Raw genomic sequence first — 123,945 nt, forward strand, 5'->3', positions numbered from 1 at the left:
GAGGACCATCGGATCTCCACTCCAGCAGTGGCAGTGCTGCCATTGCACCAGCATCTACATTCATTTTGGCAAACAAGCAGACATCTCCAACCTCCGCAGTTCCCTCGAGCACTCATCCTTCCTCGCCCTTTGCATCTCTGACACATTCCCTTGTGCTCGCAGGAGCTCCAACGCTGTGCCCACACCTCCTCCCTCACCACGGCCTTCCATCTGAAGCAACACTTCACCTGTATATCCAGAGGACTTATTTAGTGCATTCAGTGCAGCCTTTGTGGCATTTTCTACAATCGGAGAGACCGGTTGCAGACTGGGAGATCGCTTCACTCAGCATCTCCGCTCCGTCCGCAACAACAGCGACCTCCCAGTACCCAACCACTTCAATTCTGGGTAACACTCCTACGCTCACATCTGTCCATGGGCTTGTGTACTGTCCCATCCTGACAACCCACAGATTGGAGGAACAACACCTTATTTTCTATCTGGGCACCCTCCAGCCAAATGGCATGAACATTGAACATTAGACCTGCTTGTCTTTACCCTCCACCCCCATTTCCTGCCTTTCCAGTTCTTTCACAGCCCTGCCTTTCCAGTTCTTTCACAGCCCTGCCTTTCCACTTCCCCCCACCAGTGCTGCTGTCCCCTCCCTCCTTTCTCCACCATCTCCTTCCCTGCCACCCCCCCACCTTCCCCTTTCCTCTCTTTTATTCTGATGCTCACCAGCATTTTCTCATATTTTGATGAAGGGCTCAAGCCCGAAACAACAGTTATGTATCACTGCCTTTGCTACATAAAGGTCATGGTTTGACCTGCTGAGTTTCTCCAGAATTTTGAGTTTTTGTAATATTTCCAATCTTCCTTTCCTAGCCAACAGCTTGAGTAGATTGTTCCCTCCTAAATCCCCAACCACCTTGTCTGAAAATTAGCTCCCAAATTCCTCTGATCACATTTCTTGCCCTCCCACAGTGTGACAGTTATTCTTGAATCAAAGACACAGCAACAAATGGAGTCTTAATAAAGGGAGAACCCTCCCTTCTCAACACTAACTGGCTGTGACATTCACAGACATCAAATACCTTTCCATTGCATTCTTATTCGTCTAACAAATGGACACAATGACCTCATGACCTCCCCTCCTGCTCTGCGACCATCAACTCAAGGACTTGATGCCCACAACCCCACCCCCTAAAGGATCCAACCGTACCCATGACCCCACTCCCTCAAGGATTTGTCTGTTCCCAAGACCCCACTCCCTCAAGGATCTGTCTGTTCCCACAACCCCATTCCCTCAAGGATCCGTCATTACCCATGACCCCACTCCCTCAAGGATCTGTCTGTTCCCACGACCTCACTCCCTCAAGGATCCGTCAGTACCCATGACCCTACTCCCTCAAGGATCTGTCTGTTTCCACAACTCCACTCCTTCAAGGATCCGATGCCCACAATCCCATTCACACAAGGGCGCATCCATTCCCACAATCTCCCCTCACCACAGGCACCCAATTGCTCTGCTTCAACCACCTGGAGATTCTGTGATTGTGGAGCTGGAATGTGCTGGATTAAGATGGAGCAAGTTTTGATGCTCTCTCTCTCCAATTATGATCGTTATTTGTACTCTTGTGCTATTCCATTAACTGAAGCTAGATATGTGAACACCATTTCACCCTTCACTCTTCGACATTCTCCACATTGGATGAAGTTCTCCACATAAACCTTCACCTACGACACAGATCACTTGCTGCATAATGCCTTAAGTGATCAATTTTCAGTAAGATCTTAGAATTAGAATTTCAGAATCAGAATCTATTGACACAAACATATGTCACAAAATGTGTTGCTTTGCGGCAGCATTACAGGTGTAAAGTTGCTATAAATTACATTTTTTAAATAAATAAATTAGTATAAAAAGAGAAAAGTGAGGTAGTGTGCACAGTTCATTACCATTCAGAAATCAGATGGCAGAGGGGAAGAAGCTGTTTTGGTACCATTCATCTTCAAGCTCCTGTACCTCCTTCCTTATGGCAGCAGTGAGAAGCGGGCATAGCCTGGGTGATGAGGGTCCTTGAGGAAAGAGGTTGCTTTCTTGAGACATCGCCCCTTGTCGATGTCCTCAATGGAGAAGGCTAATGCCCACAATGGTGCTAGTTGAGTTCATGACTCTCTGTAGTCTTTTCCTGTCCTGTGCACTGGCACCTCCATACTAGACAACGATGCAACTGGTCAGAATGCTCTCCATGGCACACGTGAAGAAATTTGCACGAGTCTTTAGTGACGTACCAAATCTCCTCACAAAGTATAGCTGCTAGTGAGCCTTCTTCATGATTTGATCGACACACTAGGTAAAATTTCTTTCAGTGAAAAGGATCACAACAGTCCCAATTTTGTCCTCAGAAACATTCTCTTATGTTTTAAACAATTAATTACTGCATTTTGTTTTCTTTTCCTCCACCTTCCTTATCATCTCAAGACCAGTCGTGCAGCACAGAAGCATCCTCACCTTGTCTACTTTATTTAAACTTTGAACCCCTTCAGTTGACTGTATGGTTGCTCATAAGGTATATCTTGAGTCCCCATGTAACACAATTACTTATGTCAATGCAATATGGTCATCAGACACAGCAACCTACAAAGATGAAGCAATGATGCAAGAAACCAGACAACTCGGAAATGCTCAGATCAGGCAGTGAGAGAATCCATGTTTCAAGTTGGTGACCTTTCAACACAACTGGCTTTTGGAGAATGGAATGGGTCCCAGGCACCCAGGGGAGGTAAAGAAGAATGGCAGCAAGAACAGAGGGAATGCTTGCGACAGGGTGGTAGAACAGATTCAGGTCCAAAGTCAAAAAAGGTGATTGATTTTTCATATGGATTACAATCAGGAAATTTCACAGAAACAGTTATGAATAAAAGTCAACTAAAATAAAAATTACTTTTTTTTTAAAAAATAAGAAATGTGGAAAGAATTTGATCTCAATTTATATTGACAAAAAAAAAATCACCCATCAGTTATCACTGACCCTACAGGACGGTGACCATAGCAGCAGACCAGCAAGGGACTCAGTTGCTAAAGGACCCACACTGGCTGTAGGCATGGAACCAGGATTCGAGAGGGTGCTGAGGGCAAGAAGGGCTCCCAAAGGCTTCCTGATCGTATTGGAGGTTTGGATCTGGAGCTTGGCAATAGATCGAGCAGGGGTCTGTGCGGCTGAAGAGGCTTCGGGAGCACTGTTGACGAATCCACAGCCACTCATTGTTGAAGGGGCTCTCTTTTGCTCCTCTTTCTCTTACTGTAATGGGTGGCAGACAATACTAACGGTGACTCTTTATATGCCTTACCGCAAAGGAAATTTCATGCAATATTGTATTTTCTCTATTACTACATGGCAATAAAGGAATCTTGAATCTTTTCAACATCTAATGTTTACATTGGTAATCACTGCATAGCAATTCAAATTTTCTCAAGGAGTGGATGGCTCTCTGGAAACTTTATTACTCTCACACCCAAATAGCACAATAAAAAAAGTTATTTGCACATCCTTTTAGAAAGTAATTATCTCAACCTTTGGGAAGGTTCAGTAATTGATAACAAAAGGGCATATCCGATATAAAACTGATAAGCACATTCAGTACTTTTTCAGCTTGAAACATTCAACAACTAAACTTTGCAAATTTCTCCAAGGAAGAGGATTGCAATGATTCCTTTACCTCTGAGCAAAGTTTCTCAGCAACAATTCACTTCATCAGTGGAGTTGGTCAGTTTCTGGAGACCCAGATCCAATACAAACATAACAAAGGAGCATAAAAAAACAGTGGATTTGCCTGTAAAAAGTTCCTCACTGTTTGCGTGAGGGGAGAGCAGTGCCAAGATAGAAATCAACCCAAGCGCAAACTCCAAGCTCTTACCTATTACTCAGACTGACTACCAGCAAACTAACGTTGATCCCCAGCATCATGTACGGTACTAGATGGCAGCAGTAAATTAAATGACCAATTAAACAGCTTTTGTTGTTCTCCAATTGTAACATTTATCTCAATATCAGACCCAGCACCACCAGGCTGAGAAACAGCTTCTTCCCACGGGCCGTGAGACTGCTGAACAGCTGATGAACTGCTCGTACAAACCCTCTGTGTCACTACAATTTAACAATATTTATTTATTTTAATGCTTCTTTTATAGGTACTGTGCGTTTGCAGTGTTTTGCACTGAGGACCGGGGAATGCTATTTCGTCGAGTCGTGCTTGAACAATCAGATGATAAATAAACTTGAATATCTAATAAATTCTCTTTGAAGATGAGACAGCTTTTTGCTTCTGCAGAATATACCCACGATAAGGCATTTTCACACATCTTTATGAATTGGCTGAATTTTAGGAGTTGTGACATCCACAGGAACGTCTGGTCACATTTACTTCATGCTTTTGCCCTCGCAGTTGATAATCATAAAGCCAACTGTTAATTCAACAGTTCTCTCCATTCGCATTTACCAAATTTCCACATTGTAGGAATTACATGAATTCCAGTAACACCCACGTTATCCTTCCCCTCAAGAATGATAGTCATCGGAGGTCACGTGATACAGCAGAGATAGGAGGGCACGAGCACTGGGGTTCTTCAGAAAAATATAATTTAACACCATTAAAGGCGCCCAGGAACACCTCTAAACTAGCTGAACAGCATGTATATGAACAAAAGATGAAGAAACAAACCAGGTAATTTACTCACCAATCAAAATCCAGCTTTTACCGCAGAATTCATTTCAGCAACGGGCTGTCAGGAAAACAGCAAAATGGCAGCCACAAAAGCCTTGAGGTCTATGGAGGGATCCATCCTTGGCACAGAGCCAGCCCAACTGCTCCAGGAGGGAGATTCACGTGACCCAGGAAATTAAAAGAGGTAATGAAGTCATCTCTAATTAGCTGGACTCCAAAATTGAAGATATTAATCAATCCACCTCAGGACTTAAAACTATGTTAAACCAGCTGAATTCCCACGTGGCTGCTGAAGAGGAATATGTTGGTAGGGTAGAGGGACCAATTAACAGAGATGGTGTTACCATGACCCTTGGTGTGTTAAGGAGGGAAAATTACTTTCTACTGGGAAAATAGGCCAACTGGAGGATCACAACCAATATAACAATATCCAAATTGGAAAAGTATCTGGTTATAAACCATTGGGGGAAAAGTGAAATTATGCCCTTAGTAGAGGGAAATTATGTAAATTGTAAGAAAATAATTAATTTTAAATGGCCAAATGTGGGAATAAAATATTTAGGCATTTTTGTGGAAGTGGAATATAAAAAAATATTCATTATTTAAAAAAATGAGATTTGGAAAGATGGAATATGTTACCTATTACTTTAATAAGTAAATTGTGTGAAGATGAATGTTTTTCCAAAAATACATTTTTCAATTGATTCCCTATAGTAATTCCTCAAAAATTCTTTAAAGAATTAAATGCTTGTGTTCGGAAATTCTTATGGAAAGGAATGATGGCAAGAGTTTCTTTGGATAAATTAACTCGGATTTACGATTCAGAAGATATGCAGCTCCCTAATTTTATGAATTATCATAAAGCTGCCCAGTTGCGTTTTCTTAACATAATGTGTGATTTAAATACAATTCCAGCTTGGGTGCACATTGAACTTAATTAAAGAGGGAAACCAAACCAGCCAGATTTTGTTTATCAATGGAACTTAAAGTTGTTAACAATGAATAGAGAGACTCCCATATTGAAGCATTAATTGAGCTTTGGGATAAGGTTGACAAAGAAATTGGGGGAGGAGGTTTATTGTCTGGAAAAAAACATTATTCCAGAATAGATCAATTCTGTTTTCCATGGGAATTAAACTTTTAAAGAGTTGGCAGTGTCAAAGAATTAAGAAGATAGATGTTTTTGAAGCAGGGAAATGTATTTATTGTAATAGAATAAAGGAGAAGTTCAAGGAACCTGAAAATACAAGATTTTGTTATCATCAGGTTAAGGAATTTCTATGTGAAAATTTTGGTCAAGAGCTGTTAATACCAGTTGAGACAGAATTAGAAATATTGTTATGTAATGGAAACAAAGAAATTTATTTCAATGATGTATTAGGTTAATACAAAAGAAAGCCCCAAAAAAAACAGGGCTTCATAATTCTAGATGAGAATTAGATTTGAATAAACAAATAGATGAACGAGTTTGGATTTGGATATATAGAGAAAATATGAAAAAGTACAATAAATGTGAGGTATAGAATGGTTCAATATAATTTTATTCATCAGTTATATTTAACACCATACAAGTTTTTAAAAATTGATTCAGATTCTATCGGATTTATGTTTTAGATATGGACAGGAAATTGGTACATTTTGGCATTCTACTTGGCAATGCCCTAAAGTCAAACCTTTTTGGTTAGAAATAGGTAACTTATTGGAACGAATTACAGGTAGTAAAAATAACATTGGATCCTTTGGGAACTTAATGAGTGATGTTCAGGGTGTTGAACCTAAATTAAAATTGAATATGTATCAAAAGAAGTTTGTTCAAATTGCTTTAGCAATAGCAAGAAAATGTATTGCCATAACTTGTCTGACATGCATTTAATATAGAACAATGGCATGTTGAAGTTTGGAGTTGTATACCACTTGAGAAAATTACATATAGCATTTGTCTCTTAAATTATATTTTGGAAGATATGGGTGTAAATATTTGAATAAGGCTCTGACTTCCCTTTCTCCTCAAGGTCTCTGTATATTACAAGAAACTTGAAAGTAATAGGCTCTTCTGTTGAGGGTCTCTTGTCCCCTTTTTCTTTTTTAGAAGGGGGATAGTATATAGGGTGGTTTTTTTTAAATACACATGTATTTGCATTGAATTGTATTATTTTTAATCATATATATTTTTTTATGTGGTTCTAAATTTATAAATAAAATAATAATTTTTTAAAATCTGCATTGTTAACTTGAAAGAAGGTTGTGAAGGAAATGACCCTATAGAATGGTTGAATCCCTGACATTATGGGGCAAGAACACTTTAATGAACCGACCATAATTGAGTTTTTGCGCCCAACCCATGTGCAGGCTAGAGACCGAGATATGTCCTGATACATCTGTTGAAGTATCAGGACTGGGAAAAAAATCTTGCCTGTTGATGCCCAGAGGTGAAGGGCCACATTATGTACAATAGGTCAGAGCTATTTTTCCCCAAACCAAGTGGAAGTTTAATAAAGTGGAGGAGGGAGTTCAATCAAAACTAGAAGAAATTTCAATCGAAGAATATTCTATTTGCCTTACTTCACCCTGCAACACTGAGGGTCACACTCCCTAATGGAGCGAGGAGATTCTTCAAAATGCCTGGGGAAGCGATGACATTATTACATGATTGGCCAAGAGGAGAATAAAATGACACGCGAAAGCGGATGGAGAAAAACTGGATAGGTAGCTGTGGTCCTCATGAGCTGCATGGATACATGCCTTAAACTGTGGTCACCTTTTCCACTTACAATGGATAGATGAGTCCCAATTTAAAGCAATTTAAACTGATAAGTTTCTATAGTAGGTGACTTTTACAGTAATTGTTTGAGTTGGGCGCTTTGAATCTATTGATGTATTCAAACTTCAATAATCTTGTATAATAGTCCATGTTTTTTTTTTAAAGATAGGAGCCCTGGAGCAATCAAAATGTTTAAGAATTAGTTAGAAATGCTGTGTTTAATGAAGGCAGGATGCATATCCCAATGTGATGGGGAAGGTAATGTAGAATATTCAGAAGTCAGCAGTGGGACGGAGATGGGGAGGCTTTTTATTTTTATTAACCTTGTCAGTATCTTATCTGATCTTTTACTATTTTGTCACAAGAGACACATTTTTGCTTTTGTTGAGATTTTCGAGAGGTCATAAAACTTCAGTATATGATTATTATTCAAGAACAAGGTAGTGAAATTTGTTAGCTTTAATGTGAATGGACCGGTTAAAGGGAAGAGAGTTCGAGCACACCTGAAAAAAAATGCAAACTGATCATGCCTTTATACAAGAAACCCACTTTACTGCACAGGAACATAAGAAACTAAGGAGAGAATGGGTAGGACATATAATATCTTCATCTTTTTATTCCAAAGTCAGGGGGTCGCTCTGCTGATAAACAAAAATATGCCAGTAATAACCCATCAGACCAACATGCATTAGTTAATTGTCAGCTTTATTTTGAGTCCTGGACACTTTTAAACCTATACGAGTCTAATGACAATCCTTTATTCAAGATATCTTCTTTAAGGTTTCAGTGGGGCGACAAAATATACTTTGGGGGGTGGGTGCAATTTTAATTTCTGTTTGGATCGTGTCCTGGATAAGTCAGCACAAAATAAAAGTGGCCAAGACTACTATGGCTTTCATGAAAGATTTTAATTTGATAGATATATGGAGGCAAATGCACCCTCAAACTACTCCTTTTATTCTTCCCCCCTCCATGATTCCCACACTAGAACAGTTATCAACACAGTTAGTTCATAGAACATTAGAGTCTGAATACCTATCTAGAACTCTGTCGGATCATTTGTCTTTAATCCTCTCTATTTTGATGGCAGAGAAACCAACTTAGGGCAGAGTTTGAGGACGCAAGGTAAACTGGGATAAAAGTGAAATTATCCCACTAACTAATTTTGACTACACTGAGTACCAGCAAACAAGCCTATCCAATTGGCCCCCTTGGGTGGCATTAAATACCTTGGAAAAATGGCAATGATCTTCAAAGAATTTACACAAATTTAATGACCTCCTGTTACTTAGTAAACTTGAAGAAGATTTGAGTAGGTGAGTGAACTTGCCTATCACACTAAATGGCAGAGTCAACTATGTGAAGATGAATACATTGCCAAGACTGCAGTATCTTTTCCAGTCCTTGCCCATTCCACTAGCCCAAACTTTTAAAGCCCTTAATAAGCATGTTGGGCAGTTTATATGGAACTGTAAAATACCCAGAGTATCCATGGAAAAATTAACATGGGATTATAGATTAGGAAGCATCCGGTTGCCAAGTTTAAAAAATGTTATTTAGTGACCCAAATTAGATTCATTTCTTCATTTTTTGAGGGTGACAATACCCCCTCCTAGGTACAAATTAAAATGCACTCCCAAAAACCTGAACTTGGCCAAGGCACTAAATATATGCAACTCCAGCCTGTCAAATGCTTTCTTGGCATCCTCAGCTACAGTGACACTCAGTTCAGCCTTAGACTTTGCAGAATGAATATTATTAAAGAGCCTACAGAGGTTGTTGGCTGATCAGCATTTCAAAATAAAGCTACTCTGGTCTGGATTTATTAATTTCAGCAGGTAGAATGATTTCATTTATAAATGTGATTCCAGAATTATAGCCCACAGGACAGACATCACCATTTTAAAAGCACTTGGATACAATATGGTGTGAAACCCGTGGAGACTCTGGATTGAAAAGGATAATCACCGAAAACACCTTCAAGACAAAATAAACTTATACCCATGACTTTGAATGACAAGATTCTGGATGCCTAGTACCATAAATGAAATCCAACGTCTGGAGAATTGTTATGCAAAAGGAATTTTCATGTCATTTGAACAGTTTTTTTTTTAATTTTTTTTATTTTTCACACTGTGAAACATGTCAACCAAAATATGTACAAACATTTCTCAATAAATATACACAGTGGCATTTTCTCCCCTTTTCCTCCCTCCACTCTTCCCACCCCCTCCAAAAACCATATTCAACATATACAATAAAACCATAAAACAATATATTCACACAAAGGAAAATAAACAAGAAAATTGCATCATCTATTTGGCCAATTTATCCTTTAAATAAGCTTTCAGTTGATGATATGCAAACATTGCACCATGAGTTATTCCATATTTGTACTTCAACTGTTCAAATGTTAATAAATTAATTCCCAAAAAACAATTTTCTATTCTTTTGATTCCTTTTCCCTCCCATTCTCTAAGGGAAAGATTATCTATTGTAAAAGGGATTAGTGGATTTTGCGTCAATAATAATTTTGGTATTTGGTAATTCTTTTTTTTCCTTTCTAAGTGGATCTTCTTCCATGTATTAAGTAAATGATGCAATACTGATGAGCTTTTATATTGCACCGACCTTTCATCCCACTTATAAGGTATATGTTCTGGTACCTTCTCTCCTATTTTATCTAGTTCTATCTTAGTCCAGTCTGGTTTTTCCCTTGTCTGGTAAAAATCTGATAAATACCTTAATTGTGTGACTCTATAATAATTTCTAAATTTTCTAAAAATTTCTAAACCACCTTGGTAATACCTCTCTGTTAATTTATCTAATGCTACCCTCGGTTTCCTCCCTTTCCACAAGAATTTCCTTATTATTCTCTTTAGTTCATTAAAAAAAATTCTGTTAAGGGAATTGGTAACATTTGAAATAAGTATTGTATCCTTGGGAAAACATTCATTTTAATGCAGTTTAACCTCCCTATCAATGTTAGCGTAATTCTTTCCAATGTTCTAAGTCTTCCTGCAGTTTCTTTATTAGTGGCTGATCATTTAGTTTGTACACGTGTCTTAAGTTATTATCTAACCTGATACCTAGATATCGGATTGCTTGTGCTTGCCAGTTAAATGGTGATTCTTTTTTTAAAAATTCTGTATAGTCCGCATTACTCATTGGCATCACTTCACTTTTCTTTGCGTTGATCTTGTTCTCCATATTCCTTCAATTTCTTATGTAATTCTTTTATTGATATCTCTGGTTCTGTTAGGTATACTATGATGTCATCTGCAAATAAGCTGATTTTATACTCTTTCTCCTTTATTTTTAATCCCTTTTATTTTATTTTCTATTCTTATCAGTTTTGCCAAAGGTTCTATTGCTAAGGCGAACAATGAGGGGGATAATGGACATCCCTGTCTAGTTAACTGACTTAATTTAAATTGATTCGATACATATCCATTTACTGCTCCCTTCTCCAATGGTCCATTATACAATGCTTTAATCTAATTAATATATTTTTCTGGTAGATTGAACTTCTGTAATACTTTAAATAAGTAGTTCCACTCTACTCTGTCAAAGGCTTTTTTTGCATCTAAAGCAACAGCCACTGTTGGTTTCTTATTGCCTTGAACTGCATGAATTAGATTAATAAGCTTACAGACATTATCCGCTGTTTATCTTTTCTTAATAAATCCAGTTTGATCTTGTTTTACTATTTTTGGTACACAATCTGCCAATCTGTTTGCTAATAATTTCACTGTTATCTTATAATCTGTGTTGGTCTATATGATGCTGGTGTTAATGGATCCTTCCCCGTCTTTGGTATTACTGTAATTATGGCTGTCTTACATGATTCTGGCAAGTTTTGTGTTTCTTCTACCTGGTTCATTACTTCTAGGAGAGGAGGAATTAATAACTCTTTACATGTTTTATGAAATTCTATTGGAAATCCATCCTCTCCTGGTGTTTTATTGTTCGGCAGCTTTTTTAATATATCCTGTACTTCCTCTATTTCAAATAGTTTTATTAGTTTGTTTTGTTCCTCTTCTTGTAATTTTGGCAGTTCAATTTTAGCTAAAAATTCCTCTATTTTATCATCTTTTCCCTTGTTCTCAGTTTGGTATAATTGTTCATAAAATTCCTTAAGGTTTTTATTAATCTCTGTTGGGTTATATGTAATTTGTTTGTCCTTTTTCATTGATGCCAATACAGTTCTTTTAGCTTGTTCTGTTTTAAGTTGCCAGGCTAATATTTTATGTTTTTTCTCCCAGTTCGTATTATTTTTACTTTGTTTTCATTATGTTCTTCTCCACCTTATACATTTGTAATGTTTTATATTTTATTTTTTTTGTCCGCCAATTCTCTCTTTTTCATTATATCATCCCTTTTTACTTGTTCCTTTTCTGTACTTACTATCTCCCTTTCCAACTGTTCTATTTCCCGATTGTAATCCTTTTTCATCTTAGTTACATAACTTATCTGTCCTCCAATGAAGGCTTTCATTGCGTCCCATAATATAAATTTGTCTTTCACTGATTCTGTTTATTTCAAAATATGTTTTAATTTGGCATTCAATGAACTCTCTAAATTCCTGCCTTTTAAGTAGCATGCAGTTTAACCTCCATCTATATGTTCTTGGTGGGATGTCCTCCAGTTCTATTGCTAATAACAGGGGTGAATGATCTGATAGTAGTCTAGCTTCATACTCAGTTTTCCTAACTCTCCCTTGAATATGGGCCGACAACAAAAACATATCAATCCTCGAGTATGTTTTGTGCCTACTCAAATAATATGAATATTCCTTCTCTTTTGGGTGTTACCTCCTCCATATATCCATGTTTAATTTCCTGCATTGATTTAACCATAAATTTGACTACTTTATTCTTTTTGCTTGTCTTTTGTCCAGTTTTATCCAACATTGGATCCAAATTAAGGTTAAAATCCCCTCCTATCAATATATTTCCTTGTGTGTCTGCAATCTTCAAAAGAATATCCTGCATAAACTTTTGATCCTCATTAGGTGCATATATATTGAGCAAATTCCAAAATTCTGAGTATATCTGACACTTTATCATTACATACCTCCCTGCTGGATCTATTATTTCCTCCTCTATTTTGATTGGTATATTTTTATTAATTAATATGGCTACACCTCTAGCATTTTAATTATATGATGCTGCCACTACATGTTCTACCCAGTCTCTTTTAATTTATGTTGCACTTCAGTTAGATGTGTTTCCTGCACAAATGCTATGTCTATTTTTTCCTTCTTCAATAAATTTAGTAGACTCTTCCTTTTAATTTGGTTATTTATTCCATTAATGTTTATATTCATATAGTTCAAAGTGGCCATCTTATATCTTGCTTACACCTCTTTTCCATCTCCTCACCACTTCCATCCCCCCTTTTCCCGATTTCCATCTTAGTTTTCCCTTATTAAACTCAATGTATGACAACAAATTTAAAACATAAAATATCCCAACAGTGCCCACACCCAATAATAACAACCCCAAATGCTCCCCCCTTCTCTGAATTGCCCCTTATCCCTTGCCAGGCAAACATAACTCCCCTCTCCATTTGGATTGCGATCTTGCTCGCAAGTGTCAACTGATTTTGCAGTGACGGTTATTTCCTCTCCCCCCAGCCCCCCACCACAGAAAACACCTTTAAAAAAACACATATAACAAAGCTCTCTTTTCCCCCTTCCTTCCTTCTTCTTTTCCCTCTTTAAATTTTTTACATATACATTGTTTTTACATTTTTATATATACTCGATCACTGTTCTTCATCCTTGTTACATCTCTTCTATCCTGCAAACGTTCTGTGAATTCTTGTACTTCCTCCCGATCAGAGAACAGTCTGTTTTGCTCCCCGGGTATAAATATTTTAAGCACGGCTGGATGTCTTAACATGAATTTATAGCCTTTTTTCCATAGAATCAATTTTGCTGTATTAAACTCTTTCCTCTTCTTTAAAAGTTCAAAAGTTATGTCTGGGTAAAAAAATATTTTTTGACCCTCATATTCCATTGGTTTATTATCTTCTCTAACTTTATTCCTTGCCTGCTCCAGTATATTTTCTCTTGTTGTATATCTCAAAAATTTTACCAAGATGGTAAATGATGTGTCTGTGGTTTCAGAGCTAGTGCTCTGTGTTACCTTTTTATTTCCATTTCTTCCTGCATTTCTGTCGTTCCCAGGACCTTCGGGATCCATCCTTTTATAAATTCCTTCATGTCTGTGCCTTCTTCACCCTCCTTCAGGCCCACTATTTTTATGTTGTTTCGCCTACTATAATTTTCCAACATATCAATTTTCTGAGATAACAACTCTTGTGTCTCTTTAATTTTTTTGTCACTTTCTTCCAATTTTTCTCAAGTCATTTACTTCCATTTCTACAGCTCTTCCACATTCTCTACTCTTTTCCCTATTTCTGTCATGACCAGCTCTAAACTTTGCATTTCATCTTCTGCTCTTTTCATTTTCCTTTTAATTGCATTAAATTCTAATGATAACCATATTTTTAATGATCTTATCTGTTCTTCAAAAAAAGCTTTATCTATATTCTGTCCATCAGTTTTACCTTCTATTTCTCTGTGACGATCTTGGTCTTCTTCTGTGTCTGTACCTGTGTTTGTGTCTTCTTCTCTTCTTTGTGTCTGTGTCTCTTCTGTTTTTTGATGAGCTGATTACATCTCTTTGTCAGGCCTCCTGCCATTGATCCTCTTGTCGGTCACCCCGTCAACTTTCTTCCTTGTCTGGTTGCTCACTCCCTCTCCTGCCGCTTTCCTCATCTTCCAGCTGAGAGCCCCAGTGTCGGGCGTCCCTCAGCTGGTCGCGTCATGGTTGCCCGCTCCTCTGCTGAGCCCCCCTCCTGTCGGTATCCTCTTTTTCCTTTGATTGCGCAGTTGCACACTTTTGTTTGGCTCCGAGACATTTTTGAAGTCCACCGGTTGGGAGGTCGTGACTCCGCAGGGCAGGCACCAACCTTGGGGAATCGGGTGCTCCTCGCCACCACAGCTCCTTGTTCCTTCGTGCAATCCAGTTATACCTTCTTTCTACTCCGGTGACTTTTTTTTGGTTGTTTTTACTTTCTCCTTCTTGGGTGCCATCTTCTTTCTCTTCTCTATTATCTATTTATTATATTTTATTTTTGTTGTGCTTTGTCTTTTCCTAACTTTTTTCCTTTTTTTCTGGAGAGGGCTGGTTTTCCCGACCGGCCACTACTCCATCACGTGACTCTTCCTGTCATTTGAACAGTTGAAGAAAAATACAACTTGCCCAATAAGACTTTCTTTTGTTACCTCCAGTTAAGGTCCTTCCTTTGGGCCAACTTGGGCCCTGAAATGACTTGACCGGGACTCAATGAAATAGGAGAAACTACTCCAAAAGGAAGTGTATATAAATTTATTTCTAGACTTTTTTTTTTAAATTGATGAGTGACAGGCCAAAGTCAGGTTTGCATAAATCTAGAGTGAGATGGGAGTCAGATTTAGACACAATTGACAAACAACTCTGGTCAGATCTATGTAAGGGAAGTTGTTGGCTTCTATCAATGCCACGTATAGATTGGCCCATTATAATTTTCTCCATCAGCTGTTCCTAACCCCACAGAAATTATACCAATATAAACCAGAGTTATCAGAGATGTACTTTAGGTGTGGGATAGAGATTGGTTCCTTTTTACATTCTACCTGGCTCTGCACGAAGGTGAGACCCTTCTGGTATGACCTGTGTGACATCACAGGAGTCACTTTCCCAGTAGACCCAGAGCTTTGTCTTCTGGGGAATTTTACAAATGTTAATAGATCATTAACTAAATTCCAAATTAAATTTACAGAAATTGCCTTGTGTGTGGCCAGGAAATGTAAAGCAGTAACATGGAAATCTGACTACCATCTCCTCATTGATGTGGTCTTCAGAAATGAACAGCTGTATTCCACCTGAAAAGGCCTTAAGAGGGAATACAAGAGCTTCCTAAAAAATCTGACAGCCCTATTTAGAATATGTAGGTATCTCACTGGAGCCACCGTGTTATGACTGCTACTATCCTGCCAGCAGACCTCTGTACGTTTTACTGTACGCACTGACAATGGGATTTTTTTGTTTGTTTCTTAGTGGGATTTTTTCTCTTTTCACTGTTTAATTGGACTTGTATAGAGGGAAGAGGGGGTGGAGGGATGGGTTTTCTTGATCTTTTGTATTTTGTATGGTTGTTGATTGTTAAATATATTTAAAATGATAAATAAAATATGATTTTTAAAAATGAACGATAGTCATCAGCCAATGCCATTAACCAGCTGCTTTCAGGGTTCACTCCATTGTATCAAAATTTGCCATTAGGGAATGAGTCAAAGCCCATTTCAGCCCTCCCTTGTGTCAATTACAAAACTAGATGAACTCACCTTGCTGTACCCCATGGCTATTGAAGAATTTAATAATGAGACACAAAAGTAATTGATTAAATTCACCATACCATTGAACAGTGCCGATATTGAGAACAGACACATCTTCAAGATGGTTTAAAAATGCTTGAAAGAGTTCCTCAACTTAAATTTACAAATGCAAGGTAACCATTCAAACACCTTGGGTCAAAATCTTTTTATAATAGTTTCCAATGATCAAGACTACAGAAATAAAGTGGTCACAACCTATGCAGTCACGTTTCAGCTCTCTGGAAAACAATACTTCTATTTAGTAGTTTTAACTACTAACAGTTGTTCAACATTTAATTTGCTGAAATTAATCTTTTACATGTTGTCCTCAACTTATGACCTACATGAGTTACGTCTACCCATACATACAACCAAAATTTTTAGAAAAATACTGTATATATGCTGAGATTCTTCATTAAAGGTTTATTTGTTGAAAATTATTTTGGAAAAACTGCTTCAACAACTCTTTAAGATGCAAATCTGACTTACAACCAATCTGAGTCGTGGCAAATCCTTTAGTCCCAATTATGGTCCGAAATTGAGGACATCAGTATTCCCTACCACCTTGAGGGGGTTACTATACAAAAGAATACAATACCAGCTTGGAGAAAATTCACAAAACTGTAAGGATACAGGGTATCATTATCTGTAATTTCCATTGTCAGGATGATTTGGGTTTTTTTAAAAAAGTAATTCATCTGAAATTCCCCTGTGCAAAAAAATCAAGTAAATTTAAAACTGAAATTATGCTCAATGCAAATGGAGTTTCCACAATCTCTCATACCAATTTAATATAACCTTTCACACCAATTTTGCAAACGGAACCTGACCTCCAAACTAGATGGAATTCCTGATTAGATCAATCAATCACACGGTGCTTGTCCAAGTCAGATCTTAAAATGAAAGCAGTCCTTTTGGGAGCTGAGATATTAATAAGTCTTAAAATTTTAAAATGTTCTAACTTTTATATTTTTGAATTTACAAAAGGAAAACTGAACTACCATAGCTTTAAAAGCTATTTTTAATTAAAATCATTACTCCACTGGGTGGGCTAGATGTACAGTATTAAAATATAACATTTGTGATGTGAAATTTTCAGTGAAGATATCACAAACTGATTATCCACTCTTTGGTGCTCATTGATATTGAATGATTGGCCAATAACCCCGGGTAGGTGGGATAATCCACTTCAAATCAAGTGAAATTATTGGTGAGTCAAAATAAAAATCAAATTTTGCGCAGAATCTTAGTTAATTCACAATGATTGACATTGCCAATCGCCATACAATTAAATGGATAAAGAAGTGGCAAAGATAAAATCCATGTAGAAATCAACAGGATAGATGGAGCTGGCTTTTTCCCCTTAATAAAGTAAATACAAAGGTCTTCATCCTCCATTCCTCCTTCCGCCTATATTGGTGGGAAACTATCTTGTGTTCACAAAGAGGGAGAGAGATGCAATGGTTACTGATGGCATGAAGGGATAGACAAACGAATGAAGGATTGGAAGGCAAGAAGCAAATAGAAGGACTAGACCAAGGAGCAGATATTGCATGGTTACAAAAGCAAACTTGCTCATGCTGGAAATAAGAAATAAATGATCCCATGGTCAAGCAGCATCTGCTCATAGCAGAGAAAGAGAATATTAGGAGACCCTGCTAAGTCTCCTGTTTGAGTTAATATTGGAAATATTTAGCACATGCAGGATTCATCCATGGATGATGCATTTTGAATTTTTACAGAATAAAATTCCCTTTTCTAAATCAAAATACTCGCACAATCCCATCTTTAGTAATTATTATTTTAATAACACTTAATCCCAAATATCAGTTTACATTTTCCAACCAGAGGTTGGTCCAGCCCTTTAGATCCCCATCTGGGGCCATCCACCCCATCAGTCCTTGAACCTATACAGAACCTAATGACATTTTCTCAAGACTTCAAATACCTGCCACACTCCAGTACAACTATTTGGAAATGACAGTTTGCTTACTCGCTCTCAGGAGTGTAGCGTAAGTTCATGGTGAAAGAAATACAATGCACATCTGGGAGAATTAAATGTATGCATCTCAAAACACTGCAAAACCATATCTAATTAAATAAAACTTGCATGAAATTAATATGCTCTATTAACATCATACCTGGGGCTATAGATGCATGTATATAAAAAAATTAATTCAATAGCACAGCAAAGGACTGAGTACACCTCCAAGCCTTATTCCTCCCATCTCCACATTTCTGCAGAAGCCACTATGTCAGAGACAAGTAACAAATGTTTTAAGCCTGTACCTTACTTTACATTCCACAGCCTTTTACCCATTTCAACTGGCTCATTTTGCCCTCAACTGAAAATCAGGGGCCTTCTAAAATATAAGACCGTCCGCACATTCAAGCTGCAAGTGCAAAGCAATAATTTTTTTTAAATTGTCACAACTGAGCACAGGAGTTCAATCACTGAAATATTAAACTGATTTTCCCCCGAAGAAAATTAGCTACTCCTATTCTAAATAAACGCTTAGCTACTAAATACTGTGGAGAACTGTTGGCATAAATGTCCGTTTAGATTTCTTGGTGAGAACAATTCCTGGTCTTCAAACTTCACTCATCAAATAGATGGATTAAGCCACGGTAAATATGGGGTGAGAGGACGCCTGCTATCTGTCACCATTCTGTCGCCTTTGTAGCATCGTGATAACATTATCAATGTCTTCTTCAGGCACCTGTAGGAGAATAAATTAATAACACTGACTAATCTGGCCAAAAACACACAATTCACATATTAAATCACCTTTATCAAGAAAGCAAATTTGGTGATATACTTTGTAATCCAGTTATATCTTCTGATAGTCAATTGTAAGCCAAACAAAACTAAGTTTATTCAGAAATTTGTGCAAAGAACAAAGGAACAGAAAGTAAAACTGCAGAAAATTCTAATAAAAAAATATATATTTTGAATAAAATACAATGCAGAGAATGGAAGGTTCTCTAACTCATCATGTGCACTCTAGTTAGGACTAGGGTTGTCACCATAAGTAGCCGAGGTTAAGATACTGTAAAAAACACAATACTGGAGAAACTAAGCACGTCAAACAGTGTACTTTACATAGCAAAAGAGATATGTTTCATGCTTGAGCCTTTCAAGGTATTAAGAGGTTAAGACAATGCTCTCTTCAACAGTTCAAGTGCCAGGTCACCAGTACCTTACCAGTAAAGCACTATCAACTTCAGTTAAAACTTTCAATCAAAAGTGTTTTTCTCCTTCACTCCTGCCTTGTACACAAGCTTCTGCCTTTTCCAATCTTTAATAGGATTCTCTTCTCACATTTGCAAACCTTTAGCAAAATCTTTGTCTTCCCATCTCTCTTTCCTCCTTTGAGGTACACCTCTTCATTTCAGACCACTCCTCAGAGTAGCTACTTTTTGTCCCAGTATCCACTTTGTCTAGAGCACCAAGAACGGTTTCAAATTCAGGATACATTCAGATTTACTGTGGTTTAGCAATAGAGGATGAGGTCATGTCTCCTCTCTGGACTTAGGAAGGTCTGGGACAAGCTCAAAAATCACACGAGGAAGATGGTTTTGCCCCAGGGATGTCGAAGACAATATCAAACTTCACTCAGAAAGGGTTAATACAAGATCAAAGAGGCACACAGGGAAAAAAAGGGTCAGACAGATCACAGGGGAAATTTAATGCAATAAAATAGGAAACTGTGTACTCTTGGTCTTGTACTAAACCTCGTGTGTGTGTGTGTGTGTGTGTGTGTGTGTGTGTGTATTTTCTGCAACAAGTTTTCAGTTTTCTGAAAAAGATTTCTCTCAGCTGAATGATATCTTCCACAGGAGCAAGTGGCAACAACAAAAAGAAAAAAAAAAGTTTAATAAATCCTGTCACCCACATTCAAAAATAATGACAAACTACTGAGTTCCGTTTTTATAACAACAATCTTCCACCTTCCCTCATCGATGTTCTATCTTGAATTAATGCCTTCTTTCTTTCAGTGGGATCAGACTCAAGGTGCAGAGAAACAAAGACATTTACCAGGGCATGGTCAAAGTTGAAAGTGCTGATGTAGTAAGCGGAAATGTCAGCATTTGCTAAGGGCTCAGATATCTGTGCAACGATCCCACATTCATCTGAAGAGAAAGATTACAAACCATTAAAATTGATAAGGGCAAGATCAAGTAAATTTGCATTGCTGTATCACATTTCATCGCAAAAGACTTTTTAAAATATAAATTACAAAATGACATTCACTGCATTCCTCACAACCCGTAAATAGACTCCCCTATCCTCCATGAAATAGACTGCATTCAGCTCCAATACTGACTGAGAATGATATTCTGCAATTCCACCTTCACACATGAACTGAAAAGGAAGGTGATGGAGGACATTTAGGTCAATGGTCTAGTTAAAAAAAAAACAAATAGGCAGGAGGAATTAAAAAAAAAAATTGGTAGCCACCTCGACAGTGTAGGCTTTATCGCACAAAGTTTGTTCAAAAAGCAAGTGCTGATATCATTTTGAGGACAAATATATAGCCTATCATAAAGACGCTGGAAATTTTGTTTTTTTTTAAAAACCCAGAAAATGCTACAAACACTCAGCAGATCAGGCAACATCTGCTGAGAGAGCAAAGGAGGTGACATTTCAAATCCATGACATCATCAGAACTCAGATGTGTACTCTGCCCTGTATGAAGATAGACACAAAATTGCCTCCCAAGGCACCAACAACAGGCCAGATTGAAAGGGAAGATACGAGGGTTTCATAGCTGTACTTTTCAGAGATTAGATGAGAAATAGCTGGCTGGTTAGTTTCAAAATGTTCAAGGTGTGAGGTCTAAGTGATGGACAACTGCAAAATATCACTTGGCTGTCATATCTTCTTGCTGCGAAATTACTAAAACTTTATTTTTCAAAATGGGAAAATGATTTAATCTTTCCTTGCAACATTGGAGGCAGCCCTTCAGCCCAGAGTCTGTTCCTGCTCGAGAGACAATCCCATTCCTCTCTAATCTACTCTCTCTGATTCTCATCAACTCTCCTAGCGCAGCAGAAAGCTAGCGACCGATCATCCAAGCAATTAGCACGCTTTTGGAAATTGAGTCACAGGGAGAACATGTCAACTTCACATAGATAGCACCGGAGGTCGAGATTGAAACTAGGTCGCTGGAATTGTGCTGCTTTAAGGCACAACTTTAGCACTCATGCTGCAAGCAAATGAAGCACACCGCATTGGTGGGCAGCCCCACCCCCCACCCTGAATTCAGCACCTGAGTGGGATTCCTCCAGGGAATGAAATTTTTTCATGCCTTCAAAAATGTACCAGGATTGTAGGTTAATTGGTGTATTTATGGGGCACGGACTTGTGGGCCAGAAGGGCCTGTTACCGTGCTGTATGCTTGATTTTTAATTTTAAAAAAGTTCAAAACAAGCAAACCTATGGATGTCCAACTGGCTGCAACTATAATAGTTTTTCTTACAATGATCTAGAGAGGGAGAGACATCTCCTGAAACCACCCATGGCTCCCAAAATTCAATTACAAGTTGCAGTGAATCTGGAATCTACGAGTCAACAAGCACAGCGTTCATTAAATCGAAGGCGAAACAGGATTTCAGGAGGTTACCTCAACAACCGACAATGTCCCACATCGTGTTGCTTTGTAGTCAGCACAGAAAAAAAGTCACAGCTTAGCTGCTCATTTGATGGACATTATAAACACGACGGATCCTCAACTTCCTCTGCTAAAATGGCCCATGCCTCATTACCCCCCCCCCCACATCCTTTACGCTAACCTGACACCCGGTTCTATCTGTTCCCAACAGATCCACCCTCATATCAGGCAGGATAATGAATTAAAAAGTTATCTCTAAGAGAGTCGGCGCCAGAGAAGTGACATGCCGAGACTGGACATGGTCCTCTGGTTCTGATGGCTAGCATTCGGGATAATCAGTCGGCAGCCAGTGAGCACAGGTCTTGGAATCTTGGGGCAAGGATTCAAAGGTGATTAATGCATGGGAGAAGGTCAGGCCCCGAGTCTGAAGCTTCAGTGGTTGGTCGAGGGCGAGGTGGGGTCCTTGGTGATGGAAGGAAAATGGGGCAAATTAATGCAAACATTTCAGGACCCTTGGAGAAGCCCAAAATTTACTCAGGAAGACCCTGGCCTCTCACTTAAATATGAAACCAAGTAGTGCAATTAAAACCAGAGAGAGCTCAATGATGGGAGCACTTCAAAACTGCAGCAATGGTCCAAGTGAGCACTTCAACAAGGAATGATATCAAAGTAAAATTTGGCTTATCTACACAAGGGTGCTTCACAACCAGAAGCATCCACTCAAGTGCAATCTGCCTCAAGAGACATGGATGTTTCATTTCCATCCACGAGACTAACCACATCCAAGCAAGATGGCTGTGCACAGGAACAGTCAGAGCAAGAGAATGGGCAAGAAAGAGTTAAGAGCTGAATGTGGGAAATGTTCTGTTTATTTCCTTTCGCAAGAAGTACACAGAAAGGCATCAGTGAAGAAATCTATTCTCCAACTGAAGTCACCAAGCATGTGGCGTAGAAACAAAAACAGTAAATAGCTGAAATCAATCAGATGGTTAGTCAGCATCTGTGGATATAGAAAGAGAGTTAATTTTTCAGGTTAAAGATACTTCGTCAACCCCACGTAGGGTCTTTGACCCAAAATATGAACCCCATTCCTCTTGCAGAGATACTGTCTAGTCTGCCAAAGGTCCTCAGGATTTCTAATTTTTACTTCAGGTTTCCAGCATCTGCAGTATTTTGATTTTCATGCGAGACAGTAATATTCTCAGCTTCCAAACTTTAGGGAATTTCATTTCTTTAGTGCCACCAATCTAGTTCCAAATTTTTAGAACAGCAAGTAAAATGGTAAAAGCATTAAAAGTTAATGCTGGACTGGAACTGAACGTCGAAGTGATCAAATCAGTCATCCTGCTGTTGAACAGTAAATGGCACTTAATTTTTCTGTACTATCTGTCCGCAGAGAATCAACATCTTCAGTGCAAAACTAGCAAATGAACTCTTTTCAGTTGAGAACGGTGCAAACCAAATTAATAAGAAACTTTCAATTTCACTTGATCTTAATTTTGCTGAGGGAAAAAATATTGGATATCTTAAGATGAATGAACTCACACTGATGTAAAAATTATAAATCCTAAAATATGAAAGACATTTACTAAGCCAGCCATGCCAGATTCTGCCACAAGAGAGCAATAGTTAGCTTGTTCTGAGTGAAACACGGAAGTCTGCAGATGTGACTGAAGTGAAAACACTGAAAAGCTGGAGGAACTCAGCTGGTTTGTCGGGGTCCATAGGAGATAAAGATGTATTTCGGGCCTGAGCCCTTCTTCAAGGAATAAGCAAAAAACAGGAAATCTCAGAACACAGACAGTGCTGGCTGGGGCTGGGGATGGAGTCCAGGCCAACAAAAGTTGTTAATTGGATAGGATAAGGGGAGAGGTGAGAATTGATTATGTCTATACGAAAGGAGACAGAGGAAAGGGAGAGACAGAGCTGGGGGAAGGCAACAGGGGAAGATGGGGGGGCGGGGGGGGTGGTTTTTCAATGAAAATCAGAGAATATTGATGCCATCTGGTTGGAGGCTGCCCAGTCAGAAGAAGATGTGTTGTTCCTCCAATTTTCAGGTGGTCTCAGTTTGACAGGGCATGAGACTATGGACAGACATTTCATCAAGGAATGGGATGAGGAATTGAAATGAGGGCCAATGGGAGATGCACATTATTGTTCTGTTGGCTGTTGAGGCTTTGAGTTCTCCAACAAACAAGAGGCTGAAGGGTCTTAGTAGGTCAGGCAGAATCCATGGGTAGGAACAATCAGTCATCATTTCAGGTCAGGACCCTTCATCAAGACCACTGTTATGTCAAGGGAGGGAAAAAAAAAAAGGTGGGGTTGGTGGGAGAGGCTGGGGAGAGACAAAGAGGTCATAAAGTTATCAGACGGAAGGTGGAAGCGACAGAGATACAGATAGGGGAAGAGATCATGGGGGGGGGGGGGAAGATGGGGTGGTGGAAAGGGGTTAGAGAGAAAAAGAGTAGGTAAAGGAGGAATGGGAACAGTGGAACCAGGGAGGAGGTACCCAAAATTGGGATACAGGAAAAAAAATATCAATGTTGTGTCAACTTATCCAGCTACTCATGGTTAGCTCAATATTCCAAAATCCGTAGTTTTGGTTTCTCATTGTGATGTTTCCAATGTTCCCTGTGAAGTTGGACCATTTTTTCTAACAAACTGAATTAGTGAATTTGCAGCAATTTTCAATCCAGGCAGATTTCCAGACTTGGAAATATAATTCTAAGTCCTGGGTCTCCCTCCCCAATGATATCGACGGAGCTACAATCAGTACAGGGACCACAGCAGGTCAAGGTCAATAGTCCCTCTAAAAGGACAATAAATGCTGGACTCACATCCCCCAAACTGAAGAACATCTGAGACCAGTTCAACTGGAGTCTTGGGTGCCAGGGTCAAGTGATCACATCCTCTTTACTTTCAGGTACCTGATCACCTGACCTTGCTGTGAGTGATGTTCAGAGGAGTCAGGGATGGCACCAAGTGGGGGGAGCAAGCAGCCCAGGCGAATAAGACACTGGTTTTCCAGAGTGACAGTCCCTCAGGAGTAGGAGAGGCACTACCCTGAGTTAAGAAGAGTTCAAAGGGTTGGTGAATGGGGTGTAGGTCCCACCTGTCTCCTGTGCTACTGCAATCCCCTGGTCACCCTGGGGCAAGTTCAGAGATGATAATGCATGGGAGGTGGATAATAGGGTAGAAATAATCCCTCAATGTTGCCTTCTTCCTGATGACTATCTTGGTGTGAGATTGCATCAAGCGGACAGCAGATTCTGGTTCTACTCTGCCAAGTTCTCTGTCTGCAGAGAGGAAAAATGTTCTAGTCTCTGCTGCAAAACTTCTTTTCAGCTGAACTGCATGGCACTAACCATCAGTCACAGAAAAGTCTGTGCAGAAAAAATGCCTTTGAGCACAAGTCAATCAGCCAACAGTCTGTACAAAATGTCCTTGAGAGCCAGCAGGCAAAGATGGCGGATCTGTTGGATGGCTCCTGAGCAGATTGTCAATCACTTGACAGAATATCACATCATCGGACCTTTTTCAAACAAGCACCAAGACCTCTCTTGGCTTGTTGGTGGAGAAACATGGCCTTTCCCGTCAGATCCTTTCAGCTCAAGCAGAGCTCCAAGGTGATGGCATTGGGGATAAGTTTACCGTCCATTTCATTCTGATGTGCATTTGTCAAGGAGGTCTGGAAAGCCAACAAATTCCACAGGACTGTGCTCTGCAGGATATTCATCAACTTGACCTGGAAAAGACTCCCTCGGATTAACCCAAAACTTGTAGGGAGCAAACAATGAGAAGCTGGAGGAACTTGGCATCCATGGGCAGAAGTGAGATAAAGGGTCCAGCCTGAAACACTGACCTTCTATTTCTACCCATGGGATCCATCTGACTCATTGAGTTCTTCCAGGTTTTCATGGTTCTCAAGAGCTACCTGCAGAGGAAGCACAAAAGCTGCAGACAATGTCACAGATTGGTATGCTCCCAAGGTCCACGAGAATATGCCAAGCACCTCTTTGAAACTTGGAGCAGCCACCATCAAGTCTTTCTGTGAGAAAGGCCATTGTAGGACACCCAACACTGCACACAAAAAGGCTGGAATTCACATGAAAGACAATGTGCTCCAGGATTGCAAGAAAAATTGACATCACGCTGATAGAATGCAAATGGAATGATGATCCTGTACTGGATGGAGGCGCACAAGTATTCTTTATTTCTAAACTTTTAAAATCAAAATAATACTTCTAAATAAAATAACTTTGACAAATTCAGTCATTGCCAGCAAAATCTGTTTCATCTTCTGAGAATTTTCTTTTAACTCAATGTAAAATCTTATGTTTGCCATCCCTATAGCAGACAGAATGTGGACACTCTCAGATTTCTGTGACGTATTCTTTGCTACTATTTAAGCTCCACTCTCAGCTTGGTATACAGCAAAAATGTTTTCTTTTGCATTTGTCAACGGTCTTAACACTCTACATATTTTCAGTGCAACTTGAATGATTGGATTCCATTGCACTGGTGACAGTTATAAATCCAAGAAACAATATCTTGGGCAGAGGTTACTCAGTCTAAATAAAGCCCAGCATAGTTCAGCTGGGACATTCGGCCTTTGGGGAGTCAAGAGTATTATTAGTTTTCGATGTGGTTTTAATCTGCTTTCCTTCCTCCTCCCCACACAAACTCAAGGTCCTTTGGCACAAAACCTGCGATGTTGGATTTTCACAAATAAAAATTCTACGCAGTTATCAGACTTCTGTTTGTTTCTTTCTCTTTAACATCTGGCTCCAAAACAAAAGAGCAGCATGTCAAAAAGATCAAGGGAAAACGAGTGATGCTACTGCAGACTGTTAGGTTAGAAAGTCCATTACTGTGCTTTACAGCAGCAAGATGACAGAAAATGTGACCTCAGCCCAAATCCATGCTATGTGCATGGGTGCAGCATGCAGAATATCTAAGGCAATACATCAAATGACGCTACTGACAACACCCTGCCTACAAGCCCATGTGACCAGTTGTATCCCAAACAATACAAGGTTTCAACTTATCTGCTCATTCCAAGTCAGGTCAAAGTTGGGGCATGGATCAGGCTCTTTGGCCCCAGCTCATCCATACCATCCAAACTAGAAAACTGGGCTAGCATCATTTGCCTGCATTTGATGCATATCATCATAAAACCATCCTATCCATAGATCTGTCCAAACATCTTTTTAATGCCATCATTGCACCAGTTTCTACCTTTTCCTCTGCAGCCGGTTCCAGATACAAACTACCTTCTAGGTGAAAGAGTTGTTGACTAAATCCCCCTTAAATATCTTCCCTCCCAACTTACTTCTAGATATAAAGAGCATAGGTTTGTCTGGCCAAGGTAAAAAAAATAACCATGAGCATCCAGTTTATCCATGCCCTCATCCTACCTGTACCTGGGGACCTGAACTGTACAAGATGGCCTTACTAACACCTTTTAAATCACCTTGGAGGTCCCAACTTTTGAACTCAATACCCCTTGCAATGAAGTCAAGCATGCCAAATACCTTCGTCATCTGGCACTTCACCAGAGTCGCCACTTTCCAGGAAAGTTGCTAAGAGGTTGCTACGAGTTGGAAATTAATCAACAGAAAAATCCATTTAAATTTACCGAGTCCGTCAAAGCTAAAATGAGCACTCCAAATATTCCAAGAAGGGAGAATTTGTTGTTGGAGAGCAACCTTTTCGTTTTTGAGATTGGTTTACCAAGAAAAAAAAAACACAACCAGAAGCTGCAGATAGTACAGTAAACCTCTGATAACAGGCACTTACGGGGATTGGTAGATGCCGGATAAGCAAGTTTGCTGGTAGCTTGAGATTGGTAGCGTGAATGGAGAACTAAAGGTGAGGCGCACAAATTTTAATCTTCTGTATATTTTACCCATTTATTTTCTGCAATTTTTTTCGCCAGTTGCTTGAATTCCAGATTCATGGGGTTTTACATATTTCGTACTTTAAAAAAAATGCTGGAAATGCTCAGCAGTTTGGTGAAAAGGGAGACAAGACTACATTGTAAATCAGAGTGATGTGCTTAGCAATGTTCTGCTTGTCATGGCACTACAAATATCCACCTGCAACCCAAAGCAGACATCTACATCTTATTAAATACAGGAAGACAATAACTTTATGACCAGAAGCTCATTTTCTTTCCAAAATTATATTTTGTCCAAATTCCATTTGGCAATTTCAGAAGACACACAAGAGATTGTCGATGCTAGAATCTGAAGCAACAATCACTGGGGGAACTCAGTGGGCCCAACAGCATCAGCGGAAGAAAAAGAATATCCAACGTTTCAACCTAGAACACATCAAGTCTCGATAAAGGGTTCCAGTCCAAAACACTGATATTTCTTTTTCTCCCACAGAAAAACAGCTGAGCTCCTCCCAGTGGATTGTTTGTGGTATTTACAGGAGTATATTTTTAATTGAAAAAAAGACTCCATGGAGAATCAGTCCACAGATCCCAATCACAAGGTTAGAAGTAGACCATTAACTTTCAGACTTTTGAAATCCTCCATTAATAAAAGACAATTAGGATGTTACAATTACCAAATCCCAGGGGCTGACCACCTATGCGCACCATCCGCCATAACTCACTCGAAGCACTTGTGAGGAGCAGGTTGCTGGGAAATCTGTTGCAAGAGGAGACAGCAATCAGGTGAGCATCAAACAGGACATCCCACCCACACCCAGGAAGGTCATCCTACTACACGTGACCTACCCAATCATGCTCTCGACCACTACCACTTAAATCTCCCAAGGAAAATAAAAATAATCCCCAAAGATAATCCCATCAAAACACATAATATCTACACGTTGTTCAATGGTGGCATGTCGTCAGCTGGAAAAGCATCTACCCTAACCATCAGGACATTAGAAATTGGTAAAGTCCAACATCGAGATTGTGAACTCAAGCCTACTGGTTTGATGGAGGGTAGTGATTGGGCACCAAAAATTTTGCTAGTAAAAAAAATTGAGAGCAAGGTACAATGGCAACAACATCCCACCTACTTTTCTCGCAGGAAACAGAATAATATAACCTGTATCTGTAAGCAAATTTAGCATTATAGAACATAAACATTTTTACAAAAATTTACCAATTTCCACATAAATTGCTACGTGCTTCAAAAAAAATGTTGACTTCCAGAATAGGAAAGGAGAAGGGATGGAGAAAAACGTCCAAGCCCAAAGTAACATGTTAAAATCTACTTTTAACCTCTTTGGGATTGTTCCGGGAAAGCAGAAACCCCATTGAGGAAGCTTTCCTGGTGAATGATTGAAGTTCGAAATGGTGCTGGCATTTATCCTGTTAAATCCCTGCAAGTCCAAGACTTCTGTATTTGGCCACATGTTGGCAGATATCCCAAACCTATTGAATAGTAGCAGAGACTGCACGTTTCAATGTGCATTCCCACAAGTGGCAGACCAACCCATGGATGCCAATGAAGATTATCGAACAGCTTGATGAAAGGAAAATGGGATGTGGTCTTATTTTTCAATTGTCCTGTTTTCATTTCATTGTTTCTTATTGAAAAAGGTTAGCTGATATTTAATATTTTATGAATTAGAATGTTGAAAATATAACAGTCAATTCATTTCTCAGCAATGTTAAAATGCTTCCCATTGTATGTTTCATTTAGAAACACAAAATCGATGACAGGTTTGAAAGAGAGCTTGAGGTCAGGTTTCTTTGGTGTTCCAGAAACCCAGTCATCACACAAGGTCACAGAGCTAAAGTTAGCTATTTGGTGGGTTTAGACCAGGCAAATTTAGGCATGGGGTGATCACAAGCTACATTTTCATCAAGGGATGGCCTAAAATAGATTACTGGGAGAATAGGGTCTGTACTTTGAAGGATGGCAAGATCATAAAATCAGCTGCAAGGAAATTTGCCATAACTATTCCAGGAACAGGGGGCTGATAGTCTGTGAAGTGATCAGAGAACTCAAGCTTGTTCTCCTTGAAACTTAAAGAGAGTCCAATAGAGTTTTGAAACAGTAATTGAATAGAAGGGAAGAGGTCAATGTGATGGATGGCAGTAGGAAATACTGGTGGACAAATTTGCCATCCCTGAAAGGAACCAAAGGAGACAAGCGAATTTTACTTTTGATCTGGAATGCATTGGGTAAAAAGGTGTTGGAAGAAGATTCCATAGCAAATTTCAAAAAGGAATTGAATATGTAATTAGAAAGGTAAAATATGTAGTAAAGCAAAGATAGGTGATAAAAGTGAACAAATATTTTCCAGAGTTGTCTTGGTGACAATCTAGCAAAAAAAAAACTTCAGCAGTTCTCACAGCATCCATAGGAGGCAAAGATATATAACCAATGTTTCGGGCCTGAGCCCTTCATCAGATATGTTGGATAGAAGGAAAATACAATTAGCATTACCTGGCCATGTGGTTCAGCACAAACTCAATCACTGATCCAGAGTCAAAGATAATTAAATGACACATCAGAATATTCTGAAATCTCCAATGTCACAATGAACCTTCAAAAGATTCTGTAAACTCACCGCTTCTGTGTCTGCGTGTCGACCACAATGGAAATATAGCCGTCAATCAAAGAAAAAGAAAAGAAACGAATGTAGTCAAGATCCTGCTCAACAGGTCGAGGTTTCAAACTGTAAAGAATAAACAAATCATTTAGGCTATCCTTTAAAAAGTAACAAATGAGAAATTTGTTACAAGATTTGTAAAAGATGTCATTCAACACCTTGAACTCGATAGAAAAGTATTCAATTGAAAAAGAAGCAAATACAAACTCAGAAATAGCAGCAGGTTCAGACACATCATCAAACTCACTATATTAAAACAGAGCTGCAACTTTAAGTAACGCTGAAAACAATTATTAATTACCACATATGAAGAGACCTATACCTTGCAGAATAGAACATGACGTCCATGAGAGTTGTAGCAATGGTAGGAAGAGTATCTGGATCCAAACTCATCACACAGAACTGGTTCTTGGGACTTAGCACTGGGTGAACTGTGGGGCTGGTAACTGTCATATGGAAGAACATAGTGAAGGAAGGTTTTGATTAGGAAGTCACTCACAAGAATGAACTCTGAAGCTTTTAACTTCTGGATCTCCAAATGTCACTGAAATGTCTGCTTTGGTTTCCCCTTCCTCTTTTTTTTTTTCCTTTTAGGAGCCATCAGGAGTTAATTATTTTGGATTTGGACCTTTGCTTTAAAATTGTTTATTTCACCATGAAGCTTCAATTTCCATCAAATTTTAATGACCTTTTAATTCAAAATGCATTGCAGATGTCCCTGGGGGATAATCTAAGTTTAGAAAGAGTCCAATTGTATGTAACAAAAACCCTTTGTGCTTACTTTCCCATCAAGTACAAACAGCGCCAGAAATTAATTGAAGCTGTCGATGATAGCTGTGCCTGGCATGGATATTGAACATCCTACACGAATCCTTTTTGTTCAAAATATCTTGTGTATACAGAAACATTCAACACTTAATATTTAATTAGTTATTGAAACGTATAGCTGTAAAGAACAAGACCAGGGTTACCAATGTAAATTACAAAACCTTTACAATTTTTTCAAATAAAGTTTAAAAAAAAGAGTTGAATTTTTGACATGGTCCCCATGACATCCAGAATAAAACACAACTGGATTTGTTGATTCATCAATTTGCATGGGTCCATTGCACAGGAATGTGTGGTCTAGACAACACTGCCAAAGACAATAGGAATTCTAAAAACACACCTGCAAGCATATCAGAACATTACCTAAATGGGATTATCTATTATCAACATTAATTATTGATCTGCTTTCACTAAATCAAGTATTTAGAGGGGGGGGGGGGGGGGAAAAAGGGTTTCAAAAGAGAATATTGTGATGCAAAATGGATAAATTAATGCTCTGTCCCTACCTTCTTAACTACAACACCACATCTATTCTTTTCAACAAGTATTGTGGTTTGGCATAAAGCCAAGTGGTCTGAAGTAGAGGTTGGAGCACAGAAGTGGCTCTTATGGTCATGGTCTTTGCCAAAACTTAAACTCCATAGATGAATCTTCCTCATCCCTTATGTCAAAAGCCTTCACTCTACCCTTGTGAAGCATCTGCTACCAGTGTTCAGATATAAGTTCAACCAGGACATTAACCCATCATTCCCCATAGGAACACTTTTCACAGTCATCCCCAACTCTCTATTATGTGCATTCAATCAGACAAGATGGGAACAGAAGAACTCTCCACATAACAAGATGGTTCTAATTGCAACCCCAATTTATTTCTAAGTACCTCCTAACCTTGCACCAGCTTTTAATTTTAAAAAAATTAAAAATCAAACTCTGGCTTAAAATTATTACAAGTTTCTGCTTCCACGGCCCTTTGAGGAAATGATGCATGAATCTCAGGAAATAAAAACAATACATCTCGATTTGAAATGAGTAACTAATTTTTAAAAAGTAATCCATTGCTCCTCTAATTCTCCTATAAAGAGGAAAAATACTCAAGTGAATTTCAATCAAATCACATCTCATTCTTCTAAACTCACCTTACCATTCCAGGCATATCCAGTAATCTTCTCCAAACCAAATCCATGCATCGAAGTGCTTCCTTAATTAATACTAATACTGCACAAAGCACTCCAGAACTGGTCTCACCAATGTCATAGATAACTCGAGCACTACCTCAACATCTTTTATATTCAATTCTCCTAGATTTTTTAATTTCTTCCTAAATCAGCTTACTTGTGTTATGAACAGCCTAAACCAGCCATCCTCAATGGGGGCCACAGCACGTTTAAGTTTATTTGACGTTTTATATGTCGTTAGTAGGAGAGAAATACAGAAGAAACCAAAACTTGACTGCTTCCATAAACTTTAAGCAGAGTCCTAAAGGCCATATCCACAAAAAGGTTGAGAATGGCTAGTCTAAACTAGTTCACCCAGCTCCCTCTGCATCTACAAGCTCTGAAAGCTCACTAGTTATGATATTTTTCAATTTTTTTTTTAAACTGTTCACAATCTCCCATGTTTTACTCCATTTATCGGATCTCTGCTTTCCACTTCATGTATACTCTGTTGTAGGTTATTTTTCTACCTATCCTTGTGCCATCAAATTGTCTTTGTCCTCAAACACAAATGGGAATAGTCTGCCATGGCCAATCAATCAAATCCTCTCATTATTTTACATCACTTATTTCAGCCCAACCTTCAATCCTCCCTGGAGAAAAGGGGCCCAACCTTCCTGCAAATCATATCCCACTCAGGTCTGAGATCATTCCTACAAACTATTGTTTGGTAACCTCGTTATTCTTCCAAGACTTTTATTTTAAACACAAAGACCATAACTGTGCAGAGCACTTCTAGTAGCGTCAAACTAAAGATGAACACAAGTTTAAACAGAGAAATGATTCAGTGTCAATCATGTCCCAAAAGGATGCATAGGGGTAGTTAATATGCTTAAACAAGTTATAGTTTTGAGTCACTTGAGCACCTGTACATCTGGATCCCTCAGCTAAATTCACAAATACTCAAATAGTCTGGAATCCTCACAGTTGTCCTGTCAAAGTGCATTTTCAGACTTATCTATCCAAACATCAGTTTATTTTCTTTAAAACAAACTTAATTCTGCACCTTTATAAATGTTGACCAGTATTTTCTCAAAGTCTTCCTTTACTTCAATAAACTTAACTAATCCAGAATGTTTAATAATTGAGATCTCATGTTAAATTATGATTTTTATGTCTATTAATCCAGCAATTTTACCTCACCGTTTTTGGGTTTTACAAAGCCATTTGTAACACAGCCACTGTCGACTGGGATTGATTCACCATTTTCCTCCTTGAAAATACTGAATTCTTCAGACAGGGTGCAAATTACTGCTGGTAAATCACTTTCCCTTACCTGGACACACAAAATGAAGAATGTTAATAAACATGGTACAATTACAGAGGTAGTCCAGTCTTTTATGGAACAACATTCTAGGACTTAGTACACAGCAATCTCACGAACAGTGATTTCTTACTGATTCACTAAGTCATCTGTTTTACTCCTAAAAGTTCAAGGATGGTCACTAATGCAATCAATATACATAGAATTTTCAGATCTATGCACATTTTAATAAAGTCTTCACCCCATAACATGTTCTCATCAAAATTATAGGAGACACAAAAATTCATCTGGTGCCAAGATGTCAAAATTAATTCTAAAGCAAAAATAGCATGGAGCAAAGATAAATTGATGCAACCGGATAAACAATTGTGAAATGCTGCCCTTCCAAATATTGTAAAAATGTAGTGGAGTGGACCATATCATATAGAGGCCAAGGGAAAAATCAGTACTTGTTTTGAGAATTGTCATTCCTTGCCCAAATTTTACAGTTCCATTCTGGTTGGTTGCCATTTTAAAAGTGGACCAATGCACCCCCATTTCAATTATCTGTGGAACACTTGAAACAAGAACTCCACATTAACTTTACTTGGCTCATCGAAGTGTTTGAGACGTTAATTGGTTCCTTTCCAGCCTTAAATGGACTCTTTTGGAAGCCCTCCTTCCAACCTACAAATTGAAATGAATTACCCTGATGATTCCCATGGATCTTAGTGTCAGGAAATGAACATGGTATGCATGGTAAAATGTCTTGAGAGGCAACATTGCTTCAGTAGAGGCCAAAAAAAAACCCAATAAATTAAATAGAACTTATTGTACAATGCACCTTCACAAGGCTGCACACAAGAGACTCTGTAGTGTACATTAAAGCTTTTCACTAAAGGGAAATTTACCAAATGCAAATTCAATAATAATCAGTGCTGCTTCCTAAAGGAAATAGAATTCCCACGCACCATTATAAAGTCAGTCTGGTACGTCGACAACATAAACACCGAAACGTTATGTTGAGCTAGGGGGGCAATCACAGATTTTGCTATCTTTGTCACTCCAATTGTCTGAGAGTTGGTTGAAGAATGACCATTTGACACAACGTTCAATGCTAGCCAGATTGCTTCTCCTACTTGCAGATAATCGGTTTGAGGCAATTCTGAAACAAGGAGAGAGAAGGGAAAGAAGTGAAATACAATGGACAAGTTCAGAAGTGCTCAACCAGAAAATAAACACAAATAAATAAACTAAACCTTTACTTTCTGATTTGTTGCCAGAGTACATACATACAACCCTGAGATTCTTTGTTGTGTGGGTGAGGCAGAATTACCCCCAATGGTAGGGCAAAAAACTGCACACAACGTACACATGTAAACAAATTAAAAAATGTAAACAAACTGACTGCAATACAGAGAGAGAGAAAAAAAAAGTTGAAGAATTGAGTTGTTGAAGAATCTGATGGTGGAGGGGTAGCATCTGTTCCTGAACCTGGCGGTGAGATTCTTGTAGCACCTATACCTCTTACCTAATGGTAGCAGCGGGAACAGAGCGTGTGCTTGGTGATGTGGATTGTCTGAGAAGGAGAAGTGGAGGAGACGACCTGCGGGGACAGTGACCACAGCGGAGGACCAGTGAGGGGGCTCTGTGACTGAGAGACCAGTGCATCCAGCGGGCTGCTGGTGACTCGAGGCAAGGAACCCATGGAAGCTGTGGGCTGCTGTTGAAAGACTCGCACGGGGCTACAGACTGGATTGGATAGCCCTACATTTGCTTCCATTGGTACTTATTTGTCCATTTAATTTTGCAAATTAAAAACCTTTGAATGCATTCAGCTAGATCCCATTGACAGTGAACCATGAATTTTGGGCACAATGTGCTGCCACCTTCTGAACATTGGTGTGTGTAGCGCAACACCAAAGTGTAAAACCAGCTGGAGGACAGACAGCAGTACATCAGTTACATACACAGCAGCAGTTCTGCAAGGCACTGCTCTCAACAGCCAGACACACACTGTACTTGGCCTGTCAGCACTACGTCAGCCATCGCCAGACTAATTGGAATAAAGGCCAGATTTTGTTAAAGTTTTTTTTTAAGAAATCTAAAGAGGTTTAACTGGATTACATTTTCTTTTTTATATAGATTTATTTATATACATAAAAAATGTTGAACTGTGTAAAAAGCAGAGTCATTTGAAAACAATTGGAGTCCTCCAGACTTGTGGCTGAGTGGCCAATCATGGCACAGCCTGCCTTGCTGAACTACTGCAGTGAGGTTAACAGGACATTGGGAGCTACAGTGTTATATCATCCTGCAAGCAGTACCAGGCCCAACGCAATTGGGCCACAAACAATTGGATAATTATTTTTGTAAACAAGTAACAAATCAGAACCTTATGCAAACATATGTAAAGGGAACAAGTGAGAGAAAATCTAATATTTAAGAGAGTCATGACAGAATCAGAATTTATTGTCATGAACAAGTCCTTAAATTTGTTCCTTTGCAGCAAAAGCAGTGCAAAAATTCATATAAATCACCTTACAACAATAATAAAAATAGTGCACAAAAAAGTCAAAGTGAGGCAATGTCTTTGGTTCATTGATCATTCAGGAATGTGATGGCAGTAGGTAAGCAGCTGTCCTCGTGCCACAGAGTGCTCATCTTTAGGCTCCTGTAACTTTTGCCCAATGATATCAGAGTGAAGAGGCCATGGCTGGGGTGCTGGGGGTCCTTGAGGAAAGAGGCCGCTTTCTTAAGACATCACTTCATGCAGATGTCCTTGATGGAGTGAGGTCTGGTGCCTGTGATGTCGCAGGCTGAGTAAACAACCCTCTGGAGTTTTTTTTAAATCTTATCTTATCCATACCAGATAGTGATGCAACCACCCAGAATGGTCTCCATAATACAACTGTAGAAGTTTGAGAGTCTTCGGTGACATAACCCGAATCTCCTCAAGCCCCTCCAAAAGTATAGCCATTGATGAGTCTTCTCCAAGATCGCATCAACATGGAGGCTTCAGGACAGAGAAGTTAACACCCAGAAATTTGAAGTTCTTGACACTGTGCATGACTGAGCCCTCAATGAGGACTGGATTGTGTTCTCCTAAGTCCAGGATCATCATCTTGGTTTTGCTAACATTGAGCGCAAGGTTGTTGGTGTGACACCATTCAACAAGCTGATCTATACCCTCCTGAAAACTTCTTCATTGCTGTTCATGATTCTGCTGACAACCGTCATGTCAGTGGCACTGGAATTGTGTCTGGCCCCACAAGTCATGGGTGTATAGTGAGTAAAGCAGTGGGTTAAGCACACATGTTTAAGGAGCGCCTGTGTTCTTAGTAAGCGAGGAGGAGACATTGCTTCCAATTTGTACTGACTGTGGTCTTCCAAAGAGGAAGTCAAGGATCCATTTGGTTTGGATGCGAGGGGGGGGGTTCAGAGGCCCAGTGTTTAGAGTTTCTTGACCAGCTTCTTGAGGGAGTGACGGTGTTGAAGGCTGAGCTGTAGTCAATGAAGAGCAGCCATTTGTACGAGTTATCTTCGAGGTGGTCATGAGCTGAGTGGAGAGCCAGTGATATTGCGTCTGCTATGGAGAGATTGTGACAATAGATTTGACAAACAAGATTTGTAAACTGCCTTTTAATAGTCTGTGGGAAAACACCCCTGCAGCCTGAACCTAGTTTAGCTAATGACAGATAAGAGCATGAACGCTAATGAGGCACTTTTGCAGAGTTTACGTGGGTATGAAAACCATTGGAAGCTGCAGGTCACACAGTTGGGTGAGGGGCTTTGGCAATTTTATGGATACTGCAATGTTGAAATTCTGCAGGGCAATGATTTGCCAGGTTTGTGAAGGGACATTGAGAGCAAAGTTCGTCCACTGTTGGAAGATTGCTGTTTGATATGGTGAATGGTGATTTGTGTGTCCTTTGAGAGAATAAAATTGGCAATCTGCATAGCACAACCAATTGTGGTAATAACTTCATTGTAGATTTTCCTCCACTTGTGACAATTCCAGTAGGCCCAGACATTTCCTTAGGTAAGTGTTAACTCTGTCCATGACCAAACCCTCCAAGCATTTCATCACAGTAGAGTCTAATTTAACAAATTAAATTAGACTCCAAGTTGCTGAATAGTGTCAGAAGTAAAAATCTATTTTGGAAGAGGCTCTCACTTTCCAGGCCCATCTGCATCAGCCTTTGGTGCTTCAAATTCCCATCGCTGGCTCAATCCAGATGTTTTCACCATCACACTGGATAGCATAGCACAATGCTATTACAGTGCCAGCAACTCAGATTCAAATCAGGGGTTGTCTGCAAGGAGTTTCTGCTAGTGTTTGTGTGAGTTTCCTCCAGGAGCTCTGGTTTCCTTCCACCCTTCAAAATATACAGGGAGCTTAGGTTAATTGGTGTATTTGGACAGTGTGGGCTAGAAGGGCTGCTACCACGCTGTATGTCACTCAATGCAGTCTTAATATAAGCCACATACTTCATCTCTCACAGCTTGAACAGTTCCAATCAATATATCTTGTCAACCAGCTTTTTAAAGAGGTATGAGCCCTGGTATTCTGTAAAGCTCCCAAAGACAGCATAATCATCTTAATGAGTGTTCAGAAAAAAAAATACTGAGAGCGCGACCTCCAAACAAACTGTATCTCTTCATAAACTGGCCATCAGTCGAACAAAGCTGGCGTGTCAGTTGGCGGAGAACCACATGCCTCCCACTGTTTAAATGATAGCACTGAGGTGAAACATAACACTTTGCTGCCTTGCAAAACCATGATCAGATTTCTTCAAAATTAATCAATCAATGTTCAAACGAATGAATTTTCCTTTCTCCCCTCCACAACCACCACCTTCATGATCAGCAATACAGATGAGCTCTGCATTAAAGAGGGCATGCTCCTAGAGAACAGTCTGCATCACAATTATCCGTAACTTGATGAAGTGTCACCTATGCTTGCATGAAGAATCAGAGGTTTTAAAAAGAAATGTTTACCACAGACAGCCACATACCAAATGTGACGAGAGCAAATTTTATTGTACGTGTCAAATTTTTGAGCAGTGATTTGCAAATTCTGCAAGGATGCATTTCCATTACCCAAACAGCCTTAACATGGGATTTGCCTGTACTACTGTCAATTTAATGAGGAATTCTATACCTTCTCTCTCCCACACACCCCCCCCCCCGCCCACTCCATTCACAAGCAAACTTCAAGAGCAAGGATTTAAAGACAATATGTTCAAGAATGAAATACTTAGAAACATTCAACGTACCCACAAAAGCTAAAGGAAAAGTTACAAAACAAAGAAATCCACACAAAATCATGCAACCAACAAAAAACCAAGAAAGTTCCAATTTAGTAAACATCCTTCATTGGGGAAGTATCCCATCTAAAATGTAACATCCATGACCAAACTTGCTCTTTGCTTCAAGAAATCAATAGCTTAAACTATCATTTAAAAATTAATTGAACCATGATAGTCATCCCGAGAATGAGGGTTAGAAATTTCTTGAACTCCATTGGCTGGGTATCAAAAAATTCAATGTTTCTAGTAAATTTCTCTAAATAGAAGTTGGAGTGTTGTTGGCAGCAGTGTTGAAACGCTAGAGCATCCTCCCCCAGTGTCGCATGAGCCAAATTGGTCTAGAAACAAAAGTGATGATCTGAAGCAATGACATTAACCACAAATCACTTCTATAGAAGCCTCATTACATCACAGAAAATAGAAAAAGCCCTACAGCTCAACTTCCTCCAGCATTTCTGTGTTTTCACTTCAGCTCAACTTGTTCATGCCAAGCAAGTTGCCTGAAGAGCTAGTACTATTTGATCCAAATCCATCTAAACCAGTGGTTTCAAACTTTTCCTTTACATTCTCGTTCCACCTTAAGTATTCCGTATGCCATTGGTACTGTGATTAGTAAGGGATCGCTTAAGATGGTAGGTGGGTGGAAAGAAAACGTTTGAAAACCACTGTTTTAATCCTACCTAAATGACTTGTTATGTGGACAGTTTTATAACTTCCAAAGGAAATGGGCCAATGACAATTTTTCCTCTGGCAAAATATTTCAGTAACAATTGGGTCTAGAGCAGTGGTTTTCAACCTTCCTTTCCCATTCACATACCACCTTAAGCAATCCCTTACTAATCACAGAGCACTGATGGCTTAGGGATTACTTAAAATGGTATGTGAATGGAAAGAAAAAGATCGAGAACCATTCCTATATGTGTACTTGTCCAATGTCTTCCAAACGTTGTAATTATGCCCACTTCTACCACTTCACATATTGAAAATGTTGTCCCTCTGGTCTCTTAAATTTCTTCCCTTCAAGTTAAATCTCTAATATCTAATTTTAGACTCCTTGGGCAAAAAACAGACCACTTACTTAATCCACACCCCTCATACTTTTGTACACCTGTCACCCTGCAGCCACTAATGCACATTTCTACACCGATTAGCTACTGTATCCAGCAAAATAAGACTTCAAAATAGTGCATGGCTGATTTTGTCAACTTAACGTTTTGAAGTGTATTCCAATTAGCAATATAATTTTGGCATTCCTGGCCAATTAATTAGTACTCCACCTGATCATTTGCATTTATACAGCTTTAAACATGGCACAAAGCTTCAAGTTTAATATGCAAAGTATAAAGTCTAGCTAGTAGAGCTGTTCCAACTCATCTGCAGAGACCTGGGTTTAACCATGCCCCAAGGTTCTGTGTGGGTGTGGCTTGCAGGTTCTCACTGGGATTCTGTGGATTTCCTGAGTGTTCCAGTTTAATCCCACACTCCAAAGATGAGCAGGTTAGTGGTTTACTTGACCACTTTAAATTGCTCGTCTTCTGTGGGGAGTTAATGGAAAAGTCTGACAATTTTTTAAAAAGTAGCTGCATGACGACTGCTTTGAATTCAATGTGCTTGATTCTGTGCTCTGTAATACCGTATCCAGAAACTAAGTTTATTACCATCTGACTGTGCATTTCTTTGGCTTGGCTTCGCGGACAAAGATTTATGGAGGGGATAAATGTCCACGTCAGCTGCAGGCTCGTTTGTGGCTGACAAGTCCGATGCGGGACAGGCAGACACGGTTGCAGCGGTTGCAGGGGAAAATTTGTTGGTTGAGGTTGGGTATTGGGTTTTTCCTCCTTTGTCTTTTGTCAGTGAGGTGGGCTGTCATTTACAACCTGACAAAATTGCATTTCTCTGGTCTGCAGTGCACGAAAATACACAACATAATAATTACATATTTATCATAAATAGAGGGTATACAAATATTTTGGGATGATTTATTCCATTACAGGACACCGTTCATCAATTTTACAGTCTGTAGGAAGAAGCTATTTCCCAGCCTGATTTTGCACAAATGGATGCATATTTCTAAAGGAAAAGGGTGCTTTAAGCAAGGCATTGATGTTCCGTGAGCACCAGGAGATGAGTTTTGTATCTTTTGGATTATGTATCTTTGCTCTACAAAGTATTATACACTGTTTGACCTGTTGAGTTCCTCCAGTTTTTAACAAATTGAGGAACTTTGGGTGAACTCAGCAGTCAAGGCACAATTGAGCAACCCTGACAATGATCTTGACACTGAATCATAATTGCTGATTGCATGTAATCAAAAGATGTGTTTCCCAATGTCTAGAAAAAAAGAAATCCACTCACAAATTAGTATTTTTGTAAGTACTATACAAAGTATACAAAGGAAGCTGCATCAGTGAGTGATCAACACAAAATCAACCCTTTAATGGTTTTTATACCTGGCAAGCACCATGATAAATAATTGATCCATGTAATTTAAGAAGCAATCATCAAAGATTTTATATACAATTGCAGCCACCAGAAAAGTTCACAATTTGCATCTTTAGTGCATACTTTCCAACTTGGGGCACACAGATCAGGAACAACTTTTTAAAAAAACAATGCAAACCTATAACCAAGCCAATTTCTTCAATAAAACATAATTTGCTCTCCTTTCCACTTCATTGAACTTCAAAGTCTTTATGTCATTAAATGGGTCTATGTCCCCTAATTTGATTGCAGTCAACGTCAAAACCAAATGATCTCAGCCACGTCTTGTTCTCAGTGCACATTTCTCAACATTGCAAGAACAGTATCCATGAAAAGATCATTTTCACTGTCTATTAAAAAATTAAACTTTAAAGAGATACCTTGGACTGCATTGGAAATTCCAAAGTTTGATAGATCAACACTCAGGGTATTAATTGCAGAAAATGGATTTTATTTAATGATTTTGAAATTATATGCATGTTTGAATAAAGTTCTTGATCTACCTCACAGTTTAATTCACCCATAATTAATTTCTATTTAGCAATCATACTTGTGTTCGCTCGCTTTGTAACCAAACAAATTGTTGGTCACCATTGGTAGTACAGTAAATGGTGTAAATTCATTCAGTAATTGAACAAGATTACTCAATTGCAAACTGAATGCTCACCAGCAATAGGATTTTTTTTGTTCATAAATACAAATTGTATCTGTTCAAGTACTTGATTACAGCATTTTTCTAAAAATATTTTACAAAAAGCAAAACCTTTCTCATCTGGCAAAAACAACCAAATAATGGTGCAGTCATCCAAAGCCTGTAACCTTGATTCATTGGAAAAATGCCAAGATTTTGAATCAAGTTAGCAAAAACATGTTGGATTTTCAAAGTACGGTATATGCAATGCTATAGCTTATAAAAGCAAGCTTAATTGCAATGTTAAGCCATTCTTTGTGTTCAGCAAGAGATAGTCTCATCCGTATATCCAAAGGCCTCTTCCAATTTTATGTTCTGCTTTAAACTTCTAACTTGATAGAGCAGTATTTTACTGCCCAAACAATTCTGGGTTAAGATTGGTAAACTTGAATGTTGATGTATGTATCCAGTTGTTGGCTGGATAGAATGCCAATCACTTCCTTTCAATGCAGAGAAGTTGATGGATTGCCAGTTGATGAATTCTGCAGACATAGAAAGAAAGAAAGCCGCTCTAATTTCATTTGGTGTTTTGAGATGGCAACTAAAATAGCTTATGAGAGAGGGTAGAACACATTATCAACATCCACTTTAATAAGACATTTGACTCAGTCCCACATGGGAGAACAGCTCAGAAAGTTAAGGCACGTAGGATCAAAAGCAAGCTCAATAATGAAATTTATGGTAGGATCCACAGGTAGAAGTACATTTGGAAGTATGTCACCAGTGCTGTGCAGTAAGGAATTAGTAATGGACTTTTGCTGTTTGCAATATCCATCGATGGCCTGAATGTGCTATGGTATGATAATCAACCATAGTTACCTGAAAGTGGCAACACAGATAGAGGGTGGAGAAGGCAGACTAACCTTCATAAATTAGGACATAAAATATAAAAGTTGAGATGCTGCAGTGCCACTTTACAAAACCCTCACATATAACTTAAGTAATTCCTAAGCCATAGGTGCTCTGTGATTAGTAAGGGATTGCTTAGTGGTATGTGGGTGAAAAGAAAAAGTTTGAAAACCACTGTTTTAATCGTTCCTAATTGACTCGTTATGTGCACGGTTTCAGAACTTCAAAGGAAATGGGTCAATGACAATTTTTCTCAAGCAAAATATTTCAGTAACAATTGGGTCTAGAGCAGTGGTTCTCAACCTTCCCTTCCCACTCACATACTACCTTAACCAATCCCTTACTAATCACAGAGCACCAATGGCATAGGGATTAATTAAAGTGGAGTGAAAAGAAAAGGGTTGAGAACCACTGGTTTGACCATACTTGAAGTACTGTGTACAGTACTAGTCATCACGCTGTAGGAAAGAGGTGGTTGCACTGGAAGAGGTTCAGAGGAAATTCACCAGAATGTTGCCTGGAATAGTTAGTTATGGGGAGATATTGGATAGGCTACATTTGTTGTCCATAGTGAAGAAGGCTGAGAGGTGACCTTTAAGACATGCATTAAATTTAAAGTTGCACAGATTATCAGAATTTTTCCCCCATGGTAGAGGTATCTAAAACAAGGCAGCGCAAGGTTAAATTGAGAGAAAGGATATTTGAAAGAATTTTTACACACACAGTGGATTGATATCTGGAACTTGTTTCAAGAGTGGAGGAGAAAAATCAGACATTATGGCTATATTTAAAGCCCATTCACACTTGCAAGTAATCCCAGGAATTAATGGCCAATTGTCCTTTAAAGTGCCAAATGTGAAAGCAAAATCAGTTCAACGCTGCCATCAGACGACGTCTTCTCAACCAGGGAGTGACAGCCTCAACCCCCAGTACAATCCCCGGCATCTGCAAATGCCAGCGTTGCAATCAGGCATGTATGAAATGGGCAATTGCATTGTGGGATTGAAATGACCCAAATTTTTGCACGAGTGCAAAAAGATTAAAAAGGTATAAACTTTGCTGTAGGAAAGTCACAGTGGGGGATGGGGGGGGTAGGGAAAAGAGAGAGAGAGAAAGAAAATAGCAAGAGCGGACAATTTTTAAACAGCATGGGGAAAAAGCAATGGCGGACCTGACTTCCCAGAATGGCGTGTGGCAAAGAAACCCCTTCATGAATGCTCCATGCATACAGTCCTTTGCCGCACGGCATTCTGGGAGAGCAGGTCCGCCATCGCTTTTTCCTCATGGTATTTAAATTGTACGTGATAGTGCTACCAACTTTCCCACACAATATAAATTGTTAACTAAAGCGCTACCAACTTTTCCACGCTGTTTAAAAATTGTCTGCTATGTTATTTATTACTACCACGGTCCCAAGGTCCCTTAAAGGTTTATATAGGTTAGCACAATAACAGGGGCTAAAGGGCTCATACTGTGCCACACAAAGCTGAATTATGTTATAATTAAGCATGATTAATTTTGTTCAAATACAAGATCATAATACATTGATCAGGATTTAGGGCATGTCCATCATTGCTTGATACATCATGACTTCACCAGTAGAAGGTAGATCAGTCCTAACCCCAGTAATGGCTCCTTGCAAGTGTGAAAGTGTTCAGTTCCCCAGTTAGGAGTAGTCAAGTGTTAAAAAGCCAAACCCCCATTCCTATCCCAGGACAATGAATGGCCAATTTAGTGGGATTCAAATGTGAAAGGGACTTAAGGGACAATTAGACAGGAACTTAAATACAAAAGGCATACAAGGATATAGATCCAGTGTGGCCAAATGACATAAGAGCAGATGAGCAAAAGTGTCAGCACAGATATTATGTACAAGTCCAGGAGATTAAAGATTCTGTAGCTTCAGTGTTAAGTTTGGAATTCAAGAGTTTAAGAATGCAAGCTGTTAAATTGTCATTTGCCTTTTAGGGAAAATCGAGAATGAATCAAGGCTTGGTAAATGTTTAATTCTTTTAGATTACATAAAAATGTATTTAAAAGAAAAATAATTCAAGATAAAAATTTCTTGTTGTATTGCTCCATCGTATTCTTTGGTTACCTATTCCATTTCCTGAAAGAGACAATGTTTACTAGTAAAATGTAATGGTCAGGCAAGATAAGACAAATCTGATCAAGTCTGGAAAGCTGTTGAAATCACAAATGATTATAGTTTAGCAGTATAGAAACTACTTGTTCCAGAATTTGATCTATTGTACACTAGCATTGATTGCTTTTCACAAAATGTATTTCATAAGCCCTTTTTCCACTGTCATCCCACTTCATTAGCCATGCAGCATTCCAGGATAGGAAGACGTTTGTGCTGTTTCCACTGGCCCATCTTTAACCGAGACACTGACTGCTTTTTCACTGAACACACTCATCCCCAGGGATCAGAGAATCCACCTTCCAATGGATTGGACAAAAGTTGTCTTTTTTCTTGGTTTAATCAGCATGCAGGTGTCAGCTGATGCCAGGGATTCGAGTAGGGGAAGAGGTCGTCAATCCCTGGTATGATTTGATGTCATTTGATTCTGGCGTACTGATTGTTTTCCTTTTCCAATGGACCATTAACTAGTTAATTCCTGGGACAAGGTGCCAGTGGAAGAGGTTAATGTCACTTCCATATATTACCTTTATCCATTAGTACAATGCAGAAAGTTAATACATACAGTAACTGTTGTCAAAACCGGCAGAGTTGCATTTTAGTATTGAAAACTTAACTCAATGTCACTCAGTGAAATAAATGGCATTTATGATGGCCTTTTAGCATTTAAGTGTAAACCAAGTCCCAGAAATCCTATCCTCTTTCCCCACTAAAACCCAGACCCAAATGGTGCAAGAGTCTTTCCTCACACAATCTCTGTCAAAAGCGATCTGTATCACTGTGATATTATGGGATCCTTTCACCTCTGCATATAGTTTTATATATTTGTATATCGTGCTAATGATTGGCTGAGAGCCGTAGCCACACCCACTGGCCAGGTCATAAGGAGCTGCACCTAACCAGATCCAGGTCAGTCTGGACTGGTTGACCTCGACGTGCTACGCTCCAGACTTTTGGCAATAAAATTGTAGCGTGTCAAATGACTCAAAGACTTGTATATTCAAACCAAGGCTTTTATTACCAAAAGACTGGAGCATAGTACATTAAGGTCGACCAGTCCAGACTGACCTGGTGCAGCTCCTTATAATCTGACCAGTAGGTGTGGCTACAGCTCTAAGCCAATTATTAGCACTATATACAGTGATACAGTGTACAAAAACAAAGGCGAGAAATCAGACTGCTCAAACTACAGGGGAATCACGTTGCTCTCCATTGCAGGCAAAATCTTCGCTAGGATTCTACTAAATAGAATAATACCTAGTGTCGCCGAGAATATTCTCCCAGAATCACAGTGTGGCTTTCGCGCAAACAGAGGAACTACTGACATGGTCTTTGCCCTCAGACAGCTCCAAGAAAAGTGCAGAGAACAAAACAAAGGACTCTACATCACCTCTGTTGACCTCACCAAAGCCTTCGACACCGTGAGCAGGAAAGGGCTTTGGCAAATACTAGAGCGCATCGCATGTCCCCCAAAGTTCCTCAACATGATTATCCAACTGCACGAAAACCAACAAGGTCGGGTCAGATACAGCAATGAGCTCTCTGAACCCTTCTCCATTAACAATGGCGTGAAGCAAGGCTGTGTTCTCGCACCAACCCTCTTTTCAATCTTCTTCAGCATGATGCTGAACCAAGCCATGAAAGACCCCAACAATGAAGACGCTGTTTACATCCGGTACCGCACGGATGGCAGTCTCTTCAATCTGAGGCGCCTGCAAGCTCACACCAAGACACAAGAGAAACTTGTCCGTGAACTACTCTTTGCAGACGATGCCGCTTTAGTTGCCCATTCAGAGCCAGCTCTTCAGCGCTTGACGTCCTGTTTTGAGGAAACTGCCAAAATGTTTGGCCTGGAAGTCAGCCTGAAGAAAACTGAGGTCCTCCATCAGCCAGCTCCCCACCATGACTACCAGCCCCCCCACATCTCCATCGGGCACACAAAACTCAAAACGGTCAACCAGTTTACCTATCTCGGCTGCACCATTTCATCAGATGCAAGGATCGACAATGAGATAGACAACAGACTCGCCAAGGCAAATAGCGCCTTTGGAAGACTACACAAAAGAGTCTGGAAAAACAACCAACTGAAAAACCTCACAAAGATAAGCGTATACAGAGCCGTTGTCATACCCACACTCCTGTTCGGCTCCGAATCATGGGTCCTCTACCGGCACCACCTACGGCTCCTAGAACGCTTCCACCAGCGTTGTCTCCGCTCCATCCTCAACATCCATTGGAGCGCTTTCATCCCTAGCGTCAAGGTGCTCGAGATGGCAGAGGTCGACAGCATCGAGTCCACGCTGCTGAAGATCCAGCTGCGCTGTATGGGTCACGTCTCCAGAATGGAGGACCATCGCCTTCCCAAGATCGTGTTATATGGCGATCTCTCCACTGGCCACCGTGACAGAGGTGCACCAAAGAAAAGGTACAAGGACTGCCTAAAGAAATCTCTTGGTGCCTGCCACATTGACCACCGCCAGTGGGCTGATAACGCCTCAAACCATGCATCTTGGCGCCTCACAGTTTGGCGGGCAGCAACCTCCTTTGAAGAAGACCGCAGAGCCCACCTCACTGACAAAAGGCAAAGGAGGAAAAACCCAACACCCAACCCCAACCAACCAATTTTCCCCTGCAACCGCTGCAACCGTGTCTGCCTGTCCCGCATCGGACTTGTCAGCCACAAACGAGCCTGCAGCTGACGTGGACTTTTTACCCCCTCCATAAATCTTCGTCCGCGAAGCCAAGCCAAAGAAGATACAGTGATAGTACAGATCTATCACCAATGTACATAGTGTATATAGTTACTGTATCTAGACTGTGCTTACAGCGATTGGCTGAGAGCTAAGCCACGCCTATTGTCTGGGCCTTAAAGGGTTGTGTCCCTAGCCAGATCGGATCATTCCCGACTGGTCGGCCACCTGTGAAGAGCTCCTGTCTTTTGCTAATAAAAGCCTTGGTTTGGATCAACAAGTCTTTGATTCTTTCAACGAGCTCTACATATACAAATATATACAGAGGTGATAGGATCCCATACAATCACAAACACAAATTACTGAGTCTTTTTGTTTACCCCTAACATGCTTCACACCACTTTTAGTCAACTTCACTTCAACCGAGGAGTTACGTGATGGAGTCGTGGCCAGTAGGGTAAAAAAGAAAAAAAGTCAAGAAAAGACAAAGCTTAACAAATATAAAGTATAAGAAATAGAAGATAAATTTGCAGAGAAGAGAAAGAAGATGGCACACAAGGAGGAAAAAGTAAAAACAACGGGGAAAAAAGAAGAAAAGTCACCGGAAAAGAAAGAAGGCGGCCTTACCTGCACGAAGGAACAGGGAGCAATGGTGGCGAAAATCGCACGATCTCAGAGGTTGGTGCCAGCCCCACGGAGTCGCAACCCCCCCCTCCGACCAGTGGACTGCATAAATGGCTCTTTGAGCCAAACAAAAGTGCGCAACTGCGCAATCAAAGGTAAAAGGAAACACTGACGGGAGGGGGGCTCAGTCGAGGAGCAGGCAACCACAGCGCGACCAGCTGAGGGACGCCCGACACCAGGGCTCTCAGCTGGAAGATCAGAAAGGCGGCAGGAGAGGGAGTGAGGAACCAGACGAGGAAGAAAGTCGACGGGATGAATGGCAAGAGGAGCAGCAGCAGAAGGCCCGACAGATGAGCACCCCAGGAGGGGAGGAACAACAACAAGAGGCCCAGCAAGAAGAGACCCGACAAAGTGATAAAAGCAACTCATCAGGAGAATCAGAAGAGACACAGATACAAAGAGAAGAAGACATAAACACAGGTACAGACACAGAAGAGGAAGAAGACTACCAAGATCTTCACAGAGAAATAGAAGGTAAAACAGATGGACAGAATATAGATAAAGCCTTTTTTGAAGAACAAATGAGAGCATTAAAAGAATGGTTGTCCTTAGAATTTAGTGTAATTAAAAGAAAAATGAAAAGAACAGAAGATGAAATGCAAAGTTTAGAAGAGATCATGACAGAAATAGGGAAAAGAGTACAAAATGTGGAAAAACGAGAAACAGCTGTAGAAATTGAAGTAAATGACTTAAGAGGAAAATTGGAAGAAAGTGACAAAAAAAATTAGAGACACAAGAGTTGTAATCTCAGAAAATTGTATGTTGGAAAATTATAGTAGGCGAAACAACATAAAATTAGTGGGCCTGAAGGAGGGTGAAGAAGACACAGACATGAAGGAATTTATAAAAGGATGGATTCCGAAGGTCCTGGGCACGACAGAAATGCAGGAAGAAATGGAAATAGAAAGGGCACACAGAGCACTAGCTCCGAAACTGCAGACACATCAAAAAGGAAGATCCATCTTAGTAACACTTTTGAGATTATACAACAAGAGAAAATATACTGGAGCGGGCAAGGAATAAAGTTAGAGAAGATAATAAACCATTGGAATACAAGGGTCAAAAAATATTTTTTTACCCAGACACAAGTTTTGAACTCTTAAAGAGGAAAGAGTTTAATGCAGCAAAATTGATTCTATGGAAAAAAGGCTATAAATTCATGTTAAGACATCCAGCCATGCTTAAAATATTTATAACTGGGGAGCAAAACAGACTATTCTCAGATCCGGAGGAAGCACAAGAATTTGCAGAGCATTTGCAGGATAGAAGGAGAGATGAAGAGATGTAATAAGAATGAAGAATGGTGATAAAGTATATATAAAGATGTAAAAACAATGTAAATGTAAAGAACTAAAGAGGGAAAAGAGAGGGGAAGGAAGGGGAATAAAAGGAAGAGCTTTGTTATATTTGTAAAAAAAATCTTTTCGGGGGGGGGGTTGGGAGGAGAATAACCATGACTGCGAAATCAGTTGACGCTTGTGAGCAAGATTGCAATCCAAATGGAAAGGGGAGTTGTGGTTGCCTGGCAAGGGATAAGGGGCAACTCGGTGGTGGGGGGGGGGGGGGGGGGGAGAAAACATTTGGGGTTAAGGTAATATTGGGTATGGGAATTGTTGGAGTATTTTATGTTTTAAATATACATTGAGCTTAAAAAGTGAAAACAGAGATGAAAATGGGAAAAAGGGGGATGGAGATGGTGAGGAAGTGGAAAAGAGGTGTAAACAAGATACAAGATGGCCACATTGAACTATATCATACATGGAACATAACAGAGAGAGCTTCCCTCAAACTCCACCCCCTAAAATGATAAGACAAAACGATTTGATTCAGTGTGTAAAAGCAGACGATGCATTTTTCTTGTTTATTTTTCATTGTGTGAAGACAGTTTTATGGTTTTATTGTATTGTACATGTTGAATATTTATTGGTCTTGGAGGGGGGTGGGAAGGGGGGGGTGGAAGAAGGGTAGGGGGGTAAAAAAGGGAGAAAATGCCACTGTGTATATTTAATGAGAAACATTTGTATATATTTTGGTTGATATGGTTCACAGTGTGAAAAATAAAAAATTATTAAAAAACATCACTTCAACCAGGGCACAGCCCTGCTTCAAATTCAAGTGATCAAGCTTTTGACTCCCCTTCCTAAGGCAATATCCTTTACATCAATAACAATTGTGTTTTTTTTTTAAATGACACAAAACACAGTAGCTATTTCCCCAAATTAGAGACATTAGATAAGTCAAAGATGAAATCCTCCAACAAGAATTAAATTTCAAAGTTAATTTTGAGGAGGGTTTGTGCCAAGAAATACAAACATATCATGGAAGAAGGCCCTTTGACCCAACTTGTCCATATCAACCAAAAAGTCTCATTCTCACTCATCCCACCTATCATTTCCCTCCAACCCATCTCTCCAAGTTCATTTTAAAAGTTGCAATAGGACCTGCCTAAAACACCTCCTCCAGCAGTCCATTTTCCTACCATCCTCTCTGTCCTTATTAAATCTTTCCCTCCTCACCACCACCACCCCACTCCATCCGTACCCCACTCCTCAATTCAAACCTATGTTCTCTGGTCAAGGATTTCCCTACTCTGGGCAAAAGACTTTGTGTTCACTTGATTTGGCATACCTCTTTGAAGACATCTCTCCTCCTCCTACGCTCCAGGAATAAAGCCCTAATTGGTTCATTTTCTCCATAGAGCTTCGGCTCACCAAGTCTGGGCAACATTCTTGTAAATATTCTCTGTACCAACCCTCTCCAGCTTGACAACATCTTTTCTGCAAGCACAGCGACCAAAACTGAACACAATACTCCAAATGAGGCACGCCAACGTCTTTAACAATTGCAGCATGAGCTCCCACCTTCTATACTCAATAATCTGACTGAAGACGACCAACATGTCAAAAACCTTTTTTGACCACCCAATTGATCATGACTTTCAGGGTATTATGAACCTGTACTCTTCTCAACAGCACTCCCCACATTGTTACCATTCACTGTGTATATTTTACCCATGTTGGGCATTCCATGTTGGACTTTCCAAAATGCTGCACCTCACATTTTTCTGTATTAAATTCCATCAACCAATCCTCTATCCACCTGATCAGGATCCTGCTGCAATCTTTGGCAACTGTCTCCACCGTTTACAATACCAAGCACTTGCTAATCATGCCACATAGGTTTTTAATCCAAATCTTGATGTAGATGAAAAGAGCAATAGGTTCAGTACCAAACCCTGTGAGGCACCACTAGTCATGTGGCTCCAGTCCAAAAGAAAATTCCATCACCCTTTACTGTCTTACAAAAAAAAATGTTTTTCTATCCATTCTGCTAACTCTCCTTGGAACCCATTCAATCTAACCTTCCAGAGCAGCCAACCAGTGCAACCTTATCTAATGCTGTTATGCCCTAATCTGCCACGTCCATCAAAGTACACGTCCCTCCAAATTCTTCACTCTAGGAACTTACCAACTAAAGATGTTTTGCTCACTGCCCTGCAGTTCCCAGCTTTGAATTTTCTCATTTAGATTTTAGGTCCTATTGCACGTGTTCACCAATACAACTAAAGTGGTGAAAAAAATAAACCCAAGAGCTACTTTCTGACACACAACATAATCTAGGGCCATCTTTAAAGGTTAGCTATTTAAATTGAAATTTGTCTGAAGTTTTAGCAAACTCAGTTGATGGTACAAGAAGGGGGGGGGGAAAGAAAGAGGAGAGCCGGTTAGCAAAAAACAGAAAAAAAACACCTAACCTGTTCTCCTCTTCCCCTTTCCAGTTCTCCTCCCTCCCTTCCCCCAGCCATCCTACAACCCTTGATCACTGCTGTCCCCCCCTCCCTTCACCACTCATCACCTCCTGCCTTTGCGACCACACCTCCCCCGCCCCCAAACTCTTTTGTTCAGATGCCTGCCAATATTTTTCCATACCTTGATGAAAGGCTCAAGCCTGAAATGCCGGTTATGTATTTTTACCTTTGCGATATAAAGGACACTGTTTGACCTGCTGAGTGCCTGCAGCGTTGTGTTTTTACTTCAACCAGTGTCTGGAGACTTTCGTGTTTTACTTCAGTTGATGGTACATCTATCTTGACTTTCAGACTTACTTTAAATTAACCCAAGCAGAGAGAGAGTGTGTGAGTGTGAGTGCGAGTGCGAGTGTGAGAGAGAAAAAGAGCCAAGTGGGTTCACAAAAATCACGAACCAGGCATCATAATGTGTCTTCATATAAATGTAGAAGGAAGCCTTTGACCCTTTGTGTCTGTGCCAACCAATAATGAAGTACCAGTCTAATCCTACCTTCCAGCAGATCTGCAGCCTTGTAGCAACACACAAAATTGCTGGAGAAACTCAGCAGGACGTGCAGCATCTATAGGAAGGATAACCAATCTTTCAGGCTGGAGTCCTTCGTCAAGGTATGAGCAAAAGAAAGAAATAAAAGTTTAGGGGGAGGGAGAAAGGGGCATAGGGACAAACACAGGCTAAAAGGCAAGAGGCAATAGTTGGATACATCATCCACCACTTCTTTCAAATCTGGGAAATTGAAAATTCTGACTTACTCTATCTGCCCCCCACCCCACCCTCATTTTGTGCATCCCTATTGTGTTTCCTCTCAGCCGTCTCTGTTCCCAAACTAAAAAAAAACTGTGCTGTTGCTCATCCTTTTCAGCAACTGCACTCTCCTTCCAGTTTAACTGTACATTTTCATATAACATGGTGGCCCCAATTGTATGAAGTGCTCTTTGACATCTGCACACACTTCAGAGTCAATTGCAAAATGTATGTTATATCATTTGGCAGCTTAAAGAAAATTAAAATGTCAGCTGTCTGGCCTCAAACAAGTTGAACTAATATTTATTTATTCAGTCATTCAATATCCAGAATGAGAATTCCCCACGAAATTGCTTCCAAAACACAAAACAGCAAATCCACGCCATTTGTAAGTGGAATCAAAGTGACCTTCTTCCCCACACCTTTCCCCACCCCCCAGCATCCGCAACATGGGCAGAATGAATTTCGTCAAAACAGAATAAAAGTGATTCATCAATATGTGCTTGGTTTGCAGGTTTAAAAAAAATACTGCTGTGTTCTGAACCGACTCAGACGACAACTTCCTGAAACTAAATCCACCTTCAAACCAAGTCAGGAACTTGCAGGTTGAACTGTACTGCTTCCCTGGAGTGCTCTTGGGTAGAAACTACAAAACATTCACCCTCCCCTGGGTGAAGAAGTTACCCATTTCAATTTTAACTGGCCCATTTCCTATTTGAGACGGTTACCCCGGGCCTGGACAGCACAGCCAGGAGACTCCACCCTGTCAAGGCCGATAAGAATGTTGCATGTTAAAGTTGATTACCTCTCATTCTTCAAAGTCCAAGAGTACAGGAATAGTTTGCTTAGTCCCTCTTCAAAATACATGCTTGTATTCTCAGAATCAATTTGGTGAATCAGCATGGAACTCTCTCTACTGTAAACATCTCCTTGGGTCGAGAGACCAGAACTGAACACAATATTCCAAGTACAATTACAGCAATGTGTCTTTTTTCTTGCACTCAAGAGTATTTTGCATTTACTTACTGTTAATATCTTTGTAAATAATTGCTGAACTGGCACATCAGCTGTCAACTTACTTCGAATAAGGACACTCAGATCCTTGTGAATATTGAAACACTGTTGTGTGGGAAAGGAAAAGTAGTGGGTCTGGACACACGTTGAATGCAGAAATAATCTTTACTGAAGCATGCAAGGGGAACACAATAGGGATAACACATGCAAGTATTCTCAAATCACACAACAAAGTACAGCCAGTCACATCAGACTTAATTCTACCGATACTAGCAATTGTTTAAACAGACTTGTCACAACCAAGGACTACAATGAGCTATCCGCCATTCCTTGTCTAACGTGGGCACGGCTCAGACACTATCTACAACTACAACAGTCCCAATCCCTACATAGTCCATACCTTACCAACAACCCTTCCAGTGTCGTCCTCAGCAGGGTCTGTCTCAGGGCCAAAGAGCAAAAGAGGAAGAGGTACTGAACATGGTGGGCTTTATTGTCCAGTATGCTGAAGACTTTGGCCCAAGTAATCATGAGGTGATTAAAGGGGCCAATGGTCAGGTGTGCACTAAGGGATGGGCAGAATCCAACCTTGATTGGCAGGTGATATGACTTCTGACAAGCTCTAGACTGAGGAGAGGTCCCGTGACCCTCCACAATCCACACTCCCACCAGGTTTCAACAGACAGGGCCAGATTAATGTAGTAGCGAAAGTAGCATATGATTTGGGCCCCTGCGTTTATGAATTATGAACTTAAACATTTTTGTTTTCATCTTTGTACAGCACCTATCAGATACCACACTGACATTCTGTTTTAATAACCCCAATTAAAGATGACAATTGGCCTATTATCACCTTTAATCGAGGTTACAGACTATGGGTGTGTTGTATCTCATAGCCACTGCAGGCGGCACAATTGTTGGGAAATAAAACATGAAAGCTTAAATGGATGGTCACAAAAATTATTATAACCTTTCATCAAAGATGTAACAAGCCATTTGAAGAGGGTGCCACTGTCCTCACCTCGCCAGACCACCTCACTCCTAGCCCCAGCCATCTGTTGTGCATCTCCCCCCCCCCCACCCTACCAAATCTAACTCCCAGAGCAGCAGGAGGGGTGCAGTGCTGCCAGAGTTTACTGGAGCGTTGTTGCAGCATCAGATCGGGCCACTTCGGGGCCACCCTGGCAACTAATGAAGATGGCTCAATGCGGGAGCAATGGCCGTCTTTGTTACCCATAATTCCCCCCCTTTTTTTTCTTTGGATTGGGTTCGCGGACGAAGATTTATGGAGGGGGTAAAAGTCAACGTCAGCTGCAGGCTTGTTTGTGGCTGACAAGTCCGATGTGGGACAGGCAGACACGGTTGCAGCGGCTGCAGGGAAAATTGGTTGGTTGGGGTTGGGTGTTTCCTCCTTTGCCTTTTGTCAGTGAGGTGGGCTCTGCGGTCTTCTTCAAAGGAGGTTGCTGCCCGCCAAACTGTGAGGCCCCCCACTGCTACTGGAACCGTTCTGCAAGTGTTAACGCCAGGAAAACGCAGAGTGCTTCCAGCTGTGTGAAGGATTATGGGTAACAAAGATTGAGCCAGCCGCCGCCATCATAAGTTTTGTTTCAACAAAACGTGTTAGTAGGTTTTAACAGGGGAGGGGAAGTGTAATTTCAGTATAGGTGCTTCCCTCCTCACTGTGCATGCGCCAGCCGGCACTATTTAGGGCCCCCTTAAAATTTATGCTGCAGGCCCCACAATACCTTAATCCACACTGGACAGGTCACATGACCATCCACAATCCATACTACAATTTTTTTTAAAAAGCACTCTTCAACTAAGTAAATGGCATCACACTTTCCATATTCTCTATGTCACCACCTGCTTCCTTTACATTTGCCGTATTTTGTAACTCACCACAGCCCAGCTGTGTTTCAAAAGCAAAGTGGGCTATATGGATATATATTATACTTGGTCACCTCATCCAAATCATTGATAGAGCCTGACATCAACATCTAAATAATTTTACTGATCACAGGCCCTCAAAGAGAAATGACCTGAATTCCCCATTGCTGTGAGCCGACTACCATCTGTAATATCAGCTCATATAGTCCTAATATGGTTTAATAATCTCAGTGGCACCTCAAAGATCTTTTGAAAGTCTAATACACAATATCCACTAATTAGTCCTCAACTATTTTGCATTTACAAAAAAAATAAAAAATCTCTCACTTATAACAGAATTAGGTTTTTAAAGAAAAAAAAGATTTCCCAAACCACTTTCAACAGGAGCCATACTAACTGGGAAGCTCTTCAGTGAAGAAATTAAGCCAAATCTGCAGTCAGGAATATTGCCTCATTGCGAGAGTTTGGGTTCAATGGTCATACTTTAAAGCATCAAATATCAATGGACTTTGAATGCAATCGAAGTTGAGCTTTTACAATCCCTAGGCTAAAGAATTTTGGATTAACCATCTTTCGAACATTTCAGTCCTAAACGGCCTGCCTCTTTTTTGAGACTGTGAGCCTTCAATGTGGACCTTAGAGCCAGAGCAACCATCCTCTCCACATCTCAGCTGCTTGCTTCAAAAAGGTTATCCACTGGTCTTCAAACGATGAGAGAGTAGATTCAGTCTATGAAAAAAATCCCAAGGCACACTGAAGAGCAATGGGTTCTCCTCTTCTTTAACCAACAGCATTACAGCGTTGATAAAAAGCTCTCACATGACTGGAGGGAGAACGAATGCTTTTATTTGCTTTCAACAACAGGTTGACTTTTGCAATATGGCTTCGGAGGTAATTGAAAACAGTCTGGTCTTCATCCGAGAGGGGGAAATTAGTGGCCTTTAAGATGGGACGAACCTTGTCGATGTATTGAGGGACCCACTGGGCATCTCCTCAAAAACCCCAGGCATCTCCTCAAAGCCTTTGTGGTCCCAGGGAGGGGGTGCATTCTATCAGGATCGGAGCCAGTAATGCCATTCTCCTTGACATAGCCAAGGATAGCCAGACGTTTAGTCCTAAACACGCACTTGTTCGAGTTTTTAGCGAGATTCAGGGCTTTTCGCTGCATGGAGAAAGCTCTGGAGATTGGCATCATGGTCTTCCACGGTGTGGCTAGATGGTGACGCTATCGAGGTAGGAGAAGGTAGCCTTCGACCCATACTCGCCCACCATTCTGGCCATCTGCCGCTGGAAGATAGACATCCTGATGTTAATGCTGAAAGGGACCCTCCGGAACTGATGGAGTCAACCGTTAGCCTCAAATGCCATTACGGGCAGTCCTCGGAATGGATTGGAAGATGGTGATAGGCAGCTTTCAGGTCAATGGTCGGATAGACCCGATACTGTGAGATATCCTTCACCATATCAGAAATGCGAGGGAGGAGGTATATGACTAGGAGTGTGTATCTGTTAATTGTTTGGCTATATTCAATTACTAGCCTTTACCACCACCACTTGCGCTCTCCACGGGCTGGTGCTGGGCTCGAAGATCCCCTCCTCCAGCAGGCGCTGGGTCTCCATCTTTATGAACTCCCCTGTCTGCCGCGCTGAACCTCCTGCTCTTGGTGGCGATGGGCTTACAGTCGGCAGACAGGTTTGGGAATAGAGGGGGAGGATCAATGTTCAGCATGGAGAGGCTGAAAGTAGGTCCTGATTTTGAGGGCCCTCCATTCTGAGCGTTTACCGGATGGAGGGGACCAGAAAACTCCAAGGTCATGCTTTTAAGGTGACGCAGGAAGTTCAGACCCAACAGTACCAGAGCACACAATTCATCTAAAATGTACATGCAAAATTTACAAAATTCCCTCCCTTTGAATAATAGATGAACTATACCGTGTTTTTGTACACACGCTGAAAGGGACTGAGACACAAGGAAGATTCGATAATTATAAGGTTACATTTTTAAGTTGTACATTTGTAGTCAGTGAGTCTATAAAATTTTCTGCAGAGCCCATGTCGATTAGGTACTTGGTATAATGTCCGTTTACCTTCACTGTTACCTTACCATAGAGTTTCTGAGCTGGTGAGGTCAATTCTGATCGAGGACCAGCGATGCCAGTTTGCTGGAGTTGCCGTGTTCTTCCCTCGAGTGGCCCCCTCCATCCTGAGTCTGGCCGCCCTCCTTCCTCCTCTGACGACGATGGCTCCAAATTTGAACTCGGGCCACAGCAAGATGACTGCTGAGCCTTTTTGTGCAGTTTCTGAAGGCGGCGGGTTGTGCAGCAGGCAATCTCTGGCGAGTTCGGGGCAGACGACTTGGGGCTGGAATCAGATCCAAGAGCAGTACAGACCGTGGACTTCCCTGGACCTCCCTTCGCGCAGCAGACTCTCACCCAATGTCCCATCTTTCCGCATCTGGAGTACGCCAAGTCTTTAACGGGGCAACCGGCTCGGGGTTGCTGACCTTTTCTGCAGAAAAAGCACTCCCTTGCACAGGAACCGGTAGCCGTTAGAGCAGGGGCAGCCATAGCAGGAGCAGCCGATCCTTGGAGGTGCTTATCTGAGAGTGCGTGATCGCTTTCTTCGAGATCGTCGTTTTCGAGCCTGGCCTGTTCCAGTGAATTGCCCAGCTCGATATGACTAGCAAGGTCCTTCTTTCCCAACTCGAGTAGTCACTGCCTCAAGTGCAGACTCCTGCATCCAGAGTGTCCCAGATCTTCTCGTCTTCTCAGACGCGGCCCGAAGCCACTTCAGCCCAGCAATCCTTAGCAAGTGTCTGCAGATCCAGCGGGTAGTCATTGATCGACTCTCCGGGCCTTTGGTGATGTAGAGCAAGCCGGTGCCTTGCTAGGACCTTGTTTGGGGCCTTCATGTAGCAAGTCTTCAGCGCCTCTGTATGTCTGGCAGTCTCTGATGACTGTGTACCCCTTCTTTCCCACCCTGGAGATGAGCACCGACCTCCAGAGTTCGTCTGTGTGGAAGACATCCCTGGTTGCATTCAGGTAGGCCTGGATGCAGTCTAGCCAATAATGCGAACTCCTCAGCTGTGTCGGGGAGACTGGGGGTCTATTAGCAGCATACTGGGCTCCATCCTTGCCTCCATCCTTGTTTTGAAAGCTAATAAAATTGTAGTGTAAACAAAAGCTCACAGATGACTGGAGGGAGACCAAACGCTTTTATTAGCTTTCAACAAAGGGTAGGGTTCATGAGTAGGCTTTGAAGGGGTTCTGGGTTTAGGCGGGAAACCAGGGTTATATATGGGTAGAGCCGGGAGGTGGGGCCAGTCATCAATACAGCACTCTCCCAGTGAATCCCAGTTTACTGCAAGCAGCAACACAGCTTAAATGGTCATTCATCTCCATTGCTTTTGGCAAGGCAAGAAACTACCTGCTAAATGACTACATTTTCACACAGTTACTATCTAGCTGCACCAAACTTTCAGTTCATCATTAGTAACCTGACTATTATACAGAAGATTTCACCAAGGGCATCTTTAAATGCAACTATTAATCCAGTTAAATCTTTGTATCTTTTCCATGTTCCTTATATTATTTTTTTTCTAAAACCTTTGGGTTTTTTTTAATACCAGTCATATATAGCATCTGGCAACACAGTTAGGTAAGGGGTCTGAGTTTTTCTCCTTTACTGTTTTCTTCTTTCCTTTTTTTTGTATTATTAGTTTTTCTTCCTAAAAAATGTACATACTATTTTGTATATGAATTATGGATATGATTTACAATTTATGTATGTCCGTACTATTTTATTGAATTGTACCCTTTTTCTTTGTACGTTCTTAATTAAATAAAATTCAAAAAGAAAGAAAATATAATTAAATCAAATCCAAACACATTAACTAATGTTATAAATATGCGAGAAAATTTATACAAACATTTGATGGAAGTCAATGAGTTTCTAAAAATTTAGATCACATTGAAGACAAATCAATATGAATATTGAACAGAAGAAATCCACAGCCTGGGAGAGGACCTGGTGCTGTGTTTCAGTTGTTAAAGTTAACACTAGACATTCACTCATAAAGTAAAATAACTTTGTACCTTTGAATCCCTCTTCATCTAACACAAGTGTGTAGTCATCAGGCATCTCTGTCAAGCTGAAAAACTTGCATCTGAAACAGCAAAAAAAAAAGGGGATATTACCACAGTGCAATACATAGTCCAGGATACCTTCCAGACAGAAAAAGAACATCTAATTGTTTGTCAATTGTCTACTTAATAACATTAACGCAATCAGCACCAATCAGGAATTTGGAAGCCTTGAAATTCACTACCTCGTCTCACTACCAGCATCTTTAGGTTCAAGAACGGATTCTTTTGACAGCTATCAGACTCTTCAACCTCCACTTGTCATACACTGCTCCAACACCATGAAAGGACAGTCTCCACAATTTCAAGTCACTTTTTTTGCACTAGAATTTCTGTGAATATTTATCATCCGTCTTGTAGATTGGTCTCTTAATTTAATTCAATTAGTTTACTATCATAGTTTTTCTTCGACAAGTGCCTGTATGGCTGCAGCAAGCAAGAATATGTTATTCAATGTGTATGACAATAAATTCAATCAAAACTGTAGATGCTGGAAAAACTAAACTGAAAACAAAGTTCTGGAAATATTCAGCAGGTCAGGCTACTACATATGTGGGAAGAGAAACAGAGTTACCATTTCAGTATGGATCCTTCACTTAAAGGAGACAAAAGCAGCTCATGGAAGTTATAATAAAGGCTATCTAGAAAATGAGTGAACTAGAAAATGGTTGATCTTTCCAATCAACATCCTGAGGGGAAAAAAACCTGAAAATCCTGAATATTTCCTGCATTTGGTGTTTCAATTTCAGCTTTTCAGTGTCTGCAGATTCTTTTTATTGCTTTGCTTCATCAGCAATTTACAATAAAACGTACATTCTGTCCAAAAAACACGAATTGTTGCACAAAGAGTCTTATTTTAAGAACAACCATCTCATCACAGATGGTGAACAACATTTATAAGGAGCCAGTTGAATCACAGTTGTAAAATTATTCCCAATGGACTTGTAACTGCCAACCAAAAGTGGGTTGCAAGATGTACACACTGGTGCATTCCAGTCCCAGCAGCCTCAAACAAATGGGTCTATCTTAACCAAGTGGAGAAATAAGAGTGAAACAAAATGGGCCTATCTTAATCCAAGTTTTTTTCCCCCTCAGTCAGCATCATAAATCTCACTTATTTACCTGGCCCATTATCAAACTAAATAGAAAGAACATGAAAATAACGATTGCAGGAATAGCAGCCTTTTGTTCAGGAATGACCACCAATCACAAACCATTGTTGACCCATGTGAATCATCTTCACAGCAAGTATTGATAAAATTTTCCAACTTCAAGTATGGTTACCAATGATCTTTCCATCGCAGCAGAAATTTTCACTTTTGGTTTGTTGACAAAACACACAAGCAATGGGTTTATTAAAAGTTATTGTCCAAAATTGACTTATTCACTTCCCAACTCCTGACGTAGGGAGGCATGGCAAGCACATTTTAGCAAGCAAAGCACAAAAAAATATGCTCCATTGAGATCTTCCTGCAAATAGCAAATATTTTCTGATATCCTTTGGAACCACCCATGGTTTCTCCTTTAATACTAATGAAATCACACCTATAACATGGCAAGTTCCAACAGAAACCTGTCAAACCGAGACCCAATTAATGCTCAATAACATTTTCAAGTTTCCTTGTTCGAATGAAAGTTTCTATTTTTTTCTTCATTTAGATGTGGACTATTTACATCTGCATTCAGGTCCAGATAAACCACTTTCTTCTGGACAAAAAGCATAATGATATTTCTCAACATTGTGCTGATGGGCTTTTCTCAATACAGTCACTATCTGTTTGGTGAAACAATGAATGACTCCCCACAATATCTCAACCAGAAATGCATGAACATTTCTGTGAGGACTTCTCATAAAAATATAAAACAACAATATGCTCTGGGTGTTAATTATTAAATATCACACTTTTTGCATTCACAGTCAAGCTTACAAGAATTCTATAAAGATCTTGTCCTTCTCCAATTTGGCCTTCAGCTTGGAGATGTGGCCAGAGAATATTGTCTACTATCTAAACTTCTAATAATGGTCATTATAACATTTAAACAAAACAGAAACCCTCACCTGCTTTAGGCACACAACAGTGGCCGGTAGCCAATAATAGTACAGTTTTTACTGCATTAATTTTGTTTGCCTTTCCTCTGCAGATATTGCATTGGCCAACACTTGTGTTACATCAGCATGGTATTTGAAAATGACTGAGTACCTGAATACAAATCTTTAAAATGCATCCTCAACTTTCTATAAAAGCTTCTTTTTTTTTTAAAAAAAAGAGCATTATCCCCAAAGTAAACTTTTCCAATTCACCAGATCTATCAGTAACAGGACTGGTCTATTCACATTAACTGTGACTACAATTGGTTGCTTTGCTTCTTGCTTATTACATATTATGGTGCGACGGATATTGCAAAGAAATGGAATGGAGGTCAATCCACAGGACTATAGGAGCGGCAGAGAGGATCACTGGAGATCCCTTCCAACCCCCCAGCCCCCATCGACATGATCTACCAGGATCATTGTCTGAAGAGGGGGCGCAACATTATCGAGGACCTTTTCCACCCCATACACTGCATCTTTCACCTGCTCCCATTGGGCAAGAGATACAGGAGAATCGAAACGAGTACCACCAGGCTGAGAAACAGCTTCTTCCCATGGGCAACGAGAATGCTGAACGACCATCCAAAACTCTCATATCTACGAAGTAATGTTTATTTATTTATTTGTATCATGAACACTTGTCCTGCATATATAGTTTATCTCTATGTGCATTAAGTCTGGTTGTACGTCTGAGTGTTTTGCACCGAGGACCAGAGAAGGTGGTTTCATTGAATTGTACTTGTGCAATCAGACAATAAACTTGACAATTACACACATTCCATTCAACTTCATTTACAGAATTTTAGCAGTATATGTTTCAGCTTCATTATCTCTTGCAAGTACCACTTTACTAAAGTTCTGTCCATGATTGAGCAACCAGCAGTTGCAGTAAAATTCACATTACATTATCACATTTATTAGATTTTACCTTAATTTTGAAATCATTCCATGTTTCCTCCTTGGCTCTGGAGGCATGGATGGTGTTTAAAATCCTTTCCCCTCATTGCTTATCTGATTCAGTATTACACTGGTTTAACTTGTTTTCTTCCATCAGAAGAGTCCCCACCACCATTGACTAAAAATCTTCAATTAACCTTTAAAATTGAGGATTTTTGCTTGTTCCCTGCAATTAAAAGTATCTTGTCACATGCACTATTCACTAAGGAAATAGTTGTGGGAAGTAAGGAAAACAAGCAATAAGGTCACAGAACCTCTTCAGGTTAAAGAGGAGGAAGTGCTTACTGTCTTAAAGTAAGCCTGACGTTAGTAGGTTGAATTATTGAAAGGTGTTCTAAGAGATCGGATATACAGTTATTTGGATACCCATAAACTGATTAAGGACAGTCATCCTAGCTTTGTGCGAGGTAGGTCATGTTTAACCAGTCTTAGAGTTTTTTCGAGGAGGTTACCAGGAATGTTGACGAAGGAAAGGGTGGACGTTGTCTATATGGTCTTTAGTAAGGCCTTTGACAAGGTTCCATATGGAAGGTGAGTCAGGAAGGTTCAGACACTAGGTGAAATAGTGAACTGAATTCGACAATGTCTAGATGGGAGAAGCCAAATAGTGATGGATTGGTTCTCGGACTGGAGGCCTGTGACTAGTGGTGTGCCTCAGGGATCAGTGCTGGGATCATTGTTATTTGTCATCTTATATCAATGATCTGGATTATAACGTGATAAATTGGATCAGCAAGTTTCCAGATGACACTAAGATTGGAGGTGTGTGGACAGCGAAGAAGATTTTCAACCCTGCAGGGGGATCTGGACCAGCTGAGAAAATGGGCTTAAAAAGGGAGATAGAATTTAATGTAGAATAGTGTGATGTGTTGCTTTTTGGAAAGACATACAAGGTGAAAGGTCAGTCACTGAGGGGTGCAGTAGAAAAAGGGATCTGGGAATACACATACACAATTCCCTGACAGTGGTGTCACAGGTGATTAAGTTGTAAAGAGAGTTTTTGGCATATTAGCCTTCATAAATCAAAGTATTAAGTGTAGGGGATGGTAAAGTTGTACAAGACATTGGTGAGGCCAAATTTGGAGCATTGTGTACAGTTTTGGTCACCCAACTGCAGGAAGAATATCAATAAGATAGAAAGAGTGCAGAGAAGATTTACTGGGATGTTGCCAGGACTTCAGGAACTGAGCTGCAGGGAAATGTTAAACAGGTAAGGACTTTATTCCCTGGAGCAAAGAAGAATGAGGGGACGTTTTATAGAGGTATTTAAAATTAAGAGGGGGATAGACAACGTAAATGTAGATAGGCTTCTTCCCCTGAGGGTAGGTGAGATACAAACCAGAGGACATGTGTTAAGAGTGAAAGAGAAAAAGTTTAGAGGGAACATTAGGAGGAATTTCTTCTCACAGAGAGTGGTGGGGGTGTGGAACGAGCTTCCAGCTGAAGTGGTGAATGCGGGTTCAATTTCAACATTTAAGGAGAATTTGGACAGGTACATGGATGGGAGAGGTATGGGTGCAGGTCAGTGGGACTCGAAGGGCTGAATAGGCCTATTTCTGTGCTGTAGTGTTCTATGGTTCTATATGCTTAATTAAATATTAGATCTTGAGCCTAATAGCTGATAAGCTCTTCTAGTTAAAGCTGTCTACACGTAAACATCTCAAAACACCTCACCCAGGAATGAACCATACTGACAATGCTATAACAGACTATATTTATATATTTTTAAATAACAGACTGTATTTTTTATTTTAAAGAGATCATTCCCTTTCCCCCACCCAACACCACCACCCGCGCCCCCCCCCCCCACCTCAGTAAAAGGCAATTTAAACTGCTTGCCTTTTAAAATCCACAATAGAGTCCTCAGCTCTACTAAAGCCTTGACACTACAGGAGTATTTATTTTGCAGACCATTCTTTAACCTGCTCTGTCCAGGCACAGATGTGTGTGTGTGTGTGTGTGTGTTTTTTATTTGAAAATCACATTTACCATAAAATACTAAATCTTGAAATATTCTGGCAGAGTTGTAAAAAATGATTGTGTGATCTGAATAATATCAAATAATTAATCTGCACAATTCCCTTCATTGTTCCTGCACAATGTAAATTGCAAAATATGTGACAAACAAGTCTGTCATTACTATTCAACGAAATATTCTATCACACATATTAATTTAATTAGCATGTCAATTTTCCTTCAAATGTCCCAGCACCAGTCACTATTGAAGACTACCTCCTTTTACATCATTCATAATTTGAAGATATTTCAATATTACCTTCCTTCACTATTCAAATAATGATAACCATTGCAGGATTCCACCAGACTTGATTTTTCTTGGATGTATGTTTTTAGGCACACATTTAAGAAAAGGCACAAAGCACACAAGATAGGTAATGCAAAGTCTAATTACAAATATAAAATTTCACTTAATAGTGCCAATCTTAAAATTGATCAGTTTTACAAAGATTGCTCCAAAGGGTGTGGTGATGCAGCAATTGCATTACCAGACAACTAATCCAGAGGTGCGGAACAACTATCTAAATACCAGAATTCAAATCCCACCCTGACAGTTGTGACAGCCAGATAAGTGTGATTGGAGGGAGTTGGGCCAGAAATTTGGGTTAAGCAGAGTGAATTGAATACAGTACAGCTGGACCAAGTAACTGGTTATATGCTCTATCAATATCAACTAACCATTCTATTTCATTCCACTTTGTAGAGCCTTGATGTCCACAATTAGTTGGAACATGTATTGATTTTACACTTCCTTTTGTTAAATACAGAAGAAGATACCTTGGGATGTCCTCAAACAATTCAAAAGGCTGGTCTTCAGGAATTGAGAGGAATTAGGAAAAATGTTATTCAATGCTATCAATCATTGAGCGCATAGAGCCTCAGACACCCTCCGCACAATCCGTGTGATTACACTGAGCAAGCTCTACAGTGCCAATCGGCACACATTTGGAACATGGAACAAAACCAAAGCACCATGGAGAAACCCGGGTAGTCATATGAAAATATACCGTCTCTACAGACTTGAATCAAGCCTCGAGCTGTAGCAGCAACTCCAACACCACAATGGATGGTGCAGTAATGTAGGGAGAACACCAGAGGAACTCAATAGGCCTTGCAGTGCCCATAGGAGGTAAAAATATATAACCAACATTTTGGGCCCTTGTAGGGCATTGGTGAGACCACATATGGAGTATTTTGGTACCAATTATTGTGAAAGAAAGAGAAAATAGGTTCAAAATTCAAAGATAAACTGGACGGATGTCTGGAATGGATGGCTTATCTTAAGTCGAAAGATTAGAAAAGATGGGCACATGTCATTTGCAGTTCAAAAGAGCAACAGGAGATAGGACTAAAATAGTCTAGATGTGGAGCTGATTCCACGTGTGGAAGAATCAGTCATTTAAGAATTTTTGACTCAGCCATCCATCAAAGGCCCGTAACCTCAAGAGGTCCTTCTGTCAAAGTGGAATGGAAGGAAAATCTTTTGCATTTTTAAAGAAGATTCAGATAGATATTTTTTTTAAACAAGATGGAATATTTGATGGACTTTTTGCTTTCCTTTCTCATTTAGGGAGGGGACGGGCTGAGATCTGAAAATGGAGATTTTTTTTGCGGAGGTGGGGTATGGGGGCTGCAGAAAAAGAATCAGGACCAGAGTTCCAGATTTCAGAAGATCTGAAGGTGGAAGGGATGGAGGAGGAAAGGATTGAGACCTGGAGGTATTGGCAGGGAGGGGGGAAGAACGGATCGAGACAGGGGGGTCGGGGGGAGACGGATCGAGACAGGGGGGTCGGGGGGAGACGGATCGAGACAGGGGGGTCGGGGGGAGACGGATCGAGACAGGGGGGTCGGGGGGAGACGGATCGAGACAGGGGGGTCGGGGGGAGACGGATCGAGACAGGGGGGTCGGGGGGAGACGGATCGAGACAGGGGGGTCGGGGGGGAGACGGATCGAGACAGGGGGGTCGGGGGGAGAAGGATCGAGACAGGGGGGTCGGGGGGAGACGGATCGAGACAGGGGGGTCGGGGGGAGACGGATCGAGACAGGGGGGTCGGGGGGAGACGGATCGAGACAGGGGGGTCGGGGGGAGACGGATCGAGACAGGGGGGTCGGGGGAGACGGATCGAGACAGGGGGGTTGGGGGAGACGGATCGAGACAGGGGGGTCGGGGGGAGACGGATCGAGACAGGGGGGTCGGGGGGAGACGGATCGAGACAGGGGGGTCGGGGGGAGACGGATCGATACAGGGGGGTCGGGGGGAGACGGATCGAGACAGGGGGGTCGGGGGGAGACGGATCGAGACAGGGGGGTCGGGGGGAGACGGATCGAGACAGGGGGGTCGGGGGGAGACGGATCGAGACAGGGGGGTCGGGGTAGACGGATCGAGACAGGGGGGTCGGGGGGAGACGGATCGAGACAGGGGGGTCGGGGGGGACACGGATCGAGACAGGGGGGTCGGGGGGAGACGGATCGAGACAGGGGGGTCGGGGGGAGACGGATCGAGACAGGGGGGTCGGGGGGAGACGGATCGAGACAGGGGGGTCGGGGGGAGACGGATCGAGACAGGGGGGTCGGGGGGAGACGGATCGAGACAGGGGGGGTCGGGGGGAGACGGATCGAGACAGGGGGGTCGGGGGGAGACGGATCGAGACAGGGGGGTCGGGGGGAGACGGATCGAGACAGGGGGGTCGGGGGGAGACGGATCGAGACAGGGGGGTCGGGGGGAGACGGATCGAGACAGGGGGGTCGGGGGGAGACGGATCGAGACAGGGGGGTCGGGGGGAGACGGATCGAGACACGGGGGTCGGGGGGAGAAGGATCGAGACAGGGGGGTCGGGGGGAGACGGATCGAGACAGGGGGGTCGGGGGGAGACGGATCGAGACAGGGGGGTCGGGGGGAGACGGATCGAGACAGGGGGGTCGGGGGGAGACGGATCGAGACAGGGGGGTCGGGGGGAGACGGATCGAGACAGGGGGGTCGGGGGGAGACGGATCGAGACAGGGGGGTCGGGGGGAGACGGATCGAGACAGGGGGGTCGGGGGGAGACGGATCGAGACAGGGGGGTCGGGGGGAGACGGATCGAGACAGGGGGGTCGGGGGGAGACGGATCGAGACAGGGGGGTCGGGGGGAGACGGATCGAGACAGGGGGGTCGGGGGGAGACGGATCGAGACAGGGGGGTCGGGGGGGAGACGGATCGAGACAGGGGGGTCGGGGGGAGACGGATCGAGACAGGGGGGTCGGGGGGAGACGGATCGAGACAGGGGGGTCGGGGGGAGACGGATCGAGACAGGGGGGTCGGGGGGAGACGGATCGAGACAGGGGGGTCGGGGGGAGACGGATCGAGACAGGGGGGTCGGGGGGAGACGGATCGAGACAGGGGGGTCGGGGGGAGACGGATCGAGACAGGGGGGTCGGGGGGAGACGGATCGAGACAGGGGGGTCGGGGGGAGACGGATCGAGAAAGGGAGGTCGGGGGGAGACGGATCGAGACAGGGGGGTCGGGGGGAGACTGATCGAGACAGGGGGGTCGGGGGGAGACGGATCGAGACAGGGGGGTCGGGGGGAGACGGATCGAGACAGTGGGGTCGGGGGGAGACGGATCGAGACAGGGGGTCGGGGGGAGACGGATCGAGACAGGGGATCGAAGGGAGACGGATCGAGACAGGGGGGTCGGGGGGAGACGGATCGAGACAGGGGGGTCGGGGGGAGACGGATCGAGACAGGGGGGTCGGGGGAGACGGATCGAGACAGGGGGGTCGGGGGGAGACGGATCGAGACAGGGGGGTCGGGGGGAGACGGATCGAGACAGGGGGGTCGGGGGGAGACGGATCGAGACAGGGGGGTCGGGGGGAGACGGATCGAGACAGGGGGGTCGGGGGGAGACGGATCGAGACTGGGGGGTCGAGGGGAGACGGATCGAGACAGGGGGTCGGGGGGAGACGGATCGAGACGGGGGTCGGGGGGAGACGGATCGAGACGGGGGGTCGGGGGGGAGACGGATCGAGACGGGGGGTCGGGGGAGACGGATCGAGACAGGGGGGTCGGGGGAGACGGATCGAGACAGGGGGGTCGGGGGAGACGGATCGAGACAGGGGGGTCGGGGGAGACGGATCGAGACAGGGGGGTCGGGGGAGACGGATCGAGACAGGGGGGTCGGGGGAGACGGATCGAGACAGGGGGGTCGGGGGAGACGGATCGAGACAGGGGGGTCGGGGGAGACGGATCGAGACAGGGGGGTCGGGGGGAGACGGATCGAGACAGGGGGGTCGGGGGGAGACGGATCGAGACAGGGGGGTCGGGGGGAGACGGATCGAGACAGGGGGGTCGGGGGGAGATGGATCGAGACTGGGGGGTCGAGGGGAGACGGATCGAGACAGGGGGTCGGGGGGAGACGGATCGAGACGGGGGTCGGGGGGAGACGGATCGAGACGGGGGGTCGGGGGGGAGACGGATCGAGACGGGGGGTCGGGGGAGACGGATCGAGACAGGGGGGTCGGGGGAGACGGATCGAGACAGGGGGGTCGGGGGAGACGGATCGAGACAGGGGGGTCGGGGGAGACGGATCGAGACAGGGGGGTGGGGGAGACGGATCGAGACAGGGGGGTCGGGGGGAGACGGATCGAGACAGGGGGGTCGGGGGGAGACGGATCGAGACAGGGGGGTCGGGTGGAGACGGATCGAGACAGGTGGGTCGGGGGGAGACGGATCGAGACGGGGGGTCGGGGGGAGACGGATCGAGACGGGGGGTCGGGGGGAGACGGATCGAGACGGGGGGTCGGGGGGAGACGGATCGAGACGGGGGTCGGGGGGAGACGGATCGAGACAGGGGGGTCGGGGGGAGACGGATCGAGACAGGGGGGTCGGGGGGAGACGGATCGAGACAGGGGGGTCGGGGGGAGACGGATCGAGACGGGGTCGGGGGGAGACGGATCGAGACAGGGGGGTCGGGGGGAGACGGATCGAGACAGGGGGGTCGGGGGGAGACGGATCGAGACAGGGGGGTCGGGGGGAGACGGATCGAGACAGGGGGGTCGGGGGGAGGCGAATCGTGACAGGGGGTCGGGGGGAGACGGATCGAGACAGGGGGGTCGGGGGGAGACGGATCGAGACAGGGGGGTCGGGGGGAGACGGATCGAGACAGGGGGGTCGGGGGGAGACGGATCGAGACGGGGTCGGGGGGAGACGGATCGAGACAGGGGGGTCGGGGGGAGACGGATCGAGACAGGGGGGTCGGGGGGAGACGGATCGAGACAGGGGGGTCGGGGGGAGACGGATCGAGACAGGGGGGTCGGGGGGAGACGGATCGAGACAGGGGGGTCGGGGGGAGGCGAATCGTGACAGGGGGTCGGGGGGAGACGGATCGAGACAGGGGGGTCGGGGGGAGACGGATCGAGACAGGGGGGTCGGGGGGAGACGGATCGAGACAGGGGGGTCGGGGGAGACGGATCGAGACAGGGGGGTCGGGGGGAGACGGATCGAGACAGGGGGGTCGGGGGAGACGGATCGAGACAGGGGGGTCGGGGGGAGACGGATCGAGACAGGGGGGGTCGGGGGAGACGGATCGAGACAGGGGGGTCGGGGGGAGACGGATCGAGACAGGGGGGTCGGGGGGCGACGGATCGAGACAGGGGGGTCGGGGGGCGACGGATCGAGACAGGGGGGTCGGGGGGAGACGGATCGAGACAGGGGGGTCGGGGGGAGACGGATCGAGACAGGGGGGTCGGGGGGAGACGGATCGAGACAGGGGGGTCGGGGGGAGACGGATCGAGACAGGGGGGTCGGGGGGAGACGGATCGAGACAGGGGGATCGGGGGGAGACGGATCGAGACAGGGGGGTCGGGGGGAGACGGATCGAGACAGGGGGGGTCGGGGGGAGACGGATCGAGACAGGGGGTCGGGGGGAGACGGATCGAGACAGGGGGTCGAAGGGAGACGGATCGAGACAGGGGGTCGAAGGGAGACGGATCGAGACAGGGGGTCGAAGGGAGACGGATCGAGACAGGGGGTCGAAGGGAGACGGATCGAGACAGGGGGGTCGGGGGAGACGGATCGAGACAGTGGGGTCGGGGGGAGACGGATCGAGACAGTGGGGTCGGGGGGGAGACGGATCGAGACAGGGGGTCGGGGGGAGACGGATCGAGACAGGGGGTCGAAGGGAGACGGATCGAGACAGGGGTCGAAGGGAGACGGATCGAGACAGGGGGGTCGGGGGGAGACGGATCGAGACAGGGGGGTCAGGGGGGAGACGGATCGAGACAGGGGGGTCGGGGGGAGACGGATCGAGACAGGGGGGTCGGGGGAGGCGGATCGAGACAGGGGGTCGGGGGGAGGCGGATCGAGAGAGGGGGTCGGGGGGAGACGGATCGAGACAGGGGGGTCGGGGGAGACGGATCGAGACAGGGGGGTCGGGGGGAGACGGATCGAGACAGGGGGGTCGGGGGGAGACGGATCGAGACAGGGGGGGTCGGGGGAGACGGGATCGAGACAGGGGGGGTCGGGGGGAGACGGATCGAGACAGGGGGGGTCGGGGGGGAGACGGATCGAGACAGGGGGGGTCGGGGGGAGACGGATCGAGACAGGGGGGTCGGGGGAGACGGATCGAGACAGGGGGTCGGGGGAGACGGATCGAGACAGGGGGGTCGGGGTGAGACGGATCGAGACAGGGGGGTCGGGGGGAGACGGATCGAGACAGGGGGGGGTCGGGGGGAGACGGATCGAGACAGGGGGGTCGGGGGAGACGGATCGAGACAGGGGGGTCGGGGGGAGACGGATCGAGACAGGGGGGTCGGGGGAGACGGATCGAGACAGGGGGGTCGGGGGGAGACGGATCGAGACAGGGGGGTCGGGGGAGACGGATCGAGACAGGGGGTCGGGGGGAGACGGATCGAGACAGGGGGGGTCGGGGGGAGACGGATCGAGACAGGGGGGTCGGGGGGAGACGGATCGAGACAGGGGGTCGGGGGAGACGGATCGAGACAGGGGGGTCGGGGGGAGACGGATCGAGACAGGGGGGTCGGGGGGAGACGGATCGAGACAGGGGGGTCGGGGGGAGACGGATCGAGACAGGGGGGTCGGGGGGAGACGGATCGAGACAGGGGGTCGGGGGAGACGGATCGAGACAGTGGGGTCGGGGGGAGACGGATCGAGACAGGGGGGTCGGGGGGAGACGGATCGAGACAGGGGGTCGAAGGGAGACGGATCGAGACAGGGGGGTCGGGGGGAGACGGATCGAGACAGTGGGTCGGGGGAGACGGATCGAGACAGTGGGGGTCGGGGCGAGACGGATCGAGACAGGGGGTCGGGGGGAGACGGATCGAGACAGGGGGTCGAAGGGAGACGGATCGAGACAGGGGGGTCGGGGGAGACGGATCGAGACAGGGGGGTCGGGGGGAGACGGATCGAGACAGGGGGGTCGGGGGGAGACGGATCGAGACAGGGGGGTCGGGGGAGACGGATCGAGACAGGGGGGTCGGGGGGAGACGGATCGAGACAGGGGGGTCGGGGGGAGACGGATCGAGACAGGGGGGGTCGGGGGGAGACGGATCGAGACGAGGGGGTCGGGGGAGACGGGATCGAGACAGGGGGGTCGGGGGAGACGGATCGAGACTGGGGGGTCGGGGGAGACGGATCGAGACTGGGGGGTCGGGGGGAGACGGATCGAGACTGGGGGGTCGGGGGGAGACGATCGAGACTGGGGGGTCGGGGGGAGACGGATCGAGACGGGGGGTCGGGGGAGACGGATCGAGGACGGGGGGTCGGGGGGAGACGGATCGAGACGGGGGGTCGGGGGAGACGGATCGAGACAGGGGGGTCGGGGGAGACGGATCGAGACAGGGGGGTCGGGGGGAGACGGATCGAGACAGGGGGGTCGGGGGAGACGGATCGAGACAGGGGGTCGGGGGAGACGGATCGAGACAGGGGGTCGGGGGAGACGGATAGAGACAGGGGGGTCGGGTGGAGACGGATCGAGACAGGGGGGTCGGGGGAGACGGATCGAGACAGGGGGTCGGGGGGAGACGGATCGAGACAGGGGGGTCGGGGGGAGACGGATCGAGACCGGGGGGGTCGGCGGGGAGACGGATCGAGACAGGGGGGTCGGGGGAGACGGATCGAGGACAGGGGGGTCGGGGGGAGACGGATCGAGACAGGGGGGTCGGGGAGACGGATCGAGACAGGGGGGGTCGGGGGAGACGGATCGAGACAGGGGGGGTCGGGGGAGACGGATCGAGACAGGGGGTCGGGGGAGACGGATCGAGACAGGGGGTCGGAGGGAGACGGATCGAGACAGGGGGGTCGGGGGGAGACGGATCGAGACAGGGGGGGTCGGGGGGAGACGGATCGAGACAGGGGGTCGGGGGGAGACGGATCGAGACAGGGGGGTCGGGGGGAGACGGATCGAGACAGGGGGTCGGGGGAGAGCGGATCGAGACAGGGTGGTCGGGGGGAGACGGATCGAGACAGGGGGGTCGGGGGGAGACGGATCGAGACAGGGTGGTCTGGGGGAGACGGATCGAGACAGGGGGGTCGGGGGGAGACGGATCGAGACAGGGGGGTCGGGGGGAGACGGATCGAGACAGGGGGGTCGGGGGGTAGACGGATCGAGACAGGAGGGTCGGGGGGAGACGGATCGAGACAGGGGGTCGGGGGGAGACGGATCGAGACAGGGGGTCGGGGGAGACGGATCGAGACAGGGGGGGTCGGGGGGAGACGGATCGAGACAGGGGGTCGGGGGGAGACGGATCGAGACAGGGGGTCGGGGGGAGACGGATCGAGACAGGGGGTCGGGGGAGACGGATCGAGACAGGGGGTCGGGGGAGACGGATCGAGACAGGGGGTCGGGGGGAGACGGATCGAGACAGGGGGTCGGGGGGAGAAGCGGATCGAGACAGGGGGTCGGGGGGAGACGGATCGAGACAGGGGGTCGGGGGGGAGACGGATCGAGACAGGGGGTCGGGGGGAGACGGATCGAAACAGGGGGTCGGGGGGAGACGGATCGAGACAGGGGGTCGGGGGGGAGACGGATCGAGACAGGGGGTCGGGGGGAGACGGATCGAGACAGGGGTCGGGGGAGACGGATCGAGACAGGGGGGTCGGGGGGAGACGGATCGAGACAGGGGGTCGGGGGAGACGGATCGAGACAGGGGTCGGGGGGAGACGGATCGAGACAGGGGGTTCGGGGGAGACGGATCGAGACAGGGGGTCGGGGGAGACGGATCGAGACAGGGGTCGGGGGGGAGACGGATCGAGACAGGGGGTCGGGGGAGACGGATCGAGACAGGGGGTCGGGGGAGACGGATCGAGACAGGGGGTCGGGGGGAGACGGATCGAGACAGGGGGTCGGGGGAGACGGATCGAGACAGGGGGTCGGGGGAGACGGATCGAGACAGGGGGGTCGGGGGAGACGGATCGAGACAGGGGTCGGGGGAGACGGATCGAGACAGGGGGTCGGGGAGAGACGGATCGAGACAGGGCGGTCGGGGGGAGACGGATCGAGACAGGGGGGTCGGGGGGAGACGGATCGAGACAGGGGGTTCGGGGGAAGACGGATCGAGACAGGGGGGTCAGGGGGAGACGGATCGAGACAGGGGGGTCAGGGGGAGACGGATCAGAAGGGGGGACAGGGGGGTCGGGGGGAGACGGATCGAGACAGTGGGGGGTCGGGGGGGGGAGACGGATCGAGACAGGGGGTCGGGGGAGACGGATCGAGACAGGGGGGTCGGGGGGAGACGGATCGAGACAGGGGGGTCAGGGGGAGACGGATCGAGACAGGGGGTCGGGGGAGACGGATCGAGACAGTGGGGTCGGGGGGAGACGGATCGAGACAGGGGGTCGGGGGAGAGACGGATCGAGACAGGGGTCGAAGGGGAGACGGATCGAGACTGGGGGTCGGGGGGAGACGGATCGAGACAGGGGGGGTCGGGGGGAGACGGATCGAGACAGGGGGTCGGGGGGAGACAGATCGAGACAGGGGGGTCGGGGGGAGACGGATCGAGACAGGGGGTCGGGGGGAAGACGGATCGAGACAGGGGGTCGGGGGAGACGGATCGAGACAGGGGGTCTGGGGGAGACGGATCGAGACAGGGGGTCGGGGGAGACGGATCGAGACAGGGGGTCGGGGGGAGACGGATCGAGACAGGGGTCGGGGGGAGACGGATCGAGACAGGGGTCGGGGACGGATCGAGCAGGGTCGGGGGAGACGGATCGAGACAGGGGGTCGGGGGGAGACGATCGAGACAGGGGGTCGGGGGGAGACGGATCGAGACAGGGGTCGGGGGGAGACGGATCGAGACAGGGGGTCGGGGGGAGACGGATCGAGACAGGGGGTCGGGGGGGAGACGGATCGAGACAGGGGGTCGGGGGAGACGGATCGAGACAGGGGGTCGGGGGGAGACGGATCGAGGACAGGGGGTCGGGGGAGACGGATCGAGACAGGGGGTCGGGGGGAGACGGATCGAGACAGGGGGTCGGGGGAGACGGATCGAGACAGGGGGGTCGGGGGAGACGGATCGAGACAGGGGGTCGGGGGAGACGGATCGAGACAGGGGGGTCGGGGGGAGACGGATCGAGACAGGGGGGTCGGGGGGAGACGGATCGAGACAGGGGGGTCGGGGGAGACGGATCGAGACAGGGGGGTCGGGGGGAGACGGATCGAGACAGGGGGGTCGGGGGGAGACGGATCGAGACAGGGGGGTCGGGGGGAGACGGATCGAGACAGGGGGGTCGGGGGGAGACGGATCGAGACAGGGGGGTCGGGGGGAGACGGATCGAGACAGTGGGGTCGGGGGGAGACGGATCGAGACAGGGGTCGGGGGGAGACGGATCGAGACAGGGGGGTCGGGGGGAGACGGATCGAGACAGGGGGGTCAGGGGGAGACGGATCGAGACAGGGGGTCGGGGGAGACGGATCGAGACTGTGGGGTCGGGGGGAGACGGATCGAGACAGGGGGTCGGGGGAGACGGATCGAGACAGGGGGTCGAAGGGAGACGGATCGAGACAGGGTGGTCGGGGGTAGACGGATCGAGACAGGGGGGTCGGGGGGGAGACGGATCGAGACAGGGGGGTCGGGGGAGACGGATCGAGACAGGGGGGTCGGGGGGAGACGGATCGAGACAGGGGGTCGGGGGGAGACGGATCGAGACAGGGGGGTCGGGGGGAGACGGATCGAGACAGGGGGGTCGGGGGGAGACGGATCGAGACGAGGGGTCGGGGGGAGACGGATCGAGACGAGGGGTCGGGGGAGACGGATCGAGACAGTGGGGTCGGGGGGAGACGGATCGAGACAGGGGGGTCGGGGGAGACGGATCGAGACTGGGGGTCGGGGGAGACGGATCGAGACTGGGGGGTCGGGGGAGACGGATCGAGACTGGGGGGTCGGGGGGAGACGGATCGAGACTGGGGGGTCGGGGGAGACGGATCGAGACGGGGGGTCGGGGGGAGACGGATCGAGACGGGGGGTCGGGGGAGACGGATCGAGACGAGGGGGGTCGGGGGGAGACGGATCGAGACAGGGGGGTCGGGGGAGACGGATCGAGACAGGGGGGTCGGGGGAGACGGATCGAGACAGGGGGGTCGGGGGAGACGGATCGAGACAGGGGGGTCGGGGGGGAGACGGATCGAGACAGGGGGGTCGGGGGAGACGGATCGAGACAGGGGGGTCGGGGGAGACGGATCGAGACAGGGGGGTCGGGGGAGACGGATCGAGACAGGGGGGTCGGGGAGACGGATCGAGACAGGGGGTCGGGGGAGACGGATCGAGACAGGGGGGTCGGGGGGAGACGGATCGAGACAGGGGGGTCGGGTGGAGACGGATCGAGACAGGGGGGTCGGGGGGAGACGGATCGAGACAGGGGGTCGGGGGAGACAGATCGAGACGGGGGTCGGGGGGAGACGGATCGAGACGGGGGGGTCGGGGGGAGACGGATCGAGACAGGGGGTCGGGGGGAGACGGATCGAGACAGGGGGGTCGGGGGTAGACGGATCGAGACAGGGGGGGTCGGGGGGAGACGGATCGAGACAGGGGGGTCGGGGGGAGACGGATCGAGACAGGGGGGTCGGGGGAGACGGATCGAGACAGGGGGGTCGGGGGGAGACGGATCGAGACAGGGGGTCGGGGGAGACGGATCGAGACAGGGGGGTCGGGGGAGACGGATCGAGACAGGGGGGTCGGGGGAGACGGATCGAGACAGGGGGGTCGGGGGAGACGGATCGAGACAGGGGGTCGGGGGAGACGGATCGAGACAGGGGGTCGGGGGGAGACGGATCGAGACAGGGGGGTCGGGGGAGACGGATCGAGACAGGGGGGTCGGGGGAGACGGATCGAGACAGGGTGGTCGGGGGGAGACGGATCGAGACAGGGGGGTCGGGGGAGACGGATCGAGACAGGGGGGTCGGGGGGAGAGACGACAGGGGGTGGGGGGAGGGGGGGGGGGGGGGGACGAGGGACAGGGGGGGTGGGGTTACGGGGGAGATCGAGACAGGGGGTCGGGGAGACCGAGGGGGTCGGGGGAGACGGATCGAGACAGGGGGGTCGGGGGGAGACGGATCGAGACAGGGGGGTCGGGGGGAGACGGATCGAGACAGGGGGGTCGGGGGGAGACGGATCGAGACAGGGGGGTCAGGGGGAGACGGATCGAGACAGGGGGGTCGGGGGGAGACGGATCGAGACAGTGGGGTCGGGGGGAGACGGATCGAGACAGGGGGTCGGGGGGAGACGGATCGAGACAGGGGGGTCGGGGGGAGACGGATCGAGACAGGGGGGTCGGGGGGAGACGGATCGAGACAGGGGGGTCGGGGGGAGACGGATCGAGACAGGGGGGTCGGGGGGAGACGGATCGAGACAGGGGGGTCGGGGGGAGACGGATCGAGACAGGGGGGTCGGGGGAGACGGATCGAGACAGGGGGGTCGGGGGGAGACGGATCGAGACAGGGGGGTCGGGGGGAGACGGATCGAGACAGGGGGGTCGGGGGGAGACGGATCGAGACAGGGGGGTCGGGGGGAGACGGATCGAGACAGGGGGGTCGGGGGGAGACGGATCGAGACAGGGGGGTCGGGGGGAGAAGGATCGAGACAGGGGGGTCGGGGGGAGAAGGATCGAGACAGGGGGGTCGGGGGGAGACGGATCGAGACAGGGGGGTCGGGGGGAGACGGATCGAGACAGGGGGGTCGGGGGGAGACGGATCGAGACAGGGGGGTCGGGGGGAGACGGATCGAGACAGGGGGGTCGGGGGGAGACGGATCGAGAAAGGGAGGTCGGGGGGAGACGGATCGAGACAGGGGGGTCGGGGGGAGACGGATCGAGACAGGGGGGTCGGGGGGAGACGGATCGAGACAGGGGGGTCGGGGGGAGACGGATCGAGACAGTGGGGTCGGGGGGAGACGGATCGAGACAGGGGGTCGGGGGGAGACGGATCGAGACAGGGGGTCGAAGGGAGACGGATCGAGACAGGGGGGTCGGGGGGAGACGGATCGAGACAGGGGGGTCGGGGGGAGAAGGATCGAGACAGGGGGTCGGGGGGAGACGGATCGAGACAGGGGGTCGGGGGTAGACGGATCGAGACAGGGGGTCGGGGGGAGACGCATCGAGACAGGGGGTCGGGGGGAGACGGATCGAGACAGGGGGTCGGGGGGAGACGGATCGAGACAGGGGGTCGGGGGGAGACGGATCGAGACAGGAGGTCGGGGGAGACGGATCGAGACAGGAGGTCGGGGGAGACGGATCGAGACAGGGGGTCGGGGGGAGACGGATCGAGACAGGGGGTCGGGGGGAGACGGATCGAGACAGGGGGTCGGGGGGAGACGGATCGAGACAGGGGGTCGGGGGGAGACGGATCGAGACAGGGGGTCGGGGGGAGACGGATCGAGACAGGGGGTCGGGGGGAGACGGATCGAGACAGGGGGTCGGGGGGAGACGGATCGAGACAGGGGGTCGGGGGGAGACGGATCGAGACAGGGGGTCGGGGGGAGACGGATCGAGACAGGGGGTCGGGGGGAGACGGATCGAGACAGGGGGTCGGGGGGAGACGGATCGAGACAGGGGGGTCGGGGGGAGACGGATCGAGACAGGGGGGTCGGGGGGAGACGGATCGAGACAGGGGGGTCGGGGGGAGACGGATCGAGACAGGGGGGTCAGGGGGAGACGGATCGAGACAGGGGGTCGGGGGGAGACGGATCGAGACTGTGGGGTCGGGGGGAGACGGATCGAGACAGGGGGTCGGGGGGAGACGGATCGAGACAGGGGGTCGAAGGGAGACGGATCGAGACAGGGTGGTCGGGGGTAGACGGATCGAGACAGGGGGGTCGGGGGGAGACGGATCGAGACAGGGGGGTCGGGGGGAGACGGATCGAGATAGGGGGGTCGGGGGGAGACGGATCGAGACAGGGGGGTCGGGGGGAGACGAATCGAGACAGGGGGGTCGGGGGGAGACGAATCGTGACAGGGGGGTCGGGGGGAGACGGATCGAGACAGGGGGGTCGGGGGGAGACGGATCGAGACAGTGGGGTCGGGGGAGACGGATCGAGACAGGGGGTCGGGGGGAGACGGATCGAGACAGGGGGTCGAAGGGAGACGGATCGAGACAGGGGGTCGAAGGGAGACGGATCGAGACAGGGGGGTCGGGGGGAGACGGATCGAGACAGGGGGGTCGGGGGGAGAAGGATCGAGACAGGGGGTCGGGGGGAGACGGATCGAGACAGGGGGTCGGGGGGAGACGGATCGAGACAGGGGGTCGGGGGGAGACGGATCGAGACAGGGGGTCGGAGGGAGACGGATCGAGACAGGGGGTCGGGGGGAGACGGATCGAGACAGGGGGTCGGGGGGAGACGGATCGAGACAGGGGGTCGGGGGGAGACGGATCGAGACAGGGGGTCGGGGGGAGACGGATCGAGACAGGGGGTCGGGGGGAGACGGATCGAGACAGGGGGTCGGGGGAGACGGATCGAGACAGGGGGTCGGGGGGAGACGGATCGAGACAGGGGGTCGGGGGGAGACGGATCGAGACAGGGGGTCGGGGGGAGACGGATCGAGACAGGGGGTCGGGGGAGACGGATCGAGACAGGGGGTCGGGGGGAGATGGATCGAGACAGGGGGTCGGGGGAGACGGATCGAGACAGGGGGTCGGGGGGAGACGGATCGAGACAGGGGGTCTGGCGGAGACGGATCGAGACAGGGGGTCGGGGGGAGACGGATCGAGACAGGGGGTCGGGGGGAGACGGATCGAGACAGGGGGGTCGGGGGAGACGGATCGAGACAGGGGGGTCGGGGGGAGACGGATCGAGACAGGGGGGTCGGGGGGAGACGGATCGAGAAAGGGAGGTCGGGGGGAGACGGATCGAGACAGGGGGGTCGGGGGGAGACGAATCGAGACAGGGGGGTCGGGGGGAGACGAATCGAGACAGGGGGGTCGGGGGGAGACGGATCGAGACAGGGGGGTCGGGGGGAGACGGATCGAGACAGTGGGGTCGGGGGAGACGGATCGAGACAGGGGGTCGGGGGGAGACGGATCGAGACAGGGGGTCGAAGGGAGACGGATCGAGACAGGGGGTCGAAGGGAGACGGATCGAGACAGGGGGTCGAAGGGAGACGGATCGAGACAGGGGGGTCGGGGGGAGACGGATCGAGACAGGGGGGTCGGGGGGAGAAGGATCGAGACAGGGGGTCGGGGGGAGACGGATCGAGACAGGGGGTCGGGGGGAGACGGATCGAGACAGGGGGTCGGGGGGAGACGGATCGAGACAGGGGGTCGGGGGGAGACGGATCGAGACAGGGGGTCGGGGGGAGACGGATCGAGACAGGGGGTCGGGGGGAGACGGATCGAGACAGGGGGTCGGGGGGAGACGGATCGAGACAGGGGGTCGGGGGGAGACGGATCGAGACAGGGGGTCGGGGGGAGACGGATCGAGACAGGGGGTCGGGGGAGACGGATCGAGACAGGGGGTCGGGGGGAGACGGATCGAGACAGGGGGTCGGGGGGAGACGGATCGAGACAGGGGGTCGGGGGGAGACGGATCGAGACAGGGGGTCGGGGGAGACGGATCGAGACAGGGGGTCGGGGGAGACGGATCGAGACAGGGGGTCGGGGGAGACGGATCGAGACAGGGGGTCGGGGGGAGACGGATCGAGACAGGGGGTCTGGGGGAGACGGATCGAGACAGGGGGTCGGGGGGAGACGGATCGAGACAGGGGGTCGGGGGGAGACGGATCGAGACAGGGGGTCGGGGGGAGACGGATCGAGACAGGGGGTCGGGGGGAGACGGATCGAGACAGGGGGTCGGGGGAGACGGATCGAGACAGGGGGTCGGGGGAGACGGATCGAGACAGGGGGTCGGGGGGAGACGGATCGAGACAGGGGTTCGGGGGGAGACGGATCGAGACAGGGGGTCGGGGGGAGACGGATCGAGACAGGGGGTCGGGGGGAGACGGATCGAGACAGGGGGTCGGGGGGAGACGGATCGAGACAGGGGGTCGGGGGGAGACGGATCGAGACAGGGGGTCGGGGGGAGACGGATCGAGACAGGGGGTCGGGGGGAGACGGATCGAGACAGGGGGTCGGGGGGAGACGGATCGAGACAGGGGGTCGGGGGGAGACGGATCGAGACAGGGGGTCGGGGGGAGACGGATCGAGACAGGGGGTCGGGGGGAGACGGATCGAGACAGGGGGTCGGGGGGAGACGGATCGAGACAGGGGGTCGGGGGGAGACGGATCGAGACAGGGGGGTCGGGGGGAGACGGATCGAGACAGGGGGTCGGGGGGAGACGGATCGAGACAGGGGGTCGGGGGGAGACGGATCGAGACAGGGGTTCGGGGGGAGACGGATCGAGACAGGGGGTCGGGGGGAGACGGATCGAGACAGGGGGTCGGGGGGAGACGGATCGAGACAGGGGGTCGGGGGGAGACGGATCGAGACAGGGGGTCGGGGGGAGACGGATCGAGACAGGGGGTCGGGGGGAGACGGATCGAGACAGGGGGGTCGGGGGGAGACGGATCGAGACAGGGGGTCGGGGGAGACGGATCGAGACAGGGGGTCGGGGGAGACGGATCGAGACAGGGGGGTCGGGGAGAGACGGATCGAGACAGGGCGGTCGGGGGGAGACGGATCGAGACAGGGGGGTCGGGGGGAGACGGATCGAGACAGGGGGTTCGGGGGAAGACGGATCGAGACAGGGGGGTCAGGGGGAGATGGATCGAGACAGGGGGGTCAGGGGGAGACGGATCGAGACAGGGGGGTCGGGGGGAGACGGATCGAGACAGTGGGGTCGGGGGGAGACGGATCGAGACAGGGGGTCGGGGGGAGACGGATCGAGACAGGGGGGTCGGGGGGAGACGGATCGAGACAGGGGGGTCAGGGGGAGACGGATCGAGACAGGGGGGTCGGGGGGAGACGGATCGAGACTGTGGGGTCGGGGGGAGACGGATCGAGACAGGGGGTCGGGGGGAGACGGATCGAGACAGTGGGTCGAAGGGAGACGGATCGAGACTGGGTGGTCGGGGGGAGACGGATCGAGACAGGGGGGTCGGGGGGAGACGGATCGAGACAGGGGGGTCGGGGGGAGACAGATCGAGACAGGGGGGTCGGGGGGAGACGGATCGAGACAGGGGGGTCGGGGGGAGACGGATCGAGACAGGGGGTCGGGGGGAGACGGATCGAGACAGGGGGTCGGGGGGAGACGGATCGAGACAGGGGGTCGGGGGGAGACGGATCGAGACAGGGGGTCGGGGGGAGACGGATCGAGACAGGGGGTCGGGGGGAGACGGATCGAGACAGGGGGTCGGGGGGAGACGGATCGAGACAGGGGGTCGGGGGGAGACGGATCGAGACAGGGGGTCGGGGGGAGACGGATCGAGACAGGGGGTCGGGGGGAGACGGATCGAGACAGGGGGTCGGGGGGAGACGGATCGAGACAGGGGGTCGGGGGGAGACGGATCGAGACAGGGGGTCGGGGGGAGACGGATCGAGACAGGGGGTCGGGGGGAGACGGATCGAGACAGGGGGTCGGGGGGAGACGGATCGAGACAGGGGGTCGGGGGGAGACGGATCGAGACAGGGGGTCGGGGGGAGACGGATCGAGACAGGGGGGTCGGGGGGAGACGGATCGAGACAGGGGGTCGGGGGAGACGGATCGAGACAGGGGGGTCGGGGGGAGACGGATCGAGACAGGGGGGTCGGGGGGAGACGGATCGAGACAGGGGGGTCGGGGGGAGACGGATCGAGACAGGGGGGTCGGGGGGAGACGGATCGAGACAGGGGGGTCGGGGGGAGACGGATCGAGACAGGGGGGTCGGGGGGAGACGGATCGAGACAGGGGGGTCGGGGGGAGACGGATCGAGACAGGGGGGTCGGGGGGAGACGGATCGAGACAGGGGGGTCGGGGGGAGACGGATCGAGACAGTGGGGTCGGGGGGAGACGGATCGAGACAGGGGGTCGGGGGGAGACGGATCGAGACAGGGGGGTCGGGGGGAGACGGATCGAGACAGGGGGGTCAGGGGGAGACGGATCGAGACAGGGGGTCGGGGGGAGACGGATCGAGACTGTGGGGTCGGGGGGAGACGGATCGAGACAGGGGGTCGGGGGGAGACGGATCGAGACAGGGGGTCGAAGGGAGACGGATCGAGACAGGGTGGTCGGGGGTAGACGGATCGAGACAGGGGGGTCAGGGGGAGACGGATCGAGACAGGGGGTCGGGGGGAGACGGATCGAGACTGTGGGGTCGGGGGGAGACGGATCGAGACAGGGGGTCGGGGGGAGACGGATCGAGACAGGGGGTCGAAGGGAGACGGATCGAGACAGGGTGGTCGGGGGTAGACGGATCGAGACAGGGGGGTCGGGGGGAGACGGATCGAGACAGGGGGGTCGGGGGGAGACGGATCGAGATAGGGGGGTCGGGGGGAGACGGATCGAGACAGGGGGGTCGGGGGGAGACGAATCGAGACAGGGGGTCGGGGGGAGACGAATCGTGACAGGGGGGTCGGGGGGAGACGGATCGAGACAGGGGGGTCGGGGGGAGACGGATCGAGACAGTGGGGTCGGGGGAGACGGATCGAGACAGGGGGTCGGGGGGAGACGGATCGAGACAGGGGGTCGAAGGGAGACGGATCGAGGACAGGGGGTCGAAGGGAGACGGATCGAGACAGGGGGGTCGGGGGGAGACGGATCGAGACAGGGGGGTCGGGGGAGAAGGATCGAGACAGGGGGTCGGGGGGAGAGCGGATCGAGACAGGGGGTCGGGGGGAGACGGATCGAGACAGGGGGTCGGGGGGAGACGGATCGAGACAGGGGGTCGGGGGGAGACGGATCGAGACAGGGGGTCGGGGGAGAACGATCGAGACAGGGGGTCGGGGGGAGACGGATCGAGACAGGGGGTCGGGGGGAGACGGATCGAGACAGGGGGTCGGGGGGAGACGGATCGAGACAGGGGGTCGGGGGGAGACGGATCGAGACAGGGGGTCGGGGAGACGGATCGAGACAGGGGGTCGGGGGGAGACGGATCGAGACAGGGGGTCGGGGGGAGACGGATCGAGACAGGGGGTCGGGGGGAGACGGATCGAGACAGGGGGTCGGGGGAGACGGATCGAGACAGGGGGTCGGGGGGAGATGGATCGAGACAGGGGGTCGGGGGAGACGGATCGAGACAGGGGGGTCGGGGGGAGACGGATCGAGACAGGGGGTCTGGGGGAGACGGATCGAGACAGGGGGTCGGGGGGAGACGGATCGAGACAGGGGGTCGGGGGGAGACGGATCGAGACAGGGGGGTCGGGGGGAGACGGATCGAGACAGGGGGGGTCGGGGGAGACGGATCGAGACAGGGGGGTCGGGGGGAGACGATCGAGAAAGGGAGGTCGGGGGGAGACGGATCGAGACAGGGGGGTCGGGGGGAGACGAATCGAGACAGGGGGGTCGGGGGGAGACGAATCGAGACAGGGGGGTCGGGGGGAGACGGATCGAGACAGGGGGGTCGGGGGAGACGGATCGAGACAGTGGGGTCGGGGGAGACGGATCGAGACAGGGGGTCGGGGGGAGACGGATCGAGACAGGGGGTCGAAGGGAGACGGATCGAGACAGGGGGTCGAAGGGAGACGGATCGAGACAGGGGGGGTCGGGGGGAGACGGATCGAGACAGGGGGGTCGGGGGGAGAAGGATCGAGACAGGGGGTCGGGGGGAGACGGATCGAGACAGGGGTCGGGGGGAGACGGATCGAGACAGGGGGTCGGGGGGAGACGGATCGAGACAGGGGGTCGGGGGGAGACGGATCGAGACAGGGGGTCGGGGGGGAGACGGATCGAGACAGGGGGTCGGGGGGAGACGGATCGAGACAGGGGGTCGGGGGGAGACGGATCGAGACAGGGGGTCGGGGGGAGACGGATCGAGACAGGGGGTCGGGGGGAGACAGATCGAGACAGGGGGGTCTGGGGAGACGGATCGAGACAGGGGGTCGGGGGGAGACGGATCGAGACAGGGGGTCGGGGGGAGAGACGGATCGAGACAGGGGGTCGGGGGGAGACGGATCGAGACAGGGGGTCGGGGGAGACGGATCGAGACAGGGGGTCGGGGGGAGACGGATCGAGACAGGGGGTCGGGGGAGACGGATCGAGACAGGGGGTCGGGGGAGACGGATCGAGACAGGGGGTCTGGGGGGAGACGGATCGAGACAGGGGGTCGGGGGGAGACGGATCGAGACAGGGGGTCGGGGGGAGACGGATCGAGACAGGGGGTCGGGGGGAGACGGATCGAGACAGGGGGTCGGGGGGAGACGGATCGAGACAGGGGGTCGGGGGAGACGGATCGAGACAGGGGGTCGGGGGGAGACGGATCGAGACAGGGGTTCGGGGGGGAGACGGATCGAGACAGGGGGTCGGGGGGAGACGGATCGAGACAGGGGGTCGGGGGGAGACGGATCGAGACAGGGGGTCGGGGGGAGACGGATCGAGACAGGGGGTCGGGGGGAGACGGATCGAGACAGGGGGTCGGGGGGAGACGGATCGAGACAGGGGGTCGGGGGGAGACGGATCGAGACAGGGGGTCGGGGGGAGACGGATCGAGACAGGGGGTCGGGGGGAGACGGATCGAGACAGGGGGTCGGGGATGGGATGGGAAAGATTGACAAGAGGGAATGGAGTTGTAAGGCTTGCACCCAGGTCAGGGCACTGGGATTGGGAGAAAATGAAGGGGGGGGGCCGCGGGGTAGTAGGAATTAGGCCTGGGATGGGAGTTCTGCCCGGGAGGGTGGGGGGGTGATAAAGAGTTTGATGTCAGACTTGGGGGGGGGGGAACGGTCGGTCGAACCACTCCCGGCCGCCGCGGTTGAGGGCGAGATGCCGCCGAGAAGGAGGCCCCCTTACCTCGTCCGCTCCCGCAGGAAGAGCAGTTTGATGAGGCCGTGCGTGTAGCGCTCCAGCCCGGCTTTGCTGAGGCTGGCGACCCGGAGCCGGTGCTCCAAGATGTGGAGATCCATCTCGCTCACGCAGGCTGAAGCCGAAGGAAGGGCGGCCTCCAAATGGCATCGGTTGACTTGGGCTTCCCTTCTGTGGCACCATTTAAGCCCAGCAGCAAGTGGGCGCCGACAGACGCGAGCCTGGTTGCATCAGGCAACCCCCCAAAACACACACGGTGCAGAGTTTCCCTTCCAGCGCTTTCCCGTTGAGCGTTGAAACGGGCAGTGCCTCCCTTCCAAGTTGAGGAGCTGCTCCTCCCTCTCGGCCCTGCTGTGCGCACAGGAAGGGAACACAACGCGGCTCCTCCCTCTGGGCTGGCCGACACACTTCCTTCCATTCTATTGGACTGCCCAGAGGGTGCACTTCATCTTCTTTTATTTAAACCCCCCATGATGCTGAACCAAGCCATGAAAGACCTCAACAGTGAAGACGCTGTTTACATCCGGTACCGCACGGATGGCAGTCTCTTCAATCTGAGGCGCCTGCAAGCTCACACCAAGACACAAGAGAAACTTGTCCGTGAACTACTCTTTGCAGATGATGCCGCTTTAGTTGCCCATTCAGAGCCAGCTCTTCAGCGCTTGACGTCCTGTTTTGCGGAAACTGCCAAAATGTTTGGCCTGGAAGTCAGCCTGAAGAAAACTGAGGTCCTCCATCAGCCAGCTCCCCACCATGACTACCAGCCCCCCCACATCTCCATCGGGCACACAAAACTCAAAACGGTCAACCAGTTTACCTATCTCGGCTGCACCATTTCATCAGATGCAAGGATCGACAATGAGATAGACAACAGACTCGCCAAGGCAAATAGCGCCTTTGGAAGACTACACAAAAGAGTCTGGAAAAACAACCAACTGAAAAACCTCACAAAGATAAGCGTATACAGAGCTGTTGTCATACCCACACCCCTGTTCGTCTCTGAATCATGGGTCCTCTACCGGCACCACCTACGGCTCCTAGAACGCTTCCACCAGCGTTGTCTCCGCTCCATCCTCAACATTCATTGGAGCGACTTCATCTCCAACGACAAAGTACTCGAGATGGCAGAGGTCGACAGCATCAAGTCCACACTGCTGAAGATCCAGCTGCGCTGGGTAGGTCATGTCTCCAGAATGGAGGACCAGCGCCTTCCCAAGATCGTGTTCTATGGCGAGCTCTCCACTGGCCACCGAGACAGAAGTGCACCAAAGAAGAGGTACAAGGACTGCCTAAAGAAAGCTCTTGGTGCCTGCCACATTGACCACCGCCAGTGGGATGATATCGCCTCAAACCGTGCATCTTGGCGCCTCACAGTTCGGCGGGCAGCAACCTCCTTTGAAAAAGACCGCAGAGCCCATCTCACTGACAAGACAAAGGAGGAAAAACCCAACACCCAACCCCAACCCACCAATTTTCCCTTGCAACCACTGCAACCGTGTCTGCCTGGCCCACATCGGACTTGTCAGCCACAAACGAGCCTGCAGCTGACGTGGACATTACCCCTCCATAAATCTTCGTCCGCGAAGCCAAGCCAAAGAAAAAGAAAAAGAAAGAAAAGAAAGATTTAAACCTTCCCCCCCCCCCAGCCTTCTCAACTTGAGGCAAAGGTTTGCAGGCGCTGTGATGGCCGGAAAAGCACACAAAAAGAATGCTGGAAGAAGTCGGGCCGATCTCTCAGCGTCCAGAGCAGAGAAAGATCACCAACATCGGCGACATTTCGTGCCTAAGCCCTTCTTCAAGGGTCCAGACGTCTTTTAACTTGAGAGCAAAAACACGCTTTTATTAGCTTTCCATATACGCCCGGTCGTGACATCTGTCTTCTTCAGGTAAATGGGAAGATAGGGTTTCTATCTTGGTGAAGAGGTGGAGGGGAGTGGGGGGGGGGCATCTCATCTCCCCATCAACAGTGAACTTCAGAAGAGAGCCTGTGGGTGAAAACGGAGACCACGTTAGGCAACAGGAGCCTTTTACAAGTTGAGTCGATCTGGGAGGCTGAGAACGGGTGGACTTTACTCTTCCAGAACTTCCTGTGGGTCTTGGATATCTGGGACTCCAAAGGGGGCTCTGGGGTTCAGCATCTGATGGTTGGAACCATGTCATCCGGATCCCTGCGCAGGGTCTTTGGAGGTTCCAGGCCTATTGTGGGTGTTGGGACCTCAGTTCTTAGAGGTGCCAGGTCTCTCATCGAGATGGTGTCCTCTCTGCCATCCATAGGCATACATTGGCAGGTGGTGCCCTCTCTTAACAGAGGGTCCTGGTGTGGTTAACCATGCTGGAAGAGTGATCCCCGACTTGGATTCCCTTGGGAATTAAAACATTAGTTCATGAGGAGTCACATTGGTCACAGTGCAGAGAAGTGATCTTATAGAGTGGAACAGGGTGGGCAGAACCTCCTGCCAGCATGAGACCACCAGAGAGCTAATTTCACAGCTTTCCAATCCGTTCCATTCTCTTTTTCAACTTAATTCCCCCGGACGTTGTAGCTCGTCATCCTGCTTGAGCCAATGCCTCTTTCGAACAGATATTGGTGCAGCTCTTCACCGACTGCTATGAATATAGCTTGGATACCCAAACATGGTGAAAATGGAGTGCAGAGCTCTGATGACTGGTGGTGGTGGTGGTGGTGGTGTCTGGGCAGGGGATGGCGAACGGAAAATGCGAGTACTCATTAATAATATTAAGAAAGTACACATTTCTGCTGGTAGAAGGGAGGTGCCCCTTGAAATCGACGCGGAGTCGTTGGAAGGGGTGGGAAGCTTTTATCAGGTGCGCTTTGTCAGGGCGGTCGAAGTACGGTTTGCACTCACCGCAGACCTGGCATGACCTTGTCATTTCCCTGATGTCTTCAATAGAGAAGGGCAGATTGCATGCCCTGACAAAGTGAGCCATGCAAGTGATGCCCGGGTGGCAGAGTTCGTTGTAAATTGACTGCAACTGGCTGGTGCGTGCAGCAGCACATCTTCCTCAGAATAGGGCATCTGGAGGTTCATTGAGTGGACCTGGCCTGTACACTATCTCATAGTTATAGGTGGAGAGTTCAATCCTCCACCTCACGATCTTGTCATTCTTTATTTTACCCCTTTTTGTGTTATTGAACATAAATGCTAAAGACTGCTGATCAGGGAGCAGTGAAAATTTCCTGCTGGCCGGATAGTGCCTCCAATGCTTGATGGCCTCCACAAAGGCTTGAGCCTCTTTCTCCACTAAAGGGTTTCAGAACTCCTGGCCTTGTAGAGTGCAGGAAAAGAAAGCTACGGCCTGCCCCCCTGGTTAAGGGTCATGGCCAGAGCTACTTCGGAGGCGTTGCTCTCCAACTGGAATGGTGTGTTTTTGTCCACTGCATGCATGGTGGCCTTAGCAATATAGCTCCTGATGTAGCTAAAAGCTGCCTGGGCTTCAGCCGATAATGTAAATTGGGTGCATTTTAAAAGAGGGTGGACCTTGTCAGCATAATGAGGTACCCACTGGGTGTTGTATGAGAAGAGGCCCAGGCACCTCCTTAAAGCTTTCATTGTCCTTGGGATCAGGAGGTCTAACACTCAGGGTCTAAGCCAATGTCACCATTCTCCACTGCATAACCCAGAATAGCTAGACATTTAGTCTTGAATACACACTTACTGACATTGTACTTGAGGCTGTGTGGGGAAACTTCTGAAGATTGGCGCTGTGGTCCTCCAGATTGTGTCTGCCAATGGTGACATTGTCGAGAAGGTACCCCTTAACTCATACTTATCTACCATTTCATCCATCTGCCTCTGGAAGACCGAGGCCCTCAGGAACAGACAAAGTCATCCATCTGCCTTGAATGCTGTGTAGGGATGATGGTCCTCAGAACGGATTGGTAGCTGGTGAGATGCAGGTTTCAGGTCGATGGTTGAATAGACCCAGTACTGTGCAATTTCATTCACTGTCCGATATTCAGGGAAGGGGGTATGCATCCAGGAGTGTGAAGCGATTAATAGTTTGGCTATAGTCAATCACTAGTCTGGGCTTTTCTCCCCCTCTCATGACCACCACCTGGGCTCTCTTTGGGCTGTTGCTAGGTTCAATTATTTTTTTTCTTTAAGCAGCTGCTGTGTTTTGGCTCTAATAAATTCTTGGTACCCTGCACTGTATCACCTGATCTTTGTGGCTATCAGCTTACAATTGGGGATTAGGTTCTTAAACTGGGGGAGGGGGTTCGATATTCAGTGTGAAGAGACCACATGTAGGCTGGCTTTGGGACCTTCTGTTCCGCAGCGTGATTGAGGGGGAGTAGGCCTGAGTACTCCATGGTCACACTTTTTAAGGAGACACAGGAAGTCTAGGCCCAGTAACACAGAAGCACATAAATCCTCCAATACATACAATTGGAATTTACAAAATCCCCCCTTTACCTGAGTAGTGGCTGAATATGATTGCGATGCTAGATAAATACAATAGTCTGTTGGGTAAACCCTTAAGTTGTCCTGCCGAGCAGTCGCAATGTTTATAAAGCTCTCAGTTGAGCCAGTATCTATTAAGCAATCTGTCAGATGTCTGTTTACACTCACCTCCATCGTCAAGTTGTTCAGCTGATGGGGTTTTTCCTGGTCGAGAACAACTGATGCCAGCGCTCCAGAGGCTGCATTGCTCTCCATGTCAACGTCGTCTTGATCTGAGGGCCAGGAAGATGGTGTCAACCACGAGGAGCAGCAAGATGGCCACTGTTCCTGCCACTGCTTCACTTCTGGATTTCCTCGATGCTTCACTTAAGGTAGTGGTTCCTGCCACGAGGCGCAGCAAGATGGTGGCGGTGAGCAGCATGGAGAGGCAAGGACCCGCACTTCTGGGTTTGAGCATGGGGTGGGTGACTGTTCGGGGGTTGTGACGCGGTCACCTTCCTGGGTTCCCTTTGGTCTGACAGACTTTCACCCAGTGTCCCCTCTTACTGTATCCTGAGCACACGGAATCCTTCGCAGGACATCTAGCATGAGGATGTTTGGCCTGTCCACAGAAGGCATGTCCACAGAAGTAGCATCCCTGATTGGTACGGGGAGCTTCTATGCTCTGCAGGCCTAGTCTTCCAAGAAGGCACTTTTGTTAGAGAAGTCGTCCACTCCCAGTTGGGCCTGTTCAAGAGATTTCACCAGATCGAGGATACTGGCAAGATCTTTCTTCCCCAACTCTAGCAGTCGCTGCCTCATGTTCCTCGATCTCACTCCTGCCACAAGTGTATCCCAGACTTGCTCTTCTTCTCTCACCCGGGCTGAGACCTGTTCATAGTGGCACTTTCTCGTCCGTATCCAAAGTTCCAGAACATAACTGTCCAGCAATTCACCCGGTTGTTGCTGACATTGAGAGAGTTGGGTTCTTGCCAGCACATCATTCTGAGGGCTCATGTAGTGGACCTTCAGGCCTTCGATGGCCGTCTTGTACTTCCCGGAGTCCATGATAATTGCGTATCCCTTGGGACCGACTCGGGAGAGAAGGGCTGATCTCCAGAGGCTGTCGGAGTGGAAGACTTCTTGGATGGCCATTAGGTAACACTGGAAGCACTCCAACCATTAGGCAAATTCTTCCTGGAGCATGCCTAGCTTCAATAGGGTTTTCATCCCATTTCCAAAAGTAAGCTAATAAAATTGTAACGTGATTGATAGTTCTCAGAGACTTGTGTGGAGCACAAACACGCTTTTATTAGCTTACAATTAACAGCCGGTATCTACAATGGTCTTCAGGTAAATTGGAGGTAAGGCAATTCAGGAGTGATGTGGGTGGAGCCAAGAGGAGGGGCCAGTTGTCTAATCTACTCATAGACAGTGAATTCCAGTTCACTGCACCTTTCAAACAAGGAAAGAGACCTGTTGTTCCAATAATGTTCCTGACATTTTTCCCCAGAGGCTACAATTTTCAATAGGCATTCATCAAATGTTTTTTTATCTTTAAGGCTTGCTTATTTTGAGCTCTTCATTCAATTGAACAATTCAATCACCACAAGATCAATTTTTAGAATAATAGTTATCACCAGAGTTTCAACCAGGAATTAAAGATTAATTTGTGGTTTCCCATTGCAAATGTTTCATAAGAAAAAAAATCATAAGGCCGTTTCAATTGTTTTTTAGGTATATTTTCCTTAAACTTATGAAGAGGTGGGATATTTGTAGATTGACTGGCAAGAATCATTCTGTCAGGCAATCAAAAGTTTCTCTGCTATTTGATTGACAAGAAGAGGCTGGGTGCCAGGAAAGTACACATCAGTCAGCCAGTGATAACAGTGCAGGGGTAGGGCAATGGTGGGGCAGGAGGTCATTAGGTGAAGCCATGCAAATAGGCTATGGATCTGGATGGAAAGATCCCCTGTGCAAGAGGATTGGAAGTACTTTTGTTTTGTATCATAAACTACGTAGGCTCCTATAAATTCAACAAAATTTAATTTCCTGCTTTCTCATTTCCAAAAAAAACAATAGACTCAAATGACCACTTAAATGTTACTGATATCCAAATGAATAATTTCCAATGATTTGAGAATCAGAAAAGTTCTGCTAAAAGAGATGAATTTCTGATAGAAATTAAAGCAATCAAAATATAGATATTTTTCCTAAAAGTTACTTCAGGAAAACTCTGATAATCTGTCAGCTGATTATACAGAAATGCCAATGGTTCAGTCAATATTCCTTCTGGACAGTGGTGTTAACATTGCTCTGTGTTGTGTGTGTGCACCGTGGACTGGAGAAATGCTATTTCATCTCGTTGTATATATAGTCAAATGATAAATTTGAACTTGATTCTTCCAATTTTAAGAATCCCGCCTCTAGCTGGTTGCACTACTTCCATCTTCTTTTAAACTTACTCCTGTTCTTACTGTCCCCTCTCCACCTCTTCTACCTGCTGTTCAATACCCTATCAACTCCTATCCCTCCTCATCTTCTTTCTTCTCCCCCCCAACTTATGTTATATCCCTTTAATAGACGATATCACCCCTTCCTACTTGAGTCTCAATAAAAGTCCCTGACCTGAATCACTCACTGACCGTTTTTACCAATGGATGTGACCTGACCTGCTGAGTGCCTCCAGCTTCTTGTTGTTTGCCCAATAGTTCAGCATCTGGTTCAGTGGAGATGTTCCCTGTGCTCTTCTGAAACCCATTACAGCTTTTAGTGGACCTTTTAAACTTGCTGGGTACACTGAAAATTTTAATAGAATACATTTTTTTTAAAAAGTGAATTGAACATGTAGGGATATTAGAGTCAAAGTTTATTTCAGAGCCTTGTAGCAGGGAAACAGGCCCTTCATCCCAACTTGTCAGTGATAACTGAGTTGTCTACTTTAACGTCCAATTTGCCTACATTTGCCCAATATTCCCTTTGCACCATGTACCCGTGTCTTTAAAAATAGTACTGTTGCGCCCACCTCTACCACTTCCCGTGGCATCTCATACCACAAGCTCATCACCCACTTTGTTAAAAATGAGCATCTCTGGTCTCTTAAATCTTTCACCTCTCAAGTTAAATCTATGCCCTCTAGTTTTATACTCCTTGTCCTTGGGGAAAAAAGACTATTTACCTTATCCATACCCCTCATTTGTCTGCCTCCTTTGCTCCATGGAGAAAAATCACGGACTATCCTTGTAATTGAATTCATACAGCAAAACATTTATTACAGTGAATGAAGGAGTTAGGGAAACTAGGCTTTTGTTGACTTGTGGCGGCACACCACTAGGCAGGCGAATCGGCACCGCTTTTAATCCACGCGGTGGGGCAGCTGGACAAAATGGCGCCATCAGGGTTTTCCCCTTCTTCTCAGCACAGGGGTCAGAAGCCCGCGCTGGGGGAACCACGTGACACCCAGGTGACGTCAGTGCCCCCCTGTGTAGTTCTCAACCAAGTCCGGGCTGGGAGTATAAGTCCAGCCCAGCAGCCTGCAATAAATCAGTTCTGCTCACTGAGCTCAACCTGTCTTGGTGTGTGTTCTTTCAGTAGCAGTGTAGCTCCCGCTACAGACTTTTCATTTTTTTTCTCTTTTGTCACTGTTTGAGGATATCACTGGCTCTCCACTCAGCTTTGAATCACCTAGAAATTAGCAACTCATACATATGGCTGCTCTTCATCAACTCAGCTCAGCCTTAAACATCGTTATTCCCTCAGTGCTGGTCAACAAGCTCTAAACCCTGGGCCTCTGCACCCCACTTGGGAACTGGATCCTTGACTTTCTCTTCAGTGACCAGTCAGTACAAATTGAAAAAAAACATATTCTTCTCACTGATGATCAGCACAGAGTGAGTTTATTGAATGTCTACGAGATACTTTCTTGGAGCAGCTAGTGGAGGAACCTACCAGGGGGAAGTCGATTCTGGACTTGGTGCTGTGCAGCGACGCAGAGTTAATAAGTGACCTCGATGTAGGGGAGCCATTAGGGAATAGTGACCATGGTATGGTTACTTTTGAGCTGCAATTAGAAAGGGAAAAAGAAAGGAAGTCGGAAGCATCTGTACTGCAGTTAAATAAAGGGGATTATGCAGCTATGAGGGAGGAGCTAGCCAAAATAAAATGGAAAGATATACTAGCTGGGAGGACAAATGGGGAAAAATGGCAGGTATTTTTGGACATTTTTCACAGGATTCAGAACAAATTTATTCCAAAGTGGAGGAAAGGCTCTAGGAGATGCAAATGGCAGCCGTGGCTAACTAATGAAATCAAGTGCAATATCAAATCCAAAGGGAAGGGAGTAAGTATAAGATAGCAAAGCGGAGTGGGAAGTTAGAGGATTGGGAAACCTTCAAAGAGCATCAGAGGGTAACTAAGAAAGTCATAAGAGAGGGGAAAATGAAGTACGAGAGGAAATTAGCAAATAATATAATAGAGGATAGCAAAAGCTTTTTTAAATATGTGAAGAGGAAGAAATTGGTTCGGTCCAAAATTGGTCCATTAAGAATGGAAAAGGGTGGAATTATTACCGGAAACAAGGAGATGGCTGAGGAATTTAACAAATACTTTGCAACTGTCTTCACCAAGGAGGATATAGGATATGGTCAGTTAGGGGTTAGTGGTCATGCGGTATCAAGAGACTTGGGGAACTTTCCTGGGGAAGTAGGGGATCTAATGGATATCCGGATCCAGAAGCAGGAGGTTGTGAGTAAATTGTTGGGACTGAGGGCTGATAAATCCCCAGGGCCTGATGGGCTGCATCCCAGGGTGCTTAAAGAAGTTGCTATGGAAATTGTGGAGGCACTGGTCGACATTTTCCAAAGTTCCATAGATTCGGGGGAGGTCCCTGAGGATTGGAGAGTGGCTGATGTGGTGCCGATTTTTAAGAAGGGAGGGAGGGAGAAAACAGGAAATTATAGACCGGTCAGCCTGACGTCAGTGGTGGGGAAAATATTGGAATCTATCATAAAAGGAGTAATAGCAGAACACTTAGGTAGAAATAATAGTATAAGGGCTAGTCAGTATGGATTCCTTAAGGGTAAGTCATACTTGACTAACCTTCTGGAATTTTTCGAGGATGTGACAAAGAGGGTGGACTTGGGAGAGCCAGTGGATGTGGTGTATTTGGACTTCCACAAGGCCTTTGATAAGGTACCGCACGGGAGACTAGTGGGCAAGATCAGGGAGCATGGTATTGGAGGTAAGGTGCTGACATGGATAGGAAATTGGTTAAGAAATAGGAAACAAAGGGTTGGAGTAAGCGGGTCTTTTTCAGGATGGCAGGATGTGACGAGTGGAGTGCCGCAGGGATCGGTATTGGGTCCTCAGTTGTTTGTAATTTATGTAAATGATTTGGATGAGGGGATTATTAATAACATGAGCAAATTTGCAGATGACACTAAACTGGGTGGCGGTGTGGGGTGTGAGGAGGATGTCAGGAAAATGCAGAGGGACTTGGACAGGTTGGGGGAGTGGGCTGCTGAATGGAAGATGACGTTCAATGTGAGCAAATGTGAGGTTATCCATTTTGGGGGCAATAATAGGAAAGCTGAGTATTATTTAAATGGAGACAAGCTAGGGAGTGGGGAGGTGCAAATGGATCTGGGTGTACTTGTTCACCGGTCACTGAAGGCTAACATCAGGTTCAGAAAGCTGTGAAGAAGGAAAATGGCATGTTGGCTTTCATAAAGAGGGGATTGGAGTATAGGAACAGAGACACCCTTCTGCAGTTGTACAGGGCCCTGGTGAGACCCCACCTGGAGTATTGCGTCCAGTTTTGGTCTCCAATTTTGATGAAGGACATACTAGCTATAGAGGGTGTGCAGCGCAGATTTACAAGGTTAGTTCCAGGGATGGCGGTGTTGACATATGCTGAAAGGCTAGCAAAACTGGACTTGTATCCGATGGAGTTTAGAAGGATGAGGGGGGACATGATTGAGGTATACAAAATTATCAGGGGGATAGACAGGGTGAAGTTGGATTACTTGTTCCTAATGATGGGGGAGACGAGGACTAGAGGGCATAGTTTAAGAATACAGGGTAGGCCCTTTAGGACAGAGATGAGAAAACATTTTTTTACCCAGAGAAGTGTGAATCTGTGGAATGCTCTGCCACAGAGGGTGGTAGAGGCAGATTCGCTGATTATGTTCAAAAGAGAGTTAGATAAGACTCTAGTGGACAAAGGAGTTAAGGGTTATGGGGATAAGGCTGGAAAGGGGTACTGATAGTCGTGATCAGCCATGATCTGTAAAATGGCGGTGCTGGCTCGATGGGCCGAAAGGCCTACTCCAGCTCCTATTGTCTATTGTCCATTGTCTATTGTCAAGGATGTGTGCTTTTTCTACTGCTCTACTCACTCTACACCCATGACTGTGTGGCCAAATTCCAATACTATCTACAAATTTGCTGATGACATGATGATGTCGGCATAATCACAGACAGCAATGAGGAAGCGTACAGCTAGTTCGGTGGTCTCACACCAACATTCTTGCACTCAACATTAGCAAAATTTTTGTGGATTTGAGGAGGAAGTCAGGAGAACGCGGACCACCATTCATCAAGGGCTCAGTAGTGGAGAGGGTCAAGAACTTCATTTTCCTGGGTGTCAACATTTCAAAGAATCTGTCCTGGAGCCTATATGTCAATGCAATCATGAAGAAGGCTCACCAGTAGCTATACTTTGTGAGAAGTTTTTTAAATTTTATTTTTCATTTGCATCAAAACATATACAGTATTTATCCATTACATAAAAATAATAAAAACTATGACACAGAAGTAATACAGTTTTTATATATTTTCTTCCCACCCCCTCCCTCCCCAAAAAAGTAGGAAAAAAAGGAAAGGCCTGTCTAATAAACCTATATATTTTAATTAATTAATTGAAGTTACATAACAATCTTAAACCATAACTAATTAAGGTGGGTTGGATGGGGGCCTGGTGGACGCTGCTGGTAAAGTCATAGCAATGAAATCCATGTAGAATTTCCAAATCTTATCAAATTTTTCTGGTTGATTTCATAAATTTATATGTTATTCTCTCTAATGGTATACAATTTAATAATTTCATTCTCCATCCATTCAACCACATAATATCAACCAGATTTCCATGTTACAGCTATAGATTTCTTTGCTATTGCTATACTTAAAAACTTCTTTTGATAAATATCTAACTTCAACTGGGAAATATCTCCCAATAAAAATACTCTGGGATCTTTCAAAATTTTCGTCTTCAAAACTCGTCTCAAAACTTATCTACTTTTTCACATTACCAGACTATATACAGGAAAGATCCTACTTCTTTATTACATCTAAAACATTGATCAGAACAATTCGAATGAAGTGAATGCAATTTGTATTTGATATCTAACATTAATTGCATTAGTTACACTTTCATAGCATAATTTTGACCATACTTCTTCTTGAATCTGTATATTTAAATCTTTTTCCCATCTGAATTTGAATAAATCCTTTTTCTGAATAGTCTCTTGTAATTTGATATACATATTAGTAATAAGTCTTTCAATAAATGTATCTGTTATTAGATATTCAAATGGACTTTGTTCTGGTAATTTAAAATTCCTCCCTAATTCTCTTTTTAAATATGATTTAAGTTAATAATAAGAAAAAATAGTATTATGTGGTATATTATACTTATCTTTCAATTGGTCAAAAGTTAAAAAAAAACAGATCCCAAAAAACAATCCCTTATTATTTTTTAATTCCATAATTATACCAAACATCAAAATAATGGTTATTAATGGTAAAAGGAATTAAATGATTTTGATTTCATATGATTTTAGCCATTCCATACTTTGAGTATATGCTTTAAAATTGATATATCTGATTTTCCTTTTAATAATTCCTCATGCCATTTATATAAAATGTGTTCAGAATAACTTCCTCCTATTTTGCTCATTTCAATTTGCACCCATGCAATCTTTTCATCGGTCTGATAACAAGAACACAAAAATCTAAGTTGAGCTGCTTTATAATCATTTTTAAAATAAGGCAATTGAAGTCCCTCTTGATTAAATTTCCATGTCAATTTTTTCAATGCCATCCAAAGCGTTCTATCCCTCCAAATAATTCATTTTACACTTATTGGTACAAAAATTGGTAAAGATTGAAAAAGATATTGTATTCTAGGAAAGATATTCATCTTCACACAATTAATCCTTCCTATTAAAGAAATTGGCAATTTTTTCCATCTTAATAAATCTTCTTTATTTTTCCTCAATAAAGGTATGTAGTTTGATTTAAATAAATTATTTAAATTCTTATCAACATTAATTCCTAAATATTTAATTGCACCAATCTGCCATTTAAATTTTGTCCTTTTCTTAACTTGGACATAGTCTGTCTCGATCATTGGCATCACTTCACTTTTATCAATATTTACTTTGTAACCTGACACTAACCCATACTCCGCCAATTGATCATTTACTTTTTGTAATGAGCTTTCAGGGTTTGTAAGAGATAATATTACATCATCTGCAAAAAGACTAATTTTGTGTTCTGTATCATGTATCTTAAAGCCCTCAATTCCATTATCACTTCTAATCACCTCAGCTAAAAGTTCTATAGCAAATGCAAATAAAAAAGGAGATAATGGACATCCTTGTCTTGATGATCTTTCCAACAAAAAAAATTGATATTTGCCTATTTGTAATCACCTGAGCTTTTGGAGAATTATATAATGCTCTTAGCATATAATCCAGTTTATAAAATTTGTCAGAATTCCAAGAACTTTCAGTACTTTAAATAAATAGTCTAATTCTAATCTATCAAATGCCTTTTCTGCATCTAAAGCTAAGGCCACTGATGGTATTTTCCTTTTCTGAGCCATATCTATTAAACTTAAAAATCTAACAATATTATCTGCTGATCTTCTTTTTTTAATAAAAACTATTTGGTCCATATTAATCAATTTAGGTAAACATTTAGCTAATCTATTAGCTATTAGTTTGGACAAAATTTTATAATCAGTATTCAATGGTGAAATTGGTCTATATGAAGATGGAATAACTGTTTTTGGAATAACTGTTGTTCACAGAGTTTTAAATGACTCAGGTAGGTCACAAAGATCTTCAATTTGATCAAACAACCCCATAAATATCGGAATTAATAACTCTTCAAATTCTTTATAAAACTCTGGAGAGAAACCATCCTCCCCTGGAGTCTTATTGTTTGTTAAAGGCATCAATATATCATATAATTCTGTAACTGTAAATGGATTTGTTAATTCTGTCTTCTCTTCAATGCTTAACTGTGGTAAAGTAATTTTGGACAAATATTCGTCTATTTTATCCCCATCTTTCAAAGATTCTGATTTATATAATTTCTTAAACACCTTGTCTTTTGTAAGGTGTTACAACAGCTACTATTGTTCACGATACTTATTCAGTCTTCAATTGCCATGTTATAACTTTATGTGCTCTATCTTCCAATTCATAATATTTTTGTCAGGTTCATCTTATATCCCTCTTTACTCTATGTGTTTGTATTGTATTAAGCTTCAATTTCTTTAAATCCAATATTTTCCTTTGTTCATCATTCCCAAAATTTTGCAATTCTTTTTCCATCTTTATTATTTCCTTTTCCAAAGAATTAACTTCAGACATGTTTTTTTTTAAACCTTAGCTGTATAACTTATTATTTGTCCTCTTAAATAAGCTTTCAAAGAATCCCATACCACAAACTTATTGGTTACAGAATGTTCATTCAGGTCCATAAAAAGTTTTATTTGTTGCCTTATAAAGTCACAAAAATCTTTCCTTTTCAGCAATGCTCCATTAAACCTTCATCTATAACCTATATGTTGTTCCTCCTCCGGTAAAACTGACTTAACTAAAAGTGAATGGTCAGACAATATTCTTGCTTGATATTCAATACTATGAACTCTTGTCTAGAGTTGAGAGGTGATTAAAAACATAGCTGTAAGGGAATATGTCTTATGCCTATAAGAATAAAATGAATAATCTCTAATATCAGGATCCATCTTCCTCCAAGTACCAACAAGTTTCATTTCATTCATAAAATTTTTCACATCCTTTGTCATAATTCCTCCTGATCTATCCAATTTGGAATCAAAGGTAAAATTAAAATATCCTCCCATAATTATTTTCCCTTTTGTATTAGCTAACTGCATAAAAACATCTTGTATAATTTTTCCATCATCTACATATGTATTCATTGATGTCCAATATTCAGAATATATTTTGCAATTTATCATCGTATACCTCCCCATGTTATCAGTCATTACATCCAATATTTCAATTGGTAAACTTTTATTTATTAATATCACTACTCCTCTACCTTTCAAATTAAATGAAGAAGAGAATACCCCTCCTACCCAATCTCTTTTTAGTTTAATATGTTCTATTTCTGTTAAATGAGTTTCTTGTATCAAAGCCACATCTACTTTAGTTTTTTACATATAATTGTCAGGGGAGACCTTGTGCAGCGGCTTCTGGGCTCTCTCCTTTGGATACTATCTAACGAACAGCTTCAGGATCCTTTCTTAAGGTAGACCTCTCTTCCTTTTCTTGCTCAATTTCTTGTACAACAGTAAGTCCTTTATCCTTCTTTAGTAGCATTGTTGATGTCTTCAGACAGTTCTTTCATATATCTTCTGTAACTTTTATAAACCTTTTTGTCACTTTTTCGAGGAGAGCAGGGATCATCAGTCTAAACCCATATCATCATGTGGCATGCCCCCACTTTGTGAGGAGTTTGAGGAGATTTGGCATGTCGCCAAAGACCATTCTGGCTGGTTGCATCACTGTCTGGTGCCAATGCTCAGAACAAGAAAATACTCCAAAGGGTTTTTAATTCGGCCTATGATATCACGGGCTTTAGTCTTCACTCCATCGAGGACATCTACAAGAGGCTGTGTCTTAAGAAAGCGGCCTCTATTCTCAAGGACCCCCACCACCCAGACCCTGCCCTCCACTCTGCTACCATCAGGAAAAAGGTACAGCAGCCTGAAGCAAGGACAGCTACTTGCTCTCTGCCATCAGATTCCTGAACGAACAACGGATCACAGACACTGCATTACTTTGACTTTTTCTAAGACTACTTTTATTTATTTGTAACGTGGTCTATATAAATGTTTGCACTGTGATGCAGCCACAAAACAACGAATTTCGTGACATGTTCATGATAATAAATTCTGATTCATAGGTTTCAAAGCCAAACAAGATGCAACAATACACGTTTGACATGTGAAATAAATATATTATCTTTTCTATGTATTGGTCTCTTGGTCTTTGCTTGGCTTCGCGGACGAAGATTTATGGAGGGGGTAAAAAGTCCACGTCAGCTGCAGGCTCGTTTGTGGCTGACCAGTCCGATGCGGGACAGGCAGACACGATTGCAGCGGTTGCAAGGGAAAATTGGTTGGTTGGGGTTGGGTGTTGGGTTTTTCCTCCTTTGCCTTTTGTCAGTGAGGTGGGCTCTGCGGTCTTCTTCAAAGGAGGCTGCTGCCCGCCAAACTGTGAGGCGCCAAGATGCACGGTTTGAGGCGTTATCAGCCCACTGGCGGTGGTCAATGTGGCAGGCACCAAGAGATTTCTTTAGGCAGTCCTTGTACCTTTTCTTTGGTGCACCTCTGTCACGGTGGCCAGTGGAGAGCTCGCCATATAATACGATCTTGGGAAGGCGATGGTCCTCCATTCTGGAGACGTGACCCATCCAGCGCAGCTGGATCTTCAGCAGCGTGGACTCGATGCTGTCGACCTCTGCCATCTCGAGTACCTCGACGTTAGGGGTGTGAGCGCTCCAATGGATGTTGAGGATGGAGCGGAGACAACGCTGGTGGAAGCGTTCTAGGAGCCGTAGGTGGTGCCGGTAGAGGACCCATGATTCGGAGCCGAACAGGAGTGTGGGTATGACAACGGCTCTGTATACGCTTATCTTTGTGAGGTTTTTCAGTTGGTTGTTTTTCCAGACTCTTTTGTGTAGTCTTCCAAAGGCGCTATTTGCCTTGGCGAGTCTGTTGTCTATCTCATTGTCGATCCTTGCATCTGATGAAATGGTGCAGCCGAGATAGGTAAACTGGTTGACCGTTTTGAGTTTTGTGTGCCCGATGGAGATGTGGGGGGGCTGGTAGTCATGGTGGGGAGCTGGCTGATGGAGGACCTCAGTTTTCTTCAGGCTGACTTCCAGGCCAAACATTTTGGCAGTTTCCGCAAAGCAGGACGTCAAGCGCTGAAGAGCTGGCTCTGAATGGGCAACTAAAGCGGCATCATCTGCAAAGAGTAGTTCACGGACAAGTTTCTATGTATTGATGTACCATCAATGACTCAAAAGACTGAAGTTGAGCAAAACTGATAGGCTTTTATTAGCAATAGAATTAAGGCACATCCCTGCTGGTTGACTGCCCTGAACTGAGAAGGGTGGGGCAGTCACCTTTATTTGGGAGCCAGTCAGCCAATGGTGTGCCCGGACAGATAAATATATACATTCAATGATTTACCACACACATGTCTCCTGCATTTCTTAAAAAATACGATTTTGAGACCAGTTGTAAAATTTAAAGCTCTTTGTTTCACCAAACAGCAAGGCAACATTAAGAGAAGGAATTATATTTTGCTATTAATTCAAATGATGCCACTTTCCTTTCTGTGGTGATAAAAGATTGGGAATATAGACAACATTTCCACACAGTTCAATTTAAAAATGCATGGAATGGGTCCCTCCAAAAAATGCAAATTGAACTAAATAAAAGGACAGTTACCGATATGGACTTGCAAGACAGTTAATAAAGGTGATCATGAGATACTCCTAACCTGAAACTCTCAGTATTGAAAGGAATCCAGTGCACTTTGTGTGATTCACTGGTGCCCATGATGTGGCTGGCTGAGTTAACAACCCAAACATTTTTTCCCATCCTGTGCATTGGAACCTTTATACCAGAGTGATGCAACCAGTCAGGATGCTCTTCACACTACATCTATAGAAATTTTTAAGTGTTTGATGATATAACAAACCTCCAGAAACATCTCGTGAAGTCTAGCCTCTGGTGAGCCTTCTTCGTGATTCCACTGACATGGATGCCCTAGGACAGATCCTCAAAGATGTTGACACCCAGGAATTTAAAGTTCTTGACCCTCTCCATTGCGGACCCTCTTAATGAGGACTGGGTCACATTCTCCTGATTTTCTCTTGAAGTCCACAATCAGATCCTTGGTTTTGCTAATATTGAGTGCAAGGTGATTGTGACACCACTCAGCTAGCTGAGCTATCTCACTCCTGTTAGGTGTCGTCAGCAAATTTGTAGATGGCATTTAAATTGTGCCTAGCCATACAGTCATAGCTGTAAAGTGAGTAGAGCAGTAGGCTAAGCATACATCCTTGAGGTAAGCCTGCACTGATCGTTAGAACAGGCTAAAGAGGAAATTAACAAGTACAATACCATTTGATGCCTTTCTTTTCTATGAGGGAATTTTTTAAACGGTAAATCTATGAGATTGAAACTTCAGAAAGTATATATGTTGGAGAAAAGAAATACAATGAATTGCTCTGAATGCATGCTTGCACACGGAGCCACAGGATGGCAATAGAACATCACAATGTTGCAACTTCAAGTGGTCAGGTTCACGATTATTGTCACATGTGCCAAGATGCAGAGAAAGAAAACAAAAAGAAGTAAGCCATCTGGCCCATTGTGAAAAAGTTTTTTGCAACCAGTTCAGCTAGACATTGCATACATAATAATCGCATATCCACAAGAATGTAATGTAAAATGAACATGCATAAATATTTTGGAGCAATTTACACATTTCATTTACTCGAGTCTCAAGTTTACAGGATACCATTTGTCAATCTCACTGCCTGCACGACAGTCCTCATTTTGATACTAATGTACCTCTTTCCTGATGCAAGTAGGTCAAAGATCCTGTAGGGCCCTATTTAAGCAATAATCCCAGTGAATGTCGTCAAGAGAAAAGAGGCACTCCAGTGATCTTCTCAGCTGTTTTGAAGATTCTCTGCATTGACTTCTGGTCTATTGCTTTGTAGTTATTATGCTACACAATGATGCAGCCAGACAGTGTGGCCCTGTAAAATGTCAAGGTGGGGCAGTGGCCTTGCCCTCCTCAACCTCCTTAGGAAGTGCAGGCACTGTTGCACCTTCCTGACTCATAAGGAGGTGTTGTGGGTCCAGGATAGGTCATCCTTTATATGCACACCAAGGAACTTTGCTCTCTCCATGATGGAACCGTTGATGTGTAATGGAGAGTGGTTTACCTTCATCCTCCTGAAGTCCACAATCAAAGAGTTGATCTTTTTCACACTGAGACTCAGGTTGGTGTTCTCGCACCATTTCACAAGGCTCCCAACCTTTTCTTTGAGAGCTGACTCATCATTGTTACTAATGAGGCCAACATTTGTGAACCTGATGATATTTTTTGTGCTGAATCGAACAGTGGAGTCATGGGTCAGCACCAGGAACAACAGAACTAAGCATATAGCCCTAAGGGACACCAGTTTTAACCGTGGTGACCATTGGGTCAGGAAACGCTTCACTTGTTTAAGCAGAGCAAGATAATTCTCCTTAAAAAGATGTTGATAATTCTTCGTAATTGTAATTCCAAAATAGATAAGCTGATTTTTGACAATCTTAAAAGGAGAGCCAGCATACATTGCTGCAGGAGAGTTCAGTAGAAGTTGTTCACTTTAATGTACATTGTGGTACATTATTTTCACACATACTTGTGGCGAACTGGCCCTGCTTGTACAGCCGCGTGGCGGGTCAGCCACGAGAAGATGGCGCCGTCGGGTGTCCTCCTTACCTTGTGGCCTTAGCCCAGCGTGCGACTCGAACAGACATGATGACAACACTGCCCACGTGGGGGCAGAGCTCATGCTGTCCTTAAAGGGGTGCACGCTGGATTTGAAATAAACAATCATTGAGAATCCCCAACGTGGTGGCTGTGAGTCTCTTGCATATGCTGCTACATTGGTGATCCCAATGAGCCCAGATGTTTTTTCTGATCTACCAGCATGGATCCCATAGAGATCAACGTTGTTGCCATGAAATTTCCCCCCTTCTGGTCCCCATATACGTGGTTCGGGAAGGCGGATGTGCAGTTTCACCTCAGGAACATTTCTTCAGACACTACCACGTTTTACTATGTTGTGAGTGTGTTCAACAAGGAGACACCGGCCAGGATGGACAACCTCATCCACAATCCGCCAGCTGAGAGTAAATACCCTGCCCTCAAAAACCTCCTTCTGGGCACATTCGGCCTCTCCCCACAACAGACTCCTGCACCTAGAAAGGATAAGAGACAGAACACCGTCGGCCCTGATGGACGAGATGTTGGCGCTGGCGGAGGATCACAAGCCCTGCTTCTTGTTCCGCCAGATCTTCTTGGAGCAGATGCCCGAAGATATTCAGCTCCTGCTGGCGGACAAGGACTTCACGGACCCATGGCGAATCATGGCCCAGACACCCTCTAGCAAACCAAAAAGAAAAATGAGGCCGCCCTCAGCCAGGCCACCCACTCAGGAACCAGTCAGTCACAGCCCTCCCCCAAGCACAAGCCTGAGGAGCACCACCCTGTAGAGCTCGTTGAAAGAATCAAAGACTTGTTGATCCAAACCAAGGCTTTTATTAGCAAAAGACAGGAGCTCTTCACAGGTGGCCGACCAGTCCGGAAATATCCGACCTGGCTAGGGACACAACCCTTTAAGGCCCAAACAGTAGGCGTGGCTTAGCTCTCAGCCAATCGCTGTAAGCACAGTCTAAATACTGTAACTATATACACTATATACATTGGTGATAGATCTGTACTATCACACACCCCACCTGGTGTTTCTACCACCAACGCTGGGGGGCCCCCAGGCTCGTAAGTGCAGGCAGCCCTGTACCTTTCAGAGAAACAACTCAGCTAGCTGCTGTTGATGGCTGCAGCGGCTGGCCACGCGAACAGCCTCCTGCACGTGACCGATAAGTCCACCGGCCGGCGTTTCCTGATGGACTCCGGAGCAGAACTGAGCGTCTTACTCCCGACTGCCCTCGAGACCCACACCTGAGCACAGGGTCCCACCCTGCGGGCAGCCAACAGTTCTGCAGTCAAAACCTTCAGCACCCGCAGGGCGCAGATCCAGAGTGGGAAGGACAAGTTCCGCTGGAGGTCCATGCTGGCCTCAGTGGATACTGCGCTATTCGGGCCGATTTCCTCAGGGCACATGGCCTGCTGGTAGATGTGAAGGGCAAATGACTGGTCAACACTCGCACCTTCCATTCAGTCCACCTCGATGCCACGGAAGCCTACAAGCCAGAGATAGCTGCCATCATCGCTCCCAGGGATGAGTATTCCAGCATACTCGACATGTTCCCCACCATCCTGCATCCGCAGTTCACACCGCCATGCCCCAGCATGGGGTCTATCACCATATCTCCACGCAAGGCCCCCCGCTGCACGCCAAGGCCAGGCGACTACCGCCCGAAAAGCTACAGCTGGCCAAGGAGGAGTTCTCCTGCCTGCAGGAGTTGGGGATCATCCGCCGGTCCGACAGTCCCTGGGCCTCCCCTCTCCACATGGTCCCCAAGTCTTCCAGGGGCTGGCCACCCTGCGGGGATTATCGGCACTTGAATGACATGACTACGCCTGTCAGGTATCCCGCCCCACAAATCCAGGACTTCACAGCAAACCTCTATGGTGCCCAGGACTTCTCGAAAGTCATCCTGGTACAGAGCTACCATCAGATCCCAGTCCACCCTGAGGACATCCGTAAGACCGCGATTGTCACCCCGTTCGGGCTATTTGAATTCTTGCAGATGCCTTTTGGTCTTAAAAATGCAGTCCAGACTTTCCAGCGCTTGATGGACGCAGTGGGCAGGGACCTGGACTTTGTGTTCGTATACCTCGATGACATTCTTATCGCCAGCCGTGACCACGAGGAGCACAAGATCCACCTTCACACCCTGTTTGCCTGTTTGGCAGAGTTTGACCTCACGGTCAACATGGCCAAGTGCCAGTTCGGCAAGCAGACGCTACAGTTCCTGGGACACACCATCTCGGTGGCTAGAGCCGCCCCAGCACTGGAAAAGGTCGCAGCCATGCATCAGTTTCCCAAACCATCCACCTTCAAGGGCCTGCAAGCATTTATTGGTATGGTGAACTTTTATCATCGCTTCATCCCCGTTGCTCCTGCATCATGCGGCCATTATTCTCAATGATCGCGGCAAAAGACAAGGTCCTGGTTTGGTCGGAAGAGGCGGAGGGTGCCTTCGCAGCAACAAAAGACGCCCAGGTGAGCGCCACACTTTTGGCCCACCCGTGCCCAGAGGCCCACACCACGTTCTCGGTAGACGCCTCAGCCACGGCCGTTGGAGGCATGCTGGAACAGTGGGTCGAGAGACAATGGCGCCCACTGGCTATCTCTAGCAGGCACCTTTGACCTCTGGAACTCAATTATAGTGGTTTCAACGGGGAGCTCCTGGCCCTGTGCCTGGCCATCCAACACTTCCGGTACTTCCTGGAGGGCAGGCCATTTATGGCGTTCACTGATCACAAGCAACTCGCGCAGGCCCTCGCTATGGCGAAAGATCCAAGGTCGCCAGCAGCGCTACCTCTCCTACGTGTCGGAATTCACCACCGACATCCAGCACAGGGCAGATAGAGACAAGATCATGGTGGATGCGCTCTCTCAACCCGCAATCCACAGCCTTGCACCCGGCCTAAACTACACTCAGCTGATGCGGGCACAGAGGAAAGATGCAGAAACCCAGGCCCTCAGTACCGCCATTACGGGGCTCCGCCTCCAGGACATTCATCTGCTGGGCAGCCCAGACACGCTGCTCTGCGATATTTCCACCGGTTCACAGCGCCCAGTAGTCCCGCTGCAGTGGAGGTCGCAGGCTTTCAGCATAGTCCATGATCTAGCACATCCTCAGTCAAAACATCGGTGTGGATGGTGGTGGAGCGGTTTGTGTGGCATGGGCTCAAGAAGGAGGTCGCTCAAATGGCCAGGAGCTGCACACAGTGTCAGGCCTCCAAGGTTCACCGGCATACGAAGGCCCCGATTCAACAGTTTGATCCGGTGGTCAAAAGGTTCCAGCACATCCATGTTGATATCGTGGGCCCCCTACCGGTGCCCATGGAGGCTGCTACCTGCTGACAGTAGTTGACCAGACCACGAGACCCCATCAAAGACACTTCCGCCGAGATGTGCGCCAGGAATTTGATTGCTCACTGGATCGCCAGGTTCAGAGTCCCAGCACACATCACCAGCGACAGGGGCGCTCATTTCACCTCTGCCCTCTGGACTCACTTGCAAGCCTTCTGGGGGTTAAGCTCCACCACACCATGGCATATCACCTGCAAACTAATAGCCTGGTGGAGCAATTTCACCGCCACCTGAAGTCGGCCCTCATGGCCCGACTCACCGGTCCCAGATGGGCAGACAAGTTGCCCTGGGTCCTCCTCGGCATTAGGACAGCTCTAAAGGAGGATCTGCAGGTATCATCCACAGAGTTGGTGTACAGTGCACCACTGTCGCTACCAGGTGAGTTCTTCGGCTTGGAAACAGCCTCCACAACCAACACCTGACCCTGTTGGCAGACCTCCGCAACAAACTCGCCTTGCTAACCCCACCCCCCCCCCCCACCGCTTCCTATGCACCATGGTATCCGATCAACTCGGCTGCCCAAAGAGCTGAGAGCTGGATGCAGCCGAGTTCTTCTTTGACTGGCGCCCCTCACACACGGCACCCCTGCAGGGTCTGTACAGAGTTCTACAGTGGTCCGGCAAGACCTTCAGGTTGGACATTGGGGGTAAAAGTGAACTGTTTACAGTAGACCACCTCAAGGCAGCACATCTGGACCTCACTCAACCCGTTCAACCAGCTCAGCCCAAGTGCCAAGGGCATCCTCCCAAGCGGCGGGATATGTAAGCCAGTTTGGGGGGGGGGGGGGTTGTATGGTGGCGCACATACTCATGGCAAACCAGCCCCATTTGGTGGGGCAGCCACAAGAAGATGGTCCTGTCCGGGATCCTCTTGCCTCGTGGTTTTAGCTCAGTGCACGCCTCAAGCAGACATGATGACATCACCACCCACAAGGGAGTGGAGCTCACACTGCCTTAAAGGGGTGCACGCAGGATTTGAAATAAATAATCGTTGAGAACCCCAATGTGGTGGCTGTGAGTCTCTTGCGTCGAGGCTGCTACTACAACATTCAATTTATATCCCAAAAATTGACTGAATTGTGAAAGTAATGACATCATATGACAGTTTGCATTTCATAATTTTTTTTTTCAAGCCCTATCATATCCAATCACAATTTTTAACCTTCATTGCATGATGCTACTTTTCACAGATGGTAGAGAGAGGATATTAAAAGTTTTAAAGATCTCTTCATTGATGGACATTTTGCACTATTTGAGTAGATTTCTGTTAAATTTAACCTGCCCGAATCTCAATTTTTTTAGATATTTAAAGTCCAGCATTTTCTTGAATCACAACTATCTGATTTTCCAAGAGAGTCTGAATCAAATTTTGTAGATGAATTATTTAGTTTAACACCTTCTAGTAAAAGTTATTTACAATAAATTGTTATCCTTAAATCAGACTTAATTAGTTAGAATTAAAAAAGCTTTGAATTTCACTATATTGGATGTGGATTGGGATACATTTCTTAAGTTGATAAATTATCATTATGTGCTCACCATTGTTTATTACAATTTAAATTGATACACAGATCTCATGTCTAAAACTCATTTCTATTAGAATACGAGTTCTTGCTGTGACAGGTGTAAGAACGGAGAAGCGTCACTAATTCATATGTTCTGGACTTGTCCTAATCTAGAAGAATACTCGAGAGAGGTTTTCCATACTTTTGTCAAAAAATTTTAACATCGATTTAATACCGAATCCTTTGGTGGCCCTCTGGCTCAATGGGAGAGAATGATTCTTCTGTCTTTCACTCAGAGTCATCCTATCTCTTTTACCTTTCTTTTGGGGAGGTGTGAGATTTTGCTTAAATGGAAGGATGCTACCGGCCTACTAATGATCAGTGGCTACGTGACATCATGTCCCGTTTGACTATGGAAAAGATTTATTATTCAATTAATAATTCAGATATAAGATTTCAGACGTTATGAGGGTCACTTTCTTACTTTATAATTTATATTATGGTAATTAAATTGTCTGACTCATCTCTTTCCATTTTTTTTTTACCTTTGCTTTTTTGGAATATTAATCACTTAAAGCATCTGCCAACACTTTTAGCAGAGGTTAAAGTTTTTCTCCTTTTCCTCTTTATTATCCTTATTCTCCTCCTCTTTGTTATTAGTTGTTTTACAACTTATGTATGTTTTTGTTTTATTGAATGTATTATTAATTTTATATAATTATCCATATCATTTAATGGAATTATACTATCTGTATATGTTCTATAGTAAAATTAATAAAAATATTTTAAAAAGAAAGTAAATTAATAAAACTTCAGAAGTTGCAAACAGGATTCAAAATCAAAGTGATTTTATTTTTTTTATTGCACATCTAATCTTCACCACAAAGTTGTCTAAAGCTGTAACCAAATTGATTTTAATAAAATAACACCTAATAATTGGATTTCTTTTTTTAATAGAATAATGGCTTTATAGAGAATGATATATTTAAAAAAAAAGGCAGGGCTGCCAGAACTGCTGTAAAGGCAGTGCTTCTGCTGGTGTGGACCTGCGAGAACAGAGACAGCACTGCTCCGAAGGTTTCAACCGCATGCTCCTAATGCTGGTGGCTCTGTCAATACAGGTTGTTAAAGTAGCTCATGGTGTTTGTAAGTAAAATTCTGCAACTGTGCGATCTGTGCCCAAGATGGCAGCACCTGTGCTCCGGGAGTCCAACAGATCAGCGTAGGAAATGGGAGAACATCTCCCCCCACCGAGCAGAAGTAGAGGAAGTAACCCTACAGGACAGTTACCGCGACAGAGGACCAGTGATGGGGCTCAGCAGCTGAAGGTCTCACACTGGTCAGGGATGCTGAAGGTATCCTGATTGTGTCAAAGGTTTGAATCTTGAGCACAGGCTGCCAATACATTGAGTCTGTGCCAGCTGCAGTGGCTGCGGGACCACTGGAGGTGAATCAATAAAAATCTCAGTGACACTAAAAGGACATTTTTGCTTCTCTTTCTCCTATTGTTAGGGGCGCCAGGCAAGACTTATGTCAACTCTTTGTTTGCCTTATGACAACAATGTTTTGCTGACTTATATAACCTACCCCAAAAAAACTAAACCCTTCCTACCTCGTGACCCTCCATTGGTCTTTCATCCATGGGCCTAAGAGTCTCTTAAATGTCCCTATTTTTCCAGCCTCCACCACCACCCCTGTAGGTGAGGAAATCAAGGATCCAAGTACACTACACAGTGGAGTGTTGAGTCCCAGGTCTTGGAGTTTGCTAAGCAGTTTTGAGGGGATGATGGTGTTAAATGCTGAACTGTAATCGATAAAGAGCACCCTGATGTATACATCTTTGCTGTCTAGATGTTTCAGGGCTCTGTCGAGGTCCAGTGAGATGGCATCCCCTATAGACCTGTTGCTGTAATAGGCAAATTGGAACATATCTTTTATTAGAGCTGTAACATTATCTCACTACTTCAATCTCACAACTAATGAAGCCCAGCATAGCAGAGGCCTTCTTAACTATGCTATCAACCTGCATGGCAACCTTGAGGGATCTATTGATTTGGACCTTAGCGTTCTTCCAGACTGTTATGCATCTGACCATTGAACCTGCGCTCTGCCTTTAATTTGACCTTCCAAAATGCATCACCTCCCAATTATCCGGATTGAACTCCATTTGTCATTTTTCTGCCCAACTCTGCATCCTGTCTATATCCTGTTGTATCCTACAACACCCTGGGAAAAAGGTGCTGACTGTGTACCTTATCTATGGCTCTCAGAATCTTGTGGGCATCTATTAAGTCAGCTCTCATCCTTGTTTGCTCCAAAAACCCCTAACTCTGCTAACCTTGCCTTGTGACATATTTTTGAATCCAGACAACATCCTGGTAAATCTCCTCTGCACCCACTCCATAGCTTCAACATCTTTCCTGTTATGAGGTGTCCAGAACTGAATAGAATATTCGAAGTGTGGTCTCACCAGGTATTTATAGATTTCAGATTTATTGTCAGAGTACATGCAGGACATCACTTACAACACTGAGATTTTTTTTCCAGAAAACCTGGCAGAACTACCACTTATTGGTAGGACAATAAAAATAACCTGAACACAATGTATACATGTAAAGAAATAAACAAATGTTAACAAATGACTGTGCAATACAGGGAGGGGGGAAAAAAAATGAAAAATAAAGTGCATAAGTAAGTTTCTGATTGAGTTTGTTGTTGAGGAGTCTGATGGTGGAGGGTAGCATCTGTTCCTGAACCTGGTGGTGCAAGTCTTGTGGTATCTATACCTCTTTCCTTTTTTTTTGTAACTTTTTATTTATTGCACTATGAACCATATCAACAATATATACAATGTTCTTCATTAAATATACAGTGCCATTTTTTTTCTTTTTTCTCCCCCCCTTCCCTCCCTCCCCTCTCTTCCACCCCCCTCAAAAACCAATAAATATTAAACATACAAAATACAAGAAAACAAAATCCACACAGAAAAACAAAAAAAAGTCGTGTCGTCCACTTTTACATATTTAAGTCTAATCATGTTTATCTTCTTGTCACTTTAGGAGATGGAGGTCTGAAGTGGACATCTGTCATATTTCCGTATGTGGTTCCCAAATTTGTTCGAACAATGTATATTTGTCTTTTATGTTATACATAATTTTTTCAAATGGAATACACTTATTCATTTCTGTATACCATTGTTGTATTTTTAGGTTCTCTTCCATTTTCCAGGTTGTCATTATGCACTTTTTTTGCTACTGCTAGGGCTATCATAATAAATCTTTTTTGGGCTCTATCTAATTTAAGACCTAATTCTTTGTCTCTTATATTACTTAACAAAAAAATTTCTGTTTTTTTTGGTATGTTATTCTTTGTAATTTTGCTTAATATCTGACTTAGTTCTTCCCAGAAAGTTTTCACTTTTGTACATGCCAAATTGCGTGTATTGTTGTTTCAATTTCTTGTTTGCAGTGAAAGCATCTATCCGGCATTGTTGGGTCTTACTCTTTTAATTTCCGAGGGGTGATATATAGTCTGTGTAGCCAATTACATTGTATCATGCGTAGTCTTGTATTTATTGTATTCCTCATAGTTCCTTTACATAGCTCTTCCCGTGTTTCATTTTTTATCTTTATGTTTAAATCTTTTTCCCAGTTTTGTTTAGGTTTACACCTTGTTTCGTCCACTTCTTTGCATTGCAGTTTAATGTACATGATTTTTATAATTTTTTTTACTATCATTGTATCTGTAATTAAATATTCATAGCTGCTTCCTTCTGATAATCTCAAACTGTTTCCCAATTTGTCCTTTAATTAAGCTTTCAACTGGTAATATGCAAACATTGCATCGTGTGTTATTGCGTATTTGTCTTTAAATTGTTCAAATGTTAATAAATTATTTCCCAAAAAGCAATTTTCTATTCTCTTGATTCCTTTTCTCACCCATTCTCTTAAAAATAAGTTTTCTATTGTAAAAGGGATTAGTGGGTTTTGTGTCAATAGCATTTTTGGTACAGGTATTTGATAATTTATCTTTTTTTTGTTCTACATGTAGTCTCTTCCATATTTTAAGTATTTGATGCAGAACTGGTGAATTATTGTATTGCACCAGCTTTTCATCCCATTTATAAAGTATATGCTCTGATACCTTTTTTCCTAACTTATCTAGTTCTGTCCTAGTCCAATCCAGTTTTTCTCCCATCTGATAAAAATCTGATAAATATCTTAGCTGTGCTGCTCTGTAATAGTTTTTAAAGTTTGGTAACTAGCCCTTCTTGCTTGTATCTCTCTGTTAGTTTGTCCAGTGCTACTCTCGATATTTCCCTTTTCCATAAGAAACCTATACCTCTTTCCTGATGGTACAGGTAGGAGCGAGAACAAAGATTGTGCTGAGTGATGTGGATCATTGATGATTGATGCTGCTCTCAAATGGCAGTATTTCCCCCTAGATATTCTTGGTGGTGGGAAGGGGTTTGCCTGTGATGTCCTGGGCTGTGTCTACAACCTTTTTATATTTGGTATATCCCCAAACCAGACTGTGATGCATCCGGTCAGCAAACCTCTGAAAACTGAAGAAGTAGAGATGCTGAGCGCTTTCTTCATGATACCATTAGTGTGTTGGCTCCAGGAAAGATTTTCTGAGATAGTGATTCCCAAGAACTTCAATTTGCTCACCCTTTCCACCTCTGATTCCCATAATTATCACTAGATTGTACACATCTGGTTTTCCCTTCCTTAAGTCAACAAACAACTCATTGGTTTGGGTGACATTGAGTGAGAGGTTATTGTTGGTGAACCATCCGGCTACATTTTCAATCTTCCTCCTGTACGGTGACTCAGCCCCTCTTTTTCTACAACCCACAACCATGGGATCATCAGCAAATTTATAGATGGTGCTGTTGTCATTTGAGCCACACAGTCATAGGTGTAGAGCAAATAGAGTTGGGGTGGGGGACTAAGGACACAACCCAGTGGTGCTCTGGTACTGATGGAGATTGTGGAGGAGATGTTCTTACCATTCCTCACTGATGGTGGTCTGGAGGTGAGGAAATCAAGGATCCAATTACACAGTGGAGTGTTGAGTCCCAGGTTTTGGAGTTTGCTAAGCAGTTTTGAGGGGATGATGGTGTTAAATGCTGAACTGTAATCGATAAAGAGCACCCTGATGTATGCATCTTTGCTGTCAAGATGTTTCAGGGCTCTGTCGAGGTCCAGTGAGATGGCATCCCCCATAGACCTGTTGCTGTGATAGGCAAATTGGAACATATCTTTTATTAGAGCTGTAACATTATCTCACTACTTCAATCTCACAACTAATGAAGCCCAGCATACCAGAGGCCTTCTTAACTATGCTGTCAACCTGCATGGCAACCTTGAGGGATCTATGGATTTGGACCTTAGCATTCTTCCAGACTGTTAAGCATCCGACCATTGAACCTGCGCTCTGCCTTTAATTTGACCTTCCAAAAGGCATCACCTCCCACTTATCCGATTGAACTCCATTTGTCATTTTTCTGCCCAACTCTGCAACCTGTTTATATTCTGTTGTAACCTACAACATTCAACACTACCCACAACACCTCTAACTTTCGTATCATCCACAAACTTACTGACCTATTCCTCTATTTTTTCCTTCAGCTCATTTATAAAAATTTCAAAGAGCAGGGGTCCAAGAACAGATCCCTGCACAACTCCAATAGTCACTGTGCTCCAGGCAGTATACTTTCTGTTGTGAATAGTGGTGGAATGTGATTAAACTGGCACCACTGTGAGAAGTAGTGGAATGTAATTAGATTAGAACTTGAGAACAGTTAGCTAACAGTTAGTGGACCCCTTGTGTATCAGAATCTTCAAGGACAATGAATTCTGGTTTAAACAGGCAAAACGACCTAGGGTAACCTGCAGTCACTACTGCACTTGCTTAATGAGAATATAAATATTAACCTGGACACCCCCAATGACAAGGCTGCCTGATTAACATAACATGCAATCTATGACCAAGGAGGAACCCTGTAGTATCAGGGAGGATGGGAAGAGAAATGGAAAGGCTGTGAAATATTGGGATTCCAATTGGAAGAAGCTGTGAGGGGAGGTGTCTTTGCTAAGTGCAGAATTGTACTAAAGAGTGATGATTTCAAATCTCCAGTGTGTCTTGGGACTAAGAGACATCCAGCTCTGCAGACCTGAAATAAAACAGAACTTGTTCCCCAAGACTTTGTCTCCTGAGGAGTGATTGTGAACACGTTGAATTTCACACTGTCCACTACTACTCTATGCTTTCCACAAGCAGAGTCCACACAGCCAAGGTTCCATGAATCCCATGCCTCTTCTGAACAAGTTTATCTTGGGGACCTTGTTAAATACCTTACCAAAACCCAAATACACCAATCTACCACCCAACCTTCATCAATTTATTTTGTTACCTCCTCAAAGAATTTCATTAGGCTCATAAGGCATGACCTTGCCCTCACCACCAAGCCACGCTGACTATCCCTGAGAAGGCCATTTCTCTAAATGCTCATAAATCCTGTCCTTAAGAATCCAATAGTTTGCCCACCAATTATGTAAGACTCACTGGTCTATAATTCCCAGGAATCTCCCTTTTACTTTTTTTAAAATAAAGGGACCACATTTGCCATACATTAATCCTCAGCATCTTCCCTCTGGCTAAAGAGGATGCAAAGATCATTGCCCACACCCTTGCAATCTCTCCCCTCCCTTCCCTTAGCAACCTGGGTATATCTTGTCCAGTCCCAGGGACTTATCAATCCTATGTTTCTAAGAAGATCCAGCACTTTCTCTTTCTTAATGTCAACATGGACAGCACATAAGCTTGTTCTATTCTGACCTCACCTTGACCAAGATCCTTTTCTCTGGTGAACACTGAAGCAATATATTTATTTAGGACCTCCCCAACCTCCTCCGCCTCCAGCCACGTTGCCACCTTTCTCCTTAAGCAGCCCTACTTCAACTCTTGTTATCCTTCTGTTCTTTGTGTGTGCGTTGAATGGCCTAGGGGTTTCCTTGATCCTACATACCAAGACTTTCTCATGCCCTCGTCTAGCTCTCCTAAGTCCTTTCTTAATTTTCTTCCTGGAAATTATTATAATTCTCATGAGCCTTTCCCATTTTTTGCTTCCTCTTAATGAGCTGCCTCACCTGCTTTGTCAACTATGGTTCCCTTTTCCTACTATCTTTCACCTGTCTCAGTGGGACAAACCTATCCAAATCTCATGCAAGGGGTCCCTAAACATTTTCCACATTATTTCTGTGCCTTCTCCCAAGAATATCTGTTCCTAATTTACTCTCCCTACTTTCTGCCTCATCCCATCATAATTAGCCCTTCCCTAACTCAACACTTTAACATTTTATCTGCTTTTATCCTTGTCTATAGCTATGCTAAATCTCAGAGCTGTGGTCTCTATCCCTGAAATGCTCCCCCATGGAGAAATCTATCATCTGGATCATTACCCAGTACTAGATACAATATGGCCTCTGCTTTCGTCAGCAGGTCCACTTACTGTGTCAGGAATTCTTCTTGAACATCCTTGACAAATTCTGCCCCATCTATCCCTCTTGCAGTATGGGGGTGCCAGTTAATATGTGGGAAGTTGAAGTCCGAGAACAGATTGCAGTTGTCCCATAACAACAACTTACACCATTATAAAATCTGCCTACTTATCTGTTTCTCAGTGTTGGGGGTGGGGGGAGGCTATAGACTACTCCAAATAAAGCAATTGTTCCCTTCTTGCTTTTGACTTCCACCCACACCAGTGGACACTCCCTCCACAGCATCCTCCCTTTCTGCAACTGTGATACTATTCCTGACCAGTAATGCTACTCTTCGCCCCGCCCCATCAGCCCCCCTCCATCTTTTACCTCCCATCCTATCTCTTCATTATTAAAGTACATCATGTAGGTTACATTTTAATGTATAATTACATGACAATAAAAGGAACCTTGATAGGAAAAGTGTGCAGTTGTTTCTTGTATTCAGTCAGTTGCATTGTGGTTTTACAGTGTAAACAGTCAGGGGAAGGCGCCATCGCCTTCCCAAGATCGTGTTATATGGCGAGCTCTCCACTGGCCACCGAGACAGAGGTGCACCAAAGAAGAGGTACAAGGACTGCCTAAAGAAAGCTCTTGGTGCCTGCCACATTGACCACCGCCAGTGGGCTGATATCGCCTCAAACCGTGCATCTTGGCGCCTCACAGTTCGGCGGGCAGCAACCTCCTTTGAAGAAGACTGCAGAGCCCACCTCACTGTCAAAAGACAAAGGAGGAAAAACCCAACACCAAACCCCAACCCACCAATTTTCCCTTGCAACCGCTGCAACCGTGTCTGCCTGTCCCGCATCGGACTTGTCAGCCACAAACGAGCCTGCAGCTGACGTGGACTTTACCCCTCCATAAATATTCGTCCACGAAGCCAAGCCAAAGAAAAGTCAGGGGAAACACTGCTTTGGTAAACTGCAGATGGCAACCTCTTTCTTGTTTTAGATATACACATAAAGTGATTTCTGATCAAACCGGAAATAAATTAAAATAAGAACCGTTAAGAACATGAGCACAAGGGATGAACTATAAGACAAATAGGATCTCATCAATGGTTCTAAAAATTTGGGTAATAATAATTCTGCTGTCATTTCTCTACCCGTTATTGTTCAGTATGACCTGTAAATTAGAAGTTTGTGCATGTGATCAAATGTCTGTTTTAAAAATGTTACAGTTAGCATTACATGGAAGGCTCCAGATAAGACTGCAAATTGAAAGAACAAAACTTAGATGGCTTATTAACATAATCTGAACCAATCGCCAAGGTATTATTGCTTTTAATTGTACTCTTATTTCAACATTAAATTCCTTTCTCAGCGTGTTCACAACATTAAATAATTGGTACAACACACAAAAGTGCTGGAGGAGCTCAGCAGGTCATGTAACATCTCTAGAAAGCAGTAGGCAGTCAATGTTTACATTTTTAAATTTTAGACACACAGTATGGTAACAGGCCCTTTCGGCTCACCAAACTGTTCCACCAAACTTACACCAAATTAACTTACAACCCTGGTACATTTTGAATGGTGAAAGGAAACCCAGAGAAAACTCACACAGACACAAGAAGAATGTACAAACTCCTTACAGACAGCATCAGTTTCGACCCACAGTCGCTGGCACTGTAACAGCATTGCACGAATCACTTCACTAACTGTGCCAAAAATCAATTAAATGCCCATATAAGAAGGTGAGGTTAGTGTGAAGATTTGTGAGTAATTAAGCATTAACTTGTGGCATTGTAAAGAATGCTGGGAGTTTTTTCATTCTATGTGGCCAACTTTATTGCAAAGGATTATGGGATTGTAACTAGAGATGAACTTTTACAATGAATGAGTGAACTTTAAGTTCTGTTTCAGTAAAAAAAAACATTTCCACTGAAAGGCTGTCAAATAAATCAATTGTAATGCTTTTCTTATCATGAAGGAACAACATTTCACATTTGTAAGAGACATTAGCTGTAACAGTCCTGAATAACTGATTGAAGCTAAGAAATAATTAAAGGCTTTGGGAGTCACCATCAAATGAACAAAGACATTCCAATTTCATGAACACGTGAAATCATATGCAGGGATTGATTTTATTCACTATATGAGTCGACCCCTGAGGTTCTGACTTTTGAGTAAGGACTCAGTACCAGAAAGAGTCAGTTGACTCTTCCTTGTGTTCCTTGCTCCCGTCAGCATTAATGCAATAAAAGTATTAAACAAATTTGTGTTTTAAAATTGGTTCTATGGTTTCTGTTGTATTCTTTATTCACAGATAAGTTTGCATTGCAGGCAAACTTTTACACTGGGGCAGGGTGTGGGGAGGGAGGTAGAGGAGTACATGCTGGCAGGTGATAGGTGGATAAAGTTGGGAGGGGAGAAAAGAAAGGATCTGAGAATGATGGGTGGGGGTAGAGGGTGAGAAGGATGATCTGATAGAGGAAGGGGCTGGGGAGCAGAAGGGAGTCTGAGGGATGAGGGAAAGTAAGAGAATAGGAGGGGGGAGGAGTTATTGGAAATGGAAGGATGATATTGATGCCGGTTCATCAGAGACTGCTGAAGTGGAATACAAGGTGTTCTTCCAAGTTAAGTATGTGTTGAGGCAATAGCAAGCATGTCTTCTGTTTGCCTTTTCTAAGATTTACAATGAATATGCAAAATAAAAACCAATGTTCAGTATAAACAGACAGAATAAGCATTTCAAGTCAACAAAGCAAGTTCTGAAAGACAAATGTAAAAGGATGGAGAAAGCCATGAGGAACATCAGTTATGAGAAACACAAAATCTGCAGATGCTAGAATCTTGAGTGAACAAAGAAAGCTAGAAGAACTCAATGGGTCAGGTTGAAGTTCAAGTTTAATTATCATCCGATTGTACCAATACAACCTAATGAAACTGTATTCTCCGGTCCACAGTGCAAACACACGGAGACATAACACACATACGGACAAACAATACAAAACACAATATAAAAATAAATACGATTAATAACTAGTAGAGTCACAGAGAATAGTTTTAGCAATTCAACAGTCATTCAGCATTCTCACTGCCTGTGGGAAGAAGCTGTTCCTCAGTTAACGTCACAAGTCTGGAGATTCTGGCTCAGATACTTCTGTATCTTTTTCTCGATGGGAGTACCTGGAAGATTGCTGTGTGCAGGGTGGGAGGGGTCCTCCCTGATTGAGCCCTCTTTAAACAACAATCCCAGTAAATCACATCAATGGGGATGAGAGAGTCCGCAGTAATCCCTTCTACCACTTTTATGGTGTTGTAGATTGTTTTCTGACCTGATACTCAACAGCACTGTATCACATTGTGATGCAGCCGGCCAGGATGATGTCGATGGAGCTCCTATAGAAAGGTGACAGAATGGTAGCCGGTGGCCTTGCCCAATTCAATCTTCTCAGGAAGTGCAGTCACTGCTGCACCTTCCTGACAAGTGAGATGTTGTGTGTCCAGGATAGGTCACATATTAGTGGACTCCGTGATGGTGGTCAATGTTCTGCTGTCAATCTAGACAGACTGTGGTCTTTCCATTAGAATGTCCAGAATCCAGGGTGTTGAGTCCCAGTGAGGCCAGCTTCTCCGCCATCCTCTGAGGTATGATTATATTAAACACCGTGCAGGTGGGTCAGGACAGAGTGGTGGGGCAAAGCTATAGCATCATCAGTGGAATGGTTCCATCTGTAGGTGAATTGAAATGGGTCTAGTATCTCCAGGAGCACTTTAATACAATTCCATCACTAGGCATTCAAAGCATTTCATAATGATAGAGGCCAAGGCAACTGAGCAGTGTTGTGGCTTGTTATTATCATCCTCTTTGGTACCGGGATAATGATAGCTGCCTTGAAACTGGTGGGGACGATGGATTGCTGCAAAGTCACGTTGGAGATCTCCGAAAGGACCTCCATCGATTGGGCTGCACAGTTATTCAGTAACTAATGGTATGATGCTTGGTCCCGCTGCCTTGTATGGGTTCACTCTGGATACGATTCTTCTTAGCTTGGCCACGGCTATGCAGGGGGACTGTTCTTCAGGGGGAGACAGAGCTTTCTTTAGCATCAGTCTGTCTCATCAAACTCTATGTTCAAGATGTTCAGTAGCATCATGGATCAAAATGATCAGTCAATATTTCAGGTCAGGACCCCATGTCAAGACTGATATTTGTGTGAAGCTATCACACATTTTGTGTCCAGTTTCTTCTTCAATCATTCTTTCCCTCAGATAGTTAAATTATATCAAAGGTTGTTCCTGAAATATGAGAAGTTGCTCACATTTTCCGAGTCCCAGCATGCATTCCAATGGAAACATAACTGTAAAGAGTGTGAACCAATAAATTGCATTGACTCTGAGCCAAACATATTAGGATGAAACATTTAGCTGATTTTTTTTACAGTTAAACTTAAAGAAGAGGTAGAGGCAGCAAGATTTTTGGAGGGTATTCCAGAGCTGAGTTCCTTGACAGTTGAAAGAAGTCAGAATTGGAATTCTTCAGAACTCATTGGGAATGAGAGGAATATTTCCAGGAAGGGATTTGAACAGAAGGATGAGAATTTTTTAAAGATTTATTGCTTTATCAGATAGCCAAACTGTGGTAACAAACACTAGAATCAACAGGACTTTATAGAGAAATTTAAACAGAAAATATTAGAAAAACTCAGCAGCTCAGACAGAATCTGTGAAGAGACTGAGTTAACATTTTATGTTTGTTTTAATGCCATGTTCTTATAAACAGTCTTTGAATGTGAGGTCCTGGGAGTCACTTTCACAGAGGACCTTTTCTGGACCCAAATACCAATATCATCATGAAGAAACCATGTCATTGTCTCTACTTCCTGAGGAATTTGTGGATGTTCGGCATGACATCAGAATTGTTGGCAAATGTCTGCAAAAGTCGATTCTAGTGGAAAGTGTGTTGATCGGCTGAATCACAGCATGGTGGAGGAGTCACAATACCAATGAGCATAAAGCCCTGCAGTCAGTACATCACAGGCAAAACTCTCTCCACTATCAAGAAAATCTATTTCAGTGGTTTTCAAACTGCCTCCTCCAAACTAACATTCCACCTTAAGCAATCCCTATGCCATAAGTGCTCTGTGATTCATAAGGAATTATTTAAGGTGGTATTGTGAGTGGAAAGAAAAAGTTTGAAAACTACTGTTTTAATCATACTGAATTGTCTTGTTATGTGCTCGCTTTCACAACTCCAAAGGAAATGGGCCAATGACAATTTTTCTCAAGCAAAATATCTCAGTAACAATTGGGTCTGGAGTAGTGGTTCTTAACCTTCCCTTCCCACTCACATGCCACCTTAAGCAATCCCTTACTAATCACAGAGCACTTATGGCATAGGAATTGCTTAAGGTGGCATGTGAAGACCACAGTCTTGGAAGTATCTCCTCACTATCAACACAGGGGCACTCCAAGGATGTGTGCATAGCACACTGCTCTACTCGTTATACACCCATAATTGTATGGCCAGGCACAATTCCAATGCCATCTACAAGTTTGCCGATGACACTACAATTGTTGGCAGATTCACAAATGGTAATGAGGAAGCATACCGGAGGGAGATAGATCAATTTGTTGAATTTTCTTCTTTCTTCTTTGGCTTGGCTTCACGGACAAAGATTTATGGAGGGGTAATGTTCACGTCAGCTGCAGGCTCGTTTGTGGCTGACAAGACCTACCCAGCACAGTTGGATCTTCAGCAGCGTGGATTCGATGCTGTCGGCCTCTGCCATCTTGAGTAATTCGATGTTAGGGATGAAGTCGCTCCAATGAATGTTGAGGATGGAGCGGAGACAATGCTGGTGGAAGCGTTCTAGGAGCCGTAGGTGATGCCGGTAGAGGACCCATGATTCGGAGCCGAACAGGAGTGTGGGTATGACAACGGCTCTGTATACGCTAATCTTTGTGAGGTATTTCAGTTGGTTGTTTTTCCAGACTCTTTTGTGTAGTCTTCCAAAGGCACTATTTGCTTTGGCGAGTCTGTTGTCTATCTCGTTGTCAATCCTTGCATCCGATGAAATGGTGCAGCTGAGATAGGTAAACTGGTTGACCGTTTTGAGTTTTGTGTGCCCGATGG

The 123,945-nt window shown here is 45.9% G+C and overlaps 1 protein-coding gene across 2 annotated transcripts; it reads right to left on the bottom strand.

The window, feature by feature from the left end:
* Window positions 1-17,683: 17,683 nt before the first annotated feature.
* LOC138750453 (cytosolic arginine sensor for mTORC1 subunit 2-like) lies at window positions 17,684-86,615 on the bottom strand. Of its 2 annotated transcripts, none has more exons than XM_069912510.1 (9): window positions 86,228-86,615; window positions 59,775-59,845; window positions 34,351-34,544; window positions 33,280-33,412; window positions 30,417-30,540; window positions 30,053-30,160; window positions 28,088-28,170; window positions 19,936-20,030; window positions 17,684-18,616 (listed from the first exon to the last, which is right to left on the bottom strand). In XM_069912510.1, exons 1-9 carry the CDS (start codon window positions 86,338-86,340, stop codon window positions 18,551-18,553), a joined length of 987 nt encoding a protein of 328 aa, XP_069768611.1. In that variant the 5' UTR covers window positions 86,341-86,615; the 3' UTR covers window positions 17,684-18,550. The 2 variants fall into 2 exon arrangements, with proteins under 2 accessions (XP_069768611.1, XP_069768612.1); XM_069912511.1 differs by lacking the exon at window positions 86,228-86,615 and adding an exon at window positions 52,528-52,597 and having other exon boundaries at window positions 59,775-59,807.
* Window positions 86,616-123,945: the final 37,330 nt, after the last annotated feature.

The sequence above is a fragment of the Narcine bancroftii genome, unplaced genomic scaffold, assembly GCF_036971445.1.
Source record: "Narcine bancroftii isolate sNarBan1 unplaced genomic scaffold, sNarBan1.hap1 Scaffold_151, whole genome shotgun sequence".
Taxonomy (NCBI): domain Eukaryota; kingdom Metazoa; phylum Chordata; class Chondrichthyes; order Torpediniformes; family Narcinidae; genus Narcine; species Narcine bancroftii.

Bases quoted from the DNA above. Each gene is read 5' to 3' on its own strand.
- LOC138750453 (XM_069912510.1), bottom strand. From the start codon at position 86,340: ATGGATCTCCACATCTTGGAGCACCGGCTCCGGGTCGCCAGCCTCAGC. The intron at 59,846-86,227 runs GTAAGGGGGCCT...TTGCTGTTTCAG, and splicing joins TTCCTGCGGGAGCGGACGAG to ATGCAAGTTTTTCAGCTTGA. The intron at 33,413-34,350 runs GTGCGTGGGAAT...TTGTGTGTCCAG, and splicing joins ACCAGACTGACTTTATAATG to GTAAGGGAAAGTGATTTACC.